This window comes from Mercenaria mercenaria, chromosome 10 (assembly GCF_021730395.1).
Source record: "Mercenaria mercenaria strain notata chromosome 10, MADL_Memer_1, whole genome shotgun sequence".
NCBI classification, from domain to species: domain Eukaryota; kingdom Metazoa; phylum Mollusca; class Bivalvia; order Venerida; family Veneridae; genus Mercenaria; species Mercenaria mercenaria.
In genome coordinates this window covers 31,040,502-31,184,680 of record NC_069370.1, presented here as the reverse complement: position 1 = coordinate 31,184,680, position 144,179 = coordinate 31,040,502, and the positions used below count along the sequence as shown (strand labels likewise).

Here is a 144,179-nt window from a genome sequence, read left to right as displayed (position 1 = left end):
ATAGTTCTGAATCAGCCGATTGCTTTACAACAGTCCAAAGAAAAAGCGCCCGAAAATTCAAAGAAAGTCTACAAGATACAACAGATAGTTAAACGACTATTCAAAGAAAACTGTCCATACCAATGGAATTTTCTAGCGGTAACTGTATATAACAACAAACAGAAATAGCTATAACATGGACCCAAAACTCTGGTCTACAAATCAGTATTTTTGGATTTAAAAATTGTCATAACATACATTAAAATGCTTGTGCTCATATTTCAAGGAGCATTAATAATATGTTTAATAAAACATAAATTCCGTCTTACACAATCCACATGGGTGGCTGGGGGCCTCCCTGGCCGGGTGATTAAGGTCGCTGACTTCAAATCACTTGCCCCTCACCGATGGTTCGGGCCTCCATCGGGGCGTTGGACTATTCATGTGAGGAAGTCATCCAGCTGGCTTACGGAAGGTCGGTGGATCTTCCCAGGTGCGCGCTCGTGATAACATAATGCACGGAGGGGCATCTGGTGCCTTCCTCTACCATCAAAGCTGGAAAGTCGCGATATGACCTTTAATTGTGTCGCTGCGACGTTAAACCGAACAAAAACAAAACAAAAACATGGGTGACTGAGTAAGCATAACGCCAAATGCCAGACCAATTCACCCATGTCCTGGTAATCTTCAAGTACATGTGGCATGTACACTATGCAGAAATGTTTCCCAGTTGTGATACTGTGGTTGTGAAATTATTGTCTTTTTAAAATAACCTACACAGTCGGCGTAAAGCAAGGTAGTCCGACATAGAACAGACGATCGTGTACTTTTGTCGGATTGCAAACAATTATATATTTTTACTTCGATCTTCGAAACTGGAATATTTAATTCTGAGTGGGATGGAGGGAAAGAATGAAATATAATGGGCGGCGGTTATCGCCAAAATTAGTAAATATACAATCCATCCATTAACAAAAGATAATAGGTAAGGGTAGATTTCTCGGAAGCACAGAGCACTAAAAACACAGCCCCAGAGCCACGCATTTGCATAGTAGGCCCACAACAAAAAGAAGCTGTAATGGAAAAATATTTCAGACGGGTTGCTTCAAACATCCAACAAGTACATATTAATTTATGCTAAATATAGATGGAGGGGGAAAAATGGTAAGGGGCAAAATGGGGCCGGGGCGGGGGGGGGGGGGGGGTGGGGGGGGGGAATCCGAAGGGGAAGTTTAACAAGGACGAATATACAAGGGAATGCCATGTTCTTTAATAACAGACTACAACGTAAACCACAATAGCGCAGATACTCATGTACCAATGATAAAATCAACTGAATAACATAGAAAAACGAACAAGGAACACACAAGAAAACAGTAGGGCACCGTTATAGACTCACAAGCATACAAACGCACCCACATCAGTAGGGAAAAACAATCGTGTACCGTCTTAGGATACCGGCTGCCAAAACAAAGAGGAGCCACGAAAACTTACTCAAACTAAAGGGGGAGGGGATGCAAAAAGTAGTGTAAATGCAAGGGAAATGAGGGGCAATAGGGGGAGTGAGGAGGAGGAAAAACGCCTACAACAAACAAGCAAACATACGCAACAGACAATACAAGACAGACAAAACAACCAGTTGAAAATAGGGGCACCGCCTTGGAACGATCAGTAACCTATATAAAGGAAATTGGGGGTTTAAACGCGTTTAGGGCATGCCAACCTCGCACTTACCCTATTTTCAACAAGTTAGACAACACAGTGTTAATAAAATCCCCGCTGAGAAAGGCTCTAACATTAGTGCAAAAATAACAGATAAATAAAGCAAAACATAAAATTAAGGTAAATCTAAGGTATAATTACACCAGTGTACTCAACAACTTGTCTAAAGTCAGAGCAAGAAGAACCTAACTTTTAAGGGCACGACTAAGAAAACTGTAAGACAAAAATCAACTCCCTCCGTCGTTGTATGTAGGATTTAGGAGTAAAGCATCATGGAGTCCTACACTTTATTAGTCATCGCACCATCAAAAAGGAAAGCGTAGAAATTAACTGTAGAGGGGTCAATCACTAAACATGCACTGTGCTTCATGATTTCCGCATCGTATCCTCTTTTGATCAACTTTTTAACCAATTTTACAAATATTTGATTAAAAAAAGGGCTATGTTTAATTTTCCGAATCTTATAAACTACATCTCCATAATATTCCGGGTGTGTTTGCCCAAGTTTTAAAAGTGTTTTAAGGTTCGTATTGTATTTTCCTAACAGTTCCGACGATCTATAGTAAAATTTACTAGAGGCTTTCCGTAGCTTATGATAGCGGTAACCTTGTTGTAGCATTTCAACGCCGTCTAGTCTAGAACTCCATCCCATCCAATATTTTCATTTGAACAACGCATTGTATTTTGAAACCATTTACTACATAACTTCATGGTGCCCATTGAAATAAAAAGGAACGATGCGTAGAAATGGTTATGATGCATCGAAATATGAAATCATCCGGCAAAACATGATACCATCTTAGTAGCTCAGTATGAAAGGAGAACGTGTTAAATGTAGTGATTTATTACAACTTGACGCCGTTAAATGCCTATTGGAACCGCTTTGTATAATTCAGAGCGGCGTATAAAAACCTGATGTCATGCAGTCCAGTGTGAAACGTTTTAACGCAACATGAGTTCGTGCAGTGTAAAATGGAACGATTCATTAAAACTTGGCGCCGTCTACGCATATTGAAACCATTTTGTATAACTTGGAGCGGCGTATAAAAATTTGATGTTATGCAGCTCAATGTGAAGCCGTTTAACAAAACATGAGTACGTGCATTGTAAAATGAAATGATTCATTACAATATGATGCCGTCTAATGCATTTTGAAACCATTTTGTGTAATTAGGAGCGACGTATAAAAACTTGATGCCATGCAGCCCATGAAACAGTTCGACACACTGTTAGTACATGCAAATCGGCAAAAGGTTGAAAACTAGATGCCCACGGGCAACATGTCGAGCCCGCCAGCTGTCAAAAGGACTAGGAGTTGCACATGACACCCTGTCTCATTGAGGCAAACATTTATGCCAAATAAAAAATGATTGCAAAAAGTTACAATATAAGTTATTTATAGTAACAGCAAAGGGAAGTAAATCTTTAAAAAAAATAAGTCCACACAAAAATCCTAACCAGTAGAGATACGTCAAATTACACCTCAAAATTGGATGTAACATGCATATTGTACTACAAAAAAGTGGTCTGGATTTTTCCCTACGACCAGTAATAAAAAAGTTAAAATATAAGCTATTTATAGTAACAACAAAGGGAAGTAATTCTAGGTTCTTGCACATGGCACTCCGTCTCATGTCTGGTGAACAATTGTGCCAAGTTACATCAAATTCCCTCCATGCATGAAAAAGAAATGCTCCGGATAAAGTCATTCTTGTATCTGACCTTTGACCTCTACGTGTGACCTTGACCTTAGACCTAGGGCCCTGGTTCTTGCGCATGACACTCCGTCACATGGTTGTGAAAATTTGTGCCAAGCAACATCAAAATCCCTCCATGCATGAAGAAGAAATGCTCCGGACAAATTCATTATTGAATTTAACCTTTGACCTCCAAGTGTGACCTTGACCATTGAGATAGGAATCTGCGGTTTGCGCATGACACTCCGTCTCAATGAGGTTAACATTCATGCCAAATATAAACGAGATTGCTCCACGCATGTCAAAGTTATGGTCCGGACAAACAAATCCGGACGGACGCACGGACGCACGCACGCACTGACGCATGCACGCACACACGCACGCACATATACCGAACAGCCATTTGGACAACTGTTCTCGCTTCCGCAAGCGGGCTCGACATAAATGAACCTAAGCTTTTCTTATGAGAAACATTTGGTCTTCTCTATTGTAGATATTGTTAAACAGGTTCGACTCATCTTCCGATCCGAATATATTTCCTCGATCGGGGTGTCTTACGTGGGTGTCTTATCCCAATCGGAATAATACAAGAACAACAGAAAAGCATATACCAGCTTACACACAAAAAGTCGAAAAATGGGGTATAATTTTGTAAAAAAATGCAAAATAGAGATATGGAACATGTGCAGTGTAAGTCAGATCATCACAGCGAACAAGTGTGTGAAGTTTCAATCCATTCCCATTAGTGTGTATACTGAAATACCAGCTTACATACAAAAGCTTAACCAAAAACTGCTAAGGCAAAAATGGCATAATTTTGTAAGGAAAAAAGCAATATGGACTTATGAAAGCTGTGCATGCAAGTCAGTTTATCGCAGTGAATAAGTGTGTGAAGTTTCGATCTATTCCCAGAAGTGGTGCCTGAGATTCCAGCTTACAAACGAAAACTTAACCAAATCGGGACGCCGACTCCAATAGCTCTACCTATCCTACGAACAGTTGAGCTAAGAAAACGTAATTCCTCTTATTGACAATAGCATGACATCTAATCCTTTTTCGTTTTATACTGTTATTTGCTATTTCTAAGAAAATTCATTTTTTGGGATCAAAAGGTGTGGGGTTGGGGCGGTGCGCGCCCAAAACCATATGCTGGCCCCCACTCTCAAATTTGGAGTGGGGAGGCGCTGCATCCGCCCTACACCCGCCCTACACTCCCGCCCCTGTCCATGCCCCCACCGCCCCCGCCCCTTTCCATACGCCCAAACACTTTCATGTAACATGTGTGTGATTATTTTGCTGAATATGTTTTGAAAAAATAACAGTGAATAAAAATTAGGAGACAAGAACAGCGTCTAGTTTTATGAATCATCTCATACTCGTGTTGCGTCGAACGTCTTCACGTTGAGCTGCATGGCATCAAGTTTTATACACCGGCTCCTATTACAAAATGCGTTTTCAAGATGCGTCAGACCGTGTCAAGTTGTGATAATTCATTTCATTAAAACCTTTCCCGAACTCGTGTTGCGTCGAACGTCTTCACATAAGGCTACATGGCAAAATAACTTGTCGGCCGGTTTCACATTTCGGTGCATCGCAACACGTTTTAGAACGTATCGTTTCATGTTTGAATTGATGGAATGAAATTTTTTTGTACTGCGCCGACTGTCTTTTGGGTTGTATATTTACTAATTTTGTCGGTCGGTAGGGGGAAATAACGTTTAAAGTGTGATGTCCACTATTTCCAATATATTCAATACTGGACCGGCCGGGCAGAACGAATCAAATGTGCCCTTTCGGGACGGAGGGAACAAAAAATTGCTAAGTTCACGCCGAAGCTCTGGGGAAGGGTAGGCTGTTGTGTAAGAGATACTTTCTCCCACCTGTAAAGTAACTGAACAATCAGAAATTGGAAATATGTAAAACTGTTTTCTCCCCGCACATTGAGCGCTGTGATGAAAAGCAAGGAACCAGCAAATCCTGCATCGTAGCGGAGTCTGGGGACAAGGGACAGTAAATTTGAAAAAATTCCACAAATCTGTTCTGATACCAGTGATGAAAAAAATCATAAAAACTCCAATTTTGATAAATTCACGGCAAGTTTTGAGGGAATGTATTGCATAGACTTAGCACTTCATTATGTGACATTTTCAGCCTGCCGATTCTGTTGCTTCTGTGATAAAAACGAGTAAAACGCAGGTTTCAGGACACTAAATTGTGAGACAAACATGGCATAAATAACCAGTTGAATATATATGCCTGTAAAGTACATCTCTCTATTTTATTTAAAAAACGTACCCGGGTCAAATGCGTAACTGGCCCCTGCCACTTTTGAGGAGTTCACCTCTTCAACAGGAAAGGGACGATTGGTGTATTAACTTACACCGTTCAAGTGGCTTATCGATCATAGAGTCGGTCTCTACTCAACCCCAGTGTTCGTCGTGAACCTAGCCAATATGTCGGGTGTTACTGACCACAATGTTACCATCGTTGCTATTTATTATTATATATATTATATATTAATTATAAATGCTGGTTCTCGTTCTGCCTTCAGCACAAGTGAAGACCGGAAACAAGCGAGTTTATGATCACGGCAACTGCTGTATAATTTATGTAAGGCAATACTACATGTATAAATAGAGCGTTAAGTGTTCGGATTTACTATGAATCTAAAAGTGTCTATATGTATAAATAGTAATCTATTTCAAGTGTCCTCTCTTTCCCCTCATATTATAGTACTGGATATAAGAAAACTGTGAGCTTTCTTAAAATGTTAGAGGGAAAGGAGAAAGACACAACAACAATGTGTTATCAACACATGCACTGACATATTTCTATTTCGTTTTTATTTTTTAAAAGAAAAAACAATAAATATATATATATATATATATATCCAAAACGTCAACATAGGCTGGATAGCTACTTTACACCTAGGCTACGCTCATGAACATCTGACTTCATCATGCATGTCCAGTAAACAACTGACCAAGTGGCTTATCATAATCGGGGCACATAGAGGGCACTTGAAATAGTAATCGATTTCAAGTGTCCTCTCTTTCCCCTCATATTATAGTATTGGATATAAGAAAACTGTGAATTCCCTTTACAATGACAGTGCAACATTCATCCTATATTACAACCCTCCCTTGACCCTCCTATACATCCAATACTCACAAAAAGCAAGTCCCACAATCAAGTGTGCAACCGCATGCCCCAGTTCAAGTTGCATACCACATAAAACTCATATATTCATTGAATACACAACTGTATGAGCTACCAATACATCAAAAATGTGCTAATTTTGTGGATCCAACACAGTTGTAAATTAATGGTAGACACCTGGTATGTGAATGATATTCATTTATCCTTTAAATAACTTTTGTACTGTGATTTATTATGTAACATTCTTACTATAAGCAAACATTGTTTGTTTAATAAGTTATCATTTGCCATCAGCTAATTCGTTCGTCTCTTGCAGAATTACATTACAAAGTTAAATAAATATATTCCGTATCTATTTGTTTATCACTTGTCACGTAATCTTTGATCAAATATGTGATAATCTCTTACAATCGGCCAAAATCTTTTCAGTTCCCATGATAGATAAACGAGTGTTTATTTCCTGAAACAACAGTAAACCAACTCTTCAAAATCATATTAATTGATGGTAGTTAGTTCAATGCTAAAACTTGAATTGAGCATGGCAGTAACAGTATATATTCTATACAAGGTCGCACTTATCATCACCGCAATGAAGGTCCCGAATAAAACTTCCTTGTTTTGTTGTCTTCTGACAATGAATTAGACTACTTCATTCTTCCATTCCATGTGTTTATAGGTCCACCATTTGAGCACTATCAATAATGATTCACAAATAATAAACCCTTTCACCAAAACAGCAAGTCAAAATCAGTTTTATTTATATTCGATAAAAATCACCCATATGATTTCGATTACATCAAAGCAATATAACTCCCATTAACGCTCCCTCTAGAGCCTTGGATGAAAACAAATGCTAAGCTGATGGCCCAGAAGTACCGTGACTAAATTTATAGCCTGGCTGGTTTTTTAAACATGTCAAATATTCACTGTTAATCCTAGAGATTCTTCAAATAAAGGTTTTGTATTTGAACTTCTAAACATTTAACAAAAATGTCAATGGACCCGTAACTTAGGCTGTCCTTACAACATACATACTGACTGTTAAGTATACTGCATATATTTTGTCAGATAAATAGCAAGTTTCTCACATCACACAGAAGAAAACAACTGAATGAAATCATTATAATTCTGACTATAAAAATATGAAGTTGTTCATCATTTGACTAAAAAACATGAATATTCTCAGTTGAATGCCACCTCTAATTAATCTTTAGCATTTTATGAAAGAGATCATCAGCATAAAAGAACATTCTTTAATTGCTTTATACACATTCAAATATTCAGTTCAGTCTTGCCGCATGCATTATCTAGTTATTAAAATTTTGTATAAAGGGAGAGGTCATTGACAGTCACGGGACCAGCATTAGTGGTTGTGGTCTCCCTGTACAACTCCTCTATTTAAGATGATGTAAGTTAACTGAAAAACTTTAATTTTGCTGCATCTTTACAAAGTCCTTTTGCTCAGTGTCTCTTCATTGTCAAATTTTATTGTTTCGTTATGTTTACCATTATAACTGAACATAGGGAAAGCTTATTCATTTTCAGACGCCGGATAAAATAATCGAATTAGATAAAATTTTCTCCCGTTTTTGCATTTTCTTCACAACATACGTGGCTTTCACTGACATTAATTGAAACACTTCGAAGTTATTCTCTACACATCTTGATCTATCTTGATCTTGGTAATGTTATACACTTGTTATTTTGAACTTTGGTCTCCAACATCTGAGACTGTAAATGAACATGGATTTCAACTTTTTCATAACGGACATTGAAAGTTGTCATACAGTCACAATCACAATGAATAATCATATACCAGAGACTGGAATCATATACCATCAACAAGTGCAACCACGTAATGGTTATCTTAACCTGGGAATATTCTACATCAACCAAACTGATAATTTTTAATCCGGTCATGTTTATACAGCTGCAATACTTTATACACAAATTGGTTGCATCTTGAAACAGGATACTTTCCCAGGCCATTTATGACATAATTATGTCTTTAAAGCATCATATCTTGCCCATACTCCTTGTACACAAATATTTAGCAAACTTGATTCGACCCTAAATCCTTGCTAAATGGTGCATTCTTACCACTGTACCTACAATATCACAGACTTCTTACTTAAATGATATGTATAAAGGCATGTTCTAATCTCTGGCCTGGCCTGGCCCGGCCTGGCCTGGCCTGGCCTGGCCCGATGAGCTCTATTTTCGACTGGGCCGGGCCAGGCCAGGCCAGGCCAGGCCAGATTTTATTATACATAGAGAAATGAATGGCATAAAATCTAAATATACAATTACAATAGCAGGCAGTATTAACCTGCATTGTTTACTTGCTGTATGTCAACCAGTCCTCTGGAGAATCATAAATTAGCCGTCATTCATCTTATTTGAAATACAGATTTGCACTGAAGAAAATGGTGTAACTAAATGATAACTACCCATTTTTTCTGTAATCAGATTATTTAAAGTCAACTTTAACACTTGGTTTTAAAACTAATGGCTAATTTCATTGATAAGTTTACCTGCTGCAATATAACTGAATATTTACATGCACTGAGAACACATCTCTTTGGGAATTGTAATTACAGGTTGTGTCCCTACTATCCTTAGCTGACCTTTTAACTGTTCAGTTGAACTTTTAATGTGTTTGGTTTAGTTAAACTGATGTTCAATTTATGGAAGAGTAATGAAAATAATATTCATTAATTGTGGGACCTCTAACTCATTGTCAGGGTGTTGGCATTTTAGATTATTGATATTTTTCTTGCACAAAAAAATAATGGTGCATTGTGTTTATGTTATTTCTAAGTGATATATTTCATGCTGAAAGATGCTCTTGAGCCTGCTTCACAAGACTTTGTATGATTTTTTTCCACATACTTAGATCAATATAAAAACAATCTTACAAAAATATTCAGTATGTGTATAACCTAAACTACAAAATTTATATGTCGCTTCCCCGCACCATACTATCCCAGGTTCTAGAACGGAGGTAGCATTATTTTAGAAATTGAAAGTTGTTGTCCGTTAGTATTGACAGGTGCCACTCTTTATTTTACATCATATTTGTAACCTGAAAATATCTAAATTGACCAAAATAACATGCAAAGTTTACCAATGGCACAGTGGCGTAGTGATAAGTTCTCCGACTTTCACACATGTTACCGTGGGTTCGATTTCAATTCAGATTGTTTTCATTAAATCAATATAATGTCATTTTATTGATACTGGTTTTATTCTTACAACATTTTATGGTAATAACTTGTATGTAGAAGATAGTCAAATACTTGCGTATTTCTTTCAATAAATGAACAATAAATGAACAATAAATCACGATAAGTGATAATTTTCCTGCATTCTAAGTTTACAGAGGAAATTTTAAAAAAATGATAATGAAAATGGTCAAACAGGTGTTTCGAACTTACAGTCCCGAGATTGGTAGCTGAACGTTTTGTCAGCACAACTTTATCTGCATGTACGACCTGGCAGTAAAGAAATGTTTATATTTTATTTGGTTTTCAATATTTATATTTTTATTTATGTTTGGGCACAATTTTTTTTTTTACGGAAGCATACAAAATATATTCTTGAGTGCTAGTTCAATAATTTCGGACAATACTAAATAATCCTCAATAGACAAAATAATAAAAATAGTTAGGTTATTCAATTTGGGGAAAACCAAACCACCAGTCAAGGGTCAATTGAGGTGGAGATCCCCTGCTAATAGTCATAACAATTAATCAGGCATCACCTTTAAATTAGACATAATAGTTATGTTAGCTACAGGCTTATTCCCAGGTGTATAATTTTACAGAGTGGGAGTTCAAAATGTATTTATATAATGTCTGAAATATCCAAACTTATTCCAAAAGTCAGATTTTAAAGAAATCACTTTCACGAAATTGAAATCTATGGCCTGGCCTGGCCTGGCCTGGCCTGGCTCAGTCGGAAATTGGGCTCATCGGGCCAGGCCAGGCCAGGCCGGGCCGGGCCAGGCCAGGCCAGAGATTAGAACATGCCATGTATAAACTATGAATCACTATGCATATCCTCGAACAAGACATTTAAATTTTACCACTTGAACTCAGCAAATCCAACCCCTGTGATTGAAAATTTTGCCTCGAATCTCCAATTTCTGTAATGTGCATCCCGGACAAGGAATTGTTACCAAAAGCTCTCCCTGCAACATCCTTTCACAAAAAATATTCAACGAGTTTAGTTTTTCACGTGCATCTCTGCACAAAACATTCACCACAATTGCTTCTCCCCAGTTTCTAACACCTTCACAAGAACTTTCCTGTTTTTTCTTCCATCATTTTACAAGAAACCAGTACTGAAAACCCTTTTTGGCAAGCTTGATCACGCCCATCGCCGCATAAGAAACCCTTGACTGAAAAGATGTAATTCCGATAAAATATATTACTGTGCAAAAAACTCGATCACATGCGCTATTTCACAAGAAAATTCTTATTGAAAATTATTTTCCTTTTAAATATGATCACGTGCATCATTGCACAATGAATTTCTAATTCAGAATTTATTTCCTGTAAATATTATCATGAGCATAATTGCACAAAATTGTTTCTTTTTGCACAAGTATTCTGTTTTCAAACACGACCACGTTTGTCATTCTAAAAGAAATTTGACCCCGTGTTCATCATTGCAAAAGAAGTTTGTTATTGATTTTTTTTTCAAATATGACAATGACGTACGCGTCTGCACAAGATTTGCAAATACATTCACGTGCATCATAACACAAAATATCTGTCGCCGAGATTTTTTTTGTTCTTAGTGTTTTTGTTGTTTTCTTTTATCACCATGACCACGTGCATAACGGCATGTTCTAATCTCTGGCCTGGCCTGGCCCGATGAGCCCAATTTTTGACTGAGCCGGGCCAGGCCAGGCCAGGCCATAGATTTCAATTTCGTAAAAGGTGAAAGTGATTTTTATAGCATCTTTAAAATCTGACTTTTGGAATAAGTTTGGATATTTCAGACATTATATAAATACATTTTGAACTCCCACTCTGTAAAATTATACACCTGGGAGTAAGCCTGTAGCTAACATAACTATTATGTCAAATTTAAAGGTGATGCCTGATTAATTGTTATGACTATTATCAGGGGATCTCCACCTCAATTGACTCTTGACTGGTGGCTTGGTTTTCCCCCAACTGAATAGGCTATTAAACTAAGTTTATTATTTTGTCTGTTGAGGATTATTTAGTATTGTCCGAAATTATTGAACTAGCACTCAAGAATATTCCATATGCTTCCGTAAAAAAAAAACGGTGCCCAAACATAAATAAAAATATAAATATTGAAAACCAAATAAAATATAAACATTTCTTTACTGCCAGGTCGTACATGCAGATAAAGTTGTGCTGACAAAACGTTCAGCTACCAATCTCGGGACTATAAGTTCGAAACCGTGACCTGTTTGACCATTTTCATTATCATTTTTTTAAAATTTCCTCTGTAAACTTAGAATGCAGGAAAACTGTCACTTATCGTGATTTATTGTTCATTTATTGAAAGAAATACACAAGTATTTGACATTCTTCTACATACAAGTTATTACCATAAAATGTAAGAATAAAACCAGTATCAATAAAATGACATTATATTGATTTAACGAAAACAATCTGAATTGAAATCGAACCCATGGTAACATGTGTGAAAGTCGCAGAACTTATCACTACGCCACTGTGTCATAGGTAAACTTTGCATGTTATTTTGGTCAATTTAGATATTTTCAGGTTACAAATATGGTGTAAAATAAAGAGTGGCACCTGTCAATACTAACGGTCCGGACAACAACTTTCAATTTCTAAAATAATGCTACCTCCGTTCTAGAATCTGGGATAGTATGGTGCGGGGAAGCGATATATAAATTTTGTAGTTTAGGTTATACATATACTGAATATTTTTGTAAAATTGTTTTTATATTGATCTAAGTATGTGGAAAAAAAATCCTTCAAAGTTTTGTGAAACAGGCTCAAGAGCATCTTTTAGCATTATATCACTTAGAAATAACATAAACACAATGCACCATTATTTTTTTTGTGCAAGACAAATATCAATAATCTAAAATGCCAACACCCTGACAATGAGTTAGAGGTCCCACAATGAATATTATTTTTATTACTCTTCCATAAATTGAACATCAGCTTAACTAGACCAAACACATTAAAAGTTCAACTGAACAGTTAAAAGGTCAGCTAAGGATAGTAGGGACACAACCTGTAATTACAATTCCCAAAGAGATGCATGCAAATATTCAGTTATATTGCAGCAGGTAAACTTATCAATGAAATTAGCCATTAGTTCTAAAACCAAGTGTTAAAGTTGACTTTAAATAATTTGATCACAGAAAAAAATGGGTAGTTATCATTTAGTTACACCATTTTCTTCAGTGCCAATCTGTATTTCAAATAAGATGAATGATGGCTAATTAATGATTCTCCAGGGGACTGGTTTCTCATTTTGTTTGACATGCAGCAAGTAAACAATGCAGGTTAATACTGCCTGCTATTGTAATTGTATATTTAGATTTCATGCCATTCATTTCTCTATGTACAATAAAATCTGGCCTGGCCTGGCCTGGCCCGGCCCAGTCGAAAATTGGGCTCATCGGGCCAGGCCAGGCCAGGCCAGGCCAGGCCGGGCCAGGCCAGGCCAGAGATTAGAACATGCCGTGCATAACATCACCAGGAATTCAACACTGATTTTTCTTTTCAAGTAAGATATCTTACATCTTTGCACAAGAGATATGATTACGTGCATCATTGCACTAGAAATATGATCACGTGCATCTTTGCACAAGATATTTGTAAATGAGAAAAACAAAAACAAAAAAAAAAGTTTAATAACATCATAATTATGCAACATTGCAACAAAATCTTGGTCGCTGCAAGTTCATAGTTTGCTTTCATTTCCATGTTTAGCGTTGCAAATGTAATGACGTCTTTCACTGTAACAGACAGAAATCTGCAGCCGAAATTCTCGTTTGCTTTTTATTTATTTATTATTTTAAGATATGATCACGTTTTCCCTTAAAGTAGACATATGGCCAAGCCCATCGCTTCACCAGACATCTGCAACCATTAATCTGCAAACAAGACCACGCGTACCACTGCACTTGATTTTTTTTTTGCACGTGCATGATTGCACACAATAGTAATATTTTGTTTCCAAATTTTGACACGTGCATCCAGGTACATGAAAGATGATCGCACTCATCATTACACACAAGAACATTTACCGAAAAAATGTTTGTTTTCAAATACGATAACGTGCCTTTTTGCACAAGAAATCTAACTAAAACATTTGTTTTCAAATATGATAACGTGCCCTTTTGCACAAGAAATCTAACTAAAACATTTGTTTTCAAATGCGACCACATGCACTTTTGCACAAGAAATCTAACTAAAACACTTGTTTTCAAAAACAATAACACGCCTTTTTGCACAAGAAATCTAACTAAAACATTTGTTTTCAAATACGATCACGTGCCCTTTTGCACAAGAAATCTAACTAAAACATTTGTTTTCAAATACGATCACGTGCACTTTTGCACAAGAAATCTAACTAAAACATTTGTTTTCAAATACGATCACATGCACTTTTGCACGAGAAATCTATCTAATAACATTTGTTTTCAAATACGATCACGTGCACTTTTGCACACAAAAAAATCTAACTAATAAAATTTGTTTTCATTACACACAAGAAAAGTTACCGAAAAAGGTTTGTTTTCAAATAAGATCACGTGCACTTTTGCACAAGAAATCTAACAATTAACATTCGTTTCCAAATAAGATTATGTGCACCTTTGCACAAAAATATAACTAAATGACATTTGTTTCAAATAAGATCATGCGCACCTTTGCACAAAATGTAATTTGCATAAAAAATATAATTAATAACATTTGTTTTCAAATCAGATCATGTGCACCTTTGCACGAGAATATAACTAAATAACATGTGTTTTAAATGAGATCGGCGCACTTTGCACAAAAAGTAATTTGCGCAAGAAATATAACTAATAACATTTGTTTTCAAATAAGATCACGTGCACTTTTGCACAAGAAATCTAACTAAAATATTTGTTTTCAAATACGATCACGTGCACTTTTGCACAAGAAATATATCTAAAATATTTGTTTTTAAATACGATCACGTGCACGTTGCACAAGAATTCTAACTAAAACATTTGTTTTCAAATATGATCGCGTGCACTTTGCAAAAGAAATATAACTAATGACATTTGTTTTTAAATAAGATCACGTGCACTTTTGCACAAGAAATATAACTACTAACATTTGTTTTCAAATAATGGCAAATGCACATTTGCACAAAAATATAACTAATAACAATTGTTTTCAAATAAGGTCACGTGCATTTTCGCACAGGAAATATATCTATTAACATTTGTTTTCAAACAAGATCACGTGCATCTTTGCACAAGAACTATAAGTAACACAATTATCTTCAAATAAGATCTTGTGCTCCTTTGTATAGGAAATCTAACTTAACATTTCTTTTTAAATAAGATCACGTGCACTTTTTGCGCAAGAAATATATCAAATAACATTTACTTTCAAAAAAAATCAGGAAAACGTTCGCACAAGAAAATAGCTAATAACGTTTGTTTTCAAACAGGATCACGAGCACCTTTGTACAAGAAATATAACTGATAACATTTGTTTTTTTTTTAAATAAGATCATGCGCATCTTTGCACAATAACTATACCTAATAACGTTTGTGTTCAAACAAGATCACGTGCATCTTTGCACAAGACATATAACTACTAGCATTTGTTCTCAAATAAAATCGTGTTTACCTTTGCATATAAAAAATAAAACAAATAACATTTTAAAAATAAGATCATGTGCATTTTCGCACAAGAATATATCTAATAACATTTGTTTTCAAATAGGATCACGTGCATTTTTTTCACAAGAAATAAAACTAATGCAACTGTTATCAAATAAAATCACGTGCTCCTTTGTACAAGAATTCTAGCTAAAACATTTGTTTTCAAACAAGATCACGTACACTTTTTGCACAAGAAATATATCTAATAACATTTGTTATCATACAAGATCACGAGCACCTTTGTACAAGAAATATAACTATTAACATTTGTTTTCAAATAAGATCATGTGCATTATTGCACAAGAAATAATAGGATCACGAAAACCATTGTACAAAATAATTAAGCAATGTTTGCCCCAAACAAAAGCAGGTATATATCAGTGCACTTGAAAACTGTTTTCAGAAAAGAAATGAACACGTACATCATAGCACAAGAAATTATGATCAGGCTCATCTTTGCGCAAGAAATGTAACTGAAAAACATTTTGTATGAAAGTAAGATCACATGCAACACTGCACAATAAATTTGAAATTGATTTTTGTTGTTTTTGTTGTTTTGCAGATATGGTCACGTGCATCATTGCACAAAAATTTACAAACAATTTCATGTGTACCATTACCCAAGAAATTTGCTACTGTGAAATTAGTTCGTATCTTCCTTTCTATGCAAACATCTCTCCCCGAGTTATGTCATTAAGCTTTGATTTACTTGACACTTGTTTGTTTATGCAAGTAGCTGTGACTGTAGTATCTGTAAATATCAAGCATATCTTTACAAAAAGACTGTAATGCTATTAAAAACTGCGAGGTGGTTCCTGTTTATATCCCACTGACCAATTCATTTACAGTACTCCAACCCTCTAGGGAAGATTCTGTGAAAAGTGAAAAGTATGGGGTACTGCAGGGACAGCAAATGTTTCAGCAAAACCCCAACTATTTTCTGCATTGTTCCGCCACATTTACGCTTTAATAAGCATCTTTAAGGTTGCAGTTTTGCTAAGTATAAACATGGTTTCATCAGTAAAATAGCAGATTTGAGCGTTTCCATTTTAAAATGTTTCGAATCAATATATTCTTTTAATCTTTAAGATCAATAGAACTAAACCGTCTTTTTTATACCTGATAAACACATTTGAATATCTAAAATCCGGAGTTTTTTTTTAATACATGATCATGTGCATCATTTCGCCAAGATTCTGTCATTGATGCTTTTCCCTGTCAAATAAGATCTCTTTGCACGAAAAAATATGATCACGTGCATCCTTGCACAAGAAATTTATAACTGAAAAACATAATTTTCCAAACGTGACTACACGTATAACTCACAAACATTAGTTCAGAAAGTTTATCTATTTCTTTTTTATTTTCAAAAATTTCATCACATGCGTCATTGCACAAAACATATGCTACTGAAATTTTATTCCTTTTTAATACTTCCTATCACGTGTTTCCATGCTGACAAAACCATACCACGGGGTTTAATTCGTTTATTTTATCCTTTGCACCCATAACATAATAAATATTCTTGGTATTTTGGCATCTTAGCACAAAAAATAAAACCTACAACAACACAACAAGCACTGTCAACAGTTTTGAGTTCTCAACAAAACACCTAAATACACATGTCTACATCACTTTTACTTGAATATCCTTCACTTGCAACTGTAACACCGTCTTTCAGGCCAAATATTCAATTAAATACGTAAATCACCTCAGACTGCCAATAACATTATATACCACCAGTTACACGTGCGACAACACAAATAAACTTCACGGTTTTGATCGCTACATAGCATTCTTTATATTTCGTTTTTTTTTAAAAAAAAAAAAAAAGAATTATAAAAAACTACTTTCTGTACAAAATAATATCATTTACCTGTGCCAGTAGCACTACAAACGTTCGTTACTCAAAACCTAATTCTAGTAGCATACTCTAGTAACATTTTGAACAATTTCTACTAGTTGCAGTGTACATTCAGACTATTTTCTAACATATAACAAATAATTTCTCAATTTATAAATATATTTCAGTAACAAAACAATGGCTACTTCCAGTAAATATAACAGAAACTATGAGGGAAAACTCAAGTTGTCAGTCTATCATGGCAACAAACTCTTTTTAATACATTGATCTACCAGTTATATGTGCTAGTTCATGAAATTGAATATACACGTATATTATATACATTATAACTTACATTCTCTACAACTGTGATTAAATCTCGTCGACACTGCACATCACAGTGCGTGCATTTCACTTTTACGATTTCCTAGTTATTTAAACATTTTGTGCATTAGACTACTTTCAAAACACCAACTGAAAAACCAAACGTAACAATTCAGTTCTGACAAATAAAAGAAATATTTGATATCAGACCTCTCGTCAGTCACTTTACTCTCATATATTACAATTTTTAATCACTAATCTTTAGCATCTCATTTTAGTCTGGTTGCAATAATGAAGAAAATAAACATACCGGTTCGATTCATTTTTCCTTATTCCTATCACCTCTCATCCTCTACCTTACCTTTTACTTTTCCATGCATATTTAATACATACATATTTAATTTCATCACTATGTGTATATGTATATCCATTGCTACTCCTTTGAAATCAAGAAAAGAGAGACAACGTATTATTGTCCAAGAAATTGTTATGTCTAACATTAAATTGTATCAGCTACATTAACAACGATGCTGTTGCATGCATGTCCAGTAAACAACTGACCAAGTCACTTATCATAATCGGGGCACATAGAGGGCACTTGAAATAGTGAGATGTTTAACCTTGTTTGGATTAAAGGTATAGATTGCATATCTGTCTGTGTGTAGTTCGGGTGATTGATGCACAAGCAGAGTTTTTAGAATATCGACATTGGTCTTTGTAATAAGGTAGGTTAACATGAGTAATATCGATATTAGTAAGTGTTGTGTGTCATAATTGTATGATTATCAGCAATATTTTACATTTGATATTAAATATACTTATTAGTGTGTCATACATATTAAATGGTCATTTTTTTAATCAGCAAGGGTTTTACATTTAACAGTTTAGCATTAACTATATCTGTTAATCTGTTAGTATGTCACAACTATATTAATAGTGTTTTATATTTGACATTAAATATACCTGTTATAGGGTGCTATGATCATATTAATATAAACAAGTGTTTTACATTTAACATTAAATATACCTGTAAGTGTGCTATAATAATAATATCAGCAATGGTTTTGCAAATAACATTAAAGATTTCTACTGAAGAAACTGTACGTGATTTGTCGTTGAACAAAATCGTTGTATGGAGTTCAGATGTGAAGGCATTATAACAGGAGGTAGCAGCCCGAATGATATAATAATACGTATCTTTATGACAAACAATGATTTTATTTAAGAGCTAATCACTGTTTGAGATATATTATTTCAATTCTAACATGTTATCAGGTATTATTATGCTTTGTTTAATGGGAAAACAAATTGGATAGTTTTAGAATAGTGTAAATATATAAACTAGATACTTGTAATAGAACAAACCCGTTACAAGAAGCCATTAAAGTATTTACAATTGTTGTAACAATGATATTTATAATTTACAGATAGCATGGCAGTACCAGGAAAGCGGAAACAAGAGATGCAAATGAAAGATAGTATCGGCAAAGCTTCTGACGAGGACTACGGTATTCCATGTCAACCTTGTCTGTTTGAGGGGAATAATGTAGCCGCTGTGGGATACTGTCAAGTCTGTGATGAATATATTTGCAATACATGTTTAAGCGTGCATCGCAAACAGTCTGCTACTAGGAACCATGCCATTCTCGAGAAAGACAATATGCCAAAAGGTGATGGTCAAGGCAAACAAAATTTCTCCGAACCGTGTAAAGTTCATGTAAAGGAAATTGTTAAATTCTACTGCGAAGGCCATGATGTTGTTGGATGTGGGGATTGTATGATCCTGGACCACAAAGCTTGTAAAGTGGATCTTGTTGCAGATTTATCCGCTCGCTATATTGGTGGACAAAAGCAAAAAGAAATCGATGAACAACTGGCCCATTGTGTGAATAAAATTCACGAGGCTAAAACTTCACTGAAGTCGACGGAGGATAAAATTGCTGAGTGCCACGTTCAGATTATGACAGACATGAAAGAATTTAGAAAAAATATCAATGTCTACTTAGATAAAATGGAAGAGAATGTCCTCAAAGAATGGACAGAAATAAAGAAACAACATAAAAACAAAACGGTTGAAATGGAAAATCTGTTAAAGTCCATAGAAAATGAAATAACGGAGATAAATCACAAAAGGAGCATTTATGCAGAGGAAAGTAACGCACTTTTTATTACCGATCATATTGCCAAAGCAAAGCTAGAGGACCTAGAGATCGTGCTACAGAAAGCACATTTGGAAAATACCATTATCACTTCCTATGGATTCCAAGAGAACGAAGATGTCAACCATTTGTTACAGTCCCTCTCTCCTATAGGAACTGTTACATCCACAAAGACAGACGAAACCGATAATATCATGGAGAAAGAGGCCAAGTTTATTAAAACCACTGAGCTTCAAGGGAGTCGAATTACAGGATCGGTCATCTTCCAGCCTGGTCAGCTTGCAGTTGTTGATAATCTGTCTAAAAGTGTACAACTATTAGATACGAGTAGCTGCAAAGCTATTGCCTTTTTGCGACTGGAACACCAACCCTGGGATGTCGCCCTCTTCAAACACAATGAAATAGCAATAACAATCCCAGGAACAAAGAAAATTCACTTTATTTCTAAACAAGGTGGAGTGTTAAAAGAAAGGAGGACCTGTGATGTTGAAGGGGAATGTTTTGGCATTACAAGTGTTGATGAAAAGCTGATTGTTTCTTTCTTAAACCCAAACAAAATCGAGCTTCTGAACAAGGACTGTATAGTGCTGAAGACGATCGTGTCTGTTCAACGTGGGGTCGATCTATTTGGAATGCCGAGATACATTGACCTTTGTCCTTCTACAAATAATATTTATGTTTCGGACTATAAATGTCACACTGTAACAATATTCACGCTAGATGGTCAGTTTTTAACCATTTACAAGGAAAAAGAGACACACTCCCCACAGGGTTTGGTTACTGTTTCAAATGGAGCGTTCCTCGTGGCAAGTTATGGAAGTACGAATGTTAAGCTTATTTCAGCAGACTTTGACAAGACAAAAGTTATTTTGAAAGGAAGTGATGGCTTGAAATGGCCTCTATCAATATGCTTTTCCAGAAAAGAAAACAAATTGTTTATCTGCAATGACAATGGATGCAAGATAGATATATACAAGTTCAAATGAGATTTATCATACTACATGTATGTAAATAGACGTAGCCAACCGTGGCTGCGATCATCGAAATGCTCTGCTGTTTTGGTCACAAGATTCACTGGTACGCTAAGCAACACATTTGGACAGTGACTGTACATAGACAACTACATTTGCATTACAAGTAAGCTGTATACGTGTATGCATCAGGGACGATGCTTCGGTCGTATCACTTCCACAGAGACTATATTCGATACAAAGAAAATATGATGTAGCTGACATACAAAACATTTTATACATGTATATAAATAGTTCTGCTGCTGAAGACAAGCATTTTGCAGTTTTATTAATGCTTGCAGTTTTAACAAATTTGGTACCTAAAAACTTACGTAAAACTTAGCTTCTTGAGTTTTAAGTATACATTCTTACACAAGTCCTATCCAACTCTTGTCAGGTTTGCTGGATAGTATAGTATGTGTAAATGTGTAAAGAACTAAAACTAGCGGAGAAAATAGTGTTTTAAATTTTTACATATAATATATGAACTTTACAGATATTAACTGGTCACCAGCTTTTCAATTTTCATTATAACTTTCAGATGAAACATACACTTTTATGTTCACGTGTAGACAAATTTAAAGGCTGAAATGAAACGTTATTACTTATGATTCATTTCAAAAATACAAATCAGTAAGTTCAGACTTTGGTTTTAAGTCTTCATAATTGTTTTCATGTATAAAAGTTAATGTAGAGCACCAGACCATTTGATAGTGTAACGATTACTGAATGCATAAAGGGAAGTAATTCCATTAATATGCAAATTTGTAAACCTGTCAATTGTCATTGGAGTAAAATGACCGTATATAGGCGCAATAAATAAGGTGATGAGCTAGCTTTTCACCGACGGGATTTGTGTGTGTCTGTCCGTGTGGATGCCAGTACATGGCACTAAAACGTTACAATAGAAGGCAATGTGTCAGTCTGAATAAAGCCATTATCTACCTCTTATTCTCATATTCGTATGGGGAAGTTTTCTGAAACTTTCGAATTGCTTCATAATCTAAGAACATCAAGGAACCCAAATATAGTTAAAAAGTAAGACCAACAAGAGCTGTTACAGGGAACAGTGTGCTCGGCTATTTCGGTGCTAAATAGTGAAACGGGCACATCTGAGGAAACTGAAATGTCTAATGACTAATGGTGGATGAAGATATTGCACAATAGCTTGAGTCTGTGTCAAAAATATTAAGTAATAAGAGAGGTACAAAACACTATATAAGTATAATTCTAAGCAAAAAGGAGGCATAATTCATAAAATATTGGTGCCAGAGTTTTGCACCTTGTGTCATGTGATGTGGGTAATAAGGTGGTACAACTATTTTTTGTTTGAACCAAATCCATTTAGTAATAACTGAGATAGAGTGAAAGTGTATCAAAACTTTAACCTGAAATTTTAAGTAAAAGTGGGGATAATTCATGAAATATTTGTGTGTGATTTATGGCCCTTGTGCCATATAATGTGGGTGATGATGATGATGAATAACTAGTTTAAGTTTAAAGCTAATCCATTAAGTAATTACAAAAAAATGTCACTTTTAAACTACACTTATATTTGGGTTTAGAAAGTAGTGGAAGCCCATAATCGTATTTTGTTTACAGTCAACTGTCGGTGATTTATTGTCACACGCTAAACTACATGTATGCACTTATATTTGGGTTTAGAAATTAGTGGAAACTCATAATCTTATTTTGTTTACCGTCAACTGACGGTTTTAAACAGACTTAAGATCGAAATTTAAAGCAAAACGTCAAGTGGCGTCGAGACTGGAGCTAGCATGTTAAATTTGAGTCAGCAATGAACTTCGAGTCCGGTCGAAAATCAAAATCTAATTTGTTTTTTCAAAAGAAATTATATTGATCTTGAATTAAATTTCAAGCTCCTTAGAATGTCTTATTCAAAATTTCGGAAAAGTTGAGTTTCGAGGAGCATAAATTTTTGGACCAGTTGGAAGATCGAAATTTAATTTTTAAAAAGCTTTGAGACAAAAATTCAAATTAAAAGAGAGTCACCGAATTTCAAACAGGAATTGAAATTAGAGCCAGCTCGGAGAATATACATTCTAGCATGAATTTCGAGTCAAGTTCGTTGGCTGTCTTTTCATCTGTTTTTGAATTCTTCGAACCAATTCGAAATTCAATATCTGAAATGAGATATTAGAGCTTGCACGAAATATTAGATCGACTTTTATCGAACTACACTTTTTTAAATCTGAGTTTAGACTGAAATTCAGCTTTTTCAAAATTTGATTTTCGAGCTAAGGAGACATTCAGTTCCTTTTTTTTTCTCTCTCTTTTTAAAAATTTGAACTCGTTACCTATTCAGTACTAAGACGATATTCAAGTCCATGATAATTTGAATTTCGATATTCAAGCTGGGTCTAAATTCAATACTAGTTCGATATTACACTTCTAAAAAAAATTTGAATTTCGATATTCGAGCTGGTTCAAACTGCAGTGATAGATTTTAAAAAATGTCCAACAAATTCGAAATTAAATTGAATGCAAGATCGAAATTCAGCTATAATTTCAAAACAGGGCCCGTCAACCTTCGAGTACGTTATTAAAAGTTCATGCCCCCACAGGGCGGGGGACGTTAAATAGTTGTAGTAAAGCAACTGGGGGTCCGGGGCATGTCCCTCCCCTACCCCTCCCTGAAAAAACTTGAAAACAATTGATCAATCTGGTGCATTCTGAGCGTTCTGAGGTACTTTATTTGGTATTGAAAAAGGACAGGTTTTGTGACAAAATCAGCCCAAATAACATGCTAATTATAGTCCATGTTTTATGACTTGTCAGACTTATTCTTGCGTAAGTAGCCTATCTCGGAATGGAATTTCTTAGCCCGATTTCTGAGGACTTTTATGGGGGTGGGGGTACCAATGGCTACTAACATTAAAATGGTAAAGAGCGTTATAGAAGCTCATGCAAACTTTGTCGGATTTTAATTGTGCGAGCGTAACGAGCGAGAAAAATGCATATTTTTTTAACCTAGAACAAAAGACAAATTACCTATGCGAGCGTAGCTAGCGAGAAAAATAATGCATAGATCTATTTTATATTTTTCACCCAGAACAAAAGATAAATTACCTATGCGAGAAAAAATGCATAGATCTATTTTATAAATATTTTCACCCAGAACAAGAGATAAATTACGTATTCGAGCGTAGCGAGCGAGAAAAAAGCATGTTTTACACTTTTTTCTCCCAAACAAAAGAGGGGACCCGCCCTTGCCCCAGATGATCATGATAAACATGACAAACAGTCCATTAAACCCTCATCAAATATAGAAAATAAATCTTTCATCAGAAGTCTAGATTAATATGCTGATAGATCTGTTTTATAAATTTGAATCTCTAGATCTAAATTATTAGAAAATCGATGTTGACCTGGCAGTGCCCCGACGGTCCGTCCACCAACACGGTGACAACATTGTTCAAAGCTTTATTTTTTACAGACAGCGCAAACAATAATAAATCAAAAATCTACTATTGAATATTCATATGCATGCGTGGGTTTATATTGACGAACGACCGCGCAAAGTCACCACACAGTTTCCCGGCTACGGTCGTGTAGTTTGCTTCTAAAAATAGTTTTGGTTTCCCCCGATCTATATGTACACATGTCTATAAATAGCAGTGTTCAAAACGTAGAACTGTACTGACAGCATAAATTCGCTGAGTGATGGACAACTTTTCTGACAGTGAAGAAGAGAACGAAGAAGTGGGATCTTGCTATGATTTCACCAAGAAGACATGGCGGGATGATGTAACATTCCTTGTGGAAGACCAGCACCTTTATGCAACAAAGGCAGTGCTGGCCATGGTTTCATCCGTGTTTGAGGCTATGTTTGGGACAAACTTCAGGGAAAGAGACGAGAAAGAAGTGCCCTTGCCAGGTAATTAACGCTTTTTCTAGCTCAAATATTCACTAATTTAGTAAATCAGCTATGTAGGGCTACACTACAGTAGACGGTTCGGGACAGCTTTTCTGTTAACTAGGCAATTCCTAATGAGATTAGCCTGGTCAGGCTGGTGAGTGGTGTACTATTAAATAGTAGCAGAACTTAAAGAGGCAGGTAACCGTAATCCAGACTAAAATGGGATCCGAACGTTGGGTATGGACGATGTATTTTGTTAATAAAGCATTCATGTTGACTTTAAACATGATTTTTTAACGTTCTGTAAATCATTGATTCTCCCATGTAAATTAAAATGTTGGAAAACCAAAAAAGGACTTTGCACAAAGTAACTTTTATGAAATTAGTTTAATGCTTGCATAACACTGAATAGATACTAGTCGAACTAATCCGACGTATACAGTTTGTTTTATATTGTGACGGTCAAACTGTAATGGCTGCAAAAGTCAGAAAGTAAAAAGCAGCCACTCGGCGACAGTAAGCTTGTCTAAATAGATACTAGAATTTCGGTATTTAGGTTGAAATTAAGTCTTCCAGAATTCATATTTTATTTCAAATAGATACGTTACTTATTTTCTGTTTAAGCATCTGTCTTATAACGGCAGTGAGCATATGTGTGTAATCCTAGTTAGCTTATGATTTACTAGTCCGGCTACCGACTAGCTATTTTTTTTTTATATTTTTGAATTTTATTCTTAGGAAAAAAAATCTGTAAAAAGTCGGACTTCATCAGTCTTGGTAGACTGGCATTAGTCGTTAGAGTCATTAATTTTAGTACTTGGCCATAAAATCAATCCTCTTTGATAGCACTTTCTGAAAAAAAAACAATATCTCTAACATCTGACTCTACTGTATATGTTGAGATGAGCCTAGAGAGTAAATGGATTTCTTAGAAAGTATAAGTGTCAGTATGAAGAAAGAATAAACTTTATTACAGATAACTTGATCTCAACAGACTTTGTAAGTCTACAGTCTTGGCTCTGATTATCTAGTCTGGTAAAATCTGGTCAGAGCTTGTGAATGGTAGGGGCTTATCTAATGATAAACCGTTAGCTGACCGATCATATGTGGTCAGCAGATCTTCATGAGCTGAGATTCAGTTATCTGGCTAGTTTTAATCACAAACCAAATCAAAGCGCTCAAAGCGCTGAAGGTGGCTGCTAATCAATGTTTAAAATATTACAAAGAAAGCGACAACTGAGGAATTGTTAATATAAACCATAAGAACTTTTTTTTTGTGCATTTTTTTTAATATTCGGCTTTGGTTTCAAAATTAATCCATTTTCACTGCCCGTCGTTGTTTACATATACACTGATTCAGTCTTTAACGAATAGTTTTGATCCTTTTTGATTATTTGTGACGAAAACTACAACATAAATTACATCGAAGATGTTTTACTATGAATAAATAATATAGGCTTTTCTCCAAATCATTCAGCTTTTAAGATTTCTTTTAAAAGCTTTTAGGCAGTGTCTGTCATGAATTATTATACACACTGATTTAGTCCGTATCAGATAGCTGTGGTTTTCACGAGACTTTTGTGAAAGAAAACAACACAAACATGCACCACAAATGCACCTCAGGATGTCAGTTCTGCAGCCAGTGTATTTTAGAGGTACATTAATTATCACTCCATCTGTTATACTCAAAAGTTCGCTAGACATAACAGCAGGCTTCGCAAAAATGCTGGACATTAAGTCAGACAAACTTACAACTTTAGTCAGACCGAGAACAAAGTCGAAAATATGTAACTGGCGAAAGGAAACCGTTTTAATTTTTATACATATATTTGTATCCAGATATATGAGCCGCGCCATGAGAAAACCAACATAGTGGGTTTGAGACCAGCATGGATCCAGACCAGCCTGCGCATTCGCACAGTCTGGTCAGGATCCATGCTGTTCGCTAACAGTTTCTATAATTCCAGTAGGCTTTGAAAGCTAACAGCATGGATTCTGACCAGACTGCGCGGATGCGCAGGTTGGTCTGGATCCATGCTGATCGCAAACCCACTATGTTGGTTTTCTCATGGCGCGGCTCATATTGAGACGCACCATGAGAAAACCAGCATAGTGCGTTTGCAACCAGCATGGATCCAGACCAGCCTGTGCATCCGCGCAGTCTGGTCAGAATCCATGCTGTTAGCCTTCAAAGCCTATTGCAACTAGAGAAACCGTTAGCGAACAGCAAGGATCCTGACCAGAGTGGTGTGCGGATCCGCAGTTTGATCTGGATCCATGCTGGTCACAAATGCACTATGTTGTTTTTCTCATGGTGCGACTCGAATGAATTTAGCTGAAGGGAGCAGAATCTGTCTTGAAACAATTTAATTTTTAAGTTGGTCAAATCTGTTATCCGACGACTTGCTACAGTCTGACAGATTGCAGTTTCAAAAAGGCGAGTAGTAGTATCATCGCTGCGCCCACTTTCATGGGCTTACAAGCTGATGAAATCGTGATAGAGTAGCACCACTTAGTCAAAGCGAGCATGCAACATTTCTCAGCTTTGGCGACCTGTGGGTTTCCACACTAATAATTCGTGTTTTGTCAGACGAAATTATACCGAATACATGTGTATCTATGCATACATATAGTATCTTATATTGTACATTTGCTGAAGGAAGACTATCCGCGAGGGAATATTATTTAGAAAACATGCATGTCTTTGATTCTCACGGCAGGTCACAATGCAAACAATATCGAATGAATTTTAACTGAATGTTCTTTTATTTTTGTTCACTCTCGTATTGCTAAGCATGTTTTAGTATATTTTGTTCTTGATAGTGATATAACGATGAACTGTACATGTTCAAGTTATATCAATAAAGTACTGTCCTGTTCATAAATCACACGCCATGTACCCGGATAATCCTAACTCTGTTCAGCGACCCTAACTCAGTGCCAACATGGCTGACAGAAAGACAATGTATGTAGTTAATTTCCTTGTCTTTTTTCGTATTTTTATGTGAGTATGCAATGTTAGCGTAAAACTTTTGATAGTCATAATATCCTGTATTGATAACATGTTTTGTGTACTAAATATTTAAATCGAAATGTCACATTATGTGGCTGGAATTCATTAAAATGTACTCAAAAAGTCTTCAAAATGAACATGTTTTATGTTTCTAACTGTTTTAAAGTACCAGAAATTGCAGTAAGACCTTACTTATTAAATGTATTAGTTCCATCAATATCTCTTTGACAATGTTTAACAGTATCAAAGTTTGAAATCGATTTTTATAGCTTAAAAATTGTATTGCTTATGAGGTGGGTTTAAATTTGCGGATAATTCCTAACTGGTATAGGAAACTGTGCTGGATAAATACGAACTTAGAATGGATAAACACCTAACCAATCGAAAACTGCTTTTCGTCTGTGCTTTTTTATGGACTGCTGATGCTCGAAGTTCTTTGATCTACCCACCCCTGCAGGGATGTGGGATTCGTATGTCCAACTTATCCGACTCGTGATTTTTTGCCGGTGGACAAGTGCATTTTTCATTCTATGTGTCCGCGGACAAGCATACTTTTTCAGGTATAAAATGAGAAAACATAAAATATCATTTAGATTGTGTGTTGCTTCAAGTGTATGGAGGTGATAAAGATAATGGGTTCTTTGACTAGGTCTCGCGCACACTGTAGCTCGGTGACTATGACAAAATATCAGAGAAGATTTAGATACAAGAAGATTAATTTAATGTCGGAAAAGTATAAACATATAACACTAGCTTAAAGCTATTTTCCGACAAACACATGTAAATAAGCTCGACATAAGTAAAACAGCTGTAATAAAATGCAAATATGTTAAAGCACATTAAAGCAAATAAAGCATCTGGCTCTAAGTAGATAAGAAACAAATCACAAATTATCACATACATGTTACAGCGCGTGCGTGTGTGTGTGTGTGTGTGTGCGTGCGTGCGTGCGTGCGTGTGTGTGTGAGAGAGAGAGGGAGAGAGGGTTGGGGACTACAGAACTTCGAACATCGGTGGTATTAAATAATTTCTTATGTAAATATAATAATTTTGACTTTTATACTGAGTTATTTTTAGGGTTTATCCAGATTTTTCCAAACATTGCTATTTGCATAATATTAAAATTATGAAAAATTATTTGACTGTAGTGGGCATACATGTAACATCTTAAAATTTATGACAAAGTTTGAAGACAATACCGCTTATAAAGTAATGTTTACAATAATCAGACCATGTACATGTCAACTCATTCATTTCTATAGAATACTAGTCAGTTAGGTGTTTATCCTCACACAATTTCGTGTAAGTTAGGTTTTTATCCATTCCTCATGTAAACTGAGTTCGGTTTTTATCAAATCAAAGTTAGGTTTTTATCTCTTTTCTCGCTGTCAGTACATTTGAACATGTATTGTGTCAACATGTAGTGGGTTAACAACATAGTGTAGAGGGGCCTATAAAGCAGTATATCTTTGCTTTCAAACAACAAAATAGTCGAGGCATCAAAAGCATAGAAGTATTTTTAAAGATTTTTTGTAAAAGTTTTCATTGAAAAAGTTGCCTTGTTCGTCGTTTTTCCGCCTGAATACACAAAGGTTGATATATTTAACATGATACATTTTGAAATAAATATACACTTGATCAATGGAGATAGATATAACAACAGAAACGTTCCTTTATACATCGTAATTACACAGAAAACAAAGTTGTATCGGCTTTACATCCGCCATGTTGGCACTGAGTTAGGGTCGCTGAACAGAGTTAAGATTATCCGGGTACATGGCGTGAATCATCTCACTAAATTTGCGCTAATTAGTGTTAAGCCTGAGAAAATCCATATCACTGCTGATTATCGATTTTTATAAATAGCCTAATTAACATGTGGTCATATGTTTGCGTGCTTGAAATGCAGCCGAAAATTCAGTAACATTCTTAGATCACTAGGGTTGCATTAATATAATATCTTACAATTTGATAGCTATGACGAACATTTAAGTTTGTTCTGACATATTTGAAAAGTGTTACAACTTGCTGGAAAAGCTATCAGAGGTACAAACTGGTATTGTCTACGGACCGGAAATGTTTGGAAACTTTTCCGTTGAAATTCCGTTTCTATTTTTAGCCGCAAATTATTGCTAGCGGAAGTCATTGTTCTTTATCAAATAAAGCCTTAAATTTCGGGAGTTATACATGTGACACTGCGGTCAGGAAACATTTTTGAATTGTCAGTCTGGATTCCCAGGCTAGGTTTCTATATATATAAGCTAACTTTTCTACGTTATAAGCTACGTGACCTCTGGGGCAGTACTATGCAATAGCTAATCAATTTCATCGCTCCAGTTCAGGTGACATGAGGTCATCGTTTATACACGTGACGATAAATTTGCATATTTGTATTCATACACGTGGTTGTTTTAATTAAAACGTTGACTTCAATTTGTATTGATTTTAGTCGCCGAATTTACATTAAAATGGTATTAAGGCATATATTATAGATTTGCATAATCTGCACGTTGTGTAGATAATTGTTTACCTGCAAAGCTTGGAACTATTTTTGGTTGTGTTGTTAGGATGGTCTTAAGAACTGACAAGATTTCTGAAACAGAGTATTCTTTTTGACACTGGTGGCAGCTAGCAGCCACCAAAAACCAGAAAGGTCTGAATTGCCCTTAGTCTTCTGTTATAATTATTTTAAAAACTGTAATACCTAAATGTAAACGTATTAAATAGTCTTCTTATTGGTTAGATTAATAAATATGTATAAACTATCTAGAAGTGCATTATGTTACCGTCAGTTTGATACCAGTATGTCTTATCTAATAGCGCAGTGCATAATAGAATAAGAAATCAATTACCGTTCCATAAACAACAGTTTGACCCACATGTATGAACATAATAAGTAAATACATGTATATTCAACAGTGTATCCTCAGCAGCAAGTATTGCATTGCCAAAAGTGCAAAAGATATTTGTTTTAATATACAAGAATGATATTTAAGAATGATATTGAACAGATATTCAGTTAAAGTTGGACATAGGCAGAATGATTATTTTAACAATGGATTCAGCATCAGATGTTTTAAAGTAAAAAAGTGTTAGACGTAATTAAGGCCTATTTGGATGGAAATGGTGTTTTTAGCACACCATCATGAAATTGTGGGCTATTCAAATCACTTTGCATCCGTGGTCCATCCGTCCGTTAACAATTTCTCGTTATCGCATCTTCTCAGAAACTACTGGAGGATTTTGACCAAACTTTGTCAGAATGATGTATTGGTACCCTAGTTGTGTCCCCTTGAAAATCAGACTGGTTCAACAATTTTTGAGTCAGTTATGGCCCTTTGTTTATTTTGATTTCTAATATAATTTTATATCCAGTGGCCCTCCAAGTAGTTATTTGGTTTTATGGTCTTACCTGTAGAAGGGTCATAAAGTCTGCAGACACTAATGAGATAATGATTCAAGTTGTTCATTATTTTCCTATGACACATCAGCAGTGAATGGACTACCCTAGCAGATTGATGATTAATTTGTTTAGTACTCCGAAATTTCTGGGTTTTATTATTAGTTATAATATAAGTAATTAAATGTGTATTCTTTGTTTCCATAATAAAAAAAATGCATATAAGTCATTTATGGTGTCATCTCCCTTGTTTAGGGTATGGTTTTAATTAATTATTATATTTAGTACTTTTAGGATTTTGAGCTAGTCTTGAAATTCGGAGCATTAAAAAATGACTCAGTGGTGGGCGCCAAGATCACTCTGTGATCTCTTGTTTATTAGCTCTTTTGTGATCGCCCTTGTCCGTCATCCGTCGTCGTCCGTCCGTCCGTCAGTCGTCCGTCGTCGTCAACAATTTGACTGTTAACACTCTAGAAGTCACAATTTTGGCCCAATCTTAATGAAACTTGGTCAGAATGTTACTCTCAATCAAATTTTGGATGAGTTCGATATTTGGTCATCTGGGGTCAAAAACTAGGTCACCAGGTCAAATTAAAGGAAAAGCTTGTTAACACTCTAGAGGTCACAATTTTGGCCCAATCTTAATGGAACTTGGTCAGAATGTTACCCTCAATAAAATCTTTAATAGTTTGATATTGGGTCATTTGGGATCAAAAGCTAGGTCACCAGGTCAAATCAAGTGCTCCAGCTAGCTATTTACAGCAGGGCGCATCGCCCGTTCCGAAATTCGTTCCGCCCCGTTGCCCCGCCAGGCACCCTGCCCGTTTTACAACCATTTATTTCTTATTTTAGGCAAACTTCCCTTTTTTGCTTCAGTGATTATAACACACTGCTTTATTGCCCCCTTTTTATCGAGTGATACACGCCGGGGGGCATTGACATAATTAGCAAACAATTACCTGCTGTAATCGTGCCCGAGGCAGACTATGGTATATAGACTGCTCCACTAGCATTAAAATCACTGAACCTTAGTGTTAAAATAGTTTGCAAACCAGTCTGAAATCATTATCATTTTCGCGCCACCTGTCAAAGTGTACTTTCGTTTTCGGTAATATAGTCGTAAATATCCCTTTATACACAACTGAAACTTAAGTCCAGACAGCAGACATTTAAATCTAATTAATAAAAATCGATCACAATCAAATTTAAATAGGAAAATATTTTGATTTTATCGTTTTACAAGTTTTTGAAATCGAAAGTAGGTTGTCGTCTGCTTTATGAAATTGCCGATTTTTCATGATGATTTTTTTGAAATTAGTTTACTAAGGTGTAATGACAGGGTACATTTTAATGTCAGATACTGTAAAATGCTGTTAAACTGTCTTTGCATCATAATAATTTTTCAAAAATATTGTGTAAACTGGACATTATACGACTTTTAGAAAAAAAGTGTAACCATACTCGGATATAAAATTTTGGATACCCGGAATACGTTCTATTACAAGTGCTAAACTTGCTTTTAGACTGTTGTAAGTTAAAAACTTTGCTTGATTTCATTTATTTAAGTGGAAGTTCAAACTTTATTTTCTGTATATATGTTGCAGTATAAATTTATAAATATCAAGTACATGGAGAAGATGTGTACTGAAATTGTAACAAGTAAAATAGGTCTAAACACATAGATATTGTTATTCAGTATGCAGTTACAAAGAAATGTTACAAGTTGATAATCAATGCCAAGTAAAATACAAACAGCAGAATTTTTAGTTAATAAATAGGTGTATTAATTAGAGATGACAGACATAGCCTATTTAAAGACAAAGTATGCCTTATATACCATGCCTAAAGTGTGCCAAAAAAACATGCCTAAATTATGCCAAATTCCATGCCTAAAGTATGTTAAAATGCACTGAATGCATGGATCAGTTATATTTTTTTCCCGGGGGAGCACAGTCCCGAACCAACCACCACCCCAGAAGTGCCCTTTTCAGTGCCAGCACCCTGCCCTTTTTTAATCCTAGCTGGAGCACTGCAAAGGAAAAGCTTGTTAACACTGTAGAGGCCACTTTTATGACTGTATCTTCATGAAACTTGGTCAGAATGTTAATTTTGATGATCTATAGTTCATGTTCAAATCTAGGTCAGGTGGGATGAAAAACTAGGTCACTAGGTCAAATCAAAGGAAAAGCTTGTTAACACTCTAGAGGCCACATTTATGACTATATCTTCATGAAACTTGGTCAGAATGTTAATCTTGATGATCTTTACGTCAAGCTTGAATCTGGGTCATGTGGGGTCAAAATCTAGGTCACTGGGTCAAATCAAAGGAAAAGCTTGTTAACAGTGTAGAGGTCACATTTATGACTGTATCTTCTTGAAACTTAGTCAGATTTTAAATCTTGATGATCTTTAGGTCAAGTTCAAATCTTGGTCATGTGGGGTAAAAAGCTAGGTTTCCGGGTCAAATCAAAGGAACAGCTAGTTAACACTTTAATGGCCACATTTATGACCATATCTTAATGAAACTTGGTCGGAATGTTATTCTTGATTATTTATAGGTCTATAGGTCAGGTGAGCGATACAGGGCCTTCGTGGCCCTCTTGTTTTTTTATTGATTTTTTAAAGATAGTTTAGAAACAAAAACTCATTTTCTAATGTTCATGATTAGACCAAACAACAATTTTAAAGAAAGGTCATTTTTAGCCAAAATCTAAAGAAGTATGTGCAATATACATGCATTTTATGATGCGGGGTATTCTGATCCATTGTATATTACAATCCGCATTTCCTTATTTTAGCAATTAAGGCATGAATTGTTATATAGAATCAATCATCTGTACAACATCTGTTTTTGAAATAAATCTTTCATATTCAAAAACAGAAGACATGATGTATAAAAAGTATGAACAACATCATTAATCCACAATGTATCAATTAACCGTAAGGTATTCTTCCTAGTTCAATCAATTTTACCAATCAGGAACGTCTCGTTGTTCCAGCTATAATCTACAGATCAAGGTTGCTAACAGCAGGGGCTGTTCCTAAACATGTGTGAATGGCAATAAATATCCTAGAACCACAACACCATATAACATGGTCATAATCAGATGTAATAGCTTGACCTGGGACAAAATCCGATCTCCAGGATTCAGAAGATGCTCAAATCAATTTTTCACAGACCGTATGTTTTGAGAAGACAAGGGACATAATTGTACGAATTTTAAAAAGCATCAGGAGTTATCTCCTTTGAACGAAACATAGAGTCTGAACATAGACCAGTGATTTACATTCACACAACTATTGTATTAAAGAATTGCAAAATCGATGAACTAAGGTACATTTTCGAAGAAATATTTTCAGTTTCTATCATTAAAATAATCATTAAAATGCATGGCACGTGAAAAAGCCGATCAATAAAAATCGGTAAACGTATCTATTGTGCAAAAAAAATCTGAAGAGTCACATTTATAAAAGAAATGTTCAGTCACCCAGAAAATGTATAAATGTTTAATGTTTATAGAATTTTCTAATGAGCTTGTACTAGTAAACGATACTCGGTTGGAAAGAGTAGTAACTTCGTATCCATTCAGATTTATAGAATTATTCATATATTGCCACCTATGAGATGATATCGTTGCATGGATTTTAAAACATAATATTAAAGCATTTTAGATTCATATATGTGGTTCTCTTGCTTCCCCGAAATTTGGTAACGTATATATCTGATTTCCAAGGGACAAAAATTTAACAGGCACACCATGCAAATGTCTTTTATCCAGGTAAAATGCACGCCCATCCAATTAACTTTTGAATCTTGTAGGCAAGAAAATTCAGTTTCTGTCACACATAAGTGATGTTATACCAACACATCAGAGTGGGGGACAAGGCAAAATCGTCCGTATTCTCATGTAATTTGCTCATTTGTGTCAAGCACATTATATTATAATCTGATTCCACTTAGTGTACGATGGTTTGGCCTATATAAATGGTTCAACATACTTTGTTACTGTTGTATAAGCAAATACACACGTGGGACAGGATTTTCACTCATTCGCATGTTTAATGGAGAATCAATGATATGTCACCTTATTGAAACCGGTGTCGGACTAGATATTCCCTCGAACCGGTTCGCAACATATTTCCACAGATTTGAAGTCTCTTTAAAAATTATGGGTTCTATAAGTAAGGACGGTAAACAATGCAATCGGGTATATATTTGAAGCTAACACAGTGATGGAAAACCATATTCTTTCTTGAATAAAATTTGACACACTTTCCTATTCTTCAGCTGACAGGAGAAGTCAACCAAAAAGTGATATTGTAAATAAAAGAAATGAAAGACTTACATTTGCTAAAAATTGCATAAGATTTCTTTCTTCATTTCAAAATATAGCCTTTCAAGAAAATAGGGAAAATGTAAAAGAAATTATCCCTATGTGAATATCATTAAATGGGTCATTTTCAAGTTATCTCTTCGGTGCCCCAATCTGACTTAAGTACTTGAACGACCCATTCACATACGTCTTCTGTATATTTTGGATTTCCAGTATTGCTAGTTTTATTTTAACCAATCAGACGACTTGTTCGAATGTCAAAGAGTAAGAAAAATATGCAGTTAATCCAAGACTCGAACCCGGGTCCCCTCACTTACAAAGCAAATGGCCTACCGATTGAGCTAACCGGCTATCTGACACATTTCGAGTTAAGAATTGTAAATATAAAAAGTCAAGGCTACAGTTAGATTTGCAAAATGTTGTAAGTTAAGCTCTGATTGGCTAGCGAAAGGATCGTCAAAACGAGGCTATGAATAGGTCGTTCTCAGATCCTGTGCGTAGCGTAATAGGAGATGTACTTTAGTCAGATTGTTCGCTGCCTCTTCCTATAAAGAACTGCATGCCTGAATGATTATTTACATACACTTTCAATGCCGGGAAGAATATATGAAGTGTGTATTGGATAAACTGACCTAGACTAGCTACTAGACTGATAATAAATATATTTCTACATTTTCCCTTTTTTTTAGCCCACCATCATCAGATGGTGGGCTATTAAAATCACTCTGCGTCCGTGGTTCGTCCGTCCGTCATTCCGTCCGTCCGTCCGTTAACAATTTCTCGTTATCGCATCTCCTCAGAAACTACTGGGGCGATTTTGACCAAACTTTGTCAGAATGTTGTATTGGTACCCTAGTTGTGTCCCCCTGAAAATCAGACTGGTTCAACAATTTTTGAGTGAGTTATGGCCCTTTGTTTATTTCTGTATTTTACATAGATTTATATAGGGAAAAACTTTGAAAACCTTCTTGTCAAAAACCACAGAGCCTAGGGCTTTGATATTTGGTTTGAAGCATCATCTAGTAGTCCTCTACCAAGATGATTCAAATTATTTCTCTGGGGTCAAATATGGCCCCGCCCTGGGGGTCACATGGTTTATATAGACTTATATAGGAAAACCTTTGAATAACCTCTTGTCCAAAACCATAGAGCCTAGGGCTTTGATATTTTGTATGTGACATCATCTAGTGGTCTTCAACTAAGATTGTTCAAATTATACCCCTAGGGTCAAATATGGCCCCGCCCTGGGGGTCATATGGTTTACATAGACTTATATAAGGAAAAACTTTGAAAATCTTCTTGTCCAAACCACAACGCCTAAGGCTTTGATACTAGTAATGTAGCATCATCTAGTGGTTCTCTACCAAGTTTGTTCAAATTATCCCCCTAGGGTCAAAAATGGCCCCGCCCCAGGGGTCACGTGGTTCATATAGACTTATATAGGGAAAAGCTTTTAAAATAACCTTGTCAATAACTACAACATTCAAATTTGCACCACATGTATATTTTTGAGTGGCAAGATGAACCTTGACATGAGTTGACCTTGATTTTGACCTAGTGACCTACTTTCACATTTCTGTAGCTACAGCCTTCAAATTTGGACCACATGTATATTTTTGAGTGGCAAGATGAACCTTGACATGAGTTAACCTTGATTTTGACCTAGTGACCTACTTTCACATTTCTGTAGCTACAGCCTTCAAATTTGGACCACATGTATATTTTTGAGTGGCAAGATGAACCTTGACATGAGTTGACCTTGATTTTGACCTAGTGACCTACTTTCACATTTCTGTAGCTACAGCCTTCAAATTTGGACCACATGTATATTTTTGAGTGGCAAGATGAACCTTGACATGAGTTGACCTTGATTTTGACTTAGTGACCTACTTCCACGTTTCTGTAGCTACAGCCTTCAAATTTGGACCACATGCATAGTTTTGTGCACTGGAAAAAACTTTGACCTTGATTTTGACCTAGTGACCTACTTTCACATTTTTGAAGGTACAAGCTTCAAATTTGGACCATATGCATAGTTCCATGTTTCAAAATGAAATTTGACATTGATTTTGACCTAGTGACCTACTTTCATATTTCTCAAGCTACAGCCTTCAAATTTGGACCACATGCATAGTTTTGTGTACCGAAAAAAACTTTGACCTTCACATTGACCTAGTGACCTACTTTCACATTTTTGAAGGTACAGGCTTCAAATTTGGACCACATGCATAGTTTTGTATTCCGAAATAAAATTTGACCTTGATTTTGACCTAGTGACCTACTTTTACATTTCTCAAGCTACAGCCTTCAAATTTGGATCACTTGCATAGTTTTTTGTACTGAAATGAACTTTGACCTTTACATTGACCTAGTGACCTACTTTCTTATTTTTAAGGTACAGGCTTCAAATTTGGAACACATGCATAGTTTTGTATTCTGAAATAAAATTTGACCTTGATTTTGACCTAGTGACCTACTTTTACATTTCTCAAGCTATAGCCTTCAAATTTGGACCACATGCATAGTTTTGTTTAACGAAATGAACTTTGACCTTTACATTGACCTAGTGACCTACTTTAACATTTTTGAAGGTACAGGCTTCAAATTTGGACCACATGCATAGTTTTGTATTCCGAAATAGAATTTGACCTTGATTTTGACCTAGTAACCTACTTTTACCTTTCTCAAGCTACAGCCTTCAAATTTGGACCACTCGCATAGTTTTGTGTACCGAAATGAGCTTTGATCTTAAGATTGACCTAGTGACCTACTTTCACATTTCTGTAGCTGCAGGCTTCAAATTTAGACCACATGCATAGGATTGTGTACCGAAATAAAATTTGACCTTGATTTTGACCTAGTGACCTACTTTCACATTTCTCAAGCTACAGCTTTCGAATTTGGACCATATGCACAGTGTTGTGTACGGAAATGAAATTTGACCTTGAGCTAGTCAATAAGTCTTGAAATTTGGAACACTCAAAAATGGCACATTGGTGGGCACCAAGATCACTCTGTGATCTCTTGTTTTGTTTAATTCAATTTCATAAGCCTGTCCAAAGAGCTATAAAAATAAATTTTATATTTCTTTGGCCTGTCTCATGAGTCTGTTTCAGGGATTTTCACAAAGGAATGATTTTAGTGCAGGGGCCAGTTAAGCATTTGGCCCGGGTGCGATTTTTAAATAAAACAGATAGATGTACTTTACAGGCATATATAATTAACTGGTTACTTATGATGTTTATAGAACTACGGATTCCTGCGTACGAGTAAATATTTTGTAAAATAATATGTGCTTGAATCGATTTTCCTAGCTCCGTGTAGATGGGCGGGTCTAAAATCTTACCTGAGGTAACGAAAGTTAGACGAAATGGAAACGGTCATCCATCCATCCAGATCCAGCTCAAATTTGCGGAAAAAGTAAACGGTTAAGATACATACGCTCAACAGTTGCCTTGAATTTATCAAAATTGGACTTTCTATGAGTTTTTTTTTACACTGGTACCAGCGCAGATATGTGGAATTTTAACATGAGTAAAATGCAGATACGGATAGATCTAGGGCTTAAGGGACTTCAGCTATAGAATATTAGATCATAAAGTAAGCCATCCTTTAAGACAAAATGGTATTTTTCAAGTTAAGTTAAATTGCATGGCGCTGCAGGTGCGTAGCCCAGTAGTCGGGCGCCTGTGATTTGAGGTCTATAGCAAGTCTTATAAAAACTTTGTTAACACTTTAGAAGCCACATTTTCTTCTCAATGTGGTGAAACTTTATACGACCGTTTTGGAAAAAAAGTCGTACCATATTAAGACCTTCACGGTCTGACAACACTCTGCAGACAATATTGCTAACTTGATCTGTTTGAAACCTGGTCAGAATGTTTGTCTTTATGAAGTCTAGGTCCTCGATCTGGAGTTGAAATCTATGTGACTAGGTGGGATCATAGAAGAAACATGTTTACGCCCGAGAGGTAATACTTTCTGCCTGTTCTTGATGAATCCTAGTCAGAATACGGTCTTACTGAAGTTATAGCCCGCCTGGTTAGCTCAGTAGGTGGAGCGTTGGTCTACGGATCTCGGGGTCGCGAGTTTGATCCCCGGACGGGGCGTATGTTCTCCGTGACTATTTGATAAACGACATTGTGTTTGAAATCATTAGTCCTCCACCTCTGATTCATGTGGGGATGTTGTCAGTTACATGCGGAGAACAGGTTTGTACTGGTACAGAATCCAGGAACACTGGTTCAGTTAACTGTCCGCCGTTACATGACTGAAATAATGTTGAAAAACGACGTTAAACCAAAAACAGGCAAATAAATACTGAAGTTATAGGACAAGTTTGAAACTGGGTCATATGTGGCTAACGATAAGATCATCATGTTAAATCATAAAAAGTGTTAACACTTATAACAAGTCTACAGCTTAGTTAAATGTTTGATGCATTCTAACTTTTAAATATCGCTGCTATTACTTGATGGATTTGCTTCTAACCTGAAATAGTTGAATCTGTTGATCCTCATAAACGCCTTCATGGTTTGAAACAAAGGCCGTATATCTCGCATCAGTATGTCATAAATGTCCCCTTTTTACCTACAATTATATGGTACATTTTGGTACGCTTTCACTCCGTTTCTGTTATAACTGAATGGATTTGATTCCAACTTAGAATGTTTGTCTTGATGATCTCTAGATCTAGTTTGAAACTGAAAATTTGATAAGTTTTGCTATATGGAATATAGAAAAAAATCTTATGTGTCCAACTCTTCCAACACTATTAGCCTGATTTGATACAAACTTTCATAGATAAATAAGCTTGATATGAAGATGACCATTAGGGAAGGATTTTTTCTGTGACTGTTTTGCCACAGTTATGGCTCTTCGATAGTTTTTGCTATATGGACTACAGAGAAATATTTTGTGTGTCCAACTCCTCCCACACTACTAGACTGATCTGACATTCACAGATGAACAATCTTTATGTGCAGGTGACCATTTAGAAAGGATTTTTTTTCAGTGATAATTTTACTGCAGTTATGGCCCTTTGATAGTTTTTGCTATATAGAGGATGGCACAGTATGTGGGGGCATCTGTGTCCTGTGTTTGCTCAAAAAAGGTGAGCAGAATGCCAGTCGTCCACATTCAGTTTTCCTGTTGACATGTATTCTGGATTTAAAACTTTTCAAACTTGTCATTAACATTTCTGTCGAATATTGACCACATTGGACCATCTGGTCGAGTTACGGCGATGTTTTAAACTATCATAATTTACCATGTTTACGCTATTGAGCCTTTGTTTTCTTCACTGATCTAAATATTTTTGCGTGTATGTATACCTTCAATATCTTATTAAATGATGGACTTAATCAGAGTTCGTAGGTACCCTTACGTGCCTTTGATTTATCAGAAAAACTATATTTCACAGTAAGTTTTTACTCTTTTATCAATCCAATGTTTTAGACAGAATGTTTATGTCCAGAAGATCTCAACCACGATTGATCATGAGTCGAGTCGACTCTAACGAGGTGATCTATAGTTATATCCCTTATATACCTGTATCGGCACTCTCGTTTGTACCATGTTGAGCAGCATACGGTCTTGTATTATCTTTAAAATCGTACTGAATTAGTACTGAAACGGAAATTTACGAACGTTAGCACACATTGACTTTTTTCTGTTATATTTTTTCAGGTAAAAGGTTTGAAGACTTTAATGAGTTTCTCCAATGCATTTATCCCACATCACAGAAGAAGATAGATGAAGAAAATGTGTACAAAGTCCTTCCTTTAGCAGATGAATATGATGTGAAGTCTTTGATAAAAAAATGTAAGCGGTTCCTCAGTTTCCACCTAGTAAATGACCGACTGCCAACGGAAGAGGTGATTCTTTGTCACAGATTAGCAACTCGGCATAAATTCCAGAGCCTAAGGAAAGTGTGTGCAACACGGCTGTCAGACGTAGGACTGAAGGAAATAGAATCTTCAGCAGTTGGTGTGAGTGATACGGAGACGCTTCTACAAATACACAAGGATATTTTGAAACAGCAAGGTGAAACTTTGGAAGAGATGCGCACAGAACTGGTAAATATATACATGAACAAAGATTTATCAGGGCCGGAACTGCCTTCAGTCTCGGATGCCAAAGGCTCAATCATCAAATTTAAGCCGAACATAAATTCGGTTGATGAGCAGGGGAATGTATATAGTAACCCAGTTACACTTTGGGATATCACCTTCAGGGTTCATATGAACGTGACTGGCAATCAAAGCGAGAAAGAAATAAAATTGTTCTTAAATTCAACGTTTCCCCGAAATAACAGGCTCGTTGTTTGCAGAGTTAATGCGAAATATTGTTTGAAATGCTCTGCCAGACAAGGTCCGCAGCACTTGAATTATTTTAGATTGCCAGACATTGAGTTTTCGGACGAAAGGCAGTCTTCAGGATTAATTCGTCTAAGTACACTGTCTTATCTTACTACTGAGGGTTTTGCCGATAATGGGACACTGGATATTGTTGTTTATTTGATGTCCAAAAAACCTTCTGTTAGAGATTGAAAGCGCCAGGTTAGTGTCAAGGACATACGTGTTTTAGATACAAGGTTGAATATTTTGACTAAATATATGGTTTAATGAGGTCAAAAGAATGCCAAAAGAAATTACTTTTGTGTTCGGCATGATAGTGATTTTGATTTTAAGCTCACCTGAGCACAAAGTGCTTGGGATGAGGTATTGTGATCGATCACCGACCGGCGTCCGTCCGTCCGTCCGTCGTCTGTCCACTTTTTCCTTTAAACAACATCTCCTAAACCACTAGACCAGTTTTGATGAAATGTTCCTTTGATGGTATTCTTTAAAATATTTTCAAAGGATTGAATTTCATACAGAACTCTGATTGCCATGGCAACTGAGAGGAAAAACTTAGAAAACCTTCTTGTCCAAAACCACAGGTCCTAGGGCTTTGATATTTTGAATGAAGCATAATCTAGTGGTCTTCTACTAAGGTTGTTCAAATTATCCCCCTAGGGTCAAATATGGCCCGCCCAGTGGGTCACATGGTTTACATAGACTTCTGTAGGGAAAATTTTGAAAATCTTCTTGTCTATAACGACAGGGTTAGGTCTTTTTAGGTATGTAGCATCAGCTAGTGGTCCTCTACCAAGATTATTCAAATTATCACCCTATGGTCGAATATGGCCCCGCCCTGGGGGTCACATGGTTTATATAGACTTATATAGGGAAAAAAACTTTGAAAATCTTCTTGTCCAAAAGCACAGGACCTTGGGCACTGGCGCCAGACCAGAAAGAAAATGCCTCTGTACATGTTATACCCTACCCTTAGGTATTCTATAAGAACCGTGGTCATGAAGGGGAAATATACCCGTTTCAATCGTACATTTCTCAACTTAAACGCGCTGTTCGGTGGAAGGGTACCTAGTATATTGAACAAGCAATAATTTATCTTCAAACGTGCACCAGTCACATTGTCTCAATATTCCATTTTGCTGAGATTATCAACATATTTTATGCTTTCGTCAGCGTTACAGAAAAAACTTGCGTGACGTTTCCTAATGAACATCCGGTCTAGAGATCACGGCAGCGTGCACATGTTAGGCGAAACGTAAACAAACAAAAACAGAATTTAAAAAAAAATCACAATTTTACACTAAATGAAATCATCTTTGATATGATTTTTAATTTGAAATCATACATTGTTCTACATCTGTTCTGTTTATTTTATTCATTTTGCACATTTATGCTGCATTTTCACGTATTAGCGAACACTTAATTGTAGTAAAATGACGATTGACATACATTTTCACAACAGCTAATCAAAATGGTTTTGTAATCTAGAACGGTACTTCACCAGGGAAGGTCAAGCAAGTTTTTTGTGTAACATGAAAAACTATAAACTACGCGTTGTTTTTGTAAGATAAGAAATATTGAAGAAATGTGACCGGTACTCAATGGAAGATAAATTACCACTTGTTTGATATCCATAGTACACATTTACCGAACTGCGTGCTTTAGGTATGAAATGCGCGATTGAAACGGGTTAGTATATTTTCCCGTTCATGACCATGGTTCTTACAGAATATAATACAGAAGGGTATAACATGTACAAGGGCATTTTCTTTCTGGTCTGGCGCCAGTGACCTTGGGCTTTGATAATAATAATAAATTAATAATAATAATGATAATAATAAAATCTTTATTTAATGAAAGTAACATACAAAGTGTACATAACATGAAAATGAAACGTAAACTTATTTTCAATATGGCCTAAAGTTAACAACAACAACAGTACACATGTATACAAACATTTACGATAAATTTCATATTTAAAGAGTATATATATATATATATATCAATGTATTAAATACGATTAGAAGCTTCCCATTCATCCATCCGACAGACACTCACATAATTATAAGACTGTTAAAGAGAAAAAACGAACAACAGCAAAACAAAATAATAATAAAATAACTGTAATTATATAATTATTTTAAGCACTGGACTGTAACATGAACAAATCTCGTTTGATATTATTTTTGAATGTTTGTAATGTATTTGATATTTGGTATGTAGCATCATCTGTTGGGCCTCTACCAAGATTGTTCAAAATAGCCCCCGCCAGCATCAAATAGGGCCCCGCCCTGCGGGTCACATAGTGTACATAGACTTAAATAGGGAAAACTTGAAAATCTTCTTGTCAGAAACCACAGGGCCCAGGGCTTTGATATGTGGTATGTAGCATTGTGTAGAAGTTTTTAACAAGACTGCTCAAATTATACCTTGGAGTTAAAACTAGCTCCACCCGTGAAGGGGGGCACATGGTTTAAATAGACTTGTGTCGGGTAAAACCTTTTAGAATTTTTAAAAGAATTCTTGTTGAAGTACAGGATAGAAATTTGGACCACCTGTTTACTTTTTGATACAGATTTCAATACTCACATTGTATAGTCTTAATCATGACTTACTGACCTACTTCCGTGTGTTTGAAGGTACAGCTACATGTATAATATTTGATGCAGATTTCAATACTCATCTTTAATATTGTTAACCCTGACCTACTGACATACTTTCTTGTTTTTAAAGCTACAGCAAAGAGATTTGGACAATCTTTATAATTTTTAAACATACTTCAGTAGTTATCTTGAATAATCTTTACCATGACCTACTCACCTAGATTTTTTTTCTGACTGAAGCTTTAGCAAATAAATTTGTTCAAACAAGCAACTAAACTCAAGTGAGCGATATAGGGCCATCATGGTCCTCTTGTTGTTTGCTTGTATTGTTGCTTTATTTAAAGCTGAATTATAACTAAATAGTTCATTTACTGTTTGTTTTATGTTTGCTCTCCAGCATGTGGAATATTGTTCAAGTTAGTTTAATCAAGTTAATGTCTTCGTTCTATTCGTTTCCTATTCAACATGTTATTAGTTGATACTATTGGAACCATCTGTATCCTGATAAAGGTTAGAAGATACTAAATTTTCTCTGAATTAGTTTCTATATTTAAGGACGTGCAAAATAAAAGAAGTAGAAAAATACTTTACCGACTTCTTCCTAAGGATCATCAAATTTTGATACATGTCTCTAAACTTGCCCGGATATGTTATTTATACATACCATACATGTAAATACAGAGCCATAGCCTTGATCCAATTTGAAATATCTAGTAGGTCTTGAGGCTAGGGTAGGTCATACATCTATGTATGTTAGTACATGTTCAATTCTGTACTTGCTGGGTACATTATATTGATGTTTAGGAAGATATAACATTTAACTTATAAACTTAACTTTTTTTTTGGTGTAATTTATAAAGGAATATTACTGAGTTGTAGACCCTTCTTTGATATAATGTTCTCCAGTGTAGTTCTTATAACATCCGAGTAGCTACAAACTTAACATTTTTATTTACTTTTTAACAGGCAATAAATGAAGCCCAATAACATTGTTAATCCCCCGCCACGAGTGGTGGGGGTTAATAGGAATGGTGTCCGTCCGTCCGTTCTCATGTCCTTCCGTCTGTCCGTCCATAACATTTCGTGTCCGCTCTGTATCTCCTAAAGCCCTTCGAGGAAAATGATGAAACTTGAGTCAAATGATCACCTCATCAAGATGATGGACAGAGCCCAAGAGTCAGTCGGTATTAACCAGGAGCAGGTGGCCACAAATGTTTGTTTATTGAGAAGATAGACTTTTCTATTAAAAAGTCGCTGTAACTGATTTTCCGAACGTCCGTCTGTCCGTCATAATTCGTGTTTTAATTACAACTGTGTCTAATTTTAATGGAAATATCACAAAAAGGATATGTATGTTCGCAAGTATCTCAGTACACACTAATGGGAATGGAATGAAACTTCACCTACTTTTCACTGTGATGATCTGGCATGCAGTGCACAGGCGTCATACCTCTGCTTTGCTTTATTTTACAAAATTATGCCCGTTATAACTTGTATTCATTCAATTGACAAGGCTGTTGTATAGTCGAGCGTTGCTGTCCGCCGACAGCTCTTGTTTTTACGTGGAGATACAAAAGATAACCTTAACAAAAATGCAAGTCTTGAAAGATGAAACTGATACTAAGGATGTGACAATATACCATTAGTGATTACCCATTTTAAAGATAATAACTTCAAGGTTTATGTCAAACAACTTTATTGACTGTGTCATATCTATTGTATGTACTGATATAAATAAATATTCATTATAAACATAATAGTTTCCTTTCTAAGAATTAGACATTCAAAGTCAAAGAGCCAGTAAGACGAGCGCCTTGGGGTCATTGTCGCCTTCTTGTTAAAGCTAAGAACAGACTGTAAAAGTCGTAAACATCTTTGAACTATGAACCCTGGCCAAAATAAATCGTACAAAAGGATTGAATATCTATACTGAAGAGTCGACTTGTTAGTAAAAAAGCATGAAAAATTCGTGGTACATATCAATCAACCATCGTCAAGCCCAGTCCAGTCTGGAAACTTTCAACGTAGTTGTTGGGAAACTATCAACATTCGATGCATTTTTCCTGGAATTCTGACCAGTGCTCAGTTGTACCTTAACAAGCTCACTGTCAGAGATATAGCTCACAGTGAGATCTTAACTTTGCCTACACCACTGAGCTCTTCAGTCTATAAGGACCAGGACGTAGCAACCGTGTTGCTACATTCGTCCAGTCCATACGCATAATTTTCATGTAGTTTATTGTATTTCAAAATGACAACTGAGTTTGTTTGTTTTGTTTGTTTGTTTTTTTTTTTTTAAAAAGATCGTGACTATGCGAATGTCACGACTGAACAGTCCACCCGGGATCTGAATGAAATATGTGTAGCGTGTTGTTAACACGCACATAGTTGGCCATATCTTTTTTGCTCAAAAATGATGGAGCGTGAAACGACGGTCGTTGCGAAATGCAGCACTGCAAAGTTGTTTACCTTCAACCTGAAGAATACCGCCATAATGATTTATTTCAAGAAAGATGTATTAATGCTACATAATAATAGTGTTGTTGTTGTTGTTGTTGTTTGTTTGTTGTTGTTGTTCGTTTGTTGTTGTTGTTGTTGTTGTTGTTGATGATGATGATGATGATGATACGCACATCTTTTCATATAATAAACGACGGCTACGTATTTCTAATTAAGTATTAGACATGTCCTTGATAAACTTGATCAGATACCATTTAATAGGTTCAAATAAATGCACAGACGTTTTAGGCTTATGTGAGACATTCCTAACACCAGAGATAAACGACAGCAATCTCAAAATAAGTCATTATACTCGTGAAAGGAAAGACAGGGTTGGGAAAAAGGTGGATGTATACTAATATATATAGCCAGTAAAGTACCATATTATAAAAAAAATTATCCCGGGTAAAATATTTGGAAAAATTGGAGACAACTCTACTATGACTTTACTATAGGCTTAGGTGGCTATTGACCTAATACCCCATGCAAACTGTGCACTTTTTACCTCTACGCATGGAAAAACATGCATAATTATGCGTAATTGCCACAAGGATTAACAATCTGAATAGAAAACTGTGTAAAGAGCAAATAAGTTAATGCCCCTGGGAAAGTGTGACATTTTCTACGGTGAAATTTGTCAACAAACAGACGATTACTTTTAAAAAGTCAAAACCCACAGAATTTCACAAGGTAAAGTATGTTGAAAAGGTTACTGCTGGAAAGAGAACAATCTCTACTATCCATATATATGCGTCAACGTATGGGAAAAACATCAAGAAATATGAGAAAATGAAATAAATCAATTTCAGGACTTTTCGATGCATGACAGACTGTCTTATCATGCATAGCATTTAACATAGATAGGTTACTTTTCCATTGCACTGGTATAACATGGACAGGACGGTGTTCACTAAACAATTTCACTATATAAACAGATGTTAAGAGTGCATAGGGTAAGTCTCTATATAATGTTTGTATATAGACCTCCGAATGCAAATCGATTATGGATGGACACTTGGACAGACACTAGATAAAGTTGATCGCTTAAATTTTGAAACTCACATTCTTTGGGATATTAACATTAAGTGCATACCTAACAAAATATCAGGCCATTTTGCAAGTAAAAAATGGCAAGATGTGTTATTGAAATATGACAATAAGTCAACTTACCGACACTTGTTACAAAGTTACAAAGTCTATCATTGATCACAATTACACAACTAGATGCGATCTAATTACCGAAGTATTAGTACCCGCTTATAGTATAAGTGATCACTTCCCAGTATGTTTTAAAAGATCACTAAAACATACAAAACTAAACACCAACATGAAACACATAAAACTATAACTTGTAGATCGTTTAAAAAAAATACAGTTTACAGTTTATTGAATAAGCTGGGACTCATAGAGGCATCAGTCACATAAAACAATAATACAATGAACATTACTGACAAAAACATGTGAAATGATATGTTGAAATATCCCATAAAATCTACAGAATAAAATGATACAAATGTTATACAGAAAGCATAGTCAAGAATGTAATAAGACTACATACCATACATACAGCGTAAGCCAACTAATTAAATGACATCATAATTTTTTAAGTTTTAACAATGTATTTCTATCTGTGCTTACCTGACATTAACATAGAAAATTTAATAGAGTGAGGACGTATAGCATGGTCTCTAGTAATATACTTTCTTCTATCATCACTAAAGAATTGACAGTTAAAAAAAGAATGAAATTCATCACCAAATGAGTTTGAAGTACACAAGTTACATACCCTTAGTTCTCTTGGTATATTATAAAATCTACCCTTTTCAACAGGTAATTTGTGATTCATACATCTAAAATGAAAATTTTTGCCAAATGTGTAGGTAATATATCCAAATAATTTTCAAACCTAAATTTATTCTTGTAAATTCTATAATTCAGACATTTGCTAGATTCTGTTACATCACTATATCAGTTTTAAATGAAGTGATCTTTAAGACTATTTTTAACAATATTTTTAAACAAGGAAGGAAAAAAATTGAACATCCTTAAAAGAATTGTAAGAGTATGAATAACTTCACTAAAGTAATCATTTTCAACACTTTTGTTCTATCTAATTTTATTTTTGACCAGTGACCTTGCATTTTTTCTCTGAAACAGGTACTATAAAGATGAAAATAGACAAAAAAGAGCACTTAGATTTGTTTATATTTATTTCATTATCCGAAATCAAGACCAAGAGAAAATGTGCAATATTCTCAATTTTAATTCAGTATACTATATATTTGAATAAACATTGATATAGTTAAAATAAAGTAATCAAAAGCATGTGTAGCTTATTCTAATGTATTGGGGTATTGTGGCCACTCAAGGTTTAACGGGTAACCAGCTAAACAATCAATCCGGTCGGGTAACCAGCCAAATTGTAGGGAATAAATCAGCCGACCAAAAGAAGACCAGGCGTGATCTGTGAAGTCCAACCGGTGACTAGCTACATTAATTATTTACAGAGAAACAACTTGTAACGTGGCACAACTTCCATCAATGCTACGGTTCACTACGACGGACAAAATGACAGACGAGTGGTATCTTCCATTGCTCTACGAGTGACCATAGTAATAATGAAAAATATCAAACGTGTCACTAAACCAGACACAGCACTGTAGTGACTAGCATCAGCAGATATGACTCCTTCATTATCCTACGGGTAACCATAGTTACAATGAAAATCTAGCCGGGTAACCAGTAAGAGTCGCAACGCAACGCAACGCAACGCAAAGTACTGTAGTGATTAGCACCAGCCAGGCTATGTACGTATCACTTGAGCAAGGCTATATAGAGCTAGACACAGCTCTAACGCAACGCTATAAAGATATTACCAGAGTACTAGGGCAATACCTTTTGTATACTTAATGCCACACAAGTTGACTATAAAATGCTCTGACCCTAGTCCCACGATTCACACTGGTAACTTGCGAGAGCCGGAAACCAGGTCCAGAGTTAAATACAGTTTGAACAAAGTACATACTTGAATGTTAATGAAACTGAAACTAATATAAAATTGCTGAAGTTTGCTACGCCTAGTCAACTTCTGATCGGCAGAATTTTTCCCCGTAAGCATATAATGTGAGTGACATAAAAATATTTTATAATTATAGTTTGTCCATAACCACCATTAAGGTAATATATACACATAAATGTAATAGTTCATTTGCTTGTATCAAACAACATACTTAAAAATAGTGAATAGCGAACGAGCCTTAACACTTGGTAATTATCAATTGATACACTAACACGCACACATAAGAAAGTTTATGATCTCACACTTAAGCCGTCACAGCGTCCGCAATGTTCAACACGAAGTTTTGGTGACATCAATAGAGCTTCTGTCGTACATTACAACTGCTCCCATTGAACGTGCGTGATAGTCTGTATCCAAGTTTTGCTCGTCAGCTCGGAGGCAAATTGTCTGTAACACAATTACTTGAAAGAGCAATTAGTTTGTCCAAAATCAGATAAATAGGAACATGCCATATAACTGTATATTAAAATAAGTGAATTTATGTCACAGTATTAGAACTATAGTCAAAAATGTATGTTTACTACGTTCTGACTTGGGGTGTGCAGGGTGGGAAAATCTAACAAGCGTAGTTTCGTAAGTTGTGTAAGTTTACTGATTGAGAATATTGCACGAGTTTCTGTGCTATATATGTTCATATTTTGCGTTTGGTTCCCGAACAAATCTGGTTTATAAATATGTTACGCTTATAATAAACCTGGAACCAAAACCAGTCTTACTGAAAACATACATGATCATACATGTATAGATATAGATAGGTATAGATACAGGATGACAAATTGACCTCAGTATAGATACGCAATGACAAACTGACTATTTCGTAAAAAATAAAAGCAGTTATGTCAAAGATAAAATAATTGATATTATTATTTGTCGTTCTTTGATGAATTACCACTAAGGCTAGCCTCCTATGCGTCAGATGAATGCGTACCAGGGCTATGGAAACGAACAAAAACCTTCATGGGCATGCCGCAGTGGTACTTTCAGATACATGTAGTGGTAAAAATGAATCATTCGATCAATTTCAGATATTCAAATATTTTAAAGATACCAAGAAGTAGCAGTACAACCTATGGTAAGCACTCATATAAGTGTGCCGCTAAGTACTGTGTCCGAGATATTTATATATGTTTGTTTTTATGTTAGTTCTAAAGTTATTTTTTAACTCTGTAGTAAAAATGTATTTTTCTAACTTGCCTTTCGAGGAAATATATGCTAATCATGTTATTTCAAATCTGATTTGAGTGATAGATAATTTTAACTATGTCAATTCTGACCATATATCTGGTCACACATCAACTATCTCTCTTTTCAAGCAAGTTAAATCACATCTGGTTCTCATAGATTTTAAGCTGTAATATTATCATTTCTTATACGAAAACATTTTACAATTTTTTTCAGAGCATACTGTAGCTTAGACGACCTATGTTATTTATATAATATTGTGTCTTGCCAACTCAAAATAAATTTTATCTTATCTGTATTCATGAACACTTTGATGTTCCAGTCTATTCTTTTTATGTAATATTGCAATAATTTTCAGCTTCTCAACAGATAAATTCTCGAAAACTCCGCCTTTAGAAAGAGACGATCTAGTTTGTTACATTGATCTGTCATAGGGTTAGAGACCACCAATTGTTTTCCCATAGAGTTATGAATAGTGATACTTAAGTAATTTTCGTGTGAATGAGATTACAATGATTTACATCATTGGCATGGCGGGAGAAACTCGTTTGATAAAACTTTTTTTCAATACGCATAAAATGCAGCAAATTTTGTCAAAATGTATAATAAAATACTGTAAATGCAGTGAAAAAAATATCAATTTTAAAAAAATAATCACTTCCTGGGTTTGTTTACATGACTGACCAATCAGAACGCACAGACGTTACCTTATTCCCAGGTATACACTTACCTCATTCCTAGTAAGTTCCCTGTACTTTTTTGAATTGGTGGTCTCTGACCTTAGCGAATACAGTTAAATCTTAGACTCTTCCACGCGTTAAATACTACGTATTCGATAAGGCATAGACTAGCTGCTAGACTATGATATATCTTTTGACATTTTTATGATTAAATGTAGTGAACTGAGCCAGTCTATATCCTGTGATAATTTCAACATCATTTCTCTGTAAAAATCTCTAAAATGGACTGGCTTTTGTCTCTATGAAATTGAATTCGTCAAAAAGGGAACAATGTAGAAATATATTTATTATCAGTCTAGTGGCTAGTCTAGAGGAAAAAGGTCAGTAATTCGGTCGAAAATGTGCTTCCGTGGTGTAGTCGAAAGAAGTCCATAATAAATAGATCCTAATTTTCCCGTTTTCTGCGCAAATTCGTGTAGAACGAGTGCTTTAATCACACTTTTTCGCTACTAGAACATATTCTGCATGAAATGAGACGGTTTTCATGTTCATACAACCCACGTGGCAAGTTTTGCAGATCGAAACCGTAAGTAGGTGTTTATTGCGCGGAGGAGAGCAAATATGCGCCATTTTTTGGGTAGCAGACCACAACTGACTGGCATTTCACTAGGAACTATTCAACCCCCTATTTTCTTTTCATTTTTTCGTTAATTTGTGATAGAACTTTCATGAAAAATTGGTGTAGGAAAAAGTGATGTTCTCCAAAGATACGTAAAGACGATATGAAGTTGTCGTTTTTATATGAAACAAAGAAGGATTTGGATTACTGACCTTTAACCTAGATAAGACAAATCAGTGAGTCTGATTTAGTTGAGTTCAGCCTTTAATTTTTAAGTGATTTTTACAAGTTAGTAAATAAAATTGCGCCAATCGGAAATGACCTTGCGCATGTCAACTGCACATGGCCGGCGATGTTGAAAGTTGCGTGTGGTTTATGTAAACATTTCCTAATACTTTAAAAACTAACGATTGGTAGAAGAAATACTGAGCAAGAGAACAAACTGAGATGGGGAACAACTCGTCTGCACCGGCCCAGGTCACTCCTCCCACAGATAAAAGTTTGAATCCACAAAGTGATCCGCTGTCGGTGCCTCCCCCACCCGCGACTGTTGGACAAGCAGTAATAACACCTGGAGCAGAAGCACATACACCTCCAGAGGTAAAACCAGTACAACCAGAGATAAAACCAGAACTTCCAAATAACCCAGGGACGTATGAAGAACTGCATAAGGCATGCAAAGGTATAGTTCCACTTCTAATGTTCTAGAATAATCTTGCTTTGACAATTTTGAGTTCATCTAAATCTCTCATTTTTAACATTTCAGCTACCATAATTTAACTGATGCTATTTTTATTTTGTGATGGTCACGGCCGTAAGTTATGGCATAGCCCCATCTGATTACATAACCAGTGTTGGCGGCAACATGCACACTGACTTACAAGTGAGAAACTGATGATCGCGTCGACGTAATTGAAGTTCGTATTACATGGTTATTATTTTAATACCATGATCAACATTTTGTATATGTATGGATTTAATTGAGTTATAGATTGATATAACCATTTTCAACGAATTCTTGAAAGGAAGTGGCTAGTGGTCCAGTAACCAGACTCCAGTAACCGTTCTCAGTATTCATATTGATTACCGGAGACCTCTAGCCAGTCCTGTAGGGGTTGTCTAGATGTCCGGTAACTTTCGGGACCCTAGCCACTGCCTTCTTGAAAAACATACCTTAAAAGTTTTAAATTTACATAAACACGGGTGGTAAGCGCGCAGTTGTATTTCCGCTGCGAATACACTTAAAATGGGTTGCGCGACATCCGGTGCCACATGTTGTTCCTTGCTGAGCTCCTTTCAGAATCCTACGAGAGATATCACCACAGTCACTTAATTATCACCATTTCACATGTAATTAACATAATCCTTTCAGCGATTTTTTTCCTTCTTTAATAGGGTCCGTAAAACGGACCCTTTCCCAATTGAAAATAATGACCATTTTTCCCAATTTCAGACCAAATTATTTCCAAAAATGACCTACAAACATTTTCGAAACGGCTGCTGTCCCGACATCGTGAAATTCGCCAATTATAGAAAATATGTTCTGAATTTTAATCGAGTGTTCGCTATACTCGATTAAAATTCAGAACATGTTCTCTGTAATCACAAGCGCAAATTTAATCAATCGCACCATGCATTGTTTCCGGTAACTCAGCATTCCCACTGACTTTTTGAAAAGTGGGTACATGTACCCACATACTTTAGAAAATGTGGGTACATGATAAAAAAGTTGGGTACAAACCATACAAATTGAAAAAAATGTTCCAACTGAAACAAAATTATAAAGAAGTATATGGGAAGTGACACTTTTATTCAGCCTGTGTTAATGACAGTGGTTTGTTTTACACATGCACCACAGGGACACAGCCAAATGTCACTTCTCCTTATAGAAAAGTGTAGAGACTTCTAGTTGAAAAATAGAAAGTTTAGTTTAATAGTTTATTTATGTCTCATCCATGCATATTTACATATTACAAAACATATAATAAATACATTAATAAAAAGCATGGCCAATCTACTACAGATTTATAGGAGACTATCATTACATAACTTAAAATTACTTATTAAAAAAAGTTGATCCATGTTATTGTCAATGTATATTACTAATGTTTATATTTATATCTACAAAAGTCTAATTATATATTCCATCCATAATTACAGTTGATCACATAAGCAATAAATAAATATGGACACTGCTTATTAACAGAGCATATTGCACTAAAATCTATTGTTGTTTTCAATGAATGTATGTATGAGTGTGAACGAACAAATGAATGAATGAAAAAGAATGAATGAATGAATGAATGAATGAATTGATGGATGGATGGATAGGAGGATGAATGAATGAATGAATGATTGACCGAACAAATGAATGAATGAAATGAATTAATGGATGGATGGATAGGAGGATGAATGAATGAATGAATGAACAACAAGACTCATGAATATCTAAAACAATTAAGGATTAAGATATGTAACCAATTCTAACATAGAAACCATGATAGATTGTGATATTGTAATATATGATGTATGAACAGTAATAATTACCAGTACTAAATTTTTCGTATTTTACCATTGCTAATCCATACTTAAGATCTGCCATAAAATAATAAGATTAAGATACTGAAAAGAGAAAAATTGTGGCACTACTGCGCATAATAAGAAATGTTTTAAAAAACCATTTATCAACCCTGATCAGGTCAGAGGTGAACTGATTAGCAATGATTATCTACAATTAACTACAAACATAAAAGTAGTTACATTAAAACAATGATAGAGCATTTATATACAATAAAAGTGATACTACATTTGAATAAAATGCAGACTGGTAAATGTAACCTTACTCATTTTAATGATATAAAATTTATGAACATCATTTCTAACTCAGTATACACCCCCACCCCCACAGCAATTTGAAAAGATGGCTATAATTTTCTTGTTTCAATATGGATAAAAACTATTGATGTGACCATTCATTTTCTTAGATACATCATTTTCCATGCAAGGAGTTTTTCTTTATTCCATAATTCTGAAAAAAAAAACCGTTTTCAAAAATTCAAGCAGACGCTGATAAGTATCACCCGCCGAGTTTTTATAACATTTTTTTGCTACTATATCTTGCTGCAACATTATAGCAACAAAAAAAATGTTATTAAATAAAAACTCGGCGGGTAATACATGAACAGTATCGGACTCGAATAAAAATGAAAAATTGCCCGATGAAAGTCAGTCCGCAATCGGTCATTTTGTAAATATTAATAAACAAGCAGCTTACGAGCGTTTCTTTACAATGGAGACCAAATAATTGTGTAGTGGATGCCAGCTGACCGCTTAATTATTCAACAACTTGTTGAAAAAACGTCCAAAATCGTTGTTTTTGCACTCGCACATGTTGACAATTGTCGGAAAGTGTCAAAGATGTAACTGCGTCGTTGATTGGCTGAATACTATCACGTCTAGTTTTACAAATTATTTGATTCGCTGTCACAGTTCTCGCGAAAATCTCACAAGTACCTGGAGTAGGCGGAGCTTAAAGTGAATACAGGCTGACTCGGACCATGGCTGATTCGGACCAAATTTACTTGGCTTATTCGGCCCAAATTGTTTAAGTTTTCCCGACACTAATGAGTATTAAGTTTAATGTCTGATGCAAAGAACAATTAAAGTCCTTATCTAAATGTATAAATGATGCATTTTAGTTTGTCAAAACTTCTTACCTGTTTGTATGGTGTATATTTTATGTCCTTACTTCAAGTTAAACCTCTATATAAGCTATAATCAACATTATTTTCTGAAAATTGCTGAACCATCCAAAATTTATGGTCATTATTGACTGTTAAATAACAGTTTGTGGTCTGAATCAGCCAAAATATATGGTTATTATCTACTTTTATTCAAAGTATGTGGTCCGAATCAGCCAAAATATTTGGTCCGAATCAGCCATGGTCCGAATCAGCCACGGTCCGAATCAGCCTGTTTCCGCTTAAAGTATACCATGGGCATGTAAATTCAACTCGTCTTGACATGTTGCAAATTGTCAACAGTGTGTATTGCGGTAATTTGCGTGTACGGATCAAATATAATGTCTGGTTACTTGAATTTCGGCTCTTTATCGACGAACAATGTATTTTATGTCAGATTTATTACGCGTGCATTGTACCCGTGGAATTTTAAAACTTGCGTGCAAGTGACTTTTTATACGTGAATTACGCGGATTTTTGCGTGAATGGGAATGCTGGTAACCGGATTCCACGATCTTTTTCTGTAGAACCAGTGACAAACTGTGCGAACAATGAGTCACAACAGCAAATATTATGTTAAAAGGTTGACAAAATCCAAGCTTGCTGGCTGCAAAAGCCTTGTGGAGTTCGGATTCTCACGGGCATCTTCACAGTCTGTTCTGACTGAGGAAACGTCCGTTGAATCGTTGACATCGGTGTTGTTTTCATGTTAGAGTCAGGAGAACTCTTGTGTAACTCCAGTTAAATTTGTGCCAGAGTGTGTGCAAATAATAGATAACTTTTAAAGAACCAAGAACAGGGACATTGCTTTGTAATTTTTAGCTCGACTATACGAAAGTAAAAGGAGAGCTATCCTACTCGCACCGGCGTCGGCGTCTTTCCGCGTCCCCACCTTGGTTAAAGTTTTGGTGCACTTTCTCTTTTTTCAACTTATCTCTGTAATTACTTGATGGATTTGATTCAAACTTGAAATACTTATTCCTCATCATCATCCACATCATCTGACATAAGGGCCATAACTCTGGCACCAATATTTCATGAATTATCCCCCCTTTTCACTTAGATTTTCAGGTTAAAGTTTTGATGCACTTACACTCTATCTCTGTTATTACTTAATGGATTTGATTCAAACTTAAAATAGTTGTTCAACATCATCACCCACATCATATGGCACAACGTGCATAACTCTGGCACCATTTTTCATGAATTATTCCCCCTTTTTATTTAGAATTTCAGGTTAAAGTTTTGGTGCACTTTCACTCTATCTCTTTTATTACTGAATGGATCTGATTCAAACTTAAACAATTGTTCAACATCATTACCCTTATCATATGACACAAGGTGCATAACTCTGGGACCAATTTTTCATGAATTATTTCCCCTTTTTACTTAGAATTTTAGGTTAAAGTTTTGATGCACTTTCACTCTGTCTCTGTTATTACTGAATGGATTTGATTCAAACTTAAAATAGTTGTTCAACATCATCACCCACACCATATGACATAAGGTGCATAACTCTGGCACCAATTTTTCATTAATTATTCCCCCTATTTGCTTAGAATTTTAGGTTAAAGTTTTGATGCACTTTCACTCTGTCTCTGTTATTACTTAATGGATTTGTTTCAAACTTAAAATAGTTGTTCAACATCATCACCCACACTATATGACACAAGCTGCATAACTCTGGCACCAATATTTAATGAATTATGCCCCTTTTTGCTTAGGATATACTTATATAGTGTTTTGATACATTTTATCTTTACCTCTCTTATTACTTTAAGTTGATATTTTTGACATAGACTCAGGCTATTGTGCAATATCTTCATCCACAATTGGAGTCATTTAACACTCCAGTGACAGCTCTAGTTTCCTCAGATGTGCCCAGTTTCACTATCCAGCATCGAAATAGTCGAGCGCGCTGTCTCCTGTGACAGCTCTTGTTATACTGCATTGTCTCGAGAATAAAGCACTGTAATAATTATATTGTAATTTTGTATGTTACACAAAATTCCCAATTAGGATGAAAACGACGCTATTTTTCCCAAATCGTCCGGACGCGGACGCTTTCCCAAAATGGCAAAAAAATCGCTGCCTTTGAACACAATGTGCCACGTGCCATATTTTGAAACTAATTAATACAAACAATGTGCACTGCTGGGGATTCATCGGTAGAGTAAATGTACTACTTCTTACAGCATGCGTGATATTGTAACTCTTCAGATAACAGTGACTCATTAAAGTAAGCGTTTACAGTTTTCTATGTAGTCATTTTAAACTAAATTCTTTTAGATTTCCTAACATTTCCTAAAAAATGTAGACATGCTAAAAAAAAACATGAGCAATTGTGAGCATTTTAAATAATGACCATGTTTTAGACTGAATATTTAGCTCACCTGTCACATAGTGACAAGGTGAGCTTTTGTGATCACCCTTCGTCCGTCGTCAGTCCGTCCGTCCGTCAACAATTTCTTGTCTGCACGATAGTGGTTTCATTTATGATTTTATTTTAACCAAACTTGCACACAACTTGTATCACCATAAGATCACGGTTCCTTTCCTAAACTGGCCAGATCCCATTATGGGTTCCAGAGTTATGGCCCCTGAAAGGACCAAAATTAGCTATTTTGACCTTGTCTGCACAATAGCAGCTTTTTTTATGATTAGATTTTTACCAAACTGGCACACAACTTGTATCACCATAAGATCTTGGTTCCTTTCTTCAACTGGCCAGATTCCATTATGGGTTCCAGAGTTATGGCCCCTGAAAGGGCCAAAATTAGCTATTTTGACCTTGTCTGCACAATAGCAGCTTCATTTATGATTTGATTTTAACCAAACTTGCACACAACTTGTATCACCATAAGATCTCGGTTCCTTTCTTGAACTGGCGAGATTCCAGTATGGGTTCCAGAGTGATGGCCCCTGAAAGGGCCAGAATTAGCTGTTTTGACCTTGTCTGCACAATAGCAGCTTCATTTCTGATTTGAATTTAATCAAACTTGCACAAAACTTGTGTCACCATAAGATCTTGGTTCCTTTCTTGAACCGGCCAAATCCCATAATGGGTTCCAGAGTTATGGCCCCTGAAAGGGCCAAAATTAGCTATTTTTACCTTGTCTGCACAATAGCAGCTTCATTTATGATTTGATTTTAACCAAACTTGCACACAACTTGTATCACCACAAGACCTTGCTTCCTTTCTTCAACTGGCCAGATTCCTTCATGGTTTCCAGAGTTATGGCCCCTTGAAGGTCCAAAATTGGCTATTTTTAGCTTTTGCAGCCATATAGAGACTTCATTTATGGTTTTATTTGATACAAATTTCCAAAATATCTTCAGCAACAATAAATCTTGGATTCCATGACAAATCAGATCCAATCGTAGGTTCCAGAGTTATTTATTATCTGATTACCTCCCCTGATTGTAGTCAAAATGGATTTATATCAGTAAGTACTTATAGGACTTATTTGAAATTTCATTATTGTCATTAGTTGGACTGAGCCAATCAAGGTAGATAACTACGGACTGATTTTATGTCAAATTACCTCCCTTTATTTCAAACTAAAATGGGTATATCTCGGTAACTAATGAAGAAACTGATCTGAAATTTCATTTATGTCAACAGATTTATTTGGCAGATCCTTCTTTTGTTCATTTACAATAATTTTCTTTTTAATTACTTCCCTTTTACGTTACTATAAATAGCTCATTTTTAGTAACTTTTTTATAATTGGCCGTAGGGAAAAACCGAGACCACTTTTCTGTTGTACAACATGGATTGGTACCGCCAATTTTTAGGTGTATTTTGACATATCTGTGCCTTGTAAGAGTTTGTTTTTTCTTTTTGGTTAAATTTCTTTCCTTTGTTGTTCCTGTCCTTTGGACATAGATATTTTTTCTGAGGACCTTCTTGTCCTCAAGTGCAATGATAGCAGATGAGCGATATAGGGCCATCATGGCCCTCTTGTTTATATACTTGGTCTTGATTACAAGTTTATGTAAGTCGTTCATATAACTTAAATTTTATTTATTTAAGTAGTTATTCAGTTACCAAGTGCCTTCTTCGTGTATTTATCTATACATCTATTTATTTATTCGATTATTTAATTTATTTCGCAGATTTGAAGCTGGTGTAAAATCTCACGGTTAAAGTGGAACATTTTTCCACAATTTTGTCGCACGATCTGGAGGTCAGTGCCTGTAAAGATGCACATGATTTTCTTTTTATTTTATTTTATTTAAATATGTACCTGCATTTCACTTATTCGCCTAGAATGTACAAGCATATTGACAAGACCTGTTTTAATATCCATATACGCTCTGTAACAGCTAAAATTGGATTTGTAGGTCAGTAATATTACGTTATAATCTCATTTATTATAAAGTGAATATTCGTATTCATATCTTGTCTTTACATTCTGGACATAACCAGGGACCCTCCGGTAAAGTTTCTGCTTTCAAATTGGCAAACGAATAGTGCCACCATTCAAATTCGCATTTTACATGTTTGCAATTAATCATTTCTCTATCGTTCGGGTGTTCACGTGGACAATATGGCTAGTCATTGTCAGAATCACTCCACACTCAGTCCTGTTACTTGAATTAATTCATTGGAAAAGAAAATCCCTTCAAAATCTTAGTTTTCGTAATCATTATTTGCCATAAGTAACACTTACAATAAAGTCTTTCCAAAAAATCAAATTCGATGTAAATCAGTTACAATTGCACGACCATGGGTGACATGAAAATGCGTGTATTTTGTCAACTTTAATTGCCAAGATGTCAATATTTCCAAAACAACGTCAGAATGTGTATTTGAAGTGTCAGGTAGTTACTAAACGGAAAATATCGGAACATCCCGATCCCATTATCGGACTATTCCGACTGTTCATCGGGTCTCACTCGATAAACTCCGTAAGGAACAACATTATATACAATTAACACCTAGTTGCTACTTATTGACAGGTACTTATCAGAGGATAACAAAACCGCGGTGCCGCACAGTGTACATTTGAAGTGCCTTCGTCCGCACTCCATCTCTATATTACCTCCATGGTATGAGACAAGAATAATTTTTGTAGAAAAAAGCAAAATGCTATTCAACACAAATATGATATTAATACATCAAACATCTGGTTTGTAATTTATGATTTCGCTCTATCTATTATCACAAAAGCTTTGGCAACACGAAGCGTGAAAAAAGTATGAAATCAACAAAAATGGCAGTTTCTGACCTCGTATGCCTAATCTGACAGGGCTTTTTCAACCTGTCTTATGGGGCCAATATTCAGCCCCATTCCCAATGCCAAATACGCGCCATTTTTCCCAATCTGGAGCAAAAAATTCCCACTCGAAAGATTTCCCAACTGAAATCAATTAGTTTTTGTTATTCAAAGATAATTCTTGCATAGTAAGTTTTGTTTGCCAGGAAAATCAAACAAAATAATGGAAAAACCAACTTGTTTCTATTTTTAGAAACATGACGTCTGCAACCTCAGTAAAAATTAAATACAAGATTTTGCTAAATATATGTATGATTTGTATGCAAAAAACTCTCAGATTGCAAGAAAAGATGAATATTAATTGAATACAGTACCCAAAACATGCAGACAGATAGTTCATATACCATTAAAATCAATTGTCACATATTTTCGCGACCCAGTTTTTTCCACTCGAACAAACACCCACTTTGCCACGCTACTTTTTTGAAAATTCAGTTAAGATTGTGGTGAAAAAAAAACTGTAAATAAAAGTTTTAAAGATGACAAATGAAGAGTTATTGTATTTTTGTGGGGCAATATTGGAAAACAATACTAAAAAGAATAAATTCTCAAAATTTCTCAAGGGGACACTTTGTACACTGGGACCTCGTTATAACGCTGTCATCGGGGTCCAAGGTTCGAGACCCGCGGATCTAGCGGGGTTAAATTTATATATGGTGTAAACTTAAACGGTTTGATAGTTTACTGACCAATGTTACACGCTTATTATGCAAACAATCTAATTTGACACGGTACTGATTGCCTAATTGTCACATGTCTACATGTATTCAAACTTTAACAAAGGCGATACGCAAACAAGTAAGCTAGCAGGCAATTACTGATTTTTGTCACAGTTGTGACGGCAAAGGTGTTTTTGTGAACGCTTGATGTCCGGCGTCTGTCTGTCGTCTGTCAACATTTAGCTTGTGTATGCGATAGAGGCTGTATTTTTCAACTGATCTTCATGAAATTTGGTCAGAATGATTACCTTAATGAAATCTAGGTCGAGTTCGAAAATGGGTCATCTAGAGTCAAAAACTAGGTCATTAGGTCATATCAAAGAAAAACCTTGTGTATGCAATAGAGGCTGTATTTTTCAATTAATCTTCATGAATTTTGGTCAGAATGATTACCTTGATGAAATCTAGGCCAGGTTCGAAAATGGGTCATCTGGGTTCAAAAACTAGGCCACTAGGTCAAATCAAAGAAAAACCTTGTGTATGCGATAGAGGCTGTATTTTTCAATAAGCTTTATGAATTTTGGTCAGAATGATTATCTTGATGAAATCTAGGCCAAGTTTAAATATGGGTCATCTGGGGTCAAAAACTAGGTCACTAGGTCAAATAAAAGAAAAACCTTGTGTATGCGATAGAGGCTGTATTTTTCAATTAAGCTTCATGAATTTTGGTCAGAATGATTATCTTGATGAAATCTAGGCCAAGTTTAAATATGGGTCATCTGTGGTCAAAAACTAGGTCACTAGGTCAAATAAAAGAAAAACCTTGTGTATGCGATAGAGGCTGTATTTGTCAATTAATCTTCATGAATTTTGGTCAGAATGATTACCTTGATGAAATCTAGGCCGAATTTGAAAATGGGTCATCTGGGGTCAAAAACTAGGTCACTAGGTCAAATCAAAGAAAAACCTTGTGTATGCGATAGAGGCTGTATTTTTCAATTAATCTTCATGAATTTTGGTCAGAATGATTGCCTTGATGAAATCTAGGTAAAGTTCGAATATGGGTCATCTGGGATCAAAAACTAGGTCACTAGGTCAAATCAAAGGAAAAGCTTGTATATGCGATAGAGGCTGTATTTTTTTAATTGATCTTCCTGAAATTAAGTCAAAATGATAACCTTAATGAAATCTAGGCCGAATTTGAAAAGGGTCATCTTGGGTCAAAAAGTAGGTCACTAGGTCATATCAAAGAAAAACCTTGTGTATGCGATAGAGGCTGTATTTTTCAATTGATCTTCATGAAATTTGGTCAGAATGATAGCCTTAATGATATCTAGGTCAAGTTCGAATATGGGTCATCTGGGGGCAAAAACTAGGTCACTAGGTCAAATCAAAGAAAATACTTACTTATACTCGAGATTTTTGCTCCAATTTTAATGATAATTGGTCAGAATATTTTTTTCCATGAAATCACTAGGTCAAACATGTTTACTCTGTTTAATATGTTGTGTTATGGTGTGTTTCTCAGGTGAGTGACCTAGGGCCATCTTGGCCCTCCTGTTTTTTTAACCCACGAAAATTCTGGAGCCAAGAGCCTACCGCGTTACAACGAATACTGCGTTATATCGAGTAGCGTTATAACGGGTTTCGAGTGTATTTGTAATTCATTTGAATGTCTTCCAGTAAAACTTGATAATTATATCTTAAGAAATCATTTGATTTGTCCATATATTTCCCAATTTTGATAACTTACCGCATTAAAAATTCCCAATTTGACCAGGGGCCTTTTTCCCAAAAACCCCGGAAAAAGCCCTGTCTGAGGACATCCAACGCTTATCATTATAACTCAGCTGTTTTAAAGTAATGAATATAACAATTATTTGCTTCAAATCCTACTTACGGGGACAGTAATTGTCCAAAACCATAGGGCCTAGGGCTTTGATATTTGGTATGTAGCAAAATCTAGTGGTCCTCTACCAAGATTGTTAAAGATTATTTCCCTGGGGTCAAATATGGCCCCACCCCGGGGGTCACATGGTTTATATAGACTTATATAGGAAAAAACTTGGAAAAACCTCTTGTCCAAAACCACAGGGCCTAGGGCTTTGATATTTTGTATATGACATCATCTAGTGGTCCTCTACTAAGATTATTCAAATTATTTCCCTGGGTCAAATATGGCTCCGCCCTAAGGGTCACATGGTTTACATAGACTTATATAGGGAAAAACTTTGAAAATCTTCTTATCCAAACCACAAAGACTATGGCTTTGATATTTTGTAATGTAGCATCATTTAGTGGTTCTCTACCAAGTTTGTTCAAATTATACCTCTAGGGTCAAATATGGCCCCGCCCCAGGGGTCATATGGTTCATAGAGACATATATAGGGAAAAACTTAAGACTCTTCATGTCCATAACTTGCATTCAAATTTGGACCACATGTATAGTTTTGAGTAGCAAGATGAATCTTAACATGAGTTGATCTTGACCTAGTGACCTACTTTCATATTTCTGTAGCTACAGCCTTCAAATTTGGACCACATGCATAGGTTTGTGTACCGAAAAAAACTTCGATCTTGTTATTGACCTACTTTCACATTTTTGAAGGTACAGGCTTCAAATTTGGACCACATGCATAGATTTTTGTTCCAAAATAAAATTTGACCTTGATTTTGACCTAGTGACCTACTTTCTCATTTCTCAAGCTACAGCCTTCAAATTTGAACCACAAGCATACTTTTGTGTACTGAAATGAACTTTGATCTTGAGATTGACCTAGTGACCTACTTTCACAGTTCTGAAGGTACAGGCTTCAAATTTGGACCACTTGCATAGTTTTGTGTTCCGAAATAAAATTTGACCTTGATTTTGACCTAGTGACCTACTTTCACATTTCTCAAGCTACAGCCTTCAAATTTGAACCACATGCTTAGTTTTGTGTACCGAAATGAACTTTGAACATGAGATTGACCTAGTGACCTATTTTCACATTTCTGAAGCTGCAGGCTTCAAATTTGGACCGCCTGCATATTTTTGTGTTCTGAATTGAAATTTGACATTGATTTTTACCTATTACCTACTTTCACATTTCTCAAGCTACAGCCTCCAAATTTGAAGCACATTCATAGTTCTGTCTACCGAAATGAACTTTGACCTTGAAATTGATCTAGTGACCTGCTTTCACATTTCTCAAGCCACAGTTTTCAAATTTGGACCACATACACATTGTTTTTTACCGAAATGAATTTTGACCTTGGGCTAGTCTTGAAATTTGGAACAGTTACATTCAAAAATGGCTCAGTGGATGGCGCCAAGATCGCTCTGTAATATCTTGTTAGGTTAATAGGTTAAAGGTCAAGGTCAGATTAAACCAGAATGGTAGAACTTTTGTTTACAGTGAGCATATAATTTCTGTTCCTTGTGCAATTACTGAATGCATCAAGGGGGGCATTTCGTGTTCGACGAGCTCTTGTTTTCAGCATGATTTTTGGTGTTTTCTCTGGACCTACTGGACAGATATAATCAAGAGTTTTGTTTTTCCAGTGCAGATTTAAGCTGACTTTCAGGCTTATCTTCATTATAAAACACAGAAAAAACTGGTCCAGAGCTAAGAACAATTGTAACAGTGAATGTCATGCTTCTGATTTGATGAAACCATCCACAATTTTGTCAAAAATTATTATTATTATAAAACACGAAAAAGGTTTGCTTTGAACGCCATATCAATGCTTAAAAAAATTAGGTGTTGTTAAAATAAACAGTAGATACTCCCAGTATAAACTGCAGCTGTCTACTTGGGTGTTAAAGTTTAAACTGACTTGGATAGTTGTGTTACAAAAATGTGAAATTCCAAAAAAAATTGAGTATTCTGATTAGACTATTACATTTCAATACAGTCCATATGCAGGTATTCTTTGGTCCTTTCCATTTAATGTTAACTGAGTCTCTGCAAAAAGTTATATCCTTTTGTAACATTGATTGATATACTTCCATCTTACGCCGACTTATTTTATTACAGAAATATTTCCACAACCATTTGAAGGAGGTCGATTAGTGATAGGTAAAGGTGTAAGCAGTCATTTCCAGATTAACCACACACTAACGCTTGGTTCTCCTATGGTCTCCGGATATAGATTTGGGGCAACTTATGTAGGAAGTAAACAGTTTTCACCACAAGAGGTAAACTGCTGCCGCTCTTCATATATGAGCTGCGCCATAATGAGAAAACTAACATGTATAGTGCATTTGCGACCAGCATAGATCCAGACCAGCCTGCGCATCCGCGCAGTGGTCAGGATGCATGCTGTTCACTAACAGTTTCTATAATTCCAATAGGCATTGAAAGCAAACAGCATGGATCCTGACCAGACTGCACGGATGCGCAGGCTGGTCAGGATCCATGCTGGTCGCAAACGCACAACGTTGGTTTTCTCATGGCGTAGCTCATATCTTCATATGGTATTGAGTAATAACTGTAGACTTATCATTTTATAATAATGTGTTGTGAATTGGAATCTGAAGACTTGTTTTTTTTTAGGCGAGTCCAATTAGGAAATATATACAGTACAAATACAGTTTTAACTATGAAAACTTATACCTATATTGTAACTCAGTTTCCAGTGAGACAATAAGTAACCCTGACCAGCTAAATGTGTCATATCTAAGTGGCACCACTGTGTGCTCAGTTAGACCATCCTTTCAAACTGTTTGCAGTCCTCTAATCAAACCTTTAACACATCAGAAAGTAGCAGAGATGTTACTTTTAAACAAAGGTGAGGCACAGTTCTGTTTCATTCCCTTCTTTTAGTAATACCTAATAGATTACTTTGTTAACCCTTATCATCCTGAACACGATTGATTCTGCCTTTGCGACCAGTGCAGATCATGATCAGCCTGCATATCCATGCAGTCTGATCATGATCTGCACTGTTCACCATTCAGTCAGTAACGTTTTGGTATGCACCCCTTTTAACAGTCAATGGTACTGTCCAAATTGAAAAAAGGACAGTTCATTATAGAAATTTAGCAGGATATGGGTTAAATAAAATGTATGAATCTTAAGAAGTATTAATTAGTAGCCCTAATGTAAGTTTGCTCAATCTATAATACAAATTAGTCCTTATTGGTTGAAAACCAGTTTGATACTTGATGTTTGTGCTGCATTTGTCAGTCAGTCTTTTACTTGTTTTGAATCGCTGGAAAATACCGGTTTTGTTTGTCTTCAGATTTCTAAATCTAATGTGTTGTGTATTTATACTAAAGTTGTACATTTGAAAAGATAACTGGAAAAAACATATAACTTAGAAGATGATGTTGAAATAATTTTGTATAGTTTATGAAGAAATTGTAAATAAACATTAAAATCTTCACTTTCAGAGTTATCCTGTATTACTTGGAGACGTTGATGCAAGTGGAAACGTAAATGCAAATATTATTCATGCCTTCTCAAAAAACATTTTTACACGTTTTGTGGCTCAGGTTGGTATATTTTTCTTTTACTTTTGTGTTTATCATGATCTTACAGAATGTGAATAATTTCTTAAACAGTGCTGATGTAGATAAAAATGTAACAGAATAACTCTGAGTTAAAGTTGGGTTTGAGCCCTGCTCGGGTAACCCTGTGAGAAAGTCATCCAGTTGTCTTGCAGTCATTAGTTCAGAAAGTTGGTAGTCCGTGAAATATATCTTGTTCCCAGGGCCTTCCTCCATCATTTAAGCTGGAAAGACCCCATGTAACTTACAGTGTAAATTGTAATGTGAGATAGCTCCTGAAATTATTCAAATTCTATATAACCGTATATTATCAGTGTTTAATTTGCAAACATAACACTTTCTGTTTAGAAATGAATGCTAAGCAGGATAGTAAAAAATGAGATTTTTCTTTCTGCTTGAAGTTTCAGGGAGAAAAATCAAATACCCAGCTAGTGACAGATTATAAAGGCAGCTCATACACGGCCTCCTTGACAGTAGCAAATCCAGACCTACTTAATGGTTCAGGTTTGTAATTTTACTGTATTGATTGTCTGTTCAGGGGGCCTTTATTGGCTAAAGTGGTTATATTAAGAACGCAAAATTTGATACACTTGACCCTCATTGTTGTAGGTGTGGATACAAATTGTCAATGTACATTGTACTGCACTAGAACTCTTATTATTCCTGTGTATGGGGAAGCTGGACTTTTGGCTTGTGAAGGCCAGAAAGTGTACTACACAAGTGCCTAGGCCAGAAAAATAATATTTAGAGGGGCCCCTGAGGTCTTCCACCTCCAGTAGGGCCAAAATTGCTGTACGACCTGAATTATGTTGATGTGCCAAAAAAACCAAACAGAACAGTATCTGCAAACAATACCCGGATGTGTAGGAGTTAATCTCTGTTGTTTCACCATTGCAACTTGTTTAATGATCAATTATTGAAATGTTGACAGTGTTTACATGAAGTGGTAAAAACTCATGTCAGAAGAGGACATAATTCTATCTGTAGGCTAGGCAGTATTTTCTGTGATGGTTGGACAGTAGACAGTACATTTATTACATATCTTTGAGTCATGTGGGGCAGTTCTCAGTTACTTGCAGGGAACAGTTTAGTAATAATGGAATTTGTAACCATTTGTTTGACTTAAGTGACTGCCATTACTTACCTAAATAATTTTGAAAAAATGGAATTAACCCCTTTTCCTGAAAAAGATTGTTTTTCCTGGTTGTCACATAATGAAAGCAAAATTTGCCATGCACAGGGTTTACCTAAATCTACTGGCACATAGAAGATTACCTGTAGATCCTTTCTGTTCTAATACAGACAGCTTGCATGATCTAATTCTAATGCTGTACAGATGGTTCCCATTATCTGTTGCCATTCAACTTAAAAACCCACCACAGAATAATGTAATTCTTTTGTGTCCCCATGATGTTAATTATTCATGATTTGTACCAAAAATATGAGAGATACAGTTATTTACTGTGCAGTTTTTGCAGTTACAAATTTAAAGTGACATTTAAGATGTCAACACATCTGAATGTTTTATTGTATTTATATAGCAGTATGCACAATACTTGATGCATTTTGTAATGTTTGCACCACATTTTGTTTCTGTGTGGTAAGACATTTATTGAACTGTGTTTTGAAAACTTTATTATATATATGTACTGAGAAAAGATTGTCTGAATAAAAAAAGCTAACAAATCATTAACAAATTGTGTGGAAAAAAAACAACAGTAATTTAGAGAAGGATTTAAATTGCCTGCCTGCTATTTTGTAGTATAACAATACCAAAAATGTAGTAGCGGAATAATTTTCATGAAGATCTTGTTGGAAAAAAAAATAGGTCTCTACATAGTGGTGAGTCTTTAGAATGTTGCAATCCTATTTTGAAAAGAAACCTCAGCTATTATATTAGTAAATTAGGATATACACTTTTGAAGGGGCCTCCATTGTCAAATGGTTATGGCCGCTGTCTTTGAATCACTTGTTCCTTACCAATGTTGGTATGGAAGGGAGATGGTTCTACCCAGGAGCCCACCCATTCCTAAAACAATGCGAAGAGGGGTACTGGGAATCTTCCTCCATCGTTGTTTGACTCTAAAACCAAACAAAAACATAGAAGGACTTTTCAAATACTTTGTCCCCTTAATGCAAAAAGGTACCATGAGCATATGAATAAAGAAGGCACTTGGTACCTTTTTGCATTAAGGGGGCGACTTGCCTCAGTTCATTAAGTTGTGGTATGATTCAAGTTCAAGGATCTGTTATATTTTCCATTTTAATAATACATCATTTTAAATTAATACAAATAATTCGTGTTTTATCGAAAGAGAAAAATGCAGCGAAAGTATTGTACAAAAATGTTTGGGATCATTCAAGTAAGTAACAAGCCTGGTTTACGAGGGAAAGTAGCCTTATTTCAGTACAGTTTCTCACTGTAGAAACAAAAACACTTAGATTTTTGCCAATTTAGTTTTTAAAGATGTTAAATAATGTGCAAGCTAAAATGCTCAAGGTCTCTAGTCCCATTCTAAGCAAAACCTACAAAAACAATTTTTACTTTGGCGTAAGAGGAACACTCCCAAATTATGTTGAATTGGAAACTGTCTGTCATTCATCAGGGTATTTAGCTGACTTACAAAATTGATATTTCAGGGTTAGCAGTCGGACAGTACTTACAGAAAATAACTCCGTCATTTGACCTAGGGGCAGAATGTATGTATCAGAGAGGTGGTCACATACCCGGTGGGCAGGTAGCGGTCATGTCTATGGCTGGAAGATTAAAGGGTAAGAATCTAGCTGGAATTGAGCTCATTAAGTTATATGTAGCTCATTATGATAGGGACTATAATTATATGAACCAGTTCCGAGAAATCAAGTTTAATTTCAGGGGTAAGGTGAATGTTATTAATAGACTGCTAATTATTGTTGAAAAGTTGTTTGTTGCTTATAGTCAACAAGTAAAAATTAAATGTTATGAAATCTATGAAGTCTAGTCATGTTAAGTGACTAAAATATCTTACAAAAATATATGGACTATTGTGTTGTTATATTTCCTAGTCCTTTTGGATCATAGAGTCTATTTAGTGCATCTGTACAACAGAATTACGCTTAAGCGTTGATAGTTTAGATCCTGCTAGAAATTGCCTGTGTGTCCTAAGATACCAACATGGTAGATGAAAATTAAAATTTAAGTTTAGAAGTTGCTGAGCAGATACAAACATACAAGCAGTGGCAATAAATACCCCAAATTAGAAGAATGTCTAATTTAGTAATTCTGCCCCCTTTCAAAAATAAAGGGGGTGTATATTCAGTTGCTTATTGTTGGTCAGTCTGTCTTTCAATAATTATAGACTTTGTGCTTACAGTCATCAAACTTCATTGGATAATTGCCTGTGGTCTGTAGATTACCCCAGTTGTTTTGACGTCATTGGACAAAAAGGGACATGGTCACGTAACAATGACCTTGAGACTGGGATGATTCCTTTCATTAATTCAGGAATTCTTGAGGCTGCTGCCTTCAAACATCAAATAATTATTACCTGTGGTCATTAGGTGACCCCTATTGTTTTTAGGTCAGTTGATGAAAGGACAAGGTCACTTCACAGTGACCTTAAGACCAAAACTGTTCCCACTCATTACCTGAAGAATCGTTTAGGCTTCAAACCTAATAGAAGATTAACTTGTGGTCAGTAGATGACCCCTAATGTTTCAGAGATCAATAGCCCAAATTACAGTGATTTCAAGACTGAAAGTGGTTTCTGCTCTATCACAAAAGAATTGTTTGACCTACTTCCTACAGTAGATAACCCCTATTGCTTTGGGTCAGTAGGTCAAAAGTTAAGGTCATAACAACCTTGAGATTGAAAACTGTCTTCACTCTTACTAAAGAAGGCTTTGGCCAACAGTTGTCCGACTTCATAGTATGATTGTCTGTGGTCAGTACATGACTTCTATTATTTTGAGGGGTAGAAAGTTGAAGGTTAAGGTCTTTATATTCTCAAGGCTGCAAATGACCTGCGCTCAAATGTTTAAGATTGTGTTGGTTTGAAGTCACCAAGCTTCATAGGTATATTGCCTTTGATCAAACAGATGAACCCTTATGTTTTTTGGTCAAAGGTCAAGGTCAGAATACTCAGAAACTGAAAATGGTTTTAGATCAATATTTGGAACAATTTCTTAGGATGATTACCTATGGTCAGCAGATGATCCTATTGTTTGTGGGAGTTAGTTAATTGGGGCTGGGGGAGGGGTAGTAAATTGACGACAGTGTCTGATCAGTTCCTTTGGCACTGGATTTCATAGATTGGTTACCTTTAATCAATAGATGATCCTTGTTGTTGTTTTTTTTTTTTTAAGTCAAAGGTAATGGTCACAGCATAAGGAATGCCATAACCAGTAACCTCTGACAGTGCATGGTGTGAGGGCAAATGTGTTCTATACAAACTGCTTACTTGTGTATAGCATGTAAATTGAAACTTTCATACTTGGTTGTAATCTTCAGCTTTTGGCCTTTTGAACTTTATTAAAGCAAAAATAGTCTGTCCAAAAAAACAGAAGCAAAATGAAGCAGTTGTACAAAATGATAAAATATATCCACGTTCAACCTATACCATGGTAAATATTGTCAGTATCTACATTGTAGTTAATAAAAGCATGATTTGTGTTTAAACAGGTCTTGTGGCTACTGTTAGAAATTACTTATTTTAGGGAGTACATGTATGTGACTAGTTGGGTGAATTTGGGCCTTGCAGGTTGGAATTTTATAATGCAGCATATTTATTTGTCATTTTGTAATATAGGTGAGAAGTGGCAGGCAGCATCCACATTTTGTCCAGCTGGTCCCGGAGGTGGAGGTTTACATGCCTCATACTGCCACAAAATCAACGATACTTTACAAATAGGTGCTGAGTTTGAGACAAGTGTTGGCATGGGAGAGAGCACAGCCACTGTAGGGTATCAGCTTGAGGTGCCGGCTGTAGGGGTCAATTTTAAAGGTATGAAAAAGTTCTTTTCTGAATATAGCTTTTTGATATATTGAAAACAGTGGTCAGCTTATGGCATGAACATATCAGAACACTAAACTGTTTTGAATATCAAACTATATAATCAAAGATAGGGGTCAACTTAGAAAGTATGAAATTTGTTATGTTATTTGCATGCAGCAATTAAAATTTTCTTTCTTTCAAAAATGGTAAAAACTGTGCATGACAGTGTCAGCCCTATACAAATATGAGCAGTAATTATGTCTCCCACCTCACAATGGTGTGGGAGACATATTGATTTACTCCTGTCTGTGTATGTATGTTTGTGTCTGTCTGTCACAAATCTTGTCCGCACTCTAAGTGGAACATTTCTTTTCTGGTCTTTACCAAACTTGAACAAAATGTGTTTGACCATAAGACCTCGGCCAAGTTCGATAACTAGCCAAATCAGCCCAGGCACTTTGGAATTATGGCCCTTGAATTACCAAAAATCGGCCTTTTTACTCTTGTCTGCGCTGCAAGTTGAACATTTCTCATCTATCTTCACCAAACTTGAACAAAATGTGTTTGCCAATAAGTCCTCGGCCAAGTTCGATAACTAGCCAGATCGGCCCAGGCACTTCGGAATTATGGCCCTTGAAATTACCCAAAATCGGCCTTTTTCCTCTTCAAAGGTGTATTTGTAGTGAGTAAACAGTATATAAAGACTGACTTACTATTTAGATGATTAGGCAGTTGTGGGAGACATGCGCTTTTCTCAAAAGATTTCATTGGTTTCACTTACCACAAGCAACTGTTTTGTTTAGGTAAAGCATCTCAAGTTGGCTTTTAGTTAAATTGGCACTTATATCAGTAGTAACATGTGTTGCTTTCTGTCCTTAGTTATAGCTTGGTTACTTAATAAGAGACACAGGCTTCATAATGCCAAGTAAAACAGCATTTAGTCTCTATTTTCTAAGTATCAACATACAGTAATAAGGAAGTTGTGATTTCATACTTGTATGTTTATGCATATGCTTAGTCCGGGGTTTGATTCCCGACGCGGTCATCTTTTTTTATTGATTTGGAATTTTTGAAATATTTTAGAAACAAAAACTCATATTCTAATGTTTATAATATGACCAAACTTCAATTTAAAAGAAAGATTATTTTAGCCAAATCTGGAGGTCAGTGCCTTTAAACAGGTTTCTCGCTACACATATATCAACATGCTTAATACCTAAAAATTTATATTTTACAAGTATGTTTTGAACGTGTCGGCTAAATAGTGTAATGTCAGATGCATAAGGATGTCATACACATACCCACTGAAGGCATACCCACTATGGGCATTTGCAAACTCGAATACCTTAACCTAAATATCTTGTACAAACCATTAGTAATTGTATTTTGTTATTTTGTAGGTCAAGTAGATTCAAACTGGACAATAGCAGCTTGTATGGAGAAGAAGTTGTTGGAATCCCAAATACCACTAACAGTATCATTTAGCGCGATAGGTAGCCAAGTTAAATCAGACTATAAATTTGGAATTGGTATGAATATAGGATAAAAGTGATTCAAACGATATTTAGTGTTTTCCTTCTTAGTGAGCGATCTTCCTTTAAGATTTTTTATGTGTTTTAAACCAAATGACGAGGTGTAAAGCTTTGCCCGCTTCGACAAAAAGGCTGTGTTCAAACTACAGACCTCATTTGTTCATACATAGCAAATCTGGAAACTAGCGTAATCATGAATTTTATGCATGTATATATTTATGAAGCGGTGTACTTATAGTATATTGTTTTTGTTACCTGTTTAAGCATAAATGGGCTCCATCATTATTATTGCCTGTTTAAGTGTAAACAGACTAGCATTTCTTATGCCTGTGTAAGTGTAAACGGGCTCTAGTGTTTTTGTTGCCTGTTTTTTTTGTAAACAGGCTCTGGCTTGATATTGATCATACATTAACTTCATTTGTAAATAAAAAATTGAAAGGATCCAGTGGGAACTTTGTTATATTTCACTGACCCTCTAAATATCAACAACCGTGCATCCTTTAAACATTTGTTTTAAAGTTGGTTATATTGTAGCTTTGTGTAGTCTAATTTGTGCATAGATTGTATTTAATGTTTCTTTTGGTCTTTGCAATTGGCCAATTTGAAAATTACTGGAGCCACAATTAATATATTCTCGCATTTACAGAGAAATCAGTAATATTTGTCAGTAACTAATTTCATGGTTTAGTCAATTCACAAAATTAAATACCAGTGAACCAGTAGAATTCCCATTCATTTTTCATGTTGAAATCCGTGAATAATGTGATAGCCTTTCTGGTTCAAACCACAAAAATTTGTGGGCAGAAAAGTGAATTATTCTGCATTTTATTTTGCTTGGCCCAGTGTACCTTTTGCATTATGAATCTCAAAAATAAATACATCGTCAATGGAACTATGAACGAACTAGAGAAAAGTTTGACATACACTGGTCAAACTTCAGGGGATGATTGCTCGGAGTTGCGTCATGACCTTGTTAAAGGCGTACGCTAGAATTCCCTGTATATGAGATGGGCGAAAATTTTCCCAATAACAAATTTCTTTAAACTTGATATGAAGGACAATCATCTAAGAAACAAAAAAATGCAATAAAAATCATGTCACCGGATTCGAAAAAGAGTTATCTGCCCTTAAAACGTCATATCCCCCCAAAATACGTTTTCAAGGCAATAACTCTTTTTCGAATCCGTGACCTATGATTTTTATTGCATTTTTTTTTCTTAGATGATTGTCCTTCAATATCCAAAGTTTGAAGAAATTCTTATTGGGAAAATTCTCGCACCAAATTCTAGCATACGTCCTTAAGACTATTTTACTGTCAAGGTCAGTTATTTAGAAGCAGTTTCATCAATAACTATAGATAGCTTCAAACTTAGAATAAATGCATGTGGTCAGAAAATGGGATTTAAAAGGTAAGGTCAGTGGCATTGAGATTAAAAATGTTTATGTCAATGGGGGGAAAGGTTGAATACAAGGTCTCGGTGACCAGTTTACGATTAATAACTGGATAGTGCATTGGCCAAGGATTGCCTGTTGATGGTAGGTGACTGCTGTTATTTCTTGGGCAGAACATCAGTGACCACTGAACTGAAAACCGGTGTCTGGTCGGTAAATGAAGAATGCTATAGCCTTCAGTGCTAAACTTCACATGATTATGATCAGTAAATTACTGTTTCAGGGTCATTTTGTCATGGTCAAAGTGACCTTTAGACTGCAAACGGTTTCTGTTCAAATTCTGCAGACCATTGTATTATTCCTACAGCTGCCAACATTGATAGGATGATTGCCTTTGATCAGTTAATGATTTTAAGAGGAATTACGTCAAAGGTCAAGGTCACAGTGGCTTTAATGCTGAGAACGCCTTTCTGTCAAAATCAGTACAATGTTTGGACAGTCAACAGTAAAACTTGCATCGAAGATGTTATGTTGCCTTGTCAACTGCATCGCCACTTACAAACAGTTGTATTTCAATTTCAATTGTTTTATGTACGCAGCACATTTGATGCCCTGCATATGTTAGTATATTTATGAAAAATAATGTAACCCTAAACTGCTTACATACAAAACAAAAATCATCTTCCTTCTTAGTTCCTTTGCTGTGAGACTTTCATGGTAAACCATCACTTTCAAATAATTGTTACCCACGGTTACTAGTAAATGACCGTTCAGACTTCCAGATTCTACTTATCTGACCTTTGCCAAAATACCTGTCTCGAGAAAGATGGTAAAGGTCTGTCCAGCAAATTTAACTAGGCCATAAAAGATTCCTGGGTCTGAATTCAGCTGCAGCAATATTTTAGTAAGATCTTCAAGGTCTTGTGAGCCTTAGAAGGCAGTATAAACTCTCTTTAACGTCACCATAAAGGAGCAAACGCACCTGAACTAATTTTCTTTCCCAATATAATTCTTATTAACAACTTATCTAGTGCAACAATCTTTTTACAGCAAACACATTTTAGTCTTCCCAGTGGTGTCCACTCTAGAAAGGTTGAACTGTAGAATATATGATAAAATGATATACAATTCTCTATAACAATCATTGTTTTTTTGTGAATATATAAAAGATCAAAATACGAAATAAGAATGAAATTGATAAGAATTAAAGTCACTATTTATCGACTTTATATTTTCTATGGTATCTCTTTGCGTTTTTTGTAATGCCTGTAGGTGGCTGAGGCGCATGTCCTTTTTGTAAGCCAACCTTTTTCACGTAGTTCTTAGTTGTAGTGGAAGTTGCATGGCCTTGACACTGATCAATCTTGTGGCCTATCGATTTTGTTTCTCTTTTGTTGATATCGGGCAAAACGACTGCTACACGTTTAGACGATTTCTCGGCAATAGCATCATCTTCTAAATGACCATTTCTGCTTTTGATGTGTGGAAGATTTATTCTATTTCTCTTTTCTGTGTTTAACTGAAAATTTTGGTCTGGGATATCAGCAGAGTCATTGGTCAAGCGTCCCTTCTGCTGCAGACGCACTATTTTGTCCTGCTCTCGCTCGGTTAGACGTTTGGACACGTTAACATCGCCTGTAACACCATGATTTGTTCCTTGCTTCTTCGCTTTATTTTCAAGCACGAGCATCGTTTTCTTTTTCTTTAGTTCCCTGTTGAGTGCCTCTTCCATCAAGAATCTGTCTTTGCTTTTGGAGCATAACGCCGCGTGAAGATTGATCTGTTTTGCACACTTTTCGCGCTCGTTCGATAAACATGCGATTTCAGTTTTCTTTCTCGTACAGTCGTCTGCCTCTTTCTGGAGCAAGTTCTTCAAGTGTTCAATGAGTCTGAAAAGCAAAAATGAAATATGTAAGGTGATAGAACATTCAGCGAAATTGTACATTGCTTTTGTGAATAAATAAAATTAAAATCATTCTAGTTATCGAAGAAAAAGTGAACGACCTGTCAATGGTCGTATGTTTTTCTTGTAAGGTATACGCTTTAGAACAATTGTACTTTAAAAATTATTTGTTTCAGCCGGGAAAAGACTCCATCTTTCAGATGGCAGACAGTAACTTACGCTTTGTTCCTTGCATATTTTTCCTGTTGTATCTTTAAATACTGTCTCTGATTGTTGGTTTGGTTTGACAGCAAGTTAATGCTGGATTCATAGTCGGTCCTGTTCCATATTGACGGATCTGCAGAACAAGGAAATTGTATTTTAATAGAAGCTTTAAAATTTTGTATTTGAATTTCTAGAACGACTGGTTCAGAAGATCAAAGGGTCTACCCACTTCCATATATACACAATGTATACTTCATGTTTTAGTTCTATGTACCCGACACGCCGGGTATTTACTTGTTATATATACCAACACTAAATAAGTTTGTGTGTGGTGGTGAAATCAGGTCAATACAGTACGTGTATTAGCTAATTAATTTTGTACACGATATTGGTATTTTCAATTTACTGATTAATTCATGTAAGTGAATACCACTAAACACAAATAATGTTTCACTTTTTATATCTACTAGGCCTACATTTTCATCAAAGAAATTTGGCGTATTTACGACGTCATGTATTTTAAAAGGACTAACCCGAACATTTTACGCGAAAAATAATTTCTCTCAAAAATCCATAAAAAGTGAGTATTCGGAATGTGAGTAGTGGTAGAAACTTGACAATTTTTTTTTTTGCCAGATATTCTTATAAATAACCAAAACTATTACGACAGAAGGAAGTAAACTGTTGCTATGCTTTTGAAATAACGCAGAATTTGCATTCGTCTGGCCGTTTTAGCTCACCTGAGCCAAAGGCTCATGGTGAGCTATTGTGACCGCTCAATGTCCGGCGTCCGTGGTGCGTCGTCCGTCCGTCAACATTTCCTAAAAAAATCTTCTTCTTGAAAACCACTGGACAGAATTATACTAAACTTCACAGGAATGATCCTTGGGTGGCCCCCTTTCAAAATTATTCAAAGAATTGAATTCCATGCAGAACTCTGGTTGCCATGGCAACCGAAAGGAAAAACTTTAAAAAATCTTCTTTTCCAAAACCACAGGGCCTAGGGCTTTGATATCTGGTGTGTAGCATCATCTAGTGGTCCTCTACCAAAATTGGTCAAATTATCCCCCTAGGGTCGAATATGGCCCCGCCCCGGGGGTCACATGGTTTATATAGACTTATATAGGGAAAACTTTGAAAATCTTCTTGTACAAAACCACATGGCCTAGGGCTTTGATATTTGGTATGTAGCATCATCTAGTGGTCCTCTACCAAGTTTATTCAAATTATCCCCCTAGGGTCAAATATGGCCCCGCCCCGCGGGTCACATGGTTTATATAGAGTTATATAGGGAAAACTTTGAAAATCTTCTTGTACCAAACCACATGGCCTAGGGCTTTGATATTTGGTATGTAGCATCATCTAGTGGTCCTCTACCAAGATTGTTCAAATTATCCCCCTAGGGTCGAATATGGCCCCGCCCCGGGGGTCACATGGTTTATATAGAGTTATATAGGGAAAACTTTAAAAATCTTCTTGTACAAAACCACATGGCCTAGGGCTTTGATATTTAGTATGTAGCATCATCCTGTGGTCCTCTACCAAGATTGTTCAAATTATCCCCCTAGGGTCAAATATGGCTCCGCCCCGGGGGTCACATGGTTTATATAGAGTTATATAGGGAAAACTTTGAACATCTTCTTGTACAAAACCACATGGCCTAGGACTTTGATATTTGGTTTGTAGCACCATCTAGTGGTCCTCTACCAAGATTGTTCAAATTATTCCCCTAGGGTCAAATATGGCCCCGCCCCAGGGGTCCCAAGTTTTACATTGACTTATATAGGGAAAAAAGTTTAAAAATCTTCTTGTCTGAAACTACAACTCTTAGACCTTTGATATTTGGTTTATAGCATTGTCTTACGGTCCTCAACCAAAATTGTTCAAATTGTACCCCTGGGGTGAAAAGAGGCCCTGTCCTGGGGTCCCAAGTTTCATATAGACTTATATAGGAAAAAGCTTTAAAATCTTCTTGTCAGAAACCATACGACCTAGGCTTTTGATATTTGGTATGATGCATTGTCTAGTAGTCCTCTATCAAAATTGTTCAAATTATACCCTGGGGTTAAAAGAGGCCCCGCCCTGGGGTCACTTAGTTATTATGTGAGTTATATAGGAAAAATACTTAAAAAATCATCTGATCCTATTTCCAAGACTATTTAATTATAATTACCTGATGACCCCAAGTAATATAATGTCACTTGATTGTGACCTTGACCTACTGACCTTCTTTCTTGTTTTTTAAGATACAGCCTTGAAATATTGATGACTTACACAGTTTTGCACACAAGTCGTAAAACTGAATTTTATTGACCATGAATCTGACTTTCTTAATATTTTATCATCAGTTTGACATTTGAAACATGTAGCTCATATTACTCAGGTGAGCGATCCAGGGTCATCATGACCCTCTTGTTTGACTTTCTTGTCCTTAAGTGCAATGATGACAGGTGAGCGATATAGGGCCATTATGGCCCTCTTGTTACTAATTTCTATCCTTTATTTTTAGTAACTTTATCATTTTTCAGTGTCATATATACATTCTATGCCAAACTTGGTAGAAATGAACATGTTGAAAAATGTCGCCCAAACTTTGCGAATAGCTTTAACTGACATACGTTAAATCAGTGGAAACAATAGATGATTATGTCAATTCTTGCAGATGATGTGAATTATATTGGAAAAGATTGCGTAAAAGTGTGATATAACGCAACTAAATGATTATCAAAACATTCCAATCTTATTTTAATCAGAATATTCATTTATGTTTAGTCATTTAATATGTTTTAACGACCCTTACCCTCGTAGAGACTATGTTTTTGTGGCGTCTGCCCATTCAGTTCTAGCGCGATAGCCGCAGACGAGTTTGGTCTGGAGACATCACAAATCCGTCTTCCTTCGTTGCAGTCACCGAAGCCACCTGTAGGTTTATATTCATTCCCGACGTTCATATCTGGAGACAGTGAAGGTCTGTAAAAACAACAACTTTACTATAGGATAGAAGTATATTTTTTGGTGTTTATTGATGTCGAAAGCATGCCTAATAACACAGCAGAAACCTTTTATCAAATTTTAAATCGAAACCATCGTATAGGACATCTAACTTAAAAAAACGAGCGCTCCCAAGCTTCCGATAGCTATTGATCAATTGCTGCAACGCTGAAATACGCGTCTGAATCCCCCCCCCCCCCCCCCCCCCCCCCCCCCAAAAAAAAGAGAAAAATATGGAAACGGGATTCATCATTCCATTTCGTTTATTGGTATTGTGCGTTTTATTCGACCTGGCGGGGCGGAGTTCTCTCTGCCTTATGCAAATAATGGTAATCTCAAATAAAACTAGCAAAATAGGTAGTTTAATTCTGTAATCTTCGGAATTCAACGCTACATTGGTTATATGTATACTACATACCCGTGGACCGTCGCGGTTCCCCGCCCCGCCAGGTCAAATAAAATGATTAATAAATGCTATTGACCATTTGCAATTATACAAATATGGCCAAGAATGCACATGTAACCGCATAGTTATTTGCATATCTGAAAACATCGCGGCTTTACCAGTCAAAGTGTTTGAAATAATAGATCTTGAAATTGTCTCTTGAAATCTTTTCTTATAAGCATTTACAAATAAATAAACTGAGTACACTTATATCTTTTAATTATAGCATTCAGAGGCTTTTAATTATTGGAGAGGTCTATCAAGACCTCTCCATAGTGTTGACTTTCAAACTAGGAGAATTCAGACTAATCTGCTAATTTTACGGCGTTAGATTTCACTTTCTAGCGGAAATTACGGTGAGCCAGTCTAAAATGGTACAATGCGCTTGCGCACAAGTAAGTTTTAAAATCCTCTAAGACGAAAATAACTGTTCGTTTAAAATAAAGAAATATGGTGTAATACTTTTGTTATAAATGTTGGAAACGGTTCAGTTATTAACAAAACAAATATAGAGATATATATTAACTATTCTTTGTTCGCAGTAATTCAAAGATATGCATATGAATTGAATCGCGTTAAAATGTATTTCGTTCTATTAAATGAACTTATTGTTTAACTGGCGGGTTCGTTTGCCCCATTCGGAAGATCTGTCGGAATAAAAAGAGTTCTTCTGAGCTTCTGTGGTCGGAGATGTTAATCACGTGATCAAAACAAGGTGGCAATTCGACATATATACCTTACAAACTGAGTTATAAACTAGAACAAATAAACTGTTTGTAATTTGTTTTTCAAATAGCACATTAACAATAAAAATCTCTGAAAAAATACATTTGAAAAAAAAATTCCACTTCCGGCAGACGTCTGTTCGATTGAGATTTCTTCTATACTTTTCTGAAGCCCAAACGAACGGGGAGGTTGACAAATAAGCCTGTCAGGTGAGGTTCTCGCATAAATGGTAAGATGCTAGTTTGGCAGCTTTCACCAGGGCCAAGTTCAGTGTACAATTATTGCAGTGGTAGCTTTTGAACATTTTTATATGAAATTCAGTATTAACTAGGAAATGCTTGGGCCCCTAATAGGTCACAGTGACCTGCAGCAGGGAAACTCGTCTATAGCACAACCTATCATATAACCAGAGACAATAATTAGATAACAATTGTTATCTATGTTTCTGATATAACTTTAAAAGGAGTAACACTGGACCTCTCCTAGGTTTCTTTTTTAAAAGAAGCTGTTTGTAACATTCAGAGGCGTTACTAAATAAACGTATTTTAATCTCCCTTTATTATTTTAATAGAGGTAATGCCTAATGAACAAAATTTACAATCGGTCAACTCGTATTGAAAGACATTTTCAAAATATTTTAAGATAAAGGAAACTCGTGGAACTTTATAACAAGCAAATGACAGCCAGCTACCGAGATTAAATTGCATTATACATGATAACCATTTCAAAATTAAGTCTCGAGTAGGTCCACTCGGATAAAGAATAATGGTTCCTAGGACCCTATCATACGTTTAAAGTATAAACTTGGATTAAGAATAAGAAATTAGTTCCTATATTTTTATAGATATCTATATAATGAATATTGCAGAACTCAGTACTACAATGAATATCATGCAAAGTTCAAGATTGACGAAAATCGATAACAAGGGAGAAGCGCACAAAAAGGTCGATGATCGATATCAATATAATACGTGTAAAATTTTCAACCCTACCTAACCCCCTGATCCCAAGCCTTCCCCAAAAAAAAAATACACCTATTGGGATATGCTATAAACAAATTTAAATACTTAACGAAGCGTCATGATGGCAGTCCACTACAATCTGGCAGAATATTAAAGATCCAGCTAAGCTACAACACCTTGATCTCTTTTCACAAACCATCCATCCATTCAATGTCATCATGTTAATCCTACGATCTAGCCTCAGATCACGATAATATTCCACTTAAAACTTTTTAGGGCGTCCAAACTGACAGAGCCAAGGTCAAAAAGGCTAATTGGTAGGTCTAAAATAGATATGAAGCTTTCGTGCTAGCTTTCTCAGACCCAATAGTGAATCATTCAAGGACTCCTATTCATAAACACTCCAGCAATCAGAACCGTGCCGACTTGTCATGTTTAACTCCTAGAAGACAGGTCATACCAACGTGGCAAGCTATACAAAAACTGCAAGATCTCCAACCCGACCGTCAAAGATATTCAAATCCTGTCTCTATCAGAGCATAATCAGAGCTAATACTGTCACTATGGAAAGTGGAAAGTGTCATATTTGACATGATTCATAATCCGGTAAAAACAAAAAGTTTTACAGTTTTATCAAGCGCCCCCCCCCCCCCCCCCCCCCCCCCCCCACCCCAGATGGTTTAACCCGGCCATAAAGGCTAATATCTTAGCCGTCTGTATCTGAAAAGTTCTCTCTGTCTGTTCTGGGGGCTTTATCTCACTCTGTCCCTTGGGTCAGATCGCTCTGTGTTTGTACTAGTAGAGGATGATTTGGCGCCCAGTGTGGCGGCAGTTGCTGTAAAGCGCCTTTGAATGTGTTTATCATGAAAAGGGCGCTACATAAATCTGGTATGATAATAATAATAATAATAATCTTAAACAATTTGAAACTGATTTTCTTCCCCACACAATCCCCTTGGCCAAAAGCAGATATGCTCCAGAGTCTTCTCACCCCCAGTCTCCAAGATGGGTAAGATACATGGCCTATCTCCACAATAACAGCTCCTAAGAACTCCCATGAATTGGCTCCAGTAGTATTTGCCCATATAGGTATCCTGAATCTGACATACATTACTTTGACAATGCACGACTAAGAAAGTCTCTGGCTAGGGTCTATGACCTACAAACAAAGCTAATTGAAGTGTCCACACACTCTAACTATAGGGGTAGTACAAGTGACTGGTAAAAAGCCAATGTAGCCCCCGTATTTAAAAAAGGTCTCAATAACTACCGTCCAATTTCCTTAACTTGCATCGCTCTAAACTCCTTGAACATATTGTCGTTTCCAATCTTATGACTTATTTTGATAAGTATAAGCTACTTAGCCAGTTTCAGCACGGAATTAGGTTAGGTCAGTTGTGAGACTTGACTGATTAATTTCACCAAGGAACTTTACAATAACACTGAACAGGGTCAGCAAACAAGCGCCTGGCATCCATGGCAAAAAACTCCCACACACCTCCCATGCACAAGTAAAGTTGAAAATGTTCAAAGGTCAGCTGCCAGGTATGTCATGTCCGACTACAGTTACACCAGTAGCGTTACCTAAATGTTAAACACCTTAGAATGGAACACACTCCAATAAAGGTCATTCAACTCATTAGTAATGTTTTACAAAATAAGGGCCCAGACACTTGCAGTCGACCAACCTTATCCCAACTATAAACTTAAATCTCCAGTCTCAAACTCAGTATTATTCTAACTCCTACTTCTCGAGGTCTCTAGGGTGGGGACATCACTTTGGAACCCACCCAAACTTTCTTCTTTCTTCATATGTACAGGCAACCACTGGTGTATTCGTACCTGCCCCAATGATGGGGTCGTGTAAGGCAGGGTCATAAAAAATCCTTTACAGTGCATTTAAAAAGAGCGTCCAGTACTGATCTAACGGAGGGTGACTGCCTGTACTGCCCTCTTGAAGCTGTCAATAGAGGTACAGTTGATGGTGGTCTGCGGCAGGCTATTCCATAACCTTATGGAGTCCGGAAAGAATGAGCGTTGGTACACCAGAGTACGTGCGAAGGGCACGAGGAAACGCTGATTGTGCCCCCCTGGCTGAAGTAGTGGGTTGCAGGTGCGTCAGTGGGATATCAACAAGACCATGAACTATCCTATACATCATTATGACCTTTGCTTGTGCTCTTCGTTCTTGCAAGCTCGGCAACTGGAGTTGGCGCAGCATGTCTGTTACACTACTGGTGCTGCGAAAGTCTGAACAGACCGTCCTTGCTGCTGTACAAGGACCTATGTCAAATCTAGCCCCAGCCTCTGCTATCCTTACAGAGGCTGGCGGTGGTCAACATGTAACTGCATCGTTCTGTCCTATTTTAACTATAGCATACTGTCTTTTTAGCTTTTATTCTCTTACCAATTGTAACATATTTATTTCTTTAACAACTGTTTCTCTGATAGCGCCGCCCAGTGATAGTCGGAAATCGACGGTTGGGTGCAAAGATGTAGATGTTACTTTTATGATAAAAAGTACAAAGTTATATCAACAAAATGAACAAGGAGCTGCGTTTTCAAAACGCAAGATCATGCCCCGGGTGTATGACCAACTATGTTTTTTTAGGTTTTAAGTATAAAGGTAAAGATCATATGAGAGTCAAGGTCATCTATATATATGTCAGTTTGTAGGTCTTGCCACAATGTTCTATTTGACGTCAGACCCCTTGCGGGAACGTAGACGTTATAAACTAAATGGAGTCATTTACGTGGGCTGCAGGAAAAAAATGTTTATTATGGTTTGAAGATGAAGGTCATATGAGGGTCAAGGTCATTTATTTATTGGTTATTTTGTAGGTCTTGCCATAAGAATGATTGAGTGCGATCGGGTTATTAATGTGGGAGGTAATTTGTAAAAAAAAAATATGCTAAATGCATCCTATGAAATTCTGAAAACAAGTTTTTGGAGTACACATATGCCAAAACTTCGAAATGTATAAGCTATGGTTTCGTTGTGAGAAGATTTTGTTTTGAGTAAATATGCATCCAGAAAAAAAGAGAATGAACGAATGAAATATCAATCAAATTTTAAATTTCTTTAGTTATTTTTCACTGAATCCCAAATTCAAATAGAAGTGTTTTTAAAAGATGAAAAGAACTTACCTGCAATAGTAATGGGTGTGTTCCTGCATCATTAAAGATTCAGAATATCTTCTTCCTTTTGCGCTGCCTTTCTGAAAAATGTCTAACGGCGTTGCTGTGTGCGTTGTCATTGATATAACGTCAATGATGTTACGTCAATCACGTCAAAAATGATATGACGACAACGTTCCGAGTTTGGAACGTTACTCTAAATTTCAGACTAAGAGCCACGGCACGGCTGAGATATTTTAGTTTTGTAATACGCATTTGGTATTAAAATTTTGTTTCCAGTATGTGTGTTTATTAGATAAAGCCTCAATATCTATGTGAAAATAATGGATGTGTTTTGTCTAATTGCAACCCTGTGAATGTCCCTGATTATCTTGACAGATGGTTGAAACGATAGGAATTCTTAAGTGATTTGGATAGACAAAACAACAGTAAGTTGATAGTATGTTCTTATATTGTTTTAATTTTCGGGTTGTTTGCTACAGTATAGAATAACTTTTTTTAAGAAAATCAAACTGGAAGGTAAAAATAAGAGCAAATCTTATTAGGTAATGAGTCATAGCAATCATGTCAAATTTTGTCATTAGTTTTCACGATCTGTCAAAATTATTTTTATACCTCCATTCTGCTATACATTGCTTTTGTAAGTTTCTTGGTAGGACATTGTAGTATGTAACTTACTATACATTCCACATCAATATTTTTACTCAAAATTGTTTTGTAGAGCCCATTGAAGTCGCGTAAGCTTAGAATTTCTTTTGTTTTAGTTTATTGTCCACACAGTCAGTAATAAGGGTACTAAAACTCGGTCTTCAGATATTAAAATTGTTTCTTTCTGGTGGATAAAGAAAACGTTAGGTTGAATCATAATGTCGAACTGAATATTCTGTTTTTTTTGGTTTTTTTGGTCATTCACTTGGAATTCAGAACGTGATACCACCTTAATGGATATAGGCCTTGGCAATACTTACATTCACTTCTGTGACCACAACTTCTGCATAGTTTTTGTTTACAGCAAAACATGATCTATCATCGAGGAAGTCTGTAGTATGGACGGTCATATGGGACAGATCTGGTCAATGTAGTTTCCTTACTTTGAGACAATAAATTTTACTAGAATTTGAATGAGTCTGGCCATCAATAGTAACTGGTCATTAACTTGCCATTTAGTTTTAAACATGGAATGTATAAACAAATGACAAGTTACAACTAACGCTTCATTTTCAAGCTCAGCTGGGACTGATAACGTTTTGTAAACCTGAGGCCTGCATTTCAGGCGGCCAAAGGAACTAGGCAAACTTGGAATTGTATCTGCTGAAATGAAACAGAATATTTGTAACCTATTTCAGTCAGAGTATAAATACATAGATATAGGTTTGTTGTAACAAGTTTGGTAAAGAGTCATCTAAGAAACATTTCTACCGAAATTCTGTGAAAACTGGCATGCTTAGGCAGACTTGTTTTCTGACGAATCAAATTTCTTTGAATGCTTAAGATCACCAGAGGAACATGTGTGTGATTTTTTTCTCAAGTTTTGTTTAAACTGATTTATAATATGTTGTTGGGAGATATTTTTTTTTTGTATTCTAGCTATGGGGCCATAAAATTTAACGTATAAGGAAATCAAAATAGGAAGGCCCAGTGCCAGCCAAACAATGAAGTACCGGTAGGCCTTTATGTCAAAACATTGAAATATCAACACGCGCTATATTTCTGCAACTAAATTTCAAAAGGAAAACACACACAAACTGTATAACAGTGTTTACTCTCTTTTGTTTTACAAAAATATGAAAACAGAGTCTGAAATTGATAATAATAGTACTAAAAGAGTTAGCGTTTTATATATAATTGCATTTAAAATATTACATATTTATATTGCTTTTTTCTGTTTTTTCTTTAATTATATATCTAACAAAATGGACTGCGAAAAAATCATGCTGTAAAATCAAGGAAGAAGTTTATAGAAAAATGAGCAAAACCTTCATTACATATGCGTATTTAATACTGTGGGAAAATATTGTGCATGTTACATCAGTGTTGTTTTTTTTTCTTATAAAAAGGACATAATTACCCGAGCATATTTTTATAACTGACTTTTGTGAATAAGTTAATAAAATAGCTCTAGCATTTTATACTTTTTATGCGCCGAGTTAAATAATTTGAAACAAATATTGCTTTATCACATGTTAGCTTTATCTGCTGAAATATCGAAATTTCTTTTTTCTTGACCTTTTATCGATAAAGTCAATTCGACCAACGTCCTCGACGTCAACATAATTTATCTGATGACTTATTCAACAAGAGCTCGTCGAACACGAAATGCCCCCCTTGATGCATTCAGTAATTGCACAAGGAACAGAAATTATATGCTCACTGTAAATTAAAGTTCTACCATTCTGGTTTAATCTGACCTTGACCTTCAACCTATTAACCTAACAAGAGATTACAGAGTGATCTTGGCGCCATCCACTGAGCCATTTTCGAATGTTCCAAATTTCAAGGCTAGCTCAAGGTCAAAATCAAGTTCAAATTTCTTTTCGGTACAAAACAATGTGTATGTGGTCCAAATTTGAAAGCTGTGGCTTGAGAAATGTGAAAGCAGGTCACTAGATCAATTTCAAGGTCAAAGTTCATTTCGGTAGACAGAACTATGCATGTGTTTCAAATTTGGAGGCTGTAGCTTGAGAAATGTGAAAGTAAGGTAATAGGTAAAAATCAATGTCAAATTTCAATTCAGAACATAAAAATATGCAAGCGGTCCAAATTTGAAGGCTGTAGCTTGAGAAATGTGAAAATAGGTCACTAGGTCAAAATCAAGGTCAAATTCTATTTCGGAACACAAAACTATGCAAGTGATCCAAATTTGAAGCCTGTACCTTCAGAAATGTGAAAGTAGGTCACTAGGTCAATCTCAAGATCAAAGTTCATTTCAGTACAAAAAACTATGCTTGTGGTTCAAATTTGAAGGCTGTTGCTTGAGAAATGTGAAAGTAGGTCACTAGGTCAAAATCAAGGTCAATTTTTATTTTGGAACAAAAAACTATGCATGTGGTCCAAATTTGAAGCCTGTACCTTCAAAAATGTGAAAGTAGGTCACTAGGTCAATAACAAGGTCAAAGTTTTTTTTGGTACACAAACCTGTGCATGTGGTCCAAATTTGAAGGCTGTAGCTACAGAAATGTGAAAGTAGGTCACTAGGTCAGTAGGTCACTAGGTCAAGATCAAGGTCAACTCATGTGAAGGTTCATCTTGCCACTCAAAACTATACATGTGGTCCAAATTTGAATGATGTAAGTTATGGACATGAAGATTCTAGGTTTTTCCCTATATGAGTCTATATGAACCATATAACCCCTGGGGCGGGGCCATATTTGACCCTAGAGGGATAATTTGAACAAACTTGGTAGAGAACCACTAAATGATGCTACATTACAAAATATCAAAGCCTTGGTCTTTGTGGTTTGGACAAGAAGTTTTTCCCTATATAAGTCTATGTAAACCATGTGACCCCCCAGGGCGGAGCCATATTTGACCCTAGGGGAAAAATTTGAACAATCTTAGTAGAGGACCACTAGATGATGTCATATACAAAATATCAAAGCCCTAGGCCCTGTGGTTTTGGACAAGAGGTTTTTCAAAGTTTTTTTTCCTATATAAGTCTATATAAACCATGTGACCCCCAGGATGGGGCCATATTTGACCCCAGGGAAATAATCTGAACAATCTTGATAGAGGATCACTAGATTTTGCTACATACCAAATATCAAAGCCCTATGCCCTATGGTTTTGGATAAGAAGATCAGAAACCGTTTAACTGTTCCTGGCCAATGCGACCTTGACCTTTGACCTAATGACCTCAAAATCAATAGGGGTCATCTGCTGGTCATGGCCAACCTAACTATCAATTTTCCTGACACTAGGCCCAAAAGTTCTTGAGTTATTGCCTGGAAACCATTTTACTGCTCCTGGTCACTGCGACCTTGACCTTTGACATACTGACCTCAAAATCAATAGGGGTCATCTGCTAGTCATGACCAACCTCCCTATCAACTTTCGTGACCCTAGGCCTAAGCATTCTTGAGATATCATCCGGAAACCGTTTTACTGTTCAGGGTCACTTTGACCTTGACCTTTAACATACTGACCTCAAAATCAATAGGGGTCATCTGCTGGTCATTACCAACCTCCCTATCAACTTTCATGATCCTAGGCCCAAGTGTTCTTGAGTTATCATCCGGAAACCGTTTTAATATTCAGGGTCACTGTGACCTTGACCTTTGACATACAGACCTCAAAATCAATAGGGGTCATCTGCTGGTGATGACCAACCTCCCTATCAACTTTCATGATCCTAGGCCCAAGCGTTCTTGAGTTATCATCCGGAAACGGACTGGTCTACATTCCGACCGACCGACCGACAGACCGACCGACCGACATCTGCAAAACAATATACCCCTCCTTCTTCGAAGGGGGGGGGGGGGCATAATTACCACGACGTCTAACATTATAAAACTGGATTTATTACCATTTTCAAAACAACGTCTTTTTACTGATTACAATTTTCTTAGTCATTCCGACTAATAAACCCTGGGCATTGTTACATTTTTATCGGACTCAATTATGTTTTCGTTCCCCATAAAGGATTGTAGCATGCGTACCATACCAATCTTCAGAAAATAAAGTTGTTATAATATTCTGAAAAGTTACTTGACCTAACGGAACAGACCCTGGAGGGCAAGTTCGAACGTCTACATAAGTCTCCCATTAATAATTGCTCGTAACATTATGCGAAAAGCAGAGAAAAAAACTTACACCAGAGTCGTTTGAAAGGAAAGTCTGATTGGTCTAATTAATTGTTTCAGATATATCTGAATAATCAAAACCGTTATTCACAAGCTTTACAGGAGAGGCCGTTCTCAAATTTTGTTTTTACAAATAAAATGGGTACAATTTATATACATGTACCTCAAAGGCTTTGGAAAGAAAAGAGATGCATGCATTTAAGCTCAATATTATATATTATTTTTGGCCTTAATACAATCTTTTTCACACTACACACACTTCTTTTGTTTTCAACATTGATATTTAATACTTGCCAATGCCCTCTGATGGCAGAGGCTTTTGCAATGTTAATACATGAACGCACAAATGTTCCGGCTCATGAAACAGGTCCGTAATTAGGGACACTGTGCGCGTTTTTTTTATATCTAAATATGACGAATTCGACCTAAAATGAGTATTACCGGAAATATCACAAATATTTACAGGTGTACGTACACTCGGGCCCTGTCCTCCGTAGAGATATTTACATATATAGCTTTGTACAATGAAATGCTGATCCATATACAAAACAATCTACTCTAAATTTAGTATCTGTTTGTTGCATCTTTATGGTAAAAAAAACTAAGAAAATACAATAAAACTAAACATCTACGCCATTGTCATTTTTACCGCTTCATCCGACGCGAGAACATGCTTCAGCTCCGACCGGAAGGTATCGTAATCCTCGTACGACTCCGGTAGCTCCAACATGTTTGAGCAGGTATGAGCTTTTGGTAGTCTCAGTGTCCCAGTTTCTGTCGTAAATTCAATCGTGATCTTTTCACGCGGGATTGATTTTTTTCCAGTTACAAAATGAAGGAATGTCTCGAGTTCCGGTTCCGACATTTCTGTAAGCAGGTCTTTCAAAAACTTTAAGACTCTGCCTTGCCGGCGAGACGGACGTCCGTGGTCCTCTGACGTTTTCAAACGTGCAATAACTCTCTCTGCTGTTGGTTTGAGTGCCCGAAACAGGATTTCTAATGTCTTTAAATGAAAACGAGACCAAAAGTGTTCCAAGTGATTCGGCGGTATGCCTGACCTCATGAGATCAAGCAATGGTCTTGGACGTATACAGATCACATGTCGAGCTAAATTCGTCACGTGGTGCTTAAAATTGTCGGCTGTTATCCTGATGGCATAGTCGTATCTTTCAAACACAGTCATTAGCTCATCTGTTTGGTCTGTTGTTAAACTGTCAAAGTTGTTTATTCCTGTTGTAACCAAACTACGGTCATGGTCGTCAAGAAAGTAGAGAAAATCTTCCAACAAAATGTCTGCAGAAACGTCCGTTGTTTCATAAATCATAGCAATAATAGTGCTTTTGCATATCGGTATCGGGAATGCTTTCATGACGGCAATGGAATGGGATAAAATCCGTCCTAGAACCCGGTACTTTGAATCATCGGTGAATCTATGAGGTGGAAGGTACGGCACCACCGATTCGCAGCCTATGAAGAATTCTTCTTGAGCACGGGACCAGAATGTGGTGTACATATCGTAGGTGACGCCGCCGCAGTCCATGCCTTCCTCGCCAACAAAGCTTACAGTAACGCGAGATATCGCGAGACTCTCTTCTGTGTAATAAGCAATTAAATTCTCTACAATATTGTCTCTTGATACTTGCAATGGTATGACGTCATGACCAAGGTGCTTGTGGTGTCGTTCAAGTACTGCAAAACGTAACGTTGAAATTTTGCTTAAATTTAGAATAATTGTTAAACAAAACATGACCGAGCTAGAGCTAGAAGATAGTCTGTTATGGTGGTCGAATTTGATGTTGAGCGAAGAAGAGTAAATAAGTAAACAAATAAGATAAAACATCTATTTTAAGTTGAAGGATTTTTTCCTTCATCGTATTCTGAAACATATTATTGCAAAGTGCTCGCACATGTACTTACTAGTACTTAATTAACGTTTTTGTATTTTTCATCGGGTATGAATGGAGCTTGATATGCTTAAAGGACGCTCTGGCCGAAGGAGGCGCATTTTGACTTGGAATTTTGAAGTGCAGAATTACCAATGTCATATTTAAAAGCCACTGTTATTTTATCAGGCTGATTAGCTAATTGAAAGAAAAAAAAAACATACACGATTCAACTTCTTTGAGTAACGCTACGTCACTGTCATTTGAGGCTGTTGGAGCACCCCCTACAGCCCCCTGTGGTTCCGCATCAGCTTGATCGGAAACACCTGCTTGATAAGAAACATTTTCTACGCCGCCAGCTCCTAAAATGCAACATTAGGTAAACCTAATTTCTGATTTCATTACCAAATTTAATAATATATTGACATTTGATTCATTACAATAAAACAATTTTATCATTGTCGTTTGTGTGTTGTACCATCTAAATGAAGTAATGGCACCCGGCCGGATGCTTCGAAACTTTCTGAAGATACACTGAATGAGGTTCAGGTTAAATGTTTCTTTTTTTAGTCCCCACCGGGGATTACAGGAATGCCCTACGTCCGTCCGTCCGTCCATCCGTCTGTCCGCAAAGTTTGATCTTGCAGTTACTAAAAATGTATTCAAGCTAGGTTCATAAAACTTGGTAGGAGAATAAAGGGCAAACTTATGCTTGAAGCTCATAGGTCAATGTCACTACTGAAGTTCATGTAAAAATTGTTTCCGCTCCATAACTTTTATATGCATCGGCCACATCGGTGAATTATCTTAGTGCTAAACATAAATGTTCCCTATGATGAGACAATGTGTCAACACATGATCTATGCTTGTCGCTGAAAGATCAAGGTCACTGTTTAAGGTCAAGTACAAACTTGTTTCCACTGTATAACTTTTATTTACATTGAAGGATTTCTTACCACTACACGCAAATATTCCCCGTGACCAGACAATATGTCGAATGTATGGCCCATGCTTGGTGGTCAAAGGTCAAGGTCACTATTGAAATTAAAGTAAAACGCTGTTTTGTTCCTTAGCTTCTAAATGACTTGAATCATTTTTATTTACACTCACACACATGTTCCCTATAACTAGATGATGGTGTTGCTTTCATGACCCCATAGGCGTAGGAGCAGGGGGGGGGGGGGGGGGGGGGGCCAGGCTCCCCCAAAGCTAGGAGACGGGGGGGCCAAAGTATAGTTTGGCCCCCCGAATATTTTGGAAAAGAAATAAAAATTGCAGTCTAATATAACATTTACTTAGCATCATATAATTCTTTTCAACCTGATTTCTGATTTGCATTTGGCCTTCCCTTTTATTCTGACTTGTCTCTTTCCGTAGTGTGAGTACTGAAATCTGTACGCGCCACGCCAAGAATTGTTAAGATTTTATAAAAATAATATATCATTGAACGCAATCACTACAGTTCCGGTTTGAGCGTCTGCAAAATCAATGTAGGCCTAACTATTAAGCCTGTTTACGCATGTAAACGTTATGTATTTTTTTTTTGTTTTTCATTGTCCATTCAAGGGAAATGATATTTCCACAACTTTATACCACAATTAGACAAATGCAGTGCTAATTGATTGTATGTCCAGGGCTTCAACAGAAGAATGTAAAAAATGGCACACTTAATTAGAACAATACATAATATGACTGATTAAGACAGTTCAGTGCCTAGTCGTATGTGTATCATCAGAGTAACTCAATGATTGCTAAAACATAAAGATTTGAGGGGCCTATGGCCCAATTAATCCCTGTACAAGGCTTTGTGGCTTTGTCACGAATAATGCACCGAGGATACCTTGCCGCTAACTGCCCCCCCCCCACAAACCGCCGGTCAAAAAGGTTTGCCCACCCCCCTCCTCCCAAGTTAAACTCGCTCCTACGCCCATGGGCCCATGCCTATCAGTCAGGTATCAAAGTTGCAACTGAAGGTCAAGTATAAAGGTTTATGCTCGATAACTTTTAATTGCATTGAAGGATTTTTTTTTATTCTACTCAGAACCTAAGGCATAAACAACACCTTTCTAAAACATGCAGATTTGGTAGGTCCGTCCACAAATGATCCAGTTTCCTTGCAAACGACTTCAGTGTGGTTGAGTAACACTGTTGCCAACAACGACAAGGGACGAACGCTAACAAGTTTTCCACCGGCAGGGGATTTCTGTAATGCCAGTGGAATACTCGGTCAGGTGCTTTTTTAATATTCAGGGCTTTTTAATATTCAGGGCTTATGAATGAAAATGAATAAGTAGTCGTAAAACAGGTGATATAAATACAAGTCAACAATTTTTAATGCCTAAAACAATCGCTCTCCAAGATGGTTCGTCTCCCCAATGCAAATAAATGAGCCGCACCATGATAAAACCAACATAGTGTGTTTGCGACCAGCAACGATCCAGACCAGCCTGCGCACCCGCGCAGTCTGGTCAGGATCCATGCTGTTCGCTTACGGTTTTTCTAATTGCAACAGGCTTTGTAGGCGAACAGCATGGATCCTGACCAGACTGCGTGGATGCGCAGGCTGGTCTGGATCCATGCTGGTCGCAAACGCACTATGTTGGCTTTCTCATGGTGTGGCTCAAATGATCAAAAATAACGTTCGAACGAACCTGCGTTTTGTGTGTTGTAAAGTTCAAAATTCTGTCTTGACTCTTCAATAGCAATACGTTCTAAGGCTTGCTGTACATCGGATGTACGTGATTCACGTGCTGGTCTCACTAAAAATAAATTGAGAAAATCAGAGCAGCAAATACATGTGATTTTGTAAGTATAATATATACTTTTTCATGTTATAACAAATGCTTAAAGACGCGCCACAGAATAACTGAAATCTTTTGCATTTCCATGATGGTAATTTGCATAAAAAATATGAGAAATACACGTATCTACTAACAAATTGACTGTAATATATTATTAGGCCAAAACAATGTGTTTAATGTCCAAGCATTTTATTGAATGGTTGTAGCATTATGTATGCATTGTTTTTGATATATTAAGCTGAGTTTAGACTACAGTTTGTTTCTTCAGGGAATGATACACATGTAGTTATTTATCTTTTTTAAATCTATACTGAAAAGAAATTGACTCAGTAAGACTGCAGATGAAGTTATAAAAGCACATTAATTCAGGGAGGGCCTAAATTGTCAACCAGTCATCATGCAATATAGCTGTATTATACCAGTATTATTAGAATGACTTTTACGAAGTTCATGTGGGAGGCAAAAGTAGGTCACTAGGTTGTAGTGGGGCTTTAATCCCTAGACCAGAAGCGTTTAAGTATCCAGTTTGATTTTCCTACACAGCTACACTTCGCATGAACATTTGTATGTCATTCCCAGCTTTTGATATACTTGAACTGGCATATCATAGTAGGTTGCCCCCTTGAAAGTAGTCCCGATTATCAATATTGGTTGCTCGGCTGATTAATTTATAGTGAAACAATATTCAATGCTAAATTTCAATTATTTCTTTTAATTTGTGAATATTTTAGCAGTTATTACAGTATACATCAGCTGTCTCTCCTCTTCAATTTAATGTAAAAGTATTTATTCTACCCGAATATTTTTTTGCATCACTTACATTAATTTAAGCATATAGTGAAAATCACTAAAATTTAAAATTTCCTTCACTTTAGATGCAAATAAATCATGTTTTCCCAAATATGACAACTTATTAGCATATATGTAGGTGTTCTAACCTATATGAACAGTATGATAATATATGTACAATAAGGTAAGATTCTTGCTTCCATTTAACGTCAAAGTTTGTCAAGAAACTACACTGGTGGATTTCTTAAAGCTCTAATTGTAAGTTACAAGGAGTTGATTTACAGAACCACACATACTATACCAACAATTGACAATTTAACCCAAGGATATGAAACGATAGAGTTCATAATTGTCTCATTAGAGAATTAGAAAAAAAAGAACATAAAAAGAAACATAATAGAACAGAACAGAACAGAACAGAACAGAGCTTCTATTTCACTCAGCTGTTTTACACCCCAGTTACACACAACCATCGGTGATTGATCGGGGATTTTTTAGGAGTGAACCGATGACAACGTATTTAACATCGATATCACCTATTGGTCACCTGTTTTCCACCTATCAACTGCTATTGGGAAAAGATAAGTTATATCGGTGAAAAAATACCGATTGGAATTTTTAAACATGTTTAAAATTCTCGATCGGTGAAATTATTTTACAAATTGCCGATTGACAACCTGTCTACAACCGATATCACCGATGAGCCACCGATAGGCAACCGATCAACAAATACTTACCACCGATAGAAGAAAGATGAAAATTAAAATGCGACATTTCGTCGGTTTTGATTGGTGGTTAACAGGGATTCAATCTGTGATCAATCGATTGCCGCCATCGTGTCATCGGTGGGTTTAATTTGTAAGTGGCCAATCGGTATTCATACGTACTCATCGGCTGTTGATCGGTTGCCGGACGCTTTTGATCGGTGACCAGTCATATTTTGTGAGTGGTTAATCGGTGGCTAGTCGGAGACAGGGCGGCGTTCGATTGGTGATGTAGGGTGTTGCTCGGTATTATATAGGCCGTCGCCAGTAGTTTTGCTCCAGTTTCTGTAGTAGTTAAATCCGCGCCACATTGGACTGAAATTCTCTGACAATGCTTGTAAAAAAGAAATTTAAGAAATCCGACAAAGGCACTCCCCCATGACTGCCTGTGTTTACCGTCAAGAGCTCCACATGCATGAGGAACATTCCACCTCCTTTCAAACTCTTCAGCTATGGGCCTCCATTCTTCAGGTGTATTGGGGATAGGGATGACCTCTTCGCTGTATGATTGTACTATAGCCTCGCAGACTTCTGGGATAAAGAGGGAAATTGTTGTCCTAGCCACCCTGAAATCATAAGAGAGGGAAGGGTATGAATCCCCTGCTGCTAGGTGCCGTAGTGTTACCGCCAGCTTCAATCCGGGATCTAGGGCTTTTCTCCAGTGGGTGTCCGACTTCTGAAGTCTGGGCGCGAGGCGTTGCAGAAGCTCGTCGAACATTTCCGGTGTCATCCTCATATAGTTCTTGAAGGAGCTGGTGTCCCCTTCCCGGGCCTGGTCCACCATCTCCTTTGTCTCCTTCGGCGGCGTCTATGAACAGCTATGGGCTGCTGAACGAGTTGAATAGCATGTCTGACATTGAGAATTGCCTGCTGCTGCAACATGACACCAAATTGCTGGATGGCTCTGCCATTCTCCATGATGTTATTCAGTCAAGCACTCCGCTGCAAATGATTCATCGGTTCTCATCACTTAAACTTGTTGTTTTAGTAAAAGAACCGACAGCAACCTATATCAAGAGATTTGCAAGCTATTAATTACCGATATCGCCGATCGTACAAAGATAATCACATATGAATCACCTGCCATATCAGATGGAAAGTGTTTAACCACTGATGACTAGCTATCAAACACCGATTAATCAGCGGTACGACCGATTTAGCTCAGATTTGCTCCGATTTACAAACGATAAAAACCGATAGTATTTTAGCATTTTTATCGATGAAAACATCCTTATCACCGATCCAACACCGTTTGAGTAACTTCCGGCCACCTACCAGCAACACATGAAACGTTTTTTAACAGATTGGACAGTTGTCCATCACCGATGGCCGATTACACAGAAAACCAGAACTAAACTCACGCATGACAACCGATCAAAACAGCGAGTAAAATGACCGATTGGGGACCGACCTTGTGTGTAACTGGGCCATAATAGGAAATACAACCATGGAGTTTGAGAACTATACGAATCAACATAAATTACATTAGTTCCGACATAAAATTAAATATTTTTGGAGTGTTGAAAACTTTTGACAATAGAACAAGAGTCAGACTCAATAGTGTCTTATTAGCAATTGAAAGTGGGGATATTGGTACATTTATTTAAAAGATACATGAATTCCACAGCTGCACAAAGCAGAGGAAAATAACGGACACGAAATATCATGTCTGTTTGAGCAAGGAAAAAGCCAAGTCGTTAAAAATAGCAAGCTTTTCATGAATGTATCTAGACCTAAGTACGACCAACATTTTTCACACGGTGTTTTCGTGGAAAGCATGCAAAATACTCACCTTTACAGGTAAGGAAACTTTACACAGGTAAATTTTATTTCATGACTGAACTGTAAAATCAGTACGCACAGCTATATAAATGGCACTTTAGATTTACTGTATATCCTCCTTTATACAATAAACTCAAGTCAAACTTTCACACTATTAAATAAGTAGACAGAATGAATTTTATGACTCAGCCAGATTTTCTAAAAGGTTTATGATACAGAAAATCAACAGATTCATGAATTAAAAAGTTTCCTTCTTTCCTCTATGTATAAACATTGACTTTTACGGAAAAGCTTGCAGTTTTCAGTTATCTAACAATACAGCATCAAGTCTAGTTAAAATTGGTAACCAGTCAAAAGTTTGTTCAACTGCGCGCTTCATAAATTGGTATCGCAAATGTCTATGTCAGATACCATATCGCTTAGTTTATTCTTTTTTTATCATGTTTAAACCCATGAAATTGAATTTTAGCTGATGTAAATAGAAACAATCCATTCAGAGGGAACTGCTTATCAAGGGAGAGAATACTCGATATTAACTATGGTTATATCATCAACAAATGAATGATATAATATCATTACAAGTTTACATACATCCGTCAGCTAGAGCAGGAACTTCGTCACTTCGACGTCTCCGTCTCCTGTCTGGTGCGAAAATGTCGTCAAGCCCGCCAATATCTCGTCTGCTGTGGTTTATAGCGCGTTCCAGGTCAGAATCAGAGTCTGAGTCAGAGCTTGGCAGTATATCTGAAAAACGGGTATAATATTATGGCACGGCAGTCAAGTTGTAATATCCTTGGTGCTCGATCCAGAGGTCAGGGATTCGGATCCCGGTCCAAGCACTCTAAAGTTCTGTGATACTCTTGAGTGTCTCCCAACCAACTCAGAGGCCAGTATTGGTTCCGGCTTTGCATGTATCGGTGCTATACACCAGGCACGTTAAAGAACCAGACTCTCTATTCACGAAGAGCAAGGCTAAGTTAGCCAGACAAGCCTGTTTATAACGGATTTCTCTGGGCTTTTTCTCGCTCTGTCCCTCTAGTCAGATAGGTCTGTCTGTCTGTACAAGAAGAGGGTGAATTTGCGCCCTGAATGGCTGCCTTTGTACTGCTGGTAAGTCAAGTTTTAAACTGATTGTTGTTTTAAATCCATAGTATACGCACTATCATAACGATGAAAATAAATATAGAAAGCATTTTGTTTTGTAAATATATTCCCGGAAAGAAATATTTGCACAAATTTCAGTATCATAATTAAGCTGAAATAAATTTCAAAAATACGTAATTGTATATACGTACTACGTCAGCACAGATATACACTCACCTGCGCAACATCGGCAACACTTTCTAAAGCATCCGCAACATCTTATTACTTTTTTCTTCACATGCCTCCGACTGTAAAACAATAAAGAAGATACATACGTGGCTAGAGCACGGTATACGAGGAGAGAAATTTAGACTAAAACAGATTTTTTTTTCAATTTACACGAAAACTCCATGCGAATGAAATTTTGTGAGACAGGTGTAGGAATGATAATACCCATAATATATTGTTTCAGAATCTGTTACTGAAGACTTTATCTCCACAGATACATGGTAACTTTACATTCGCAATACACCTTTGAAGAATTTACTGACTTTTTAACAGCAGTTTTATGCCATCATCCGTATGAAAATAAACATAACACTGAACCATTAACACAATATATATTAAAATGGTCAGGACATCAAGATCTGTATAAGGCAGCAGACAAAGCCATATGTAAATAAATTATATTAGTATAATATGAAAGACACTCACGCTACAACCATTGTAATTACGAAGACGAACACTGTACTAGTCACTGGAAATAGAAATACATTTGTAAATACACAAACATTTTGAATGCTAATTGATAATCCTTAATAAATCATATATCAACGATTAGATAGCGGCACAGTTCACACATATCATGGAGATAGACTTGTCTATGGTCAAATATATCACAGAGACAAATTGTCAATGGTCACATGTAATATCACATGGACAGCCATCGTTTATGGTCAAATATGACAGGGGGACATTATCATTGGTCACATATATCATGAAAAGTCATTGTCCATGGTCACACATATTATATGGAAGGCCGTAGTCAGCCATAGTCATATATACCACGGTAAGATATTGTCTATATTCACAAAGTACATGGATAGCTGTACTGAATCCTTGGAAACAGATATTGACCATGTTATATATACCATGCAGACATTGTTCATGGTCGCATATTCATAGAAAATACTGACCATGATCACTTGGGTTTTGGCAAGTTCTCTGGGTTTCCCCCGAAAATCATAGCCCGGCTACCAAAGACATACCAAGACCACGATTAAATATAAAGCGTCATTCAGCGGAAAAAATAAATAATTGCATTGGCAAAGAAGCAGTTATTGCAGTGAAAATAAGAACGCAAATGAGAAAAAAACAGGGGAGAATTTTTTACCGTGAAAGCCGTTACGAGACCACAAATATAAGACTAATTTGTAATTACCTGAAAAGCATATTCCAATTACAAGAGCTCTGAAAGTTGGATCGCCGAGTCCATCATCTGAACTTGCTTTTGATACTCCTAATTCTGAGCCTACAGAAGAAATATAATATAATACTTTAGATATGAAAGAAAAAAAAAAGATGGAAAACCACAATAGATTTACATGAATTTCTACCTTCTAAACAAGTTTGATGGCATCGTTTTAATAATAAACATTTGCACATTGTCTTGGAAAGCAAGAAATATTAAGTGTTGTCTTGTATTTGCTCCTCCCTTCTTACCCCCTTCAATAAATCGGCATCAGCCAAATTTAGAAGCCATATATTTGTAAAAAACTTTGAAGAAACAATTACATCAAATGAAATAAACCCTTACATATCGTGTTTGGCAAGAAACCTAAACTGTAGTCAGATATCTGCGATTGTTCCCGCACTCTACAATAAATTGGCAAGAGTGTTTTGCTACAGTCTATATTGGAGATGTAAGCTGCTGTCCCATTGGTTGACAGGTTGTAACCTGGCGCCCCTCCTGGCCAGTCATCTTTGGAAGGAACGATCCAGTTTGTCGACATATTAGGCGAGTAGAAAAGTGGAGCAGCGGAACCGGAAACAGCGTCACATACTACACTTCCGGACATTTTAGTTCCCGAGACTTTCCACGTGGTGGTATTTCTAATTTCTTTTACCACTGGTTTTCCTGTTATTATAAAACTGACACATTTATTTGTTAATAATGATGGTAATAATAATATTTTCTTGTTATTAAATGCCTTTGAAAAATAGGAAAGATGATGATGAAGCAGTCAATAATTCTTTAAAACAATAAGTATGCATCATTTTACTTAAAGTCAAATTGAATGGACATGAAATGTTTACCTAGTACAACAATTGTTATACCCATCCGCCTTGTGGCGCCACTAGAAATGCTGTATTCGCAGACGTAAGTGCCGTTGTCATGCCTCTGAATAGTCTGTATTTCTGCCGAGAAGTTTCTCTGCAGAACATTCCCAGTGTAATTGATTCCAACAGCCTGGGTGATCACACTGTTGTTACTAGGGTCAACTTCCAGTAAAGTGTGGTTAGACTGGAGTAAATACAGTCGTATGTTTTTTGATGTGCTAATCGAACTCGGCAGTGTATATTGCAAGGCATGACTCGAACCCGGTAGCTGGACGCTTGACGTATGATTGTTTAAAACTGAAAAGTAATTAAATTAAGCCAAAGTAGTAAATAGTGCATTGCAGAAATTCCATTTCTTTTCAAGTTATTTGTGCAAATTTTGAAGAAAGAAAAAAGGTTGTAAACGACAAAAAAAACTAACGTTATATTCCCCTTTTTGAAATGATCTTATAGCTAGGTTGATCCCGACTCCGTAGGAAGAATTAAATTAGTTTAAATTTCTTTGCAGTTAAGCGGTACAGTTAGACACTTCGGCATTCATGGACAATATATATCCCATTATTTAATTTCTTAAGATAAACATTTTCAGTTAGAGCAATCGCTTAAGTCTTACCAGTTAACGTTGTTACTGACTTGTTGCCATAGAAACCACATTTCCAAATGTCATTTATATCATCCGAAGAAAATTCTCTGGGCAACTTTAGACTGAATGTTGAAACATTGCCTTTTGTGCTGCAACCCCATGACACATCTGATTGGTCTGTGTTGTTATGATACCAGAGTTCACAGGAAGGTCCTATTCTTACCATGAGACCGGAAGTGGCAGAGAAGTAGATGGACGCTCCGCTCGGTAAATTCTCGGTGTAACAACACATGAAGAACGGCGTACCTAGCACCGGTGCCTTACATGTGGAAATTTGAACACCAGTCCATGAGGTAATAGCTGAATAAATACGCAAGCTTGACAAAATCATTCAAACTTGATTATAAAGTTATATTGTTATACATATTAAAAAGCTACTCATTCGTATCCATATCAGACAAAACAATGTTTGATACAGACTTAAATAATTTGTTAATCTAAAGTTTCGCGTTGAAAAAACAAACAAGCAAATATTTAAATGCTGTTTAAAAAAGCTTTATCTTATACTGCGTTCACATAACCCACTCCACCATATATGTTTTAACAGGTCACAGTCTAGAAAAATATGCTAAAATGTGTTTTAAAATCCTATTTTTCCCACAAAGACCGCAATTGTGTGAAATGTTTTTAAAGGTCTATGCATTGTGTTCAAATATGACAAGCTGAAAAAATATATATAACTGCCTCTACCTTTTATCTGCGTTAAGTCTATTTGAATGCTACATTGTTAAAACTTGGACAAGATTCCAGGAACACTGATTAATTACGAATACCCTAAACATAAACTTGAAAAGAAAAATGATTAAAAGTATTAACTTGTTGGAAAGATAATCATTATAAGAATCTGTCGGGTAATCAGATCAGGAGGAGTGTTTGTGCAACATCAATTAGAAATAATCAAATTTTAATTGAGCGGTCGTCAAGCGACTATTCACCGAAATAGAGGGAAAGAATGTGCATCGTAACTTACATTGTGCCGTTCCCAACATTACCAGAGCCGCGTACAATAACTTAACATTGCACTCCATTGCTTTTGGCTGTTAAGTCAATGGATAATCCTACTTTCGGTTTCAAATTTTCTACTTTCGATTTCAAATTTAATATGAGTTGTGTTATCAAAAACTTAAGCACATGCGATAAAAAAATGCTAACTATCCAAAATTTAATAGCACAATCAACAACTGCTCTATACATATAATTCGATATAAATTAACATTTTGATAACTTGAATATCCATTTTGTAATTTTGATAAAAAAATATGCAGGAGAAACCCATTTCTAAATATATATTCAAGTCATGCGCGTGGTGGATTTTGGTATTTTGTCCCAAAAATTAAAAGGCAAGAGGAAGAGATGTTTGTTGTCGGTTACACCGGGCAGTGATATGACCAGATTTAGGTCATGCTACGCCAATGTATTTTCCATAGGACTACAGCGGGCTTCCATGATTTTCCTATGTACAGCAACTCTCTTGTTTCAACTAAATTGTGACAAATAAAAAATATTGATATTTTTAACCACTTTTCGTTTGATTTTCAGTCAGCCCTGATATAAATAATCTCACAGAAAATTATGTAACTGAGATTTAAAATGGGTAAATGGGGCCTGGTGTGTGCTGCAGTGCAGCCAATGGAAGTTTGTCAGTTTTATATAGAAAAAGAAGACCAGTATTTCGTGTGTTTATGTCAGCACTGCACCTGAAAGCATATAGTAGTATCTGATCGCAATTTTATCGTCAGGACCGAGAGACCAAGCGCGTTCTTTGACTAACACTTACAGCAAAAAAAAAGTCAAATTTTGAATATTTCGATCCGTCCAGCCAAAGAAGTATAAAATATTTTATTTTTATAGCTCTTTGGTCCAGCTCACATTTTTATAGTTACATACTTGTAAGTGGTAACCCTAGCGAGGGGCTGGCTCCCTTTCTTTTGGAACAAACGGAACAAAAATCTTCAAAAAGTACAGTTGAGTGATGCGTGACATGGTCTGTACTGAAAAAAAACAACAGAAGAAGAGATAACTAGAAGCCAATTCCCGTGGAATCACGTGTATAATCTTGCAAAACGCCTTTCTAAGTCATATTGTATATCTTTCTAAATCACTTAGTCGCTTTCGACTGACAACTAAGGATATACAGTGGAAAGAACCATGGACTTCGGGGAATAAATTCCTTTTAAATGTGACATATGAGCAAAATCCTCACAACTTTTTATACTCATATTCTATTCTCTATATTTGGGTTTGATATCCTATGTCAAGTTTATTATGAGAGATTAGACATTTTACTTCATCTTCAGTAGAAATACATATAATGTATGCATGAACACACTGTCAAAGAAATACAACATGTCTATGAAAGTAGTATATAGTTGATTAGATGGTCATGTCGTGTATTTTTGTCAGTGTTTAATTTCAACTCACACAGAAGAACTTCAGACAAGAAGAGCGCCGCATGTATAAGTTGATCAAAACAATAACTTTTGTGAACAATTCTTCCTTTCAAATAGAACGCTTTTACACTTGGTATATGTTATGCTGAGCTTATATGTGGAAAAAAAGCGACAGGGACTGGGTACTTTATAGAGGTCGAAGCACACCGCGACTCGATTCGAACCCTTGACTCCTGGTTCAGACTCTCACGATTATGAATAAATGCTTTACCTGACCGAAATGATGATATTGTCATTTTTTGTGGGTTTTTTTTTTTTTGTGTGTGTAATTTTGATATTTTGTTCTTTGTTAGTTTTTAAGTGGCCTTTTAAATTAATGATAATTGCAAACTACTTGTTTTGCATTTCTTCATTTCTTCACAATAGAAGTATTGATATCTTTTTACTTTAATATTTAAGGTGACATTTCAGCTCTTACACATATGCATTGAAGAAAAAAAACGACCAAGTGTGTTTTGACAGCTGCCACGCTCAATATTTGATTTCCACCTCATTTTTGTCCCCGTTTTTTTGTGTGAAAACAAATTTGATCCATTATTATTCCGCACTTCAATACAATGCGCTGATCGTAAATCGATAATATTCTTTCCCGTTACTCTATTTAGTAACAAGGTATTTCGAAATCCTTGTATACATGTATATATAGTCATTCGCAGATACTATAATCCGTGGCTTAATACTAGCGCATGCCCGTGCCAGTACACCGCAGTTAGTGGGACGTATTCGAAGCAGCTTGCGTTTTATTTATTGGAATAATTTTAATTTGGAAATATTTGCAATGGCACCTGAATCAACTTTATTTTTTGTATTGGTCTTATTTTGCGCCGCTGCAGGTTTCGGTAAGTCAACTTGCATTGTATTTTACTGTGCCTTTTTTGTCATAAATTGACCTTCGATGACATTCTTCGAGGGGAAAATGGCATTTTTTCATTAATGTAAATAATGATCAGGACGGACACATAATGATTTCTGCATTTAGAAAGTATTTATTTCATTGATGACGAACACATTTCTTTTTTAATTTATTCTTTTCAAAAAAAATGAAAAATTTGGAATTTTCATTGTGTCATATGATTCCTCTACATGTTTGATCTTGATACAGTGTCGAAAGAAAAAAGAAATGGGATGAAATAGGTTATACTTTAGCAATGCTGTTCGACTATCAGACTATGGAACAGTTTACCAATATATATCCAGTCCAGTCCCAATTTGCAGACATTTGTCAGCGGGCTGGACCCGCAGTCTCTCTAAATACTATAATCCGCTGCTTTTAAACTGTATACTTTGGGTCTTTTATCTTTTTAATTTTGCACATAACATTTTTACTAAAACACTGTTTCCTGACAGCGCCTGCCAGTCATAATCGCTAGACGATTGTTCGGCAGTAGATAGTTGAATTTTTTTTGAATTTGAATGCTCACAATGGTCTGTGTATAATGTATATGTATAATGTATATGTATAATGTAATATAATACATACAATATCTCAGCACGTCTTTGTAATGTAAATTTGAAAGTATATTCAATCTACATTCAGTGTCTTTATATTCATGTTATAATATTAAGAAAGTATTATGTTTCACTGAAAATAACACCATTTCTCTCTGTATATATATAATGTTACATAAAATTTTCATTTCCATGTATACAATATTGATGTATATTACCAAGATGGATTGAGTAAAGCTAAAACGCTTCGGGGCGCATCTACTTTAAACGTTGAACAATATTGAAGTGCACGTACTGCTTTGAACTCTTGTTTAGTAAATTATTTGCTTGTTAAATCGTATATCTAACTCAAACTCATTTTCATGAATGTCACCACGTTTCTAAATGAGACACCGAGTTACTTATTTGTAAGTTATATAAAATCATGCCAGACTCATGTCTTAGGAGGTTTAAATCCCGCCTGGGCGTCAAACTTGCATATTAACCTTTAGCTGGTGGCAAGTGGTTTTGCCTTTGCAAACAGTGCAGACCAAGATCTGTGCAGGCTGATCATGGTCTGCACTGTTTGCTATTCAGTTAGTAAACATCAATCTCTTCGAATGATAAATGGTATTGCCGAAATAGAATGATGGACTAGTCCATTTTAGAAATTTAGCAAGCTTAAGGTTGATAAAATATAAAGTTGTAAGTTGTATGTCCACAGCTGAGTGACTCAAGCGCTTTTTCGAAACTTCCGTTGCAATCGGACTAGAATATTTCAGTATTACCAGAGAATTTCTGCTGTATATTAAAAATATTTTAGTATAACAAGAGTATATGCCGGATGCCGGATTGTCCCTCGGGAACAAGGTCACGCTCCCGTGGGAAAAATGTCACGCAACTCAGATGTAAATTCAGATTTATATAATAATGCACACAGTATTGCGCTCGATTCCTCGGAGGAACCAGTAAGTCTTGTTCGTGACGTCCAATTAATCAGTTAATTTTCCCATCAGTCCCAATGTGGTGAAGCAAAAATCTACTCGCGGAGAAAAGACTTCATAGCGCTGGCTAAATTTTGCGATATTCAAAAAGTAGGTTAACAGACTTATGAAATATTGATTGTTAGAAAAACGGGCAAAAAAATCTTGACTAACTGTAATTGTATTACAGTAAAGCGAGCCTTTTTTCATGTATAATAATCCATAACCTTAAAATAAATATTGATCTAAGTCCTTGAAATTTTCACGTCTTAAGAGAACTATAAATGACACTGAAGAAAGAACTGACATGGTTTATTTTTGTACCGAGTCACTGGCTTTATCAAACCACCATTAACTGAGAGGAAGTCTCTTGTTATACTGTGACAGTTATTGTTCACCTTAATATAAGTTAAAGGTGGCTCATCGATTACAAAATGCATTTATAGGCCTATATGAAGATTATATATCCCTTAAATAACTATATTTTGAAATACTTTTTAATGACTGTATCATAATAATGACTGTTCATTTCTAGGTATTACTGTAATGCCTATATATAAGAGATGTTAATGACTGCACTTTTCACTTTTTATTCAACCAAACTAGGATAGAATATAAAATTTGTTTGTGTCCGCGCCATCTTTTAAACAGCATCTCAGTTATATAACGGAGGTTAGTCACTTAAAAGAACTTTCTGGATCTTGTTTACTAATTTGCAAATAAATCACAACTTACCCACTTGAAGCAAAGGTTGCGGAAAAATGATTTCAAACCGTTATTGTCTTCTGTCATTTCATAATGCCCGAGGATCTAACTCGCGACCTCGCATTTTGGGCCAACCGGGCTGGCCGGTTGCTAATAAAGTGCAACAAATAGGATAACTTTATAAGGAGCACTAGTGCAGTACGCTTGTATCATGCAGCCGCTCAGTCTGGAGGTGCAGGTTCGATTTTGTAACAGCTTTATAAAACTCACGTGCAATGAACTGTTTTATCCCATGGATGCGGGAGATAGGCTGAATTCACTAAGATTTGTGATCGATTCTCAATAAATGTAAATAATTTATAGGTACTTAAAAAGTCAATGAATATTATTGACAGTCTCTATAAAATGCATTGAACCCGTGACATTTTTGAAGTAGGAGCGAGTTTTGTTTAGTTTTCGACCAACAAGTTGAAGCTATATTAAACAATCAGTACATGTAAATCAACTGAAGGTATGACCTGAAAACAACCTTGTGTTTTTTTTTTTTTTTTTTTTTTTTTTTTTTGTTTAGTCGTTAAATGTAATCTTGTCAATGCTTGCCATTGATTAAATGGAATTCAGTCTTACTTGCGTGAGAGCTGTAGGGTTAATGCGACATTAATTAGTGTCTGGCATTTTAACGCATACATTTTTGCTTCAATCAAACGAACATGAAGAGAGGAGTGAACAGTAGCTTATTCGCTAGCTGTTTACCCTTTTTACTTCTGTAACACATATTTTTCAATAAGAATGAACACATTATGTTTTTCAATAAGAATGTACACATTATGTTTCTCAATAAGAATGTACACATTATGTTTTTCAATAAGAATGTACACATTATGTTTTTTAATAAGAATGTACACATTATAGTTTGAGGTAACAACGAGTGCCCAATATTGAACGCCCCGTTTGGTTGCATATTGTGTTCATTACACCGACAGTCCAATTTAGTTAACTCTGTCCTGTTTAGTTACATGTATTGTCCTGTTTGCATAATTTTGGTAGTCCTATTTAGTTACATGGATCTTTCTATTGTTAAACCTAAAACGAACTACCTGAAACAAACATTTAGCTACAAAGCTGCACACATATGGAATTCACTTCCTTCTTACATTGAACTTCATAATAATAATATAACTACTTTCAAGCATAATTTAAAAAAAATTCTCTTGTTACAATAGCTTTTAGCAATTAATTACTTGTAATTACAAGAATTTTGTTGAACTGATGTTACTGTATTCGTTACCAATAATAATAATATTTATACTATCTTATTATTCAAATCTGGGACTATTTATTATCTTATGGGACATACTTTCTTTTTTGTATGTATCTTAATTGTCATGTATAATCTTTGTGACGCATGTTAATTCTTTTAAAACATAGTTATTGTTACATTACGTTTATTTAAGACTTCTTTAATTTGAGACGTGTTTGTCGAGAAAATTTAAGTAATTCTGATATGTGTATTTTCGTATAAATGTTAAATTATAAATTGACTGTATGATTGTGTGTATGTGTGAATGTATATCAGTTGAAGGCCATACTGGAAATAAGTTGTAAAATATCTGTATTTGTACACTTAGTATGTCACCTTCAAAAAATAAAGTTATTATTATTATTATTATTATTACATAGTGTCCTGTTTAGTTACGTATTGTCCTGTTTGGTTACATTGCGTGACACGTTTAATTTTACAGGTCCTGCACAGTTATACAGACGATCCTATTAAATAAAAAAATAAGTTACATACTAGTAGAATGTCATATTTGGTTTCTTCATTGAGCGTCCTATTTAATTACATTGAGTACCCTGCTCGGTTACATTGAGCAGACTGTCCTATTTAGTCACAGTCTCTCTTATTTAGTAATGTAGAGTATCTGATTTAAGTTACATTGAATGTCCTATTTTTTCCATTTGAGTGTGTCATTTAAAAAAGGAATCAGGATAAATGAAATGATTACCAAATGTAATTGTTTTCGGGCAGGTTTTTGTCAGAGAAACTAAATATCAGTTTGTTCTGATGGAGGATATGCTTAGGGTGAAGCCTTTTTTGATCATTTTTGCCGTCTTCGTCATAACTCCTTCTGTAGGAATATGGTTGTCTGTCTTACCACAATTTAAAAAAAAAAAAAAAAAAAAAAAAAAAAAAAACCAAAAAAAAAAAAAAAAACATGTCAAAACAGTGTTTTATACAGTGTTGGCAGCAAATTCCTTTCCTTACAGTTTGGTTGGTACTGGAGCGTTTAAGATATTCTTGTATAGTAGGCTTTGAGCAGAATTAAGAGAACTCAAGTACGGCTCAAACACTCAGTGTATAATACATGTTAAACATGTATTTCGAAATCGTTGTAAATTATCACCACTGAAGTACAATTTTGCAATATCACGTCTCATTCTCTATTTTGCAATATAATGACTACTCATTATGCATTCCACGTTTAGACAAAATGTAAAAAACAAAACAACAAATGAGCCGCGCCATGGGAAAACCAACATAGTGGGTATGCGACCAGCATGGATCCAGACCAGCCTGCGCATCCGCGCAGTCTGGTCAGGATCCATGCTGTTCGCTAACAGTTTCTCTAATAGCAATTGGTTATGAAAGCGAACAGCATGGATCCTGACCAGACTGCGCGGATGCGCAGGCTGGTCTGGATCCTTGCTGGTCGCAAACCCACTATGTTGGTTTTCTCATGGCGCGGCTCAAATTGTTATGAGATACTCGACATGATAAGATCAGTTTTCGCTACAGTGTACTTTAATTAAACCGCCATTGACTATTTTGCAGTATCGTGTTATTTATTAATCGATTTTAATATCGCTGCTTCTTTAAAAGAAATGTATACGGTTAATCAGTAATGCATGTACATGGCTACTTACGTCAGAGTGCTTTTGATTAGTTTCTTTCATATATTGTCAACTGAAGAAGCTTATTAAAGCGAAACATGTTTTGACAAGACTGTGTTGGTTTGTGAATTTACAATATCATATTTGATCAGTTTCATAACTGTTTTTATGCTGTCATATTTTTAGTTCGTTTTTGGAAAATATTGACGAAAGTTTACTCTCTCTAAAAAAATAAACAACCAGTTCTTGGTGCGGGTGTGACCCAGTGTAATTTGAACCAGGTTGAGCACTGAGCCGACATCACTGGTGCCCATTTCCCCTTGTCACTTTATGAGGATTTCCATCATAGTTTTGCATACACAATGCTGAAAGTATACAAAATATTTCGTTCAATATCTTTATAAAATTTATTTTGCAGCCGACAGTTTAAGTTGTTTCGAATGCTCGAACCTTGAGGATAAAAGATGTGGCACGACGTTTGACTTTGCGGCCGGGTCAAAGGAGGCCAAAGACAAGTATCTGAAGAAATGTGAAGGAGAATTGACCTTCTGCAGAAAGCTCACATACGAGGATGACTTCCAAGGCAAAGACACAAGTATGTACCTTTTAGAAAATGTTCGTTTCTTACGCCTAAAGATCTGTTTCGAGCCGCCCTGCCGAGCAAATACTCCCGACCCGAGAGTTTATATTTTCACTGCGGGGAATCACATGATCAAAATAATCTCTAAACCAAAATAAATTTATGAATAATATGGGATTAATTTGAAGCAAGTTTTGCTGTAAATCCTAAATATAGCCTATCATATGGCAGCATAGATGTATCCTAAAACTACATAAATTTCAATTACAATTACCCTCTGGTTATCTGGAACACTTCAAGAGACTGAGACTTCTTATTTTTCTTAGTGTTTGTAATTACTTAAAATATGCAATCATTGTTAACTACATAACTATTTAACACTTTTCATTTGTCATATGACAGGCTATGTCTAAATTCCATATCTTATTATGTTAGGACATTTATTCATGTTCTTCAAAAAAAACTTTGGTTTAGAGATTATCTTGATCATGTGATACCCCACACGTAACTATATTTTTCTACCATTTAAGCATACTGCAATGATACGAAGTAAGACGTATATTTAAAAACTATTTTAATTGTGATCTCAAGCATCCGCGACTGGCATTTGCTGTTTTGGCCGGACTGAAAAAACTAAATCTTTACCGTTGCATAATACAGATCTTTGTGGGGATGACGGGTGGAGGTGGGAACGGGTCATTTGTAGTATGTTATTTTGTTCCGTCTCACAAATGAATGTTTTACCCCTCTCCAAAATAAATATACACGATCCGAGATAGGAAAAGGGGTCTCTGTGACAGATTTGTTGAAGTCGCTGGTATTAGACAACTGCCTTCACCTTTGGTAGTTCAAAATCTCCGCTTGGGATATATTATTCTTTCATATTAGGAAGTTTTTCAGATGACTAAGATAGCTAACGGAAGGTCGGTGGTTCTACCCGTAATGACATCTTGGATCTTCCTCCATCATCAATAGCTAGAAAGTCGGCATATGACCTTGATAACCTGTGTTGAATATGACAGATTTATGTTCGTCATCAAATGACAAAATGAATCAAATTGTATTTGATTTTATACGCCTTGCAATAGGATATATACTATATGATCATCTGCGGCCGGCAAGTTATCCGCTCTCTTACCTGATTAGTTCTTATCCAATGTTTACCAAACTTGGTCATAATGTTTATGGGTATAATATCTCGGCAAAGTTCTATAACCAGTTGGAATGTCCTAGAGGTTCTGGAGTTACGGCCCATGAGCTATAGAAAATTGTGAAAAATACAGTTTCCACTTCCTAACTTGAGTAGTTCTTATCCAATGTTCGCCTACTATGACTTGACCAGTCTGTACTACACTAATAAAACACAAACAACACCATATGCATGACCAGACGTGAGTGTTTATTAAGGCAATGTTAGCAGCCGGATAATTACAATACATCACAAAATGAAACATTTTTTTTTTTTTTTTTTTTTGGTCACACAGATAATACCATACGTCTCTTGCCTTCAAAACTAGATGAAGAAACAAAACTAGTGCGTAAAAATCATAGCCAATATCTGATTTAATCCGAAGGCACGCTGTCGCGAACTGACTCGCCCAGGAAAAACACAGAGATCAAAACATTTTTTTTTTTTTTTTTTTTTTTTTAATGAAATTTCTCTGAGAAACCCGTGTCCTTTTGTCAAATGTCAGATCACTGAATGTTGGACCCCATTCATAATGCGTATGTAGACGTATGATATCATAATAATATTATAAATCAGTTAAAGTGAGATTTTACATCATTTGCTCAAATACTGAATTTATAGAATACTAGTAAAACAAAATAATAAATGTCAAGATGACTTCATGTATTAATATTTACTTCGTCATTAGATGACCTTGGAATAAGCAAACATGTCTTTGAAACGTATTTCATATTTGTAAAAATTTACACAATGCATTGAATATGAAAACTGAAACTAAATATAGATCAAAATGTTAAATATCAAGAAGACTTAATATACACATATTTTGACTTCGCCATTTAACAGATGACGTTGGAGTGTACAAAAATGTCTTTTGAAATGTACTTCGTATTTGAAAAGAAAGAAAAAATCACAATACATTGAATATGAAAACTGAAACTTAATATAGATCAAATCAAACAAAGTCATATTTTCTTTGCAAAGTACATAAGCCTTTATTCTACGGAAAATGATGTTTTAAAAAATATGCAAAAATTTTGCCGCCATGTATTTTAATAACTAACATTAGATCTTCCCCCTTAAATTTTTGAAACAAATTTAACTTGTTCGGAGTCGTCTGGTAGAATGACCAGCAATCTGACTAAAGTACTTGATCTTCTAAACGAAGATCTGAGAACGGCCTATTTACATTCGTCTTCTGTATATTTTGGATTTCCATTATTGCTATTTTTATGTTATCCAATCAGACGACTTGTTCGATTGTCAAAGGATAAGAAAAATATGCGGTTATTCCAGGACTCGAACCCGGGACCCCTCGCTTACAATGCAAGTGGCCTACCGACTGAGCTAACCGGCTATCTGATACAATACGACATAAGAATTGTAAATATCAAAAGTCAATGCTACATGTAGATTTGCAAGATGTTGTAAGCTAGGCTCTGATTGGCTAGCGAAAGAGCCGTCAGAACGAGGCAATGAATAGGTCGTTTTCAGATCCTATGCGTAGCCAAAGAAGTATAAAATACACAGAATGGCAACTGGCTGTAATCTCGCGTGAGCTCGTATCAGAGCGTGATTCGGCGTTATCTTACTAAAAACAAACATCGGCGAGCATGGAGTTACAATTTGTACCTTTAAAACTACATTTAAAATACATGTTAGCTTCTAAAACAAAATTAGTTTAATGTGAAATGGTCTTAAGACACGAAGTACACGTTTTTTTTTGCCATCGAAAGAAGCGTGGTCATACGGTGATAATTATATTACCGATGAATAATTGCTTTCGCACACAAAATGGCGCGTGGAGAAAGCGCCACTTCCGGTAAACGAGATCTCGTTTTTTTGTCACGGGAGGTTGGCGAGATTTGCTCTATGTGCCTTTCAAGTTGCCAATCTATTTATTTTTATAGCTCTTTGGCGTAGCGTAATAGGATATGTACTTTAGTCAGATTGAATGACCAGTATCTGATTACACATCTATTTATATGTACATACATGTACGCTTCACTGAAAAACCCCGTGCAAAATCCATACTGACCAATATCAATTATCACCCTTTGTAAAGCGTTCCGCGTTCAGACAAATATTTCACGCTATACTTCGAAACGCGTGAAATAAAAATTATATTTATGCGCATGATTCAGTAACAAACTTTACTATATACCTACACAAATTCTGTCAAGAAAATGGCTTGTATTTAACGGGTAAATACGAACAGGAAAAAAAAAGACTTATTGTACCTTTTGTATTGTATGTTGCCGGATTATTTTCATTTAATATGCATGACATGACGCAGTTCTATCAAAAGCACACATAAAAACTAAATTCAGTTAAAAATAACATCGCTTAACATTGAACATTTCATTTGATAACAAAATTACAAACAAAAAGGCGGATGTATATAATAAAAGGGTCACTATAACAGTAGCCAGATCTAGGATTATGTATTCGACTATCGTGGATTTTGCAAGGACGGATCACACCCTCGCGTAATCAGACCTGGCAAACTCCACTCGAGTCCAATACAGCATTCCAGATCAAGCTACTGTTATAATAACCCTACTTGATCCTCAAAGTTCTTCAGGAGTTATGGCCCTTGGACAACTTAAAACTGCACAAATTGACAGTGTCTGCTCTCTAACTTGAGCATTTCTTATCCAGTGTTCACCAAACTGGGTCATAATATTTATGGAAATAATGTCTCGGCCAGCTTCGATAACCAGCTAGATAGTAAGATAGCCTTAATGAATTGATAATTCTGCTTCTTTCCGAACCTCCTTTGTATATATTATTGTGTATTCTTAAATTGATGCATGTTTTTGGTACATTCTTTAATCATTCGTTTAAAAAAATTGCGATATCTATTATTTGTTTTAGTCCCAAGATTGTACACAATCACATTAAGCATTGAATGATTTAATTGTAACAAATATCTTAAAATTACCCTTTGACTTTTATTGTGTATTACAATATTGCCTAGGGGTAAACAATATCCGGTCAGTGTTGTTTCAAGCCGGGTCATAAAAGATATGTTACCCTACTTACTACAAATGATAGGTATTTTTATGGATTTATGGTTTTTGCGTTGTAATATATGTATTTCACTTTCTTCTGTCTTTATATTGTCTTTTCCCTTTCTTTCAGAATTTTGTTTTTATGATTTTTACCCTTGACAGTAGGAAGAATCAGCACAAATTTAGAATGCACATCGTTAATAGGTTAATATTTACTGAGTAAAGATCCTGGCCCAAATTTCACGGAAAAACTTAAGTTATTACTTAGTTAAGTCTGCTATTCTAAAATTGAGATATTGATGAAGTTATTGTCATTTAATGTTGATTTTTTCCTGTAACAATATATCTAAAGTTAAAGTATACTATGGTAGTAGTAGTTTTCAGCAGTACTTATTCAAGTCACGCAAATTAGGTACGATATAAGAAACTTATCCTTACCATGCTAAATTACAATAATGAACTTGTCTGTATTTCAATTTGGAAGTACTATTAATTATGAAAAGGGTGTATACCAAAACGTTACTGGCTGAATGACAGACAGTGCAGATCATGATCAGTCTGCACGGATGTGCAGGCTGGTCATGATCTACACTGATCGCAATGGAAGAACCAATCGTGTCCAGCATGGTAAGGGTTAAGTATTTTCTTTTAAAAGTATAAGTCTTATTTCTATACTTCTTTTTCTTTAAAGCGACTGGCCTCCAGATCGTTCGACAACAAAAATACCTTTTAGATATCCTGAAAAAAGGCTATATTTCTTATGAAGGCTTAAAAACTTAATTACTGACAAACTTTATGTTACGGAAAAACATGAGAATTTGCTGTTTTTTACTACCTTTTACGACGATAATCGAAAAGCGTTAGTGCTTTAGAATTTTGAAAATATTTTAGAAACAAAAGCTCTTATTCTAATGTTCATAATATGTGAAAGAAAGCGCGTATAGAGGAAGTATATACGCTTTCTAAATATTTTAGGTAACATATTCGTTATTCTGGAATATTTATTTTATTTACAGACAGTTTCTTGTGCGTAAATATTTCTTTTCTGTACACAGGTTATTGATATTTCATGTATTAAAAAGAAATTAAATCTATGTGTTCGATGTATAAAATGTAACGATTTTAGATAACATATTCATATTCTTAAATATTACTTTTATTTGACAATTAATAAAGTATTATATAAATTTTCGACTTGTTCCGATTTTCACTTTAATAATTATTAATTCATTCAAGTATATCGTTTAGCAAACCGCCCGCCTGTAAATTCATCAGATAATGACCAAAGCTGTTTATCGATTTTCCCACCGTTTTACTACAACAACAATTAGTACGGAAATCAACGAATCCGTCCGGTAGCGATGATATTGGATTATTGGTTTTATTGATTTTTATTATAGGTAGATCTGTCCCGCTTTATCGGTTTAGAGATGTTACTAAAAGTTGGTAATGGACACTTGAGTCATGGCTCTTGAATTCATAAATTTGCGTACACGTCTGCTGTCAAACATATCCTGTGTTCATAATTCTTGGTCACAATGTTTATGGCCATAATATCTCGGATAAGTTTAATAACCAGCCATTCTTGAGTTATACCCCTTGAATAACTTAAAATTTCAATAATTGACAGTGTCCACTTAATGACAAGCAATTCTTATACAAGGCACACAAAACTTAGTCAGAATGTTTATGGGCATATTATGTCAAAAGGTGGATAGACTTTGTATGGTTTGTAGTTATCGTCCTTGAACTATTCAAAACTATGAAAATTGACACCTAGTCCGCTCAATTAGTACAGTGTTTAAAAAGTAAAAAACGATTCGCTGTGACGGTTGTATACTGTGGTAATTTTGTCATCCTTTGAATCAAATGTTTGTCGGTATAAATACGTACTTTGTTTCATTTCAGATGGGATAGTGGTGACGCGATCCTGCTGGACATCCCCTGGTAAAGAAGGATTCGAGCCGGAAAACGAATGTACAGAAATGTTCAAAGGAGTGTCTTGCTACTGCAAAGGCGATTCGTGCAATGGGAGTGAACACATCCGAGCAACTACAGCGATATTGTTAATTGGATTACTTCCCCTGCTCTGTAAAGTATTTGGATTTTAGTGAACCACGAAGTTTCAGCAATCTCAGTTATGCCAATATAGAAGTATCGTAAACAGGACTGCTAAGCATTACAGAAAATTCCAGTTTATATGCTTCTAGTTATGTTCAGATGTTATGGAAGGCCGATGCGCAATGCAAAATGACAAATATGTAAATGTTAAATGACATTTACCTAATGCTTAATTCAAAATACTTAATGTTAAATGCTACAATGCCATACACCAAAATGCCATATGGTAAATGTCAGATGGAATAAATGATAAACGCTAATCGTTAAATTCTTTTACTTTACTATGATGAGTTAATGGCGCATATGGCGTTTATTGTTACGAATTTAGCAATTAACAATAAGCATTTATCATTTGACAATAACACTTGACAGTCTATTTTGACATTAAGCATTTGGTAAATAGCATTTCGCGTTAACTGCTGGTCATTTAGCATTTGGCAATTCGTTAGGTCGACCAGCCTTCCATAAAATCATTATTTCAAATGTAGTTTATTAAATGGAATAGAAGTTTTCATAAACAATATGAGTGCGGATTTGATTATTGTGTGTGTTGATAGATGTCGATGATGAACTCTATTTTATGTAATTGTAGTTAAACCTGCACTAGTATAAATACCATGCTCAGGAGTGTCAAAAATGGTCTTTATTTGTAGATACATGTTGAATAATTATTGAAGTGTTAGAATACACTGTAAATGTTTTATTCAGAACTGAAACAAGTTGTCTTTGAAACTGGGTAGTCTCTTTTCACAGTCTTTACTTGACTGTATTGTCAACACTGGTATTTAATTATATATGTTGTCAAACCAATACAATTCCTTCAGATGAAATTGTGTGTAATAGCAGCGCTATTTGTTAAACGATCATTTGTTTTCAATATCCAGTGGCAGCAACATGTAAATTCGAGTAAAATTAATCGGTCAATACGAAACTAAAAATAATGCCTCTGCAAAACAAATTATGAATGCAGTCACTCTTAACTTAAACAAGTCCGGCACATAATACATTATGTAGCACCAGTATGGATTGTCTTGTTTTTTTAATTTTCTGTGTACATTTATCCGGGATTTGCAATAAACCGGATGCACCATTTTTGGCAGATAATTGTATATAAATCGAAACATAAAGGAACACTTGTATATTTTATCCAATCTGTATATTTATTGTTCGTGTTTTTTGTTCAGTACAAGGGAGACTATCCAATCAGAGACAAACAAGGGAAAGAATAATTGTGTATATACATGATGCCAAATTACATACTCATGCATGCATACATAGAATTAGTTATTTCGTATATATAGTACTCAATATATTGTTGTTATACACATGCATTTGCAAGTAATTGTTGTAAAAGCACGCGAGAAGCCGCCAAAATCGGTTCAAAGAGTATCTAAAGGCAGTCTTTTCTTAAGTTCTCTGAATATTAATCTAAATAAGATCACTGTTGCCTTGAAATTATATACGCTTGTAATTCCAAAACAAGATTTGAAGAAAATACGTTGATAAGAAATTTTCCTTCTTTAGTTCTTAGTTAGAGGTTTTCCTGGGTAGCTTAATTGTTAGCTAAACATGCACATATCCGCTTTTTGGGTGTTGCTGTAACGGCTTCTGTGTAGAACAGAGCACGTGCCACGGCGTTTATAGTTTAGTTTATATATCACTATGCAAAGTGTGGTACTACGAGCAGAATTACATGTATCCGAATAAAATATTTTGAGTTTTGTACATTGACTTTGTTTCAGTTTTATCAGTTTACTGCTCTGTTTAATTCAATCTGACTAAAGTACATCTCCAATTACGCTATTCCAATCTGACTAAGGAGGCAGTAAACAGTTTTCTGAGCTTCTCGGCCTAGAGTCGCCTACCTAACTTTCAAAACCTCACACAAAAGTCTGTAACCACACACCTGAAATAAAGATATTGCAACATTAACATCACTGTATGTCTATCGTTACAAACCATCTGCAATACATCTCTAATATCTAGTTTTCTGTTTACAAGACCTGAATTTTGTGCTCTCCCGGTCGCGGAAACTGATGACGAAAAAAGCTAAATTTGCCAATTTTTCAATCGCTGCAGAAAATTCCCTGAAAATGATAGAGCGGGTGTGGGTATTTCCGAACAGTTAAGCAATAATGTTGAATGTTCGAAAATACCCACTTATATTGCCATTTAAAAACAACTTGTTTATAGAGTGATTCCAGCTGATTTAGCGTGTATAATTCCGAACTATATAAGTATACAGATATTGTCAGTATAGTGTGTTGAAGATATTACCTATTGGACGTGTATTTCCGAACAGAGGGGGTAATTCCGAACAACAGGGGGGCTAATTCCGAACAGTTCCAACTTCTTAAAAACAGAATGTTTGTTTGTTTACAATGATAAACAAAGACATTCTTTACGGTATTACTTGCATTTTTAACAAAGAAACTTTATAAAACAAAACATATAACTGGAATTTACAGAGCATCTGTATCTAAACCTAAATTTGCAGAAGCACAGCACAACATCTGTGACAACTTTCTACATGATTAATGTCCGAAACATTTAATATGGTATTAACCACCCTTATACATGATGGAGTGTGCAGTGTTAAAAATGTCTTAGAATCTGTGTTTAAATTAACAGTATTTGCATTCAAACGAAAGTTCGTCTGTATAGCCCAATAATTCATCTGCCACACATTTAGGGTGAAATCTGCATCCACAATTGGTGCACGTAGGGTTTTTTCACATGCATAGCAGTAACGTGGACCTTGTCGTGCAGGGTTGTCTTGGCACCCAAAATTTGCTTGCAACTCTTGACAAGCTCATGCTATTGCTACATGAGTCGCCGCCTCCTCTACCAGAGTCGGATCATATTGCACATGTTTAAAACAAGCCAATATGAATGAAAGGAAGTTGAACTCATTTTACAAAGTAGTAGATTTATTTATTTGTTACTGTATCTTTTTTTATATATATATTTATTTATCAACTTATTTATTTATTTATAATCTAGCTCTAGTTATTTGCTTCAAATATAGTACAAGTCTTTATATATACTTATTTTGGATAAACTGTTCCTCATACATTGATTGTTTGGAATTAGCCTCACATTAATTAACAAATGTGTCTAATTCCGAACGGCTTCTTTGATCTTTCAACGTTTTCCATAATGAGAAATGCAGTTAACTCCCTTCCCACGGAACACTTGTGATGTAAGAATTCCATCAAAACATTGTCAGCGGTAAAAACCAATACTTTTAGATCCTTACATACTACTTACATCAAAATACGAAAACAGGTAAGAACGACATGCATGCAAGCTGTCGTATAAATTCTAGTCTGTTATTTTGAAAAGGTGCACGACAAAACTTTGCGTTCATTGCAATATGATATGGAATTCGTTGTTATCATGTATGTGACGCCGTGGATTAAGTTAGTGCCTTTCAAGAATACGAAAATGTCATTGGAAAAATGTGTTCGGAATTACCCCCCTGTTCGGGATTACCCACACCCGCTCTAGCCCCAATTGCTACACCGTTCCATACTCCAGTAACACTGTAAAATCTGAAAATATGCTGAAATATATGGGCCATCCGTACCGTTTTTTCACTATTCCACTTTTTCTGAGGCCCCTGCTAAAATGACAACCCCACTTTAAGCCAGCTCAGAGGAAGCATGTATACGCTCCTGCAAGTCATTACGTCATACTATCAAGATCAAGGCTACTCAACTGATTTTCTTTAAATAAGTGAAACTCAATTCTAGCCGCTGAAACTTCAATTCTAGCAATTATTATTATTTACAAGTTCAAATATGCACTTCATTCCGTAAATTCCCTCTTATTTGTAAATTTCACCCCGGCCAATTCGACACTAACAGCTGAAAACTGTTTACTGCCTCCTAAAGTACATCTCCAATATGGTAGTAGATGGCGGTTTTTTCTAGTACTTCAGACTTCCGAGCGATGTGGCCAAGTCAGACGGCTTCTGATATCTTACGAGATGCAGACCTGAAAATAAAAAGATACCGGTTTACATCTTACTTGAAGAAGAAATAAAATACATAGTAAACTTCATACAAAGCATAGATTTTTAAATCCACAAGCCGCCTGAAAGATAATTTCAGCCCGCGAAAATACATGACATATCAGCCCAAATTAGCCATATCTCCAACTGGCCTTAAAATGTTAGGGGAATGGATAGAGACAAATGGCCACTTGCATTCTGTACTCAGTTTCAAGTATTACTTGCAGAGCTGGACAAAAATACCTGTCAACCGATTACTTTTTTCACTATTTTCAACTGTGTGAGGCCTATATGACATTTGACAGTTCACGAGACGCTCAATGCTGATAGTGGCATATATGCATTTCAAGCAGTTATATGAAAATGATGCCATCAAGCTTACATTCGCATCTGCCAGAATTTCTGCAACATACCATTCTTAAACTTGTTAATCACAAACTCACATCAACAAATATTTCAAACATCAAAACTGCCTTCACTTCAAGGTTTTATCTCTAATGACAGATTTTGACCCTGGCCAATTCGAATCTGTGGCTGGAAACTACCAACTGCTACCTTAAGGACCAAGACATGCATCTCCATGGACTGTCTGGCACCTGATTCTAAGAAAATGATCTATGACAAATAAAATCTTACCAATATTTAAACAATGCTTTGTTCTTCTTGCAAATTGCACATGTCCAAACAATGTCTACAATATTGTGGATTTGGCCCCATTTTACACACATATTTCTTACTGCATCTATCTTTCTGACATTAAAAAAAGACTTACCTACTATTACATGATGGCCATAAATGTACTGTATTAGCATTGTGCACAGCCCTGCATACTTGAGGAACAGAATTAAAAGCAGCACAGCTTACTTACCCAAGACTAACTGTACTTCAAATCCGCAAGCTCAGGAAAAGCCGCCCCTGTTTACAAGTACTTTTTCATATTACCTTACATACAGTAAGTATAAAATAGCTTTAAATAAATATTTTACAATGCACTTTTGTTGTTGTTGTTGTTTTTGTTGTTGTTGTTGTTGTTGTTGTTGTTGTTGCCAAACTTACCTATTTTAACGAATTCGAGCAATCTCCCAGTACATCTCCGAGAAACCGTATCTTCTCTTAATTAAAAACAAATATCTGCAAATGTTCCCTCACTCCAGGACCTTAAATGCACCCAAGATGTATCCACTCTCTACACTTTTCTTCTGTCGTCATGTCCTGACACCGATAAAGCCACAATAGAAATTTGTAAGAACTAAAATCATACCTGCCACTCGAGAAATATCTTCGAAAGAAATATCACCACAGAATCCAGTTCCGAGCCTTGTGAAACAGCCATGTGTTTACAAAATGCCAAAAAGTTGCACCTATATTTCCTTTAAATAGTCCTTCTTCCTTTAAATTTGATATAAACTACAAAAGAAATGTGTTTCCCGCTAGAAATTTTAAGAAAACCCTACACTACAAACAAAAATAAGATTTACTTACCCGGTAAAATCAGAGTTACCTCCCCTTAACTTCTACCATATCAAACAACATCTGTCTATGTTATGAATCCATTCAGCTCGGATTTTTAAATAACACATACTGGAGAGCTTGAACAACACAAAAGAAAGCATGAAATAGTACTTACAAAAATTGACAAATGTCTTAAGGTAGTAGATGGCGGTTTTTTCTAGTACTTCAGACTTCCGAGCGATGTGGCCAAGTCAGACGGCTTCTGATATCTTACGAGATGCAGACCTGAAAATAAAAAGATACCGGTTTACATCTTACTTGAAGAAGAAATAAAATACATAGTAAACTTCATACAAAGCATAGATTTTTAAATCCACAAGCCGCCTGAAAGATAATTTCAGCCCGCGAAAATACATGACATATCAGCCCAAATTAGCCATATCTCCAACTGGCCTTAAAATGTTAGGGGAATGGATAGAGACAAATGGCCACTTGCATTCTGTACTCAGTTTCAAGTATTACTTGCAGAGCTGGACAAAAATACCTGTCAACCGATTACTTTTTTCACTATTTTCAACTGTGTGAGGCCTATATGACATTTGACAGTTCACGAGACGCTCAATGCTGATAGTGGCATATATGCATTTCAAGCAGTTATATGAAAATGATGCCATCAAGCTTACATTCGCATCTGCCAGAATTTCTGCAACATACCATTCTTAAACTTGTTAATCACAAACTCACATCAACAAATATTTCAAACATCAAAACTGCCTTCACTTCAAGGTTTTATCTCTAATGACAGATTTTGACCCTGGCCAATTCGAATCTGTGGCTGGAAACTACCAACTGCTACCTATAGACCATTTCACGGCAAGCGTCTAAGCATTGGAAAAGTCTTTATCGGTAGACGCATTCTAAGCGAGAATTCTCGAGACGCAACGAGATTTGAAAAACTGGGGGCTCTTCAGTTATTTATCGATTTTTGCAGCAAAGTTTTCTGATGCATAAATCGGTGAAAAAGGGTTTTCACTTCAGTGGTTTATTGATTCGACTGATATTGACATAGGAAAACTGAAGTCCTATCTGACTGTTTAGAGTAAAAAATATGGTTATGATTTTGTCAACATTTGACCGTATTCATATCGAACACTCTGATAAAACCTTCCACCGTTTTTATCAGTATGTGTATTTCTTTTTTATCAAATTTGAATAACGTGAATATTATGCAAAAATTTAGAACCCGTGTCACCGCTAAGAGTCTGTTTTAATGAAGCACTAACAAAAGGCAAAAAAACAAAAACAAAAAAAAAAGAACACGCTTAGAAGATCAAGTACTTTAGTCAGATTGTGTTTAATTCACATATTCCGTAACATCGTTTATTTATATAGCGGCTCGTCCAATATGGTTTTCTCAGCTGGGTACTCGTCCAAATATATCTCCGTATTGTACAGAACAATGTTAAATAACCTAATAATCTTATCCTATTTTAACGTATAAAAAGCTAAATTGAATGTCTATTGCATGTATATCCGCAAGTGTCAAGTTTCTTTGTTTTAATTATGCGTTATAGGCTCATTATACAATTACATTTTACCAGAACAGAACAGAACAGAACCATGAAAAAGGTGTGTTAAATGCACGTGATCTCCTCGATAACACACCTTGAAAACGACAATAACACCAGTTTTATCATTTTTAGCTCATCTGATTTTTTGAAAAAAAATGATGAGTTATTGTCATCACTTGAGCGGTTGTCGGCGTCGGCGTCGGCGTCGGCGTCGGCGTCGGCGTCTGCGTCGGCGTTGCCTGGTTAAGTTTTATGTTTAGGTCAGCTTTTCTCCTAAACTATCAAAGCTATTGCTTTGAAACTTGGAATACTTGTTCACCATCATAAGCTGACCCTGTATAGCAAGAAACATAACTCCATCTTGCTTTTTGCAAGATTTATGGCCCCTTTTGTACTTAGAAAATATCAGATTTCTTGGTTAAGTTTTATGTTTAGGTCAACTTTTCTCCTAAACTATCAAAGCTATTGCTTTGAAACTTGGAATACTTGTTCACCATCATAAGCAGACCCTGTACGTCAAGAATCATAACTCCATCTTGCTTTTTGCAAGATTTATTGCCCCTTTTGGACTTAGAAAAATCAGTTTTCTTGGTTAAGTTTTATGTTTAGGTCAGCTTTTATCCTAAACTATCAAAGCTATTGCTTTAAAACTTGCAACACTTGTTTACCATCATAAGTTGACCCTGTATAGCAAGAAACATAACTCCGTCCTGTTTTTTGCAAGATTTATGGCCCCTTTTTGACTTAGAAAATATCAGATTTCTTGGTTAAGTTTTATGTTTAGGTCAACTTTTTCTCTTAAACTATCAAAGCTATTGCTTTGAAACTTGCAACACTTGTTCACCATCATAAGCTGACCCTGTACAGCAAGCAACATAACTCCATCCTGCTTTTTGCAATAATTATTGCCCCTTTTGGACTTAGAAAAATCATTTTCTTGGTTGAGTATTATGTTTAAGTCAACTTTTCTCATAAACTATTAAAGCTATTGCTTTAAAACTTGCAACAGTTTTCACCATCATAAGTGGACACTGTACATCAAGAAACATAACTCTATCCTGCTTTTTGCAAGAATGATGGCCCTTTTTAGACTTAGAAAATCATGGGTAGGACAATATTTCTATTACACAAAAAAAATCAGATGAGCGTCAGCATCCGCAAGGCGGTGCTCTTGTTATAAAACTGTTGTTTGTAAGACATTTTTCATTCAGCTTGTCAAAAAAAAAAAATGATTGGGTAGTTTCCAAGACAAAAAGCAATTTTGACCTTTTTTGCTGGATTCTTAAAAATTCTAAGGAATTTTAGTTAACAATTTCATGAATTTAGCACATAGCAAAAGCTGTGTTTTGTAATATCTTAACGAAAAAAATCTAATGAAACATACATATGGAAATAACAAATAAAATAAATCCTTCTACCACCCATGGACACAAATTTAGGATGGTGTATGACTATTGAATCCTGTTAGTGCCATACTGAAAGTTGTGTGTTGCACTCAACAAGACACACGACAATGCAACGCGACGCCCGATACGACTGTCAGTAATACTGTGACGCGACGCACGACAACGCATTTTCTGTAACTAAAAAGCAGTTCTGCAGTATTTGTGCGATTTAATGCCGTGTGTCACTTCGCGTTATCGTGTGTCGTGTTTCATTGTCGCTCTTAGAACGTAACGCATGATATTAGAGACGACATACGACAATTTGACGCGTAACAATGTGACGCGACACGTGAAAGTGCGACGTGACACTCGATCGACTATCGCATCAAGTGTCGCGATGCACGGTCGTGTGTCACGTCAAGTGCAGTGCGACACTCATTACCTTGATGTGATAGGCGGTTCTTGCAGAATGAAGGAGAAATTCTGGAAAACTTGTTACAAAACTGGCGAATCACTCTTAATGTTTAGTTAGCATGCAGGGAAAGAAGTGCCGTAATGAATTGGCGAATTATTAGGAGATGCAGTTAAAAAAACACAGGTTCGATCCTTGACACCTGGCCGGGTTCAGCGACCGGTACTCTATTCACTACAACACTGGTGAACCATCTTTTCTCGATTTTAAAATCGAATAATATTCAGTAAGAATATGACTTTTATATAAGATACAAGATATATAGCCTTAATTTGGCCAACCTACTTGAAGTCGCAGATTTGTGAATAGCACCCTACCACCCACCCAAACAACTCCCACCTCTACAGTAAATGAAGGTTTGGAATCTACCTCGCCACATTCATCACCCTCGCATTGTGCATTATTAATGTATGTGTTTCTTTAAAAAACAAAACAAAACACTCGTCTTAAGCTTTTGAAATCAGTTATTTCAGATTTTACAAAAAGCCTTGAATATAATAAACTTGCACATTTATACTAAAATGTCAACTGGAGTTTAAATTGAAATTCTTAGTATCAAATTTGTTCTTGATTAGAAATTTCTTCTCAGTCCGATTAATTTATCCTTTGGTAGAATCCCTTTTAATTAGCTAAATATTGAAAATACACCATGACATCCTTTATATTATACCATTTGAAATAACACAGGAACAGAAATATTGGGCGATATAATTTCTGTACCTTCGTATTTGAAGATAATCAGCTTTTATAGCCTTTTATATTTCAACAGGAATAGATCAATGCGAGAAAACTAGTAAACAAATTACTCTATTTCATGTATACATGTTTTACTTCAACCATCCTGGAATTAAATAATGAAAACATTTCATTATGAAAGCCTAGAAACGAGTACTAGTATCAGTAAACTCTTTACGGTAAAGTAGTTCCGCAGATCTTTATTTATTTGTGTGATGGACTGTTTTTGTAACTATATTACCTCTTTTCAGTTTTCATGTGTCCCAGAGGTCTGTTCCGCACACATTTCAACATTTGTTGGCAAACAGTCATATTGATTTGTCTTTGGTATTATTCAGTTTATTTTGCTACATCATGTTACAGAATGCAGACTAAGCAATATGTACGAGCTTGTTTTTCAGCTCCGTTGTCAGTGTCCCCGAGGCCTTCATTACTGAGCTTGTCCTTTTTTGTTTGTTTTATTCGGTTAAATGAAGGGCTTGCCCGACCGAGATGTCATCATATCTGACTTGCCGAATCAGATACAAGGTTATAAACTTATTCACTTAGTCTGTCTTAGATCTCCCGCATTTGATTGGTTGATTTTTAATTCAAGTTTAAAATTGACCAATGGTACTGCTGCAACATTCTAAGACTGGTCTAAAAACTAAGATTTATTACCTTGAACTCTGGTTTTGAAATTCTCTCTACTCAGATTGTTTGCTGATACTCAACCCTAAACTCAAAATTTAAGCCACAAGATAAGAAAATTGATCTGTCAGATCCACACTCAAGCAGCTCAGGGCCTCGTAAAACTGTTCCGATACTTCATCGAATGTGCTACTGCAAGCAGAAACATTTTCTCCTTAATTTCATAATGAAGTTTTATACCTCTGCATGTAGCCTCGGATATGGGTTATAAAGCCGAGTTTGTACGTAAACGCAAAACTCAAGCATGATGGGGGTTTTGTGCAAAGAATTGGATTGGGCCAATGGCGAAGATCTGTCTTTATTAAAATACACATGTACATTATTTATTATCTAAACGTTTTAAACTAGTCCGAAACAGTTTGAGACTGTCAATTGCAGTGTACATCGAATATATTCAACCTATTCATCTTTAATCATAAACTATTCAGTAAAAATACTTTTTTTCTTGTAACAACGAGAAGCAAAGAAAAATTACCCTGGCCTAAATGTCTTTGAACATTTATCATGAGGTATCGAAGATCTCTTCGCGCTCTCCCTCAGCAGACATGGACACATCTTTCCGCTTTGGAACAAAATTAAGACTTACATGAAATGTCTATTTCGAAAGCTTTTTGTTTTAAGAATAATTTAGTAAATAAATGCGAAGGTAAAATTAGATGATAATTAGAATTCTTAAACAAAATGAAGTGCCAATTAGAAGCTGCGTTCGTTCTTTTTGGACTCGTGTTAGTTGCTCAACATCAAGGTAAGTTCTAGTTATAGATCGTTTTGTATATTCTATTTTAATTTCTCTCTTTATTTTATCTTTTTGCATTTTCTTTCTTTTTTAGTAAACTTACGGGTAAATTGTAATGAATCAGTTTTATTTTTAATTTCACAAAGCCAACGTTGAAACATGTCTGTGCGCGTGAAGGGAGCGTTTTCTGCTTCTAAACTGATTTTTTTTTTTCAGACGTTTTGTAAAGTTGCAATTTATTTTTATACTTCCTATATAAAACCGAGAAAAATATGCAACTTTTTACCCGTTAATCTGTAACCACTGCATTTTGCAAAAAACAGTTACATTAATCGACAAAATTTTGTCTTTGACATTTATGTTTTGACTACATTTACCCATTCTAGTGAAAAATGTATATGATATTTTCACCGTGAAAAAAAAAACCCAGATATATTTTACTTTCGATAATTCACTGAAAAATATGTAGTAAATAGCCATATACTGTTGTATCACGGGCGAAATAATACAAAGCAAACAACTTGACATAGGAATATACATGCAGAAGATACTGCAAAACAATCACCAATTCATGTATATTTTGTATATATGTTTGCAGTCTATCATAAATGTGCCAGCAAATTTCATCTCTTCTGCGACTGTGTTATAAGTGCACGTAATTAACCCCAGTTGGTTTGTTATTCTAGAAATAATGAAGAGATCTTACATTGCACCAGCAGGATTAGTTCGACAACAACTGAAATGGTTAACACTAGCTAGATAGTCAATTATCTACAATTATCCAGTAACATCAATGGCAATCAAAGTGTTCTTATAACAGACTCTGATTGCTAATGACACGCACTCATAGCAATAAATGCAAAGGCCTTTGTCCATAACAATCCATGCTTTCATGGCTTTCTGCATGTAGTTCATACAAGGGTACTTTGACAATAACAGTTCATGCAAGGGCACTTTGTCCATGCCAAGTTAGGCAAGGGTACTTCAATTTGTCCATATTACTTTGTCCTCGGCAATTCATGCAAGAACACTTTATCCGTAGCAATTCATGCAATGGCACTCTGTCCATGACTGTGCATGCAAGGACTCTTTGTCCATGACAATTCATGCAATGGTACTTTGTCTATGACTAATATATCCATGACAATATATGCAAGAACAGTTCATACAATGCCACAATGGTACTCTGCCCGTAGTATTTCATACAAGGGTACTTTGACAATAACAGTTCATGCAAGAGCACTTTGTCAATGACAATTCATGCAATGGAACTTTGTCCATGTCATACTAATATTTATATGACATTTCATACATGGTCAATTCATGCAAGGACACCTTTCCATAACAGTTTTTACGATATACTGTTTCATGGTAATTCATGCAATATACTATTTCATGGTAATTCATGCAAGGACCCTTTGTGCATGACAGTTTTTGAAACGTATTATTTCATGGTAATTTATGCAAGGGCATTGTATATTTTATTTGCGCAATAACAATGTGCCTCTAATTATATCTTGCAAGGCCATTTTTTCCTCGGTAAAGTGATTCTCCAACTGAAAACGAAACGTCACCTTGTAAAACGTTTTATTTTGAAGCTAGTCCGCATCCTAACTATTTTTGTTTTACAAACAAATTTCATTTTTACTAAAATACCACATACAGCATTATACATTTTCGTGAGATAATATTGCTAAATCTTTACACAGTCTAACACTAACGTGATGATACACAAATATTAGTGTCACAGCCTGTAGAAAATCATTAAAGATTTTTCTTTCTTCAGTGAATGGCCTCAGGTGTTACAAATGTTCGAGCCTCTTGGACTCCAACTGTCACAATGACTGGGACCTGACGGCGTCTGAAGCTGCTAAATACGAAGTAGAATGCGGCCCGTCTGCAAAAGCCTGTCATAAAATCGTCGGAGAGATACAAGGTTTGTGAGGAAAAAAAATAGCTTTCGAGTTCGGTAAAGAATTAAATGTTATACCTTCTTGGCATACTTCATTACCATATAAAATAAGCAAAGCCAAGAGGTTAAGACATTACTGTGATTATAATTGCAGATTTCACAACAGCTCCTTTTTTTCGGGGGTCTAATAAATAAAAGTTTTCAGTCGGGAAACAAAGAATATATATGTTTGGCCTTATGTCATAAAGAAGGCATCTTCTGTAATCAATTATTGATACACAAACACCGTTACTTTATTTAGTTGCATGCAGGCAACATTAAATGGAATATATGCTGCTGTCTACTATACGTCTAAATTACTGTGAAGAAACTGAGTGAATTGATGCATTTACAGAAACTGACATTACAAAAAAAAAAAAGAGTATAAATAGTCAGTCTCTCAAAGTGTTCGGTTACTTGTGGTTAATGAGGGTAATTTACAGTCAAAATAGATCACTGACTTCATATTAAAAGCAATATTGATCATCTTAGATATTATGACTCCCTTATGTACCATTAATGAGATGGGATTGGCCTACCATTCCTACGATAATACAAAACACATAGTACAACGGAGTGTAATAACTAACATTGTATAATATTGATCGTTAGTTACCTTCAGTCTCCAGAAGTTTGTAGAGCTATAAATTAAACTGAGCCGTGCCATGAGAAAACCAATATAGTGGGTTTGCGACCAGCATTGATCCAGACCAGCCTGCGCATCCGCGCAGTCTGGTCAGGATCCATTGTTCGCTAACGGTTTCTCTAATTGCAATAGACTTTGATAGCGAACAGCATGGATCCTGACCAGACTGCGCGGATGCGCAGGCTGGTCTGGATTCATGCTGGTCGCAAACCCACTATGTTGGTTTTCTCATGGAGCGGCTCAACTTATTATGACAGGAACAAATAAACGTTCAAAGGAGATTCGTAAAAAATTCAAAATATTTTGATATGAATTTCTGAAACAAAAAAAAAGTCGGATGTAGAGCAAGATCTACTTTGAAGAAATGTTGAAATAAAGTTGTTTCAAAATCCTATAATACAGAGATAAAACAATATTTATCATATCAAAATATCTGTTTGAATCTCAATCAAAATTTTAGCAACTATATTGGCAAAGGTGACGATGTTTTAGATGGATGCTTCTTATTTTGGCATATTATTCAAATGATCGTACCGTTTTTGCAGTCTGAATAAAAAGACGCTCCCATATTTTTACGCACAAGTTTTAAAGTTTAACAAACACGTTTTTAAACATAGGGATATACCTAAATGCTAAAGCTCCTGATATAAATCATGGGTCTATAGTTTGTGCTATTGACCGGCATAGTGTTCAAAGCTGATCAATTATTTATGCCTAAATACCGTAATTTTATTTACAGACGGTTGCTTTCAGCCACTATAAACAACCGTACACTTGTGCTATATGTCTTTATCAGTAGAATAAACATTTAGTGAAAGATTGATCGTAACGTTACTCCTTACAATTTGACAAATGAGAGCAATTTTCAGTCAAAATTGACTTGTGCAAGTAACACACTTATCACTCTAAAATATTGATCATGTAAGAAGAGATGAAGATAGAATCATACAAATTATATTTATGGTAGAATCTGCAGCTGTATAGGCAATAACCGAAACCTTTTTTTTTAATCTCACAGCAGAAAATGGGTCGTGTGTCTTAGATATCTGAGTTCCTGAAAGTCATTCAGGTATCATAACATATTTGCATATCGCCTCGCTTTGGAGGAAGATATTTTTGATTTAATTAGAACATGTCCGACATCCTACTGTAATGTGAAGTCCGTAACCACCTGACCAAGCCTACCTTGCCAGCATCCGCGTTTCCCTTAACTGACAGAAGAAATAAGGTCTAGGAGTAGATTATATTTGCTTTTTTAATGCAAGTAATAGAACGTATATCTTATACATACAGGTTCTGGGGTACAGCACGTGTACAGACAGTGTTGGAACCAGTCAGTCACGGAAGAGTATGTAAAAACCGGATGTGTCGAGGATGAGATTCGTGGAAGTTTCGTCTGCCGCTGCACGGCAGACATCTGCAATGGGCAACACCGCTTATTTCCTAATGGTTACATTTATGTTGCTCTTCTCTCGTTTGCAGAACTTTTCAGACAATTATATCATGTTAGGATGTTTTGAAGTTTATCTTTCTCTCTTACGGATTTACATTTTATGAAAATAAGTGCACCTGTAATTTTTTCTCTTGCATTGCTGTCTTGAAGAATGTCGTCTGACATCTGCAATGAACAATATGTCGTGCTTTATTGCTTGTTACGTGTTCTGTCGCTTGCTTTTCGGACAGTTTTATTCCTTGATGATCTATTGGATTATTTCTCTGTGTGTCATGACGCCGATGATTATGACGTGTCGCTGATGAAGACGAACAATATCATCATGCTATTCTCGTTGTCTGTCTGACGTCTGCAATGGGCACCGGCGAAACAAACTTTATAAGCTAGGAATATTAATACAGAATTTTTAAAGTATTCAGTTTGATATGATATCTAGTTTTAGTAATTTTTTCTCTCCTTGGTGTGTGGAAGATTTTAAACTTCACGCAGATGTCGTCAGTTATTGCACGTCTGACGTCTACACCTGTGTATGTCCCATTGATGCCTGCTTTCTACATTTACAAAATATATAGCACTATGTTGATACTTGAAACAATTTTACTGAGATTTTCTCATCGTTTCAATTTTATCAGACATTCCTTTTCCGAAAGTGTGGAAGATGAAAAACAACGGAAATGCCGTCTACTTTTGCACATCTGACATATACAAAGTTCTTCTACCGTAGACAGTTATATATTGTATGAAGATATCTTACTTAAAAAAAGAAAGAAAAGAAACAAGAGTACCACAGTATATATCAGATTTTTCGAGGACATAGGTGTCGTCTGCTGTTGTACATCAAACTATATGTGAGACTGTTTTTACATTAAACCTTCATGAAATCACTCAAACTGAAAATGTACATTTTTTTGACAGAAATCACATTGACAACGAAATTTAAAGGCACTATATGTTTATATAAATCGCACGTTTTAAATCTTTTGTTCATTATTTCATATCCATGATACAATCATTCCGAATTTGTACTATTTTAAAGACCTTATGATCACAGCATGGTTGCAACATACAAGCTTCCGGGAAGACATGTGGCAATTTTGACATTTTTTGTAATACAAATGTTTAAAGATATCGGTATTTTGCTCAACTATTTGATTTATATTAATTAAATCTGCACCAAGTAAAACGAGATTTATATTGGTAATCAGTGGGGAGACAAGGGACGTAATTAAAGTCGGGTGGTAAACTTATACCTACGAGAGTTACTTCCACTGACTGGATCATCGAAGCTTCCGGAGCTGTGTTTAAGTTGTACAGATTTCAAGGACATAATTATAATAAACGAGATACAAACGTTTTGAAGAATTTAGCGAACAAAAAAAACCCAACATTTTCATACTTCGCCTTCAAGTAGGTATTTTTGTCTTTTTAACATATCACCGTTCTGCTGCGTGACCGACGCAGTATGAATCTTAAGATATAATTTGAGCAGCACCATGAGAAAACCAACATAGTGCAGTTGCGACCAGCATGAATTCAGACCAGCCTGCGAATCCGCAGTCTGGTCAGGATCCATGCTGTTCGCTGTCATAGCCTAGTGCAATTAGAGAAACCGTTCGCTTTCATAGCCTTTTGCAATTAGAGAAACCATTATAGCGAACAGCATGGATCCTGACCAGACTGCGCGGATGCGCAGGCTGGTCTGGATCCATGCTGGTCGCAAACGCACTATGTTGGTTTTCTCATGGTGCGGCTCAATTGTTTTCTACAAATTTTACAGACTAAATATACAGAACTAATTTAGTGGTCCGCTTTATTTTTTCTATATAATATATTAGTATAATTGCTTACGCACACGTGTAAGAAAATCTAGGTGCATATCCCCTTTAAAATCAAACAAAAGCACCGTTATTTTGGGCCTCTCTTGGCATAAAAAAATAAAGAGATCACTGGTGCGGCCCCCTGTATCTTAATTACAGCGCCTTTTTTCTTGAAAGGGGTCGGTCGCTGGCGAACCACTCGCAACGGGACCCTAAACCTTACTAGTTTTTAACCTAAGCCTAAAATGTAACTAAATGTAAAGGAAAGAAAAGCGGAAGATGATCCTCACTAAAGAAATCAATGAAACAGCGGCCTTCAGAAATTCTATTTATAAACAACCTTGAGAGGCGCTTTTCAGATAGATTTCATCTCTACTGAACAGTGTTGAATAAAATGGCTCACAAATACGCCATTCTCGCGTTTGTTGTTGTGATATGTACACTATTTAAAGAAGGTAAGTGATATTATCATTGACTAAGACACATTTGTAGCGAAATATACCAGGAAGCGACTCGTCTTAAATGCTGTTGCACTCAAAATAGCCTCGATGTGAGCATAGAACAAAGCTTCTAGATATCCGAATGTACTATTTCACCCTGATAATCGATAGATCGATCATATTTGTGTTAGTGTTGCTTTGTAGCACTAGTCCTGTGAGACTGGTGTTACTAAGGTTAGTCATTGCTTGTGCGAATCTAGGTCTCGCCGTGAGTAAAGGTTATATAATCGTTGACTGGCCACGTGGTTTGGTTCTTCTTTCTCGCATTTCCGCGCAAAGTGTGTGTGTGTGTATGTGTGCTACTCTGTTAGAGGTCAAAGTATTTGACAGATAACCAATTGCTGTTGGACTAGAAACTCGACATCAATTTAAAGAAATAAGAGATGACCTTTGTCTTTAAAATGAAAATACTAAAATGTATATTGTCAGGAATGTTGAGGTTATTTTCCTTTTTTGGGGGGATATTTTCCGTTCATGCCATATGTACTGTGCAAACGAGCGTATAGAGCGCACTCGATTTTGAAATACTGAAAAGAATAGATTAAATCAAGGTCAACGTTATCTTTTACTAAAGATGTGCCCATAAACACGTAACTATGTTGGCAAGTTATACTGTGTCATTCAATAAAAATTCTTTTTCGTGATAACATTTATCAATCTTCCTTGTTTTTGTGTTGTTTGTTACGATCTATTACTCTAATAAAGTATTGTCATTTTTGCTCAACTAAACCAGTCGCCTAGTGAAGCCCTGTCGGTTTTGTAACAGGTGCGTGTGTATATCCCAGTGGTAATGCACTTGTCAATATTTTGCCCGCCCGGGGGAGCGGCGGGCATACACGGGACTTTAGACAGAAGACCATTCCCGACAGGCGGGAATTTGACAAACATTTGATGTACCAACCAGGCTCTAGGGTGGGATTTAGACAGAAAAGGTTGTCCCTAGGGTGGGGATTTAGACAACAAAATTTTTGAAATGTCAAATTCCCCCGGGTCGGCCCGCCGCCCCCCTGGGCGGGCAAAATATTGACAGGTGCATAAAATGCTGTTTATCTTACAGAAAGCATTAATGGAGGAGGAATAGCAAATAGAACACTAATTTTGCTTTACTGGTATCGAACTCGCGTCCTTCGCATTGAAAATTAGCTTCTTTTCGGAGGGCAGGAAACTTGTACGGTAATTAAGACGGGTTGTTATACCCCGTAATGTTTGCTGTTCACAAGACAAATAAGGTCTGTATTTTTTTTCTTACACCAGGTGAAGCCTTGAAGTGCTTCAACTGTACGAGTGTACTCGACAGTAAGTGTGGGAAGACATGGGGGTACTCTGGGACGGAAGGAGACAAGTACTTGGTAAAATGTGAAGGAAACACTGTAGCTTGTAGAAAACTTGAAACCACAGACACATATAAAGGTACGGTATATGGTAAACTTTAAATAGGCATGCCTCGAGACAATCTTCAAAATATCGAAAGTATTAAATGAATATTATAACTTTATAAGCAGTTAAGCAAGTTATGCAATACAACTCAACATCTGATATTTTACAGTGCAATTTTACCGTGCGACCGGCACAGTAGAGAGCATTACAACTAAGACTGCAAACATTCATTGAATGGCTTGTTTACAAAGTTATTATGAAACTAGAGACAAACACTGAGATATAACTTAAGAACATGTAATAAGAGGGCTTTATTATTATTTAGGAATATTTAATAAAATTTTATGTAATGTAAAAAGCACAAAAACTATCCTGACTAGAGTCGAATCCGGAAAGTGATATCCTTTATTTAGATTTCCGGGTTTCAGGTAACAATAAATATGCATATATATCTATTGTAAAGATCATGGGGAAGGAGGCTCAAATCAAACGTGGATATAGTCATACTAGTACTACTGTTTGCAGATCAAATTGCCCTTTCGCCTTTTCTTAAATCGATAGACTTTTACCTTTACGTCACAAAAGCAGCGATGCTGAAGCTATTTTTGGATCTACACTGAATGAACTTGTTTACATTGGCTGCATGACCAAGAAATGCTATTAGCACTCTCCCGTATGTAAGGATCTGTGACGTCACCGATAATGTCTGCTATCTAAAAATAGCACGGGACTCGATTTGCGGACAATCAGTGCATTCACTGTGCATTATCGCATAGTGCGGCAATTTTCCTTTGATCTTTGCAGCATGTTATACATAGTAACACACATTATTACTACAAAACTGTGCTGATATCTTACAAAACTGTTGCGATATATATCAACACGGAAATCTCTATGGAGTTTCATAAGAAAAAAAGTGTTCCGATATATATCAGCACAGTAAAACTGTTCCGATATATATCGGAACACTTTTTCTCTATTGAGGTCCTATCAAGGGAGTATAATTTTTTCCTTTCAAAGAAAAGATGATTTTAGCTCCAATTTACAGTTCACAGAGAAAGAATTGTCACAAACACCTACATTTATAAAGTAAAAGAATAAATAAACTAGAATATTTCAAAAAATTGATAGTTATTGCCAAATTCAGAAATACATGAAATATATGAAATTCTGAGATTTCTCAAATGTTTCTTTTTCTTTGATTTTTTTTACAAACAAAACAACAAGTTTTACAATATGTCTGGCCAATGAAATGCAAAGATTTAAAACCAATGCAGAAATTTGTTGGGTACTTTTATCTGGGGAACACATTTTCTAAAACAGAAGTTTTAGTGTTTCAGTCAGCGAGGCACAGAAAGGGAATCAAAATAGTAAAAATAATAATAAACAAATTTAAATGAAAATGATATATAAATTTTAATGATAAACTATGCGATAAAACAGTTATAATATGTAGTGCTCGTGTGTTACCAGGATATATCAGAGCTAGGGGTACATCTCGTTATTTTTCTCTTCACATATCTGTCTCGGCCTACCGGCCTCGACGATATGTGCAGAGAAAAATACCCTCGATGTACCCCTAGCTCTGATATATCCTGGTAACACACTCTCACACATACTATAACTATTACATAGCATAAGTAAACCATGGATTTTGCATTTATTTTGTTATAATTGTTCAAGTTCTAGCCTGCACATCGCAAATAAATGTTTTTTCTTCACTTTTTATTTCAATTAAATAGTCTGAAACTTTTTATTTTATATCCATGTTAGAAATGTTATTATATTATTCTGTTCATTTTGTGACATCCAGTTTTTAAAAAAAAATATTGAGAAAAAATATAATCACTCGGAAAAATTTGTTAATACCAAATTGAAAGCGTTAATAAAAACAAAAATGTATTCACAGAACTGAGAACAATAAAAATCAAATTGTTCTTCTTAATTACCGTCAAATAGAAAAATCTATGTCAACATTATATTTTTGTTTGTAATTTTTATAAAGTGTTTATAAATTTAATACTTGTGAATGCAAAAAAATCTTATGATCGCATAACTTAAATTTATTAAAATTTCGAAATGTGATGAACAACATATGCGCCATATGTTAAAGTACACAGTCATACACATTATTATTTTCGGCCACATATTCAGTTCTTCGTTGAAACAATTAACAACTCTGTGATATACATATGTTGTGTTTTATAACAAATGACCCCTTAGTGTGACATATGTAGATATTTGATTTTGGCAGTAATATTAAGGTGTTATCTGATAGAACATGTTGCTCATCTAAAGAAAATCCATTTTTATTTCTACCAAATCATGCATAAATATGTATTTTCACTATAAGGAAATGTTTGACGGACACAGACCACAGCTGACATCTCAAACATCTCATTGGGTATCATAATCAAGTTTGCGTCTTGTGTTGTGTGAATCAGTAGTTTAAAATGAAATACATTTAGTTATGATTTTAATTGTGCTGATAATGTTCTTTGAACGTTATGAATCATAGTTCAAACATCTTTTTTATCCAATGACAAGCGAGGGATTTTCAAAAAAGTAACCAACTTATTTTCATATTGTTTCATAACTGAAAAATCTGATCCACTTAATCATGAAGTAGATCTAGTTCAAAATTAATGAGTATTCATTGTTCCGCCTACTATGGATTTCCCACATTCTATGAGGTGGAGCAATTACCAAAGCAGGGACTGCATACAAGAAATAATGTATCTACGCTACGCTCCGTTTCAGCAAACTCAATTGCATTAGAAGTTCAATAAATGATCTATAACCTATACTTACAATGTATGCAAGTACGGCGATACTTCAAAGATAGAGTTAGAGCGCGCGCTTTGTGTGACGTCAAGATAAAGAAAAAAAGTTTCACGACAAGGTGAATGAATAATTTATTGTGGATGAGGCGGGGTTAACCTGCCAGGATTACTTCAAAAATTGTTTCAGCTGCACCGTTTTTGTGACGTAAACGTGCAACTCTATCGATTTCAAAAATGTTGAAGGGGCAATTTGATCTGCAAGCAGTAGTAATACTGCATGCATTTTTATGACTCTTGTCACCCTCTCTCTAAACATGGTTAATAGGATTTTGTTCAAGTGAAAGATTTGACCAGATCATTTTCAATTGGTGCTTAATACAAGTTAGATTTTCACAGGTTGTGTTTTCCTATACTGTTTACTAGTACCCAACCAAGACTTATTTTTGATAAACATACTTTATACCTAAAGGAATGATATAAATATAACACCTTTTATACTCAGCTTTTTAAATGACATATTCTATACAAGTTGTGATCAAACACTATTTCTAACACGATCTGCAGCAATTGCTATATAAACATATAGCGAAATCGCCTATACATGAATCTACGATAAAATATGGTTGGCTATTACATTTCACCCCCTATGATTGTGGCATAAGAGATTCTACTTCAGTTCCATTACATACAAATTATTTCAGGGCCAAACGGTTGAAAACAGCATTTCAAAAACATAAATATGATAAAAAGTCATACTGACTTATGATTAGGACCGTAAAACACGTTTCGATCTCTACGAGCGAATTCAATTAGCTTAATTAAGATTCAGCGGTGACGTCATAAATGTATGACATAAAGTATGACGTCATAATGATGTGACGTCATATAAAGTTAAGCTCGTAACTTGTAACACAGGGTCAACTCGCCTAATTTGATGATTCTCTTCATAATTAGTTTGCGAGCTGTTAGATTACTAAATTATAAATACTTCTCAAAATTCTGATAAAAAGAAACAAATATCTATACGTTCCATTGGCTATGCAACTCGTTCTAACCGTAGGGGGTAAATTGTAACAGCATATGACCCGAATGACGTATTACGCTGAAAATGTAGTACTGTAAAATGCGAATTATTTGCGTTGTTAGAATCGAAATGATAAATATGTTCCAATAATTTTATCAGTTAATAAAACATGGGCAGTCGTTTGGATGCGAATGATTAAATCACTCGTGCTACGCACTCGTGATTTAATTATTACGCATCCAAACTCCTGCCCATATTTTATTAACTGATAAAATATGGGAACAGATTTATTATTTCTTAAGTAATGAGTATTTTTCTTCCTTTGATAAAAATGTAACAGAGTATTACGAAGAGGAAAAAATTTCATAAAAAGTTCAATATCCAACCTTCAGAGATTACTGCGCATTGACAATGTGGCAGTTGATATAAAATTGCTATACTTGTTCAATAGGAAGAGACGGCTCACAAATTTTTGAAACGGTTATTGAATCTTAATATTCTTATACATATGTACTTTATGTTAAAAGCGTCGTCATTTCTTTTTGTAAGATGTGCATTTTATGCAAATCTGAGCTGATATACAACAATGGTCTGGGTCTGAAATTTTAGGATTTTACTTTTTTTCTTTGACAGTCATGGTTAAATGGGCACGGAATGAAAATCTGACTGTTTTTTCTTTCAACTACAAATTAGAGTTTTACACTTCGGAAGCTAATTTAAGGCATATTCAATGCCGGGCATGTAAATACTAGAATGTAGACGAATACGGGTTCTGCCCATAAATTCGTACATGCCCAGTTGTTTCTACTACAGTTTCGGCTTACTTTGTCACTCCACGGCGCTGGTCGTGTTTGTTGTGTACCGTTTGCTTCCGGGAAATCAACTCTTGCCTTAATAATTATGAATGAAATCAGCATGCCTTTTAAATAATTTTTAAAATAGGAGCACTAGGAATTGAATTCGAAGGAAATTGAAAGTTTAAGTCAATATCTAAAAAAAATAATTGCGCCATTTTGATTTATGTTGCCATGCAAACTAAAAGACAGTTATTAAAATGTTCCTTTTTTTAAGCGGATTTTCAAAATTCTTTCATTTACTTAAATAATTAAATAAAAGACCTTGCATTGAACAATGTTGCATTTCCCTTTAAAATTAAATTTCTATTTCAGGGATGACTGTGGTGTTGCGATCCTGTTGGAATGTGAGCAGTGTAGAGACCCTGGATGAAGACTTCCTAGATTGCACCAAGATGGCGAGTATCGGCAAGGCCTGCTACTGTAATAAGGACCTAGACAACGGGAAACCATGTAATGGAAGACAGCCCTTGTTGGCTTTCGTCGAGCTCATTGTCTCAGCCCTTTTAGCTGCAGTTTGTGTTATTTTCTGAGAAGTGTATTTTTCCATGATTAGTAAACTGTAATGAAAGTGGGCAATTAAATTTTTTGAAAAAGAAAAGAAAAAAAAAAAGGTTTATTTTAAGACAAAATTATGGTATAAGTTTAATAAGAAAGAGACAGTGATTTTCGGTTTGTATTAAATTTTCAAATACTGAATCGACATCGGAGTGTAAACCGTTACACTTTAGTATTGAATTTCAAAGTAAAAAAACGAATTATCACTTGCTTATAAAATGAGTTGTGAAGGACATTTTTAAATGATCATGCCCAATGTAGAAGCCAGTGTGATAATTTTACTCGGTCCGAAAGAGGGAAGGCAACAATGAATTATCAGATCATCAAATAAGCCATCCCGCGATAAGCTAAGTCACACAAGGTCAAATATTGATTTTCAGTTAGATTTAATCTAGATGTTACAATTTGCATAGCCTACATTGTATGCATACAGTGGATTAAAAAAAAAAGTTTAAAATATTTTGATATAAAAATTCAAAGAAAGTCTGTTTTACTCCTAAAACCCATTAGCTTGACTACGTTTAATCATGAATGTGTTACTGAAATAAATTGCAAACACACTTTTACTTGATGTATAAGTAAAGATAATGATGCTAATTCCTCATGTCTAGCTACAGGGAAAATGCAACTTATGCAAAATGTTTGTATCTAACAATATTTTCACATCCATTTGTAGCATATTGCTTAAAATATAATTACATTCATCAGCTTCTAAAGAGACGCAAATATAAATTGGGCAATTAGTGAATGACATATGCGTCATGAAGTCAAGATGCATTATATTTATTACTGCATCATTGTTATATGTATTTTTTTCGTAAAACGTCGTTTTCCAATGGTATTTCTGTTATGTAATGGGTTGGGATGGGAGAAGTGCTATTAACTTTACCAGTGTACATGGAGTCTGTACCAGTACAAACATGTTCTCCACAAGTAACTGCAACTTCTCCACATGAATACTATAAGACTTAGTGTAAATAACTTGATTTAACAATACTGTGGACAGATTTTTCATTGGATGCATAACTCATTAGGTTGATGTATTTGTTGTGTCACAAAGTAGTGAATATTGTCTACAAATAATAATGGTTTTTGCACAGTAAACAGGTATGGTAGAACTGTGTACATTATGATATAAATGTTTTGCTTTTGTGTAATATATATATCTTTGAGCAGTCCATCATGACTGGAATGTGAAAATACTTAAACATTATAAAAAACACAAGTTCTCCTGTGCAATAAACTCATATCATTGAAAATAAATCAGGTTTAAATGTTTGGAGACCAGTTCCAAAAGCCAAGTACCTTATTGGTTAAGTCAAAGCACACTCTTCAAACTGACCAATGAGAAGCCTGCATTCTTTGACTTGTTCCCAAACTCAAATTTTATCATTTTAAGTTGCATGTTTTAATCATGACTTGATACCTTTTTCCAGTTATATTATTCTTTATTCTTGTAATAGACCTTGTATATAATACTAGAAATACCAGTCTTAGTTCACCAGTTGTATAAAAAGTTGAATGTTAACTGGACTTATATTTTGTAAAGGATCTTCCAAAAACATCTCATCATTCAGCAAGAACATCTATAAGTAATTATTTCTTTTTCTCACAAGTACAAGCTAAATATGACTATATCCTGAGAAAAAGATAAATAGAAAATGATTGTGTATTGCATACAGTGCAAGCCTTTTAGGCAAACACCATTAGCAAAACTAAAATGCATTTGATGAGCAGAGGTTGTTTCTGCAGAGAGATTTCTTTTTTATATCAAAGACTTTACAGAAAGGTTTGCTCTTTATACATGTAGTAAACGGATGTTGTATAACTGAACTTTAGTACATGTATATTAGGTCAAAACTTGATGAGAAAACTGAATGAAGCAGAGTCTGAATTTGCTTAAGATTATTTTCTACCATGTAGGATTGTAATTACTTACTCATTAACAATCTTCTATAAATCATAGTCCAATATAAATGGTGTTGTGTTTCATAGTTATTGTTTAACCTAGTATAAGCCTATGCCATAGAATAGTTTTT

General features: G+C 35.7%; 8 protein-coding genes across 8 annotated transcripts; 6 read left to right on the top strand and 2 right to left on the bottom strand.

Annotated features, from left to right (window-relative positions):
• The first annotated feature begins 18,222 nt into the window (after positions 1 to 18,222).
• Positions 18,223 to 21,430, top strand: LOC128546321 (uncharacterized). The gene is made up of 2 exons (XM_053516722.1): positions 18,223 to 18,342; positions 19,045 to 21,430. The coding sequence occupies exon 2, from the start codon at positions 19,050 to 19,052 to the stop codon at positions 20,760 to 20,762; it is 1,713 nt and encodes a 570-aa protein (XP_053372697.1). The 5' UTR covers positions 18,223 to 18,342; positions 19,045 to 19,049; the 3' UTR covers positions 20,763 to 21,430.
• A 2,985-nt stretch (positions 21,431 to 24,415) lies between these two features.
• LOC123559517 (uncharacterized) lies at positions 24,416 to 44,742 on the top strand. The gene is made up of 2 exons (XM_045351412.2): positions 24,416 to 24,684; positions 41,102 to 44,742. The coding sequence occupies exons 1-2, from the start codon at positions 24,471 to 24,473 to the stop codon at positions 41,962 to 41,964; spliced, it is 1,077 nt and encodes a 358-aa protein (XP_045207347.2). The 5' UTR covers positions 24,416 to 24,470; the 3' UTR covers positions 41,965 to 44,742.
• A 7,998-nt stretch (positions 44,743 to 52,740) lies between these two features.
• On the top strand, positions 52,741 to 74,559 carry LOC123559518 (mitochondrial import receptor subunit TOM40 homolog 1-like). Its single transcript, XM_045351413.2, has 7 exons — positions 52,741 to 53,116; positions 66,135 to 66,295; positions 67,493 to 67,594; positions 68,011 to 68,113; positions 70,250 to 70,381; positions 72,397 to 72,591; positions 73,983 to 74,559. Exons 1-7 carry the CDS (start codon positions 52,882 to 52,884, stop codon positions 74,126 to 74,128), a joined length of 1,074 nt encoding a protein of 357 aa, XP_045207348.1. The 5' UTR covers positions 52,741 to 52,881; the 3' UTR covers positions 74,129 to 74,559.
• Positions 74,560 to 76,634: 2,075 nt separating this feature from the next.
• On the bottom strand, positions 76,635 to 86,003 carry LOC123559521 (uncharacterized). The gene is made up of 4 exons (XM_045351415.2): positions 85,885 to 86,003; positions 80,414 to 80,583; positions 77,629 to 77,746; positions 76,635 to 77,395 (listed from the first exon to the last, which is right to left on the bottom strand). The coding sequence occupies exons 1-4, from the start codon at positions 85,992 to 85,994 to the stop codon at positions 76,720 to 76,722; spliced, it is 1,074 nt and encodes a 357-aa protein (XP_045207350.2). The 5' UTR covers positions 85,995 to 86,003; the 3' UTR covers positions 76,635 to 76,719.
• A 1,615-nt stretch (positions 86,004 to 87,618) lies between these two features.
• Positions 87,619 to 104,016, bottom strand: LOC123559520 (uncharacterized). Its single transcript, XM_045351414.2, has 11 exons — positions 103,730 to 104,016; positions 102,730 to 103,059; positions 102,093 to 102,413; positions 101,593 to 101,913; positions 101,218 to 101,307; positions 100,491 to 100,533; positions 100,014 to 100,084; positions 99,285 to 99,437; positions 95,209 to 95,316; positions 92,782 to 92,919; positions 87,619 to 92,363 (listed from the first exon to the last, which is right to left on the bottom strand). Exons 1-11 carry the CDS (start codon positions 103,785 to 103,787, stop codon positions 91,303 to 91,305), a joined length of 2,694 nt encoding a protein of 897 aa, XP_045207349.2. The 5' UTR covers positions 103,788 to 104,016; the 3' UTR covers positions 87,619 to 91,302.
• Positions 104,017 to 105,857: 1,841 nt separating this feature from the next.
• On the top strand, positions 105,858 to 119,846 carry LOC123559522 (uncharacterized). The gene is made up of 3 exons (XM_045351416.2): positions 105,858 to 106,048; positions 111,636 to 111,812; positions 117,909 to 119,846. The coding sequence occupies exons 1-3, from the start codon at positions 105,988 to 105,990 to the stop codon at positions 118,109 to 118,111; spliced, it is 441 nt and encodes a 146-aa protein (XP_045207351.2). The 5' UTR covers positions 105,858 to 105,987; the 3' UTR covers positions 118,112 to 119,846.
• Positions 119,847 to 128,947: 9,101 nt separating this feature from the next.
• LOC123559524 (uncharacterized) lies at positions 128,948 to 134,395 on the top strand. The gene is made up of 3 exons (XM_045351417.2): positions 128,948 to 129,186; positions 130,964 to 131,113; positions 133,068 to 134,395. The coding sequence occupies exons 1-3, from the start codon at positions 129,123 to 129,125 to the stop codon at positions 133,292 to 133,294; spliced, it is 441 nt and encodes a 146-aa protein (XP_045207352.2). The 5' UTR covers positions 128,948 to 129,122; the 3' UTR covers positions 133,295 to 134,395.
• Positions 134,396 to 135,342: 947 nt separating this feature from the next.
• LOC123559525 (uncharacterized) lies at positions 135,343 to 143,934 on the top strand. The gene is made up of 3 exons (XM_045351418.2): positions 135,343 to 135,499; positions 136,799 to 136,954; positions 141,898 to 143,934. Exons 1-3 carry the CDS (start codon positions 135,439 to 135,441, stop codon positions 142,113 to 142,115), a joined length of 435 nt encoding a protein of 144 aa, XP_045207353.1. The 5' UTR covers positions 135,343 to 135,438; the 3' UTR covers positions 142,116 to 143,934.
• Positions 143,935 to 144,179: the final 245 nt, after the last annotated feature.

What these genes read in the sequence shown, in the direction of transcription:
- LOC123559525 (XM_045351418.2), top strand. Translation starts at nt 135,439, where the DNA reads ATGGCTCACAAATACGCCATTCTCGCGTTTGTTGTTGTGATATGTACA. An exon ending in ATGTACACTATTTAAAGAAG is followed by an intron (nt 135,500 to 136,798) that starts GTAAGTGATATT and finishes TTCTTACACCAG; the next exon opens with GTGAAGCCTTGAAGTGCTTC. An exon ending in AACCACAGACACATATAAAG is followed by an intron (nt 136,955 to 141,897) that starts GTACGGTATATG and finishes TTTCTATTTCAG; the next exon opens with GGATGACTGTGGTGTTGCGA.
- LOC123559522 (XM_045351416.2), top strand. Translation starts at nt 105,988, where the DNA reads ATGGCACCTGAATCAACTTTATTTTTTGTATTGGTCTTATTTTGCGCC. An exon ending in TTGCGCCGCTGCAGGTTTCG is followed by an intron (nt 106,049 to 111,635) that starts GTAAGTCAACTT and finishes TTTATTTTGCAG; the next exon opens with CCGACAGTTTAAGTTGTTTC. An exon ending in CTTCCAAGGCAAAGACACAA is followed by an intron (nt 111,813 to 117,908) that starts GTATGTACCTTT and finishes GTTTCATTTCAG; the next exon opens with ATGGGATAGTGGTGACGCGA.
- LOC123559520 (XM_045351414.2), bottom strand. Translation starts at nt 103,787, where the DNA reads ATGGAGTGCAATGTTAAGTTATTGTACGCGGCTCTGGTAATGTTGGGA. An exon ending in AATGTTGGGAACGGCACAAT is followed by an intron (nt 103,060 to 103,729) that starts GTAAGTTACGAT and finishes GTATTTATTCAG; the next exon opens with CTATTACCTCATGGACTGGT. An exon ending in TATAACAATTGTTGTACTAG is followed by an intron (nt 101,914 to 102,092) that starts GTAAACATTTCA and finishes TTATAATAACAG; the next exon opens with GAAAACCAGTGGTAAAAGAA.
- LOC123559517 (XM_045351412.2), top strand. Translation starts at nt 24,471, where the DNA reads ATGGACAACTTTTCTGACAGTGAAGAAGAGAACGAAGAAGTGGGATCT. An exon ending in GAAAGAAGTGCCCTTGCCAG is followed by an intron (nt 24,685 to 41,101) that starts GTAATTAACGCT and finishes ATATTTTTTCAG; the next exon opens with GTAAAAGGTTTGAAGACTTT.
- LOC128546321 (XM_053516722.1), top strand. Translation starts at nt 19,050, where the DNA reads ATGGCAGTACCAGGAAAGCGGAAACAAGAGATGCAAATGAAAGATAGT.
- LOC123559518 (XM_045351413.2), top strand. Translation starts at nt 52,882, where the DNA reads ATGGGGAACAACTCGTCTGCACCGGCCCAGGTCACTCCTCCCACAGAT. An exon ending in AACAGTTTTCACCACAAGAG is followed by an intron (nt 66,296 to 67,492) that starts GTAAACTGCTGC and finishes CTTCACTTTCAG; the next exon opens with AGTTATCCTGTATTACTTGG. An exon ending in TGTAGGGGTCAATTTTAAAG is followed by an intron (nt 72,592 to 73,982) that starts GTATGAAAAAGT and finishes GTTATTTTGTAG; the next exon opens with GTCAAGTAGATTCAAACTGG.
- LOC123559524 (XM_045351417.2), top strand. Translation starts at nt 129,123, where the DNA reads ATGAAGTGCCAATTAGAAGCTGCGTTCGTTCTTTTTGGACTCGTGTTA. An exon ending in GTTAGTTGCTCAACATCAAG is followed by an intron (nt 129,187 to 130,963) that starts GTAAGTTCTAGT and finishes TTCTTTCTTCAG; the next exon opens with TGAATGGCCTCAGGTGTTAC. An exon ending in AATCGTCGGAGAGATACAAG is followed by an intron (nt 131,114 to 133,067) that starts GTTTGTGAGGAA and finishes TTATACATACAG; the next exon opens with GTTCTGGGGTACAGCACGTG.
- LOC123559521 (XM_045351415.2), bottom strand. Translation starts at nt 85,994, where the DNA reads ATGACAACGCACACAGCAACGCCGTTAGACATTTTTCAGAAAGGCAGC. An exon ending in AAAACATAGTCTCTACGAGG is followed by an intron (nt 77,747 to 80,413) that starts GTAAGGGTCGTT and finishes CTTGTTCTGCAG; the next exon opens with ATCCGTCAATATGGAACAGG. An exon ending in AAATATGCAAGGAACAAAGC is followed by an intron (nt 77,396 to 77,628) that starts GTAAGTTACTGT and finishes TTTGCTTTTCAG; the next exon opens with ACTCATTGAACACTTGAAGA.